The sequence below is a fragment of the Clavelina lepadiformis genome, chromosome 4, assembly GCF_947623445.1.
Source record: "Clavelina lepadiformis chromosome 4, kaClaLepa1.1, whole genome shotgun sequence".
Classification (NCBI taxonomy): Eukaryota; Metazoa; Chordata; class Ascidiacea; order Aplousobranchia; family Clavelinidae; genus Clavelina; species Clavelina lepadiformis.
This window is the reverse complement of record NC_135243.1, coordinates 3,570,040-3,673,398: the sequence shown is the minus strand read 5'-3', so window position 1 is coordinate 3,673,398 and position 103,359 is coordinate 3,570,040. Positions and strand designations below refer to the sequence as shown.

Sequence of the window (103,359 nt, the reverse complement as noted above, 5' to 3'; positions counted from 1 at the left end):
ATTCTAAGTTAAGTTATCTGCGATTGCAAATTCGTATCCTAAAATCAATCCGGTATAAGTTATGTATTTTGTAATGGAATCACCGTTTACCGCCATTATAATTAAACTAAATCTAAAAAGACAGTAAAACTAAAACTAGCACCCACTAAAACCTAATCAACACTTATAAAATATTACAGTAGGCAGGTTATCTGAAACCTCACTACCATTGCTATAAAACTGCAACAAGTAAGACAATTTAAAACAAACATGAAGTCCGATTTTAGTTAACGCAGAAAATCCGCTCTTACACAGGCGGGCAGTATCAAATGGCAGGATTTTACTGCGTGCGTGCCAATAATAAGTTACTCTTTTGAATCTTGATTTTTTTCCCAGCATTTTTCTTGTTTGAAATCACCAACGTGTTCTCGTATTCCCTTCTAGAATAGATGAGAAAGAATACTACGCTGAACCAACCAAACATATAATCACTATACTAACCGCCAGTGTGGTAATGTCACAAAGGTATTCGTCATCTATCGGTCTGTTGCTACGCGAATTCGCTAGTCAGAGAAATTAAACGAATATGCACTAAAATAAGGTACCGAGTTATCAAAAGTCTTCGTGAACTACACGTAGTCGCAACTCGCAACCCATCTAAATGAAACGGTGACCCGCTTTTGGGTCGCGACCCAGAGGCCGAGAAGCACTGCAACAAGCGGTGTGTCTATATTAGCGTACAATTTTTGCCAGTTTACTTGCCATTATGCAAAGTAACGATGGGAATCACGTCCATTCGTTTTTCATTCATCACATTTTGTTTTCAAGACAGTCGTATTTTAGATATTGTACACCCAAAGTCTACTTTAGTCTATAGCGCTGTGCTAGAAACATATTTTTCTGATTCCAAGGTCGGAAACTCGTGCAGGAGAAACAGACCGAAAACCTTGAAACACACCGTCTTTTAAAACTAGAGCTTGGATTGCATCATTTGTTCTCTGGTACATTGAAAATGACAGTAGTAACGACCAAGTTAAAGTCTGCCTAATGAAATGCTTTCTACTGCTTACGCTCTTGTATTTATTCTAGGTATAAGTTGCAACTCCCGACATTTTACTCCCATATTGGTCAATTTTGGGCTGTTTGACCTTACTTTTGATCTACATCAACAGCGCAATCAAGCTTCAACAGCATGGACCACTTGTCGACGTCACTATGTCGCCACGTGCTAATAAATCGTTTTATTTTTTGTCAAAAGCCATCTCTGAAAGCAACGAAATTATGGGGGAAATCGTTCTTCGTTTCGGCAAAAATTGCTCTAATAAGCAGCTTTCTTTTTAAATCGACCCTCTGTTAAGCGACGCTTGCTAAGTTATGTATATATAGCGTGTAATGTATTTCCTTTTTGATACGTTATGAAAACAGAAATTTTGCTTTCGTTCAGATTGGTTGACTTAACGAAAGGCGGACAACTTTCAAACATTTGTGGTTCACATATTTTGACGCAGATTACTATACAAGTTAAATGATTACTTATTACCTACGATCTATGATTAGAAAACAATTTATAATCGCAATGCAGCATCACCAGCCGACGCGAATTACCTCCGAGAACAAATTTGAGCACAGCCACACCCAGGTAGACCAGAGTGTCATAGCCTCCCAAAGAGAGACCGTTCTTGAACGTAGCTACAGAGTTCGGATTGTTTAATTAAACACGCAAAATCAAAATACAGGTTGTTTAAATTGTTATTTGGTCATATAACATCCAGACGCGAATACAGAGCAGCTATAAACAGTTTAAAAAAAAACTAGATTCCTGCTCGGGAAACAATTATAAGGGAATTAGCTGGGATTGGGCGACTTACTTTCAGATGAACGCCAGGAAGTTCACAAACTTAACTTAAAAATGCTGATTTACATATCGACCAGTGAACCGTGAAAGTAAGCATTGGAAAATAGACATCTTAATATCGTCCCGTTGCCTTTTTCAATGTTTAACCGCAATAGATGAGCAATACTCGAAGTAGTATGTACAAAATTAACGTTTACGAAGAACTTTATATGATGTATGTTGTGGCCTGGCCGACATTGAAATTGCCTAAAATCGAAACCAGAAAGATTTCTACACAAGGAAAAAATAAATAACCGACTAAAAAAGCATAGAACGTGTGTCCAACTGGTACACGCTGCAATAGCCGGTACCACGGTTGACCAGGTAATTGTGATTGTTTTTTATCTTTTGGAAAGAGTGAAATTGTGAAGTCGTAGTCTAATGGCTCTGGCACTGCATCCCGCGTGGTTGGTCCTCATCATCCTCGTCGTAAGCATTTCTTCCTCCAGCTGAAGAACGGTGATTGGGATCATAACTAAATGATAGGAAGTCAGTGTTATTGATCTCACCACAAAATTACTGACTAGTTCAGTTTATAATGGCTTCAACTATCAACATACAAATTGAGCCAACACTGCGTAGTTAGTGGCTGTAACAAAATTGACTCATTCTAACTCTGACTAATTTACGAGTCAAATCTTTTGCTGCGTGGACTTACTCCTGGAGCCCTACTTCCTCCATGTCGTCAGTCATTATGACCTCATCTTTGGGTGGCAGCAGACGTTCGAGTTTCTTGATGTTCTGAGCGGTGGTCCAGTGGTTAGGGGGGAATTCCACCTTGAATTGTACGATCATTCGTCCCTTTTGGAACGGGTCGCGATAAATAGGCATTCCTTCCCCGATCACACACTTGATGTCGCCATATTTTATCACCTCACCTGTTGGTGGGAAATCGTTCGGCGTTGATTTATTCATGTCGGCATATTTCAATCGCAATATTCGACAATTTAGTGGAAGTGCAGACAGTACTTAGCCATATCCACATTTGGGAGCTTCTAAGCTAAATCACACGTAAACTGTGCACTGTGCACATTTGAGACGTACATGTAAGCACGGTTAATCACATGGACCACAGCTTGGTCAAATGATTTTCTTATTATTGTTAAAAAGAATCTTACAATGATCAAATTCAGCTGCTCTTTAAAAGGAAAACAGTGTTTTTCACAGTGGAGTGGAAAGTAGCCACAGCATAGTTTCAACACAATACTTAAAAAGCGTAATAACTGAATACCGGGTAGTGTTGAGACGACAATTTCACGTGAATCTAATGTCTTGATCACTCTCTGGAAGCCACAGAGAGCTTCAGTGATGGAAAGGTCCATCTTTAATAAAAGATCCTCGTTTTGTCTGAAAGAGAAAGCGTTTTTAAAACATTGTATGGCGCCACAATCTATAAAGATGCACAAAATTTCCAAAATCGTTTGACAAAAGTTGAAACATGATTTCTTTAAAATCTTCAACAGCAGTTGAGTGAAGTTAAGATGAAATTAGTTTAGTTGAAAGTCAACTGACCTGTGAAATACAGAGTGTTCTTTCTCGACCAACACGATAATGACATCACCAGCTTCTAAGTCTGGTTCCTGGTCGCCCTCTCCGTGGAAAACTACCTTTTGACCCTCGTTCATTCCTGCAAACAAAAACTAGGTCATTAAGAGCATGAAATCAATCTTTCGTTGGTTTCAAAGCGTTCGGGTAGCTGACATTATTGGTCGGGTGTTGACATGTTTTTACTCACCTTTGTCAACGTGGACTTCAAGAATCTTGCTCTGTTTGATCACCTTCTTGCCATTACAGTTCTTACACCGGTCCTTGGCATTAATTCTCTCGCCCTTGCCATCGCATTCACGACACATGGACTGGATCTAAACCAATCATACAAACTTTATTGCGTTAAGATTATTATTATTACACATCAATGCACAACAACCAGGCACAATACACAGCCTAATTATGAGTCACACTGTAATTTTATCTCAGGACTTAGGGCATTAATAATAACAAAACAATTTTTAGTGATGTCACAAACCTATTGCCATCAGTACACAGAACATTACCTGTTGCATCATTCCTGGTCCGATTTGATGAATTTTAACTTGGATGCCGGTTCCACGACACGAACCGCACTTGCTCACAGCGCCCTCTTTGCCACCGCGACCATCGCACTTCTCGCAAATTACGTTTTTTTGAAGAGACAACCGCTTGGTGGTGCCATTGTACATATCTTCAAGGGTGACTTTCAACTGATGTACAACGTCTTTTCCTTTACTGGGCTGCCGATGCCGGCTTCCTGTGGGGAGGAAATCAGGCAATTTCTCAAAAGTTTCTTCACAGCTTATTGATATCGACACAGTACGTAGATATTTTAATTTGCAGAAATGTTAACAAAACAGAGCTAGACAAAGTAGAAATGTTTTCAGTCATTTACCTCCACCACCAAAAAACATATCAAAGATGTCAAAAGCGGAGTGTGGGGCACCTCCTGGACCCCCTTCTTTAAGTGCCTGTTCACCCCCTTCATCATATAATTTCCGTTTCTTGGAGTCACTTAACACTTCATATGCGTAGGAGATTTCTTTAAACTGTGAAACAAAGTATAGAATGGAAAGTGGTTATGAGTACTTAGTATAATGCACTAGTTAGTAAATATCAGAATGCATAATAGGAAACTTTTGAAGTTGGAAATAGAATGTCTTACCTTTTCTAATGCTGTTGGATCGTTGGGGTTTTTATCAGGATGACATTTTAAGGCGAGTTTGCGATAAGCTTTTTTTAATTCACTTTCAGTTGATCTCGGCGAAGCTCCAAGAAGATCATAGAATTTTGTTTCTTTAACCATTTTCATGAGAATATTTTACAATTACGTCAATGCTTTTAGACGTTTAAATTTAAAACAAAATCGAAAACACACTTGAAGGAAAAATGGATCAGAGAAACATTATAATTGATAAAAACTGTTCTAGGTTTACTTCATCAACAACATGTATCGTAAAAAGTTATCTTAAATAATAATGATTATTTTATTATTTAGTGTTTGTTACCAGACCGAAAAGCACGGCACTTTTCGCTGAGCTCTCGGAAGTGCACGACGTCTAAAATTGAAATGCACCTAGAGCGAAATGGCATACAAAGTGCATTTTGCAGTCTAGCCTAAACACATGGCTTTGGGGCCTTTTTTATTGGCGGTAAAAAAGAAGACATTTGGGTGCACCGTCTTGAAAAATGTCGACGGTGCAGTGGCCATGCTTGCCACTATGGGTTTGTTGCATAAAATTTGTCAAGTTTTACTTTTTCCAAATCTTATTTCAATATTATTTGTGAATGAACTGACCAGTAACCAGTTGTATTTATTGTTAAATTTAAACCGATTGATCAAAATTGACAAACTGATCTGTGCATGAAAGAATAGTTACTAATTTTGCTACTGAAGATTTCTATTTTGGTCATGTTAGAACTAGTACATTTCTTAGGTTGTGTGAACATATCAGAAAGTTTTCTGAAACTGAAAGGCGGAAAAAAATCATTTAAGAATCACGATCAAACCCTTCTAAGCTTTGTCACATTTCTCCAAGACATTGTAGAAACTGCAATCAAAACTCTGCATAGTTTTATAGTACCCACAACAGAGTTTGTCTAAATTTAAGCCAATGACCTTGAGCAGGGGTGTGCAACGTTTTGTACAAGAGGGCCAGATCCCAACAACTGGTTGAAACCGCGGGCCACACCTTTAATTAACGTTGCACTCTTTTGTAGCATTAACAGTTTGCTTGCAAATAAGACATAAAGGCCTTTTATCTGTATTTTCAATGAAGAAGTACTCAAAAGTCCATCTTGTCTGAAACATTCGATTCTCATCCTCCAACTTTCTCTTTTTTGTCTGCTGCAAATTTGCTACAAAATTAGCCATTGCAGAGTGATTAGTAAATCTGATATATATTACAATTATTTGCAGAGTGAAAAGTTTGTACCTGAAAACCAGTTTACAGTAAGTCAGTCATTTCAAGGTGCTAGTTAAGACTGTTACATACTTTAGCTACTGTATCTCTCAGACTATTTACTAATTGCTTAACCTTCAATTGCCCTTTCTTACTTATTTAACAGCGTCTACATTTTCCTTGAAATGCTAACTGCTCAGCAATTGACATCTTGGTGAATTGCGTTCTTGCTTTGCACAAGCTAGCCGTTAGGCCCTAATCGTCTGTCTGTGACGCAACAATACCAGGTATTGTTGCGTCACAGACATTCAGCCAAGGTTTGATTCAGCACTGCAAGGGGATTGGAATTGATTGCACATAGCAGACTAAACTAAATTAAAACTCGTTTCGCGGGCCGCACACCGTTCAAAATTGTCACTTCTCCGCGGGCCACATATTTTTCCTTTGCGGGCCGCGGGTTGCACACCCCTGACCTAGAGCAGTGATAGTCAACTGTTTCCTGCTGGCAGACCAGCAAAAGCTAAACAAATGCTTCGCAGGCCGGGAGTACACAAATGTAATAGCAGCTGATACATCAGTTTTAAGTGAAATTAAAAGTAATTAAATACAGTCGAAATCGGTTAATTGCATATCGGTTCAAGGCATAAATCGCTTTATAGCATAGCATTGCATAATCCCAAACCATTCCCATCCACTTGTGAAGAAAATTCAACGATTAATCGCGTAAGGGTTAATCGTATAAATTGGTTAATCCAATAGGAATTCTTGATTGATTTGTGGACTTGTATCACTTAACCGCAATTTCCTTTGATGAAGTGTTAAGTTGCTGAAGATTATCTTCACCAATAAACAAAAATTATCGCAAAATCTCCCATAACCCGCAGCGATTAAATACACGACAAGACACTAAAGACAGCAGTTGTAAATTAAAGACAGCTGTGATTAAATTCACCGCAAGGCTGAAGGCTATAGAGACAGTAGCACGTAAATGATTTGAACAATAAAGTAAAACTTCACGAAAAAAGGCCTTCTCTACAGTGATTATGAACCATAAAACTACGTTTCATTTAAGGATTGTTACGGATCGTTACATCACAATAGAACAACAAGACTAATTTTTACTTAAGGATTGTTACATCGCAAAGCGCAAACCACTGCAGAAACATAGAATACCTGTACTGTAGCCTACGTGTACGGTATAAAATGCCAGGAAATAGTAAGCCAGCAAAGCGAAAAGATTTATGTCTGTCCGATAGAATCATTTTAATTTCGTGTTTTTTTTGTGTCGAAATCGAAAAGAAGGAAGCTCACTTGTTGCGTCATAATGCATTGTGTCATTCCAAAAATTGGCGGAAGAGCAAGAATGCGTGCGCCGGTGTTTAAAAGAGAATAGCGGAGAAAATGTAGGAAACGCATACATCGGTTAGTCGCATACATCGGTTAATCGCATAAAAAAGCTTGGCAAATTGACTATGCGATTAACCGATTTCGACTGTATATGGCTGCGTCTATTTTATCCGGCTGCCGATTACAGAATTTGGAAAAATCTGCTTTGGTAAACGGTTATAGCTGGTTATGCAATTGGTATTTTCTTGCTTCGGTTAACGTCAGCCAGTAAAGTAGACACTTAGTTTACCAGCCGCCATTTACTGAAGTCGGAAAATACGAATACGGCATTTACGCTAGTCAGTTAATTGAAATGTATGCTATTTTCAACTTACAATGACAAATTTATTCTTCCAAAATGTAAATTAACCTAAAATTAATCTCCTTTGACTAAACTCTTACTTTTCACATGATTAAATTACTAAGCTGGGTTGCGAACTGAAATAATCGCATCTTTCAGCTAAAAATGACAACTTTTTTTGCAAAATCTACATTAATTTAAAAATAATCCCTCTGATTCAAACTCACACCTCTTATGACTAAACTAGGGTCGGTTCGGTCTACGAAAGTACCTATAATGTCCAAATTTATCAAAATATCGCTATTTTAGTATTAATTTTTGGTCCAATTTAATGGAGTTTTTGTAGGTAGGCTAGTCAGCAAGACTCTTTTTTTAACATTGTATCAATTTTCAAAGTAACAGAAGCAATTTCTTTACTTGACATTTTCTAGTGATGTTTGAAGAAAAGTTTCGAAGAATAAGACTAAATTTACTGATAAAAAATCGTTAAAAAATTTAATAATGAAACCATCTTATGTTTATGATTAAAAAACCTATTAATCAAAAATCAGCAAACTCAACACGAATACGTGTAAAACTGAAAAATTTGGTTTTTGTACAACGGCGAAAATCTCGTTGAGTGGCTCCATTCGAGTAAAAACTGAGCGCACTGCATAAGAGTTACAATTGCTTTAAATTGACAGAATGAAGCAGTTCAAAAGTATTTTATGCAGGATGAAATTCTGCATGTGATGGTATAAAATTTGGCTTCTATAGTATACATGTGCACAACAACAGGTTGCCTTTGTATATTAGACTAGGCCCAATCTACTCAAATTGTGACATCTGGTTGTCACAAGATGACGTCACAACTTGAGTAAATGGGGCCTAGCCTAGTATACAAAGGTATCCTGTGGTTGTGCGCTTGTATATTAGCCTAGACTCTTCTTTTTTATTTATTATAAATTGGCGTTCAATTACCTAGTTTTGATTACCTTAGTCTGCTAACTATATGTGTAACTCTAACTATATGCCATATAAAGAGGCAAAAATTGCACTTGCAGCAAGATTCGTTATACATAAATTACCGATATCGACGTTATCTTCTTAAACTACTAAGTATTGACTGCCTTCCTGATTTGGAATGAAGCAGCGCGCACTTTTACAAACCTTGTGTGTGTGGTAGCCTCCACTATTACATAGTGAAAAGTGTGGTGCCTTTCCAACTTTTTCTAGTGATGAATCAAGCAATAAGACAAAGACAAAGACAACAACCAAACCTTCACCACACAAGCTCGACCAAAGCGTGATCAAGCCAGCTCAACCGACACGCGAAAAGTCTTTATCAAATAACTTCTTTCTCGTTTTCAGTGTTTTCACACTTCAATTCGACAAATTATTGTAGGAGTTCGACTGACATTAACGTTCTCGTGACAAAATACAAGAGCTCTTTGCCACCCAACACTGGTGTTAACAACTTTATCTACGCTTAATATTTCGTTAATACGCTTGTATTTTTGTGCAGTTGTATGTAAGCATTTACGCTGTTTATTTACACAAAGTTGGAAGTTCTACTATTTAAGGTTGTGTCTTTCGATTTAAAAACTAGTTACCACAACTAATACGATATAAGTGCATTTTGTTTTTAAATTTGTTTTTTTTGGTTCGACGTTTAAAGATATTTTTTGGTTTTTTGCTGGAAAAAATTTGAAAATTTGAAATGTGAAAAGAAACTTATCGATAGAACCATAAAAAGTAAAACCTTTATTTGATTATAATTTCAATAATTTACAAGTCAATATTTCAAACTCACAAAAAATTTGTAATTTTTTTTGTTTGGAAACATCACTCAGAAGTTTCTCGAGTTTTCTTGTGTGGCTGTAGCGCTAGAGTGTTAAAATAAAATAAAATGAGGACAAAATATCAACGTCCACCCCAAATTAGCAATGGCTACGACAATTGCAGTTCAATACGTATGTTTTATTCACATATTTCGGACTTGTTTTGAATAATGTTTGAAATAATCTTACTCTGAGCGTAAACCAAATGGAAGGAACTCCTTTGTATGCTTTTTTTTTAATTTCCTTGCGTTTTAAACGTTGTGCAGTACCCTACTTTTCGTTATCTTTAGTTTATCAGTTTGCAAAAAAAGTTTTATCTGTTTTTATTCGTTGGCCAACATGCTTCAGTGAGAAATAACTTAGTTACGCTTCCCGAGAAGAACATACAACTTTATAAGGAGTCACACGAAGCCACATCTTGTATTGACATCCTGTTTGGCCACAGTTGTTTGACGACAAGTATCCAATATAATTTGTGACAGTGGGAAAATTTCGATTCAACTTTTATCTGTTTTCACCTTAAAATATCACCAAATATAATTATTCACATTTAATTAACATATATAAAAAAACATTTTAAAAGATTAACGCGAACTTATGTAATCTGCTAGCGGCAGTAATCGCCTGGTGTTCCACTTACAAACCACATTGTCTAAAGCAGTTGCATGGGGCTTAACCTACATTCGGCAGAGATAATTAGCTCCTTTTCTTTTGAATGCAACCGACTGCAGCTGTATCTTGCCCTCGTGAAGTTGTTCAGTTCTTTGTTTCTTTTATGTAATTTTAAAAACCAAACTGTCGTGAGGTAAACACCTCAAGCATGGCTTTGTTCTCACGTAACAACGAAATTGCGAAGGGTGTAATGTGTTTACAATGACTCTGTACAGTGGTTTTGTTATAGGAATGTCGTTAGTGCTAGCGAGTCGCACTCTCCCACTAGCCTATTGTTCAGATAACTAAACCACAGTGCGGGATGATAGTCCTGACGCTATTAACGTTCTTCACGGTCTTAATTTCTTTGTCTTCGCACAGTTGTTTCTATATCACCAACCTTATGATCAAGGACACCAGACTTGTCTGAGAAATAATTAGTTTTAAGTTATACATCACTAATTAAGTAATTCTTGCACTAGTTGTAGGCTACATATTGCAACAGCTAGTATGCTAGTATGGTTAGGCTGTTTCAAACCTACTCAATACTGACGGTTAACAACATTGTCACCGGAAAAGTGTGCATTTCCGAAAAGGGATCAGGCTCCAGGTATCTATTACAAAGCTTTTAATGCATGTAACGCTTTGTCCCGTCGCCAAAGTCTTACGCAAGTTTTAGTAGACTATATTAGATCGGTATGTTTGTGAATAAATTTTAAATTGGCTAACCCAATGCATAGGACAAACGTTTTTTTATGATTACTGGCGTTTTGTAAGTAACTTAATTATGTCGTTGATTTGCAGGGCAAACGAAATGGCTGATTTCCAGTTGCAATTACGAAACCAATCTGTTGAAAATAGTTCCAGAGGCTTAACACAGAAACCTTCATCTTGAATAGCTGGAAGCTTAGTATCATTTTTTAACTTTACAGTCCTCTAACCAATGAAGTCAACATTTATTTTCACTGCGTTTCAATCATACAAAGCACCCGTTTTACAAAAAAATACGACATGGTGGTTACAATTACAATGCAGGTGGGGTCAGACATAGGAGCACATTTCAGAAGTGTTTTGAAATAAGTGAACAGAATATTTTCAAAACTTTTACCTACACAGTCATAAATTTTAAACAGAATTGTTTGCTTATTTTAAAGGTTTCATATGACACCACCAAACCACTCTATCATATATTCGGATAATAGGCAAATAACACATAGAGCAACGTTGGAATAAAATTGAAACATCAAATCAAACTTGTTTTAAGCCAATGCTTATAAAATCACTTAACTTAATGCAGAAATATAAACCTACTAATTATTTCTGGGAGAAGATGTTTAGGAATAAGCCAAAGTTTTTAGAGTTTTGTGTATTTCATGTACTTGGTTTCTAGATTGGTGTGGACATGATTACGACACATACATAAAACTACAACTATATATATATTTATACATAACGGACCTACACAAAGTGCACGGCACCCGACAAAAATATCTTTGGGGTAAAGAAGCAACGTGACGTTCTGCTATAAAGACGGGCCACATCTAAGACCACCGTAATGCACACTGTTGGGCTCGCTCATCTTTTTATACGAAACAATTTTACGACAATAACCAACACAGAGATCATATTAACATTTGCTTCTATCAGCGTTCTTGAAGGATAATGCAGTTTAAACGACAAAATTGCACACAGCCGGGCACAACGTCACAATTGCGCAACGTCACAATTGCACAACGTCACAATTGCGCCAGAAATTTTGCACATTGGCAACGATCTTCAAAAAAAAAATTTATAACTGAATATTTCTTCACGCTAAAAACCACATAGAAATTGAAATTACAACAAGCGCGACTGCGAGGAGGAACCTTCATCCTACCTCGAAGGCAACAGTGTGCGCGGTTGCTTAGCAACAGCCACCACCATCGGCCTGGGGCCGTGGACGACCACCGGAACCTCCACTAGAGGAGGGAGAGTGCTGGGGCCCGATCTTTATCCCGTTTGCCTGTGACACACAATGGAAATCATATTATAATAAAGTAGGTTAAAGGACACTACAGCAGCAGTATTGTGTGTGATGATATAGGTATAGCAAAATAATATAAGATACAAAATATGGAATTGATATCGTAAGGTGGCCTTTTTAAATGATATTTATGATTTGACAAATAATTTCATAAAGTTTTTAACATAATGAGATGATCTAGAGTCTAGACCAGGGATGTCCAACCTGCGGCCCGCCTGAGTTTTTTGTGCGGCCCGTTAGTCATTTTCACTCCAAAAGTATGTACTTTATGTACCCATTTTTCTTGAAATTTAATAGGTTCTGCGGCCCATTGAATTATTTCAAGTGACAATGCGGCCCACTTTAATAAAAGGTTGGACATCCCTGGTCTAGACAATGGTGAGCACAGCATTAAAATTTGTGAATGATAGAAATTATTACACGATAAAACTTCCTGAGTTCTCACCTCGTTGTTAATATCAAACACTCCTTCCTGTATCTTTTCATAGATTTCTTTTGCTGTGTCAATAAAAGCCTGTTGGAAAGAATTATCACATTTTAAACAAAATCTATTTGTTGCTTCTAAACTGTGATTATTACAAACATTTTTCCATCACAATTAAAATTATAACAATAATGAAATCTGTTGAATTGTGCAAAATTAGTGAAATATGTAATAAAATGCTCATTCACATAATGTAACCAGCATAGTACGCTATTATGCAATGGTTAACAGCGGCAAAACATTGCAACATTATATGATGCTATAAGTATGAAGTATTTTGCCTGGCTTGATAAATCTATTTGCCTTCTGTGCTCATAACACGACATTTTCTCAATCAACTTTTACAGATAAAAGATCTGACAAACTTTCAATAATTATAATCAATGGTAAACATCTAAATTAGTCATGTAATTAATTACAGTAATCATTAACATTAAAGGGCTCTCCGATAACATAAATGCATTACGTATGAGTAAAAAGGGTATTTATTGCCACACAGAGAACCAATGGATAATGATGAGTTGCGTCCATTAGATTATAAGATGAGTGATGTTTGATTGTATGCTTTTATTTATTCACTGGGCTGATCCAGCAGAGAGAAAATGCAGAGCCATAAATAATGTATGATGGTATTTGTCAAGAACCATGCTCAAGAAATTTTGCAACATATGGTATGATATTGATTTAAGGTTGTCAGAAATAGTTATACAACCGTGTGCTAAAGCCGTCGCGTATGCGTGCAGTTTCCTGATTATGAAACATGTGTCCATTGCATGTGGCGTAGTGTGCAACGTGGAACAAATAACCTGAATATTGGCGGTTTTTAAACTGGAAAAATATAGACCATATTTTTAGGATAAGTTACTACTGGTAATAAAGGTTTCTTACAAGAATATGTAACTCATCATATCAACAATTATGTAATTGATGTTTGTATAATTTAGACTGGTTTATGGCAAAGTTCATACAATCATATATATATAATTATTATTGCATGCTATTGTATTGAAAGAATACTTCAAGGCATCGTAAAACCCATAAACTGACAAAATTTCACTGTTGATCTTTTTGTAAAGAGGTGCTTGACACCATTGTGACCCAGGATAAGGCTGCCAGTTGTGTTTGTTCAGCACATTTCCATTATAATATGGGATAATATGGGGTATGCGCTGATGTGACTATTATTGTATTTTCTAAATGCACCTAAAACAAAACCATGTAAAGCACACATCTATGACAATGACAATCTATGACATCACATCTCATCTACGACAATGACTATGACATCACATCAATGACAATGACTCTGCCTCTCTTTGATTATAAAGAGTGCACAGAGCGATGAAAAACAAAATATTAACAATTGAAAAACGTTTGGAGTTATAATACTATGTATCACCAGATGCTGCACATAATCATGAATATATTATACACTGTTGTAAATCTATTGCTTCCTTGCAAGCTTGCAACTAAGTTAAGACCTTGGAACTAACAATATATTTGTTGCCGTGAAAGAGCAGCAATGAGAAAAACATAACAATGAAAACCATTATAAACACTACTAGTACTATACTCTACTGGAAAAAAGATTATCCTTAAAGAATTTGTGTATTATTTACATTATAGGCATCATTGCCAAAACTGATTAACAAAAAATATAAATTTATTATCCGTAAACTTTGGCTCAAAAAACAGGACAAAAACTTTTCAACAGATTTAATTTATAAAAGCAGCAAATCTAATATCTAGTTACCCGCGAAAGCATTTATTAGTGGCTACTTATAATCCCATATTTTAAATATTTTGTTAGGAAATGCAACTTATACCATACATGGATATATACACTATTAGTATACATATTTACATTATAATATCAGTCCAATGATGCTATGATAATACTGTAAAGAGAATAGTTTAACTTACATCTTCAACATTTGCTGCTGTCTTAGCAGAAGTTTCCATGAAAATGAGTCCGTGTTCTCGAGCGAAAGCTTCTCCCTCTTCTTTTTTAACTTCTCGGCGAGCTTCTAAGTCACTGATGACAGAAACAATAAAAATAAAATAACTTATTTTTAACTCCACGAATACGAATTTTTTACTCCACGAATTTTTAACAATTTTGTTAAAAAACAATTTGTTTTTGTTATGGCTTAAGTTTGAAAAAAATGCAAGTCTATGTATCCATGACTGCACTATAGAACAACCTCATAGTAACCTCAAAATGTATTAATTCGAAAAAAATATGACATTACACTCGCACACAAGTGATAAAAACTATGAATCAAAGATCAAACGGCAAATAAAACAGCAGACATGTCCTCGTCTTACCTCTTGTTTCCGATGAGCATGATCACCATGTTGGAGGAGGAGTGCTGTCTTGCATCTTCTAACCACGTTGTGAGATGGTTGAACGTGTCCCTTCTGCAAATAGACATCATATGTATGAATCACTATCAAGTATGCACAACACGCGAACTTGTGAACATGAACGACCTTGTACCTTGTGATGTCATAAACAAGCAGGGCACCAGCTGCCCCTCTGTAGTAGGACCGAGTAATCGAACGAAACGATTCCTGTCCGGCCTGCAATGAAAATGGTTTTAATATCAAACACCAAAATTCAGTAGAGTATGATGTCTGTTATGCAAGTAGAGCTATATTAGGGTTGTGACTTTGGTATATTTAATGGCTAGAATAGATGCATGATTGCATCATACAACTCATAAAAATACGGCAATGTTGGTATAGCAAGATAGAATAAAGTTTGTTTCTGTTGCAATTTTAACAGTGATTGTCTGCTAGAACAAACATAGTTCTCAATCATCTCAAACAGACTTACAGTGTCCCATATCTGTAGTTTGATTTGCTTTCCATCGATTGTTATCATGCGTGCCCCAAATTCGACACCTGGATAATCAAAGTATCATCTAAGTATGTGTTATAGTAACTACATAGTATATTTGTAGCTAAATACAAAACAGTTTTTATATGCACATACAGTAATAGCTATATTTCTTACGTGGCTATCATTGAGTGAAACTATTTTACAAAACAAATTGGGATAGGCAGAAAAAAATCGATGACGGGAGTAACATAAGGTAAAAGTACCAATTACTGCAGCCAATTTTTACAGTAATAATATAATTATATACAGTACTTTGTACTCACCAATGGTTAAGTCATGCACTGGCTGAAACCTTTTATCTGTAAACTGAAGCAACAAACATGACTTGCCCACACCTGCAAAAATTTTATTTGAAGTTATTTGTACAGATACAAAAATACTAATTAACAGGATAACTTAATAAAACACTGCAGCTCTGTCATAATGAAGTTTAAAAGATAATTTATTGGCAAGTTGCAGTACTTTGATTAAATAGCTTATTTACCAAAAACCCCAGTGAAAACTCGCAAAATGTTACCCGTTTAATTTTCATCCTACTTGCGGACTACTTTACTGACCATTTGCGGACTATTTTTTGGACATTTACGCATTTTTTTCTTCACATCAATGCTCTTACAGAACATATATTAATAACAGAGACTTAATGGCACAAATGCCAGATATGTGCTTATTGAAAAAGCCTTGTAAAAAGGCCATATGCAACGCCTACAGTATAACTGGTGCTGCGTTCAATCGCTTTCTTGCCTTAAAAGACAAAACCAGTTATGTTGCTTTCGAGTTTAAAAAACACCTGTTTTGACTCAATGCATATCAGAGTTGTTCCTTAAATCGTTGAAAATATAAATGTCTTTGCATGAAATATGCTTCAATCATTAGCTGCACATTATACGACATGCTTTATTACATGATCCAATTAAGATGGCCAGTATAAAATGTTAATACCCACCAAGTTTTAACAGTTTTTGGGTAAAAACATAACATGCTTAAATGCCATGATGTATAACCTAGCACCTTATCTATGCAACCACAGTAAGAAAAGTTAACGAGAAATCAATCATGAATTTCGTCTCACCTGTGTCTCCGATGATGATGTATTTAAATAAATAAGCGTAAGACATATTTCTAAGAAAAAGTTTATAAACAACAATCTAAATATATATATTTCAAAGACTAAGGATCTGAAATGGTATAGAAAGATTTAGCGAAAACTCAGGTAAGAAATACTAGTTTCTAAACTAGTCAGTTAGTTAGTCACTAGTCAGTTGCTAAAGTTTACTTTTACTGCTTTTATCTGTTTTTGCAGTCAAAAAAATAGCAATAGCAGGCCAAATACTAATTTGCAGAAGTAAGTCATTAACTTGGTGTGAAAATGCAAACACAACTACTGTCACAAGCATAAAGTATATATATGTGACAACTAAGTAGATAGTTCAAGTTATATAGATAAAATGTCTAAGTTGTTTACATCTGCAAAATATGCACAAGAGATGTGTTCTCCGTACAGAAAGCTGGGCAACATAGCTCGTCTTGCTTGCTTGCCATAACTGCATTGTAATAGTTTAAAGCAACATCCTGAAAGATGGTTTAGGTGATTTCAGCATTTCTCTGCGATAGCCACTTCATATGTGATATAGACTTTTTATTTGAAATTTGGAAGAATATAACTTCTATAAACTGTACTAGATATAGCTTGAATGTATATATATTTGTTAAACTTGAAAAAGGCACAGTACGAACTGAAAAGTATGGGACAACAGTTTTCAGTCATAATAGATGCATAAAAAGACACAAAATAAGGCCTGGTGGCTGAAGCTTTAACTGTCAGTTTATTTATTATGACTTGATGTTTAAACAGGATAATTTGCCTTGCTTGTGAAGATGAAGAACGTTAAAGTGTTGAACGTTAAAAATGTTTGCTTTGCAACGACAACTTTGGTCAAAAACAAAAATATTAAAGCACCTTTTAGTCCATACACAGCAGTATGGGTAATAGTGGAAGGAGTGGCAACAGCACGCAAGCAAGAAATTCAAAAACGTGCACGCCCAACTAATTTATCCTCACATGGATTTACAATAAATAAACAAAGAAATGGTTGTTTGAATGACATTTCATAATAAACAAAGCGGTTTCAGTGCACGCCATAACGCAAAAATTTGCACCCTGTCGGACACAATTTCTCATTCAAAACTGCCCTTTTTGAAAACTTTCCAGTCGGGAGTAGCCTAGTCCTATGGATTTTTCTGTTTACAACTGATGGAACATACATAATCTGTACGTAGTGTACCAATTTTATACTTTAAAATTACGTCTTCTCTTCAATAATTACGTGATGCAAATAGCTAACATTAAAACTGATTATGCCAAAAATTGATCTGATATGAGTGAGATCTTCAGTTATTGACAACATTTTAAGCTGATTATTATTATAGGCCTAAACCTACATCTGTACACAGCACAGCAGCTTGCCTAGACACTGGATTAAGATTGTTGGGACAAGAATTGTTTAGCATCATTTTGGTTTCAGGGATTTGATTGATTGTTACCAATACCGGTAATTGTCAGACTGTAAATGACACAAGGGTGAAAAACACTAATGCGCATAAAAGATGGTATAGGCTGCATAATGAAATTATAAATTGCATTATCAGCTTAGCTGCTGTGTTTAACCTACTCAAGTTAACTCAACTAACTCAAGTTGGCAAAGTTGCGTTTCCAAAATCTGGTAAATTATGGCAGCTTGCGAGATAAGCTGGCCACTGTCTAAACCTAAACCCTATTTTAAACCTAATCCACTAAACCCATAAAAAACTTTCTATATTAAATTAAACCAAACTGAATTAAATTAAAAATAAACTGAAGCGAAAAACTATAAGCTAGCCTATAGTCCGCACTGCAATATCATTTTTTCACTGCGAAATACCATTTGGTTTGGTTTGGTTTTGGGACGTGTTGATCTTCCAAGTTCCAAATTACGTCACTATGCTTGGCCATCACATAGATATCTTCATTTATAATAAAAAATCACCGAAAATTAAATACTGTAATTTGAAATTTCTTGGGAGTAAACGCAGCTAAATTCGTTTTAACTCAAAAGCAATCGTATTTTATTTAAGCAGCTTATCAAACTTAATTATAGGCTAAGGCAATAAAAGTCTCATTTTGAAATTCCCCAGCTCCATAGCGGAAACGTGGAAGCGCGGGATTTGCAATAATGCGATTTGTGTTTGTTATAAGGCGGCGATTTTATATCGCTGTTAAACAAGGCAAAGACAAGTAGAACATCTACTGCTCTTGTTAATCATGAGGTCTGATAAATAGTAATAATTTGCGCAATACCATATAAAAATCAAAAAACAAATGAAATATATTAGATATATTGATATACTGAAACATGCAAGTAGACAAGGTCAACAGTAACTAGGCGTCGAGCGATGAAAGATCACCACATTGTTTAAGTCGAGCGAAAATTCTTCTGTCCGAAGATGCAGATTTTCATAACAAACCTCTAATACTTTTTGATTAAATGTTTTATTTTAAAAAAAAGAAATTTGAGCAAGCCTTTTTGGATTTCAACTACTCGTATTGTATTGTTTATTTTTCGCCATTACCAGCAGACTGATAGGAGGCAGACTGGCGAAAAGATTTAACAATACAAAATAGATTGCCTGCAGAACGACGACGTTAAAGATTTTTCTTTATTGTTTCAGAACATTTTATATTTATTTATTTTTATAGCTTAAATTTTTTTTAATGAAGCGACAATTAGCATTCATCAAAAAATTTGGTATCTCGTCGAATCTTTATTTGCGTAATACGGTTTACAGCTATATATCCTATATAGCCTAGTATATAACTATCCGATTTATATTAGGGCTTAGGCTATATATTCCGTGCCTATAGGCCTACATAAGGCAGAATCAATAAAGCGATCAATAACGACCAGGTTACCGCTACAATGAGCAGCAGTTTTAGATTATTATTGGCCTACTGAAGACAAAACTTCACAAATTTATATCAGAAATACATGCATCTGTAACTCACTGGTCAAATAGTAGCGACCGCCGATAGCGAACCACTAATAGCGGTTCAACTTTTTAAGTTTCAAGTGATCGTAAAACTCTGATGTTTTACAAACACCCATTAAGTCACGTTGATTGTTATCAGGGTGTAGTATGTTAGACGTGTTAAATTTAAACAATTTTATGTGGTAATAAAATAAAAAATAATAACCCAAAAATTCTGAAAAAAGGAATCAAAAAGATCTTCATACCGATTATTTCTGATCAGACTAACTTGGCAGGAAATATCGATTTTACTTCTGTTTAATTTAACCGAGTGGGCGGGAAATTTGGCTAAGGTAAGTCAAACAAAACAAACGTAACATCCGCCTGCAAAAATCTCTGTGGAAAATCTCCCTGTCGATCAAACCTAAGCGATTTAAGTATACCGCTCAGTATTGTCTCAAGCTAATTAATGTCTGAATTGAATATCCCACAGCAGATTGACAAGTGATTTAAACTGCCCAAGCGCTTGTTATCCCGCTGTAACATTGACTGAACTGACAAAAAACTGTTGTAGAAACTATAAAAACAATCAAAGCACAAAACAATGTGTTCTAAACTGTTTTGCAGATAAAGAAAGTTTCCAAATACCGCCATGCTGTAGAAAATCGACAACGACCAACCGGAAATATTGTTGATGACTCATTGGTTTAGCGTTATTTACCACGTTTAATATTTTGGAAAAGGGTTCGTGGGTATCTGCAGTTATAAGTTAGTTTAAATTAGAATTTTGTTAAAATAGTATTTCAAAGTGTATTGCAAATAAAAACTTGGAAATAATTTAAAAAATATACAAAATATAAAAAGGGCAATTAATAACGCAAATAATAAAATAATTGTATAATGCTGCAATTTTGAAAGACACAAAGAACTCGACAATTAAAAGATTTTGATTTGTCAGGAATTGTTTACTATGTTTCCGTGGTACCTGTATTCATTCAGGTATGACACTTCCTCATTGGTCAATCGCCAATCTCATTGTTGCGTTTAAAACTGAGGGACCAGCTGGCGCTGAGGAACAGGCAAGAGCATAAAGCTTAGTCTAGACCAGCCGCTTTCATTTGCAGAATAACGTTGTTTGTCAGCTTCTTTGCTGCTTTTGCGCATGTTATGGAAGTTTATACGTTAAGACTTTCCACGCAGACGCGTTCGTAACTTCGTATTTGTAACTGACTAACTTCGTGACTGACCAATTAAACCACACATTAATGTTAGCCTACAGTTTATCTCAAAAGGAAAGGTTACCACGAAGGGTTAAACACCGTCTGATTCGATCACTGTTCAATTGGCAGCTTGATTGTTAGGTTCGATTTAACAAACAGTTAAAAAAATTAGCACTGCCCCACGCGATTATTTTTCTTTGTTATCTACTAGGCCTATGGGAAAAAAGTGTAGCGCTGACAATTAAACACTTACAGCACAATTAAAACAAAGTCTCACTGGCAGTTAACAGATGAGAAAAAGTCACAAACGCTCAATGTCTTGAGGGCTTAAAATGTGCAGGATTTATCTTACAATGTCTGAATTGGTGCCATTTGAATGGAAGATTAGCATGACTACAAAATCCAAAACTATGTTTCTTGTTGATCACCAAAAAGAAAAATTGCACTTTCATTGTAAATTGGTGATTGACAGACAAATGAAAATTCGACTGACTAGCTTAGATATATGTTGTATGTGTTGGAGGAAGCTAGGATATGTGTTGCTTTATTTGCCAAGTTTTATTAAATGTGATAGTTACGCATTTTGTTTGATTGTTGTTTTCTAAGACTGTTTGTCACCGGCTACTATAATTTATACTTTTTTCAAAATCTTCAATGATGGAAATTAGATCTTTTTAATAAACGATTCTTTTAATTTTTTTCATTCATAGACCTACATCAGACAGACTGGTCTGCTGATTCACCAACTCGCCAACTTACAGTTTTAATTAAAAATGTCATCGCAGAATGTCAATCCTGCTACAGTTGTGGTAAACTCAGCAAACTCCAGAAAAGCAAAAGATACCACAGCAACGAAAAAAGATTCTGTTTCAGTTAAGAAGCGGTAAAATTGAAGTTTGAAAATATGAACATTTCCTTATACTTTCCCAGTATAAAATTTGCAAAGTGTGGCTGATTTAATAAATGAACAATAAGCATTTATTGTATAATAGTTTATTCGCCTGGTTTGGATGGAAGTTACACTTATCTATCTATATATAATTTGGAATGCATCATAATTAGATTACACTTAATTTATGATTGGAAAGTTGGATGCATCCACATTCATATTTGTTGTGAAAAGAATCTCAGCTCCTCATTTTGCAAACTTTTCACTCAAATATAGAGTAGTTGTTCTAATGGATCATTATGTCCATGTACATGAAGAAATTGCAATTTAACTGAATTATGATATCGTGTTTGCTTAAAATTTCTTTCATTATTTTCAGGTTGCAGCAAGAACTCATGGGGCTAATGGTACGGATCATTAAAATTTTTTATCATTGGAATCTATGCTGTTGTAGCCCAGACTGATGAGTTTGCAATTGTGTACATATGAATAATAGATACCACACTGTGCCTAGCCCTTTGCTTTGTGCGGAAAAAATCTTGATGGAATATTGCATACTGCATAATACTACTGTATTTACAAATCTACTACAAACTATACCACACTGGCAGTCTGTCATAATGTTGGTAGTTCTAAGTTAGAGCCACTTGCAATGTTAAAGTATTTGATATTTTGTTGTGACTTCATAAGTAATCATCTGAGAAAATCAACCCGTTTTTATCATGTGATTTAGATGTCAGCAGAAAAAGGCGTTTCTGCATTTCCGGAAGGCGACAATCTATTTCACTGGGTTGGTACGATAGAGGGGCCTAAAGATACGGTATATAATTAATCTATATGTGTCTTTGATTTAAGATTGTTATGCTTCCGTTATGTTAATAAACTATTGTTTGTAAAACTTCTGGTAAAATCTAAAATGTAAGTTGTATGTAGCTGTTCTTTGTTTTATAGGATTGAAAATCTCTGGTGTCACAATATCTTGTGAATATTTAAAAGAATTTGTACTTTTTTTTGATCTTATCAAGGGTTCTCAGTATATAATTAACCATAAAACAAACTGTTTTACTTTCTCTGACTAACTAATAACAGGCATGATATTGTTTCAGGTTTATGAAGGGTTGAAGTACAGGTTAACCCTTGAATTTTCAAGCGCATACCCCTATGAGCCCCCTACTGTTCGCTTTCACACACCGTGCTTTCACCCCAATGTTGACGAGCATGGCAACATCTGTCTTGACATTTTAAAAGAAAAGTGGTCAGCGCTGTATGAAGTCCGCACCATACTGTTGTCTATCCAATCATTATTAGGAGGTATTTGCAAATGGTTGTCAATGAATTCGATCAAATAAATTTACACGAAACTTAGTAAGTTCTGGAAAAATTACTAAAACAAAGCGATAAATGAACTAATTTACTGGGATCTATTCATTTGCGTTTCTTCCTTATTTAGAACCAAATAATGAAAGTCCTTTAAACGTTCAAGCGGCAGACATGTGGTCTTCACAAGCAGGTAGTAGATTATAAGGCGGCTTGTCAACTAAGACTTGCTGTTTAAATTTATAAGTGCTATTTATGAACTCTTAGCAACATTATTCTATTGGGAAAATAAAGGACTGCTTTGAAGAATAAAAATATACCGGGATCTTATTAGAATACGCTATTTTATTTGATATGTTCATTTTAAGTATGTAATGTTTTTGGGTGATTTACTGGAATTCATTTTGTATTTTTAGTTTACAAGAAGCATCTATTAAATCATTATGAGAAACATGCAAAGAGTACTTTATGACGTAACAAGAACCAACACTGCTGCCATCAGCCTCATAAAACATCCATCTCATTTTATTGTCAATTTTACAACAACCAAAGCAACTCTTCTTGGAGCCAAAGCTTGATTTATAAAGAAATTTTAGAAGGTTTTAATTGAAATTAAGCAACTACACTTTGTATTCTGACAATCGTCTGTGTTTTTGCGTGATTTTTCAAATCTTAACTGATCTCATCACATACATTATTGCTTGGTCTTTATTGTTTGTATTGTGTTTGAATAAAAACTCTTTAAAAACCTGTGATATGCTCACTACTTCCCGGTCTACTTATGTTCTCGTAACACCATGCATTTATGGTTTCCTAAATTCATGACTAATTATTTACAAGTAGTCACTTATAATTATTAGCTCACTATCTATCATTCATACGATCGACGTTTATCTGTAACTTGCGAAGTTTCTATTCTTTCTTGAGTGCAAGACATTGAACGAAAGTACATGCAAGTGGATGCAAATATTAAATACAAAATAAAAACTATATTTGTAAAATTCTCATATAATTTCAAAATTGTCAAACTCCAGTCGTTTTCAGTGTTTCAAGACAGGCATGGTAATGGTGAGAATATGTGATTGAATATTGAATTGGGAGCCACATTCTTCTTGTACTAAGCTGTAAGGTAGAAAAATATCGAGCTCGTACAATTTAGGCCGAGTACAAACAACAAGACGATCCTTTCCAACATCGACGATGACTGATTTTGCGCTTTTAATTTCAGGCAGCTTTATTTCAGCAATGAGGAAATCAGGATCGTTTTCTGGTTCTTTCACAATCTCAAATTTTGGCTTCTTAGCAGAGGCAACTTCTGATACGAGTGGGCTAGTTGACGAAGGAAGTTCTTGGATGAGAGTTTGTTTTCTGACGGCCTGGTTATCCAAACTGCCTAAAAACTTTTTCGTCTTCAATAAAATCCACTTCCTCTCCAAATCAACCTCGTGTTTGTTCAGCAAAGCCTCAAACACAATACTCATAAAAAAACCAAAAAATATCTTGCTATTGTTGATGGTATGCAAATAATTTGGACTGATTATGACATCATAAGCGGTGCATCCATTCCCTTTATTATCAATCTCAGCATGTGGGGGCCCGACACTCATGGGAACTTTGTAATCGACCATTTGATTGGGGTTTTCCAGATTATCAAGCATCTTTAAGAGCTTTTCTTCAGTGATGCTATCTGGAGTAGGCACACTACTCGATGTGCAGATATTTATGAAGACTTTCTCGTTTGTTTTTGTGTTTTTAGTCTTTATGCAGCATCCAGGTGTCGGTTTGATCTTGCTCCAATTGTGTTCTGAAGCCGGAGGAGTGTTTGAATCATTGGAAGTGAGTAGATTCTGATAAAGCTCTTGAATCTCCTCATCCGACATACCCTCCAGTTTGGATCCTACGTTGAAAAGTTCCGAAGTTCGATCAGTGTCGCCTTGCTCCATAATCGAGGTTTATTTTAGACGAATTATTTGAACAAAAAAACTGGTTATGGCTTAATTATTTTGTAATCTGCAAAAAACACAAAATTATAACAGAAAGCAATTGGATTCATCACCAGACTCCAATGGTAAATGTAACACATCAGAAAACAAGTTACTATGCTTTTTAAAACTTCAAGTGAATTATAATTAATAGTATAATGATATATAATATAATAATGTAATGATATAAAAGTATACGAATGACATTTGGACAAAACTTGTGTATTCAAATGTTCAATTGATTCAAAGATTGAACAATTCAAACGGTGTAACTGCTTATACACGAGTGCACTTTCAGTGTGCCAAAGCATTTTTGCACACCTGCACTTACCAATTGAACCACAACAACACTTGAGTTGTTTGGCATACGAAAGGTCTTGCTAAAAACGGCTATGGGTTACTCTGCAGTTGAAAATGCACATCTTGAAAATACAAAAAATAAAAATTCTAGCGTGAACTGTCCAACTAACAGAACTTTAGAAGTTAAGTTCAACGTATAAACATGGTGCGGTATAACTAAAGTTTGCATTTCATTTGTACAACAGCCAAACGTTTATTGAAAAAATGGGTCTCAGGTTCAGAAAAAAATCGCTAAACTGACTTAAAAAGACAGTTTTTGACAACAGACTGTGCGTGCAAAAATAAATATTTTGGCGTTGTGTCGTGAACTGAAGCTTGCTGGTCAAATATCCGTTGCTACGTTCCAAGCAAATCAAAATGTTTTAAAATTTTGCAGTTGAAGTTTACTCAAAACACCATGGCACTCTAACTAAAAATGGCCGCAAACGACGTCACCGTAGAGGTTACTGTAACCGTACGCATATTGTAAACGTTGCGTTATCTAATTTCTAAGATTTTTCGGATTTCAATTAGGTTTTTCATCCTAAAAAGTATTTGATTTTTTTAATAAATTTTTGAGATATCATTTTTATTTATGTATATGGGTCTTTTGCTGATGCTAAATTGTCATTTTATTACTACAATTGTGGTAAATTTCGTGTACATTTTTAACTTTTATAACTAAGCTGCCTTTTATAGTTTATGAGTTTTGCGTAAGCATTTGTTGTTTTAATGTTGTAACAATGATTTGCACCATATTTTTGCTCGCCTCAGTTCATAGCAAAAATAAACGATATGAAACGCTGATATTATGTTTTTGTGGTAAAACTACCACAAACGTTTGCAATAACAATGAATCACGTAGGTCTGGTCTTTCTTCTTGCTGATCGGCTGAAGGACAGTAGTAAAAATTTAATGGCTGCTGCAGATTATATGTCGTCAAACAAGGAAAATTGTCCTACTTTTGCGTATATGAATGTTCCATAAGGTGTTATATTTCAAGGAGGCATTGATTTTTGACAGGCCAGTTACGATTTGTTTCAGTACGAAGGGTTGAGCGTAGCCTAACTTTGCCCAGCTTGAAAATTCTTTGAAGCGCGAGCTGGAAGTTCTCGGGGGTCCCCCCAAAGCGAGCTACACTAAAAGTATTGTAAAGGTGTAAAGTAGCGGTTGGCAAACAGAGGGCCGCGGCCCAAATGTGGGTCTTCAAGCAAAATATAATGGACCGCATATTGTAATGAAATAAATGTGGACTGAGTGATAGTTTCAGTATTTTTTTTCTATTAGCCTGGTTAACTTGGAGCGCTAGCAATCCACTTCTTGATGTTTTTCCATCTTAAGTAAAGGTTAACTACAGCTATAACGGCAAACATATGGAAAACACAACCAGTAACCTCCCAATCACATAGCGTTAATTCTTACGTCATATTGAGAATGCAAGACTATTTGTATTTATAACGAAAATCCTTCACTACCCTAACAATTATCTTTAGCAATTATCACTTGGACAATAGTTGAATAATTCACAGTGAGTGTTCGAAGGATATCTAAGTCACACTTCAGTCAGCGAAAAGTTATATACAGAGGTTCAAGCTTTATTTCATTATTATTAACGATGAAACGATAATTTCCAACAAAATGTGAAAGCTGAATCTAAGTTTCGTATGTCATAAATAAGATGTTAAATTTAAGGTAGTCAGAACTGACTGCTATAGTCAGCTGGTTGGATTCCAACCCATGCTCGCACAAAAAATGCACGTTTTAGTTTCAAGGACGCAATACGACTTAACATAAGTGATGCGAGTTTGTTTTCATTTGTTAACTGTCTGTTAATTGCAGGTTCACGTATATTGCTAAAACCTGTGGAAAACATGTAACTAGATTAAAAGTTAATTACTGTTTTCCTAATAGCCTCAACAAATAATGTCTGCTGCGAAAAAGAGAAAAGCACATTGTGATTATTAGCTAGCTAGTAATATTTCACATGTGTAATATGTAATATTTCACATGTCATGCTGGGCCTTCATTTACTAATAAAACGAAAATGTGTCAAATTTGCACTGTTGGTTACCTAAATAGCTTAATTTATTTTTCTTTCGTACTTGTTTGTAATGCATGGCAAAAAGGTAAATTGTAAAAACTGAAATTTTTTTTGATCGCTCATCCAGACTATCACCCATAGAATGCTGAGCTAAGTTTTCAATAAATCGGCTTAAGGAAGAAATGGAAGAGGTGAAAGTACCAGAAGGGAAACCGATTCGATTGCTTGAATGGCTAATAAAGGAAGATGATTTGGTAAAGTTCGGAGTGCCTTTAGTTGTTTGTCGTCATATCCAAGACCCATCTTCGGAAATAAAAACGAAAGAGATACAACTCCGATCGAAAAATGTTGGTCGTGTGAAGAAAATCTTGTTTCAAGTTGGTCAAGTTGCCACACCAGGGTATTATAATAACGTATCATAATAGAAGTGTGTTGTGTATACTAAACATGGCCAAAATATAGCACAGCGCTTATTGTTAAACACACGAAATAAAGCACAAATAACATTGTAACATCATCAGATCTGCACGAGAATTCCGTAGGAATAAGGGCTAATGCTGACAACTAGCACAAAAACATTGTTTATAATTGTTGGTTTTTACATATCCTTGTTATGATGCAATGAATTTATTTTGAACTATTCATGTGTAGGTGTGTGGAAAATGTATATACATCATAACATGTAGAAATAAATTGACTGTTTTTTGTTGAAGAACTGAATACCGTGAAGCAAAGTCATTCATTTATGGGAAAATTTAATCCATTTGAACAGTTGTCAAACTGACACCCTGCTTATTGCAAAGCAACTCCTAAATACAAGCGGCTTACGGAGTTTCATATGTTTTAAATTTGTTATTAGTCATTGTTTGTTAATTGCATTCCAGGAGTATCTTGGTTGAGTTGGAGAGATGCAGTCATCCGGTCGTGATGAAGGACATGTGCGCTGACTGCGGCCAGGATCTACGTTTGTAAGTGAAAATGTTTGACACTTCAATACGGATTTTATTTTTTTGTTGCTGTGAATTTCTGGCAAAATCGAGTCCAGTTTCTAGTTTTAAAATCTGTTGCTTTGTTGACTATTTGATTTGATTATAGTTTAAATAAATCTTTCATTTTCAGAGAAAAAGAGCAAAGTACAGACAAATGCGCGACAGTTTCCATGGTCCCCAACATACCTGAGCTGAGGATAAGTGAACAGGCAAGGATTTATCATGGTTTTATTGCTTTCAGTATTTCTTGTTTCGATTTTTTTTTATCTTGAATGAATTGGTTAAATTGAAGAGATCGGAGAATGAGTTGAGTTGAAACATAAAATTTATGTACGTAAGCCAAAAGGAACGGTTGTTTTGTTTCTATGTTTGCAGCAAGCAGAGGAACTCGGGAACCAGGACAAAGCTCGTCTTCACAAGATGAGGAAGCTGGTACTCCTGGTTGACTTGGACCAGACTCTCATCCACACGACACAGAACCAGTTGTTTTCCTCGTTATGCAAGAATAATGAGGTATTGTGTGGAAATAGGTTTAAATCTCTTGTCTTACACACATTGCAGTCCATGGTCGCTTCATGCTTAAAAATTCTTTGTGTGCTGTTGCAAGTAACTACACTTTCCAGCCTATAAACTGAACACTGTGTTTTCTAATGTTGTCGACGTATGAAATTGTTTTTGCGATGCAGGATTTTTACACATTTCAACTCCAAAAAAACGAACCCACTCTCTATACGAAGCTGAGACCGCACTGCCGAGATTTTCTCGAGGAAATTGCAAAACATTTTGAGTTACAGATCGTGACTTTCGGATCAAGACAATATGCTCATAAAATAGCGGAGTTCATTGACCCGCAAGGAAAGTACTTTGCACATCGCATCTTATCCAGGGACGAATGCATTAATCCGATGAGAAAATCTGGAAATTTAAGGTAAAATTCATCAATTTATAATGGAGCCAACAATATCTTTAACAGTTTGCTGTGTGATTAATGTTGACGTATATACCTGAATAACCTGAATAAGTATATACAATACATTTACTACACATATAACCTATAACGTATCTACTGATTTTGCGAGTGGCTTGAATTCAGTAGAAAATGCGTGACAATAGAAAAGGTTTTACACTTTCTAACCAGTGCTTTTTTAGACATCTTTTTCCATGCGGTGATTCGATGGTTTGTGTTATTGACGATCGAGACGATGTATGGAGCACCATTCCAAACCTGGTTCTCGTCAAGAAATATTCCTACTTTCCCGGTAATTTTCTATAATTGTCTACATACAAATGAGAAATATAGCAACTCAATGGGGCACGGTCTTGACAGGATAATATTTTTTGAAAGTATTGTAAGTTGGTTGGTGTTGTGCGTAATCTGACACCTGCGTAAGTCGAATGTTAGAGAAATAATTTTTTGTCATGATGACTCAGGGTCTGGCGACATTAACAGTCCAGATAAGTTTGAAACAAAATTGCAAGCGAGTAAAGATGGAGGAAAGAACGGAAGCACTGTGAGTTGGACTCTTTGTTTCAGAAAAAAAAACTTTTTCATTTGTTTGTCAGTCAATTTAATTTAATTTTTGAAAGTTGTAAAATTGACTTTAAATTTGAAGATGATCTGAGATAAAATGTTGACACCAGTGAATATCTTTTTCTACTGCTCACTGGTATCCTTTGTTGCCGATGAAGTAAAAGTGATGCATGTAATAATTATAAGATGTCATTTGTAGTTATATGCCTCTATTTAGTGGTAAAACATTTCAGGGATCCCCAAGAAAACGTAAGTCAGGCGAAGAATCCGGAGACCCTTCCCATTCGTGTAAGATGATGAAAACGTCCAATCACGAGTCATGTGACAAAGTCGATGATGTCAAAAAGACAACATCATCAACCAATGTCGAGGAAATACACAAAGATTCCAACCAATCGGAAAAGTCACAATCAGCAAATGAAAATGATGAAGGAAAAGTTGTTACTTCAAACAAAAGTATGCGTTTTGGTACGACGTTGATAGTTTTCAGTTTGATTTATCTCATTATCAGTTTACCATGCTGTTATGTCACAATGATGTGACGTGTAAACAAGAAAAACATAACATATAATAAGCATATGAATTTAACACCAACGTTCAATAAGTATCATAGCAGTTACTTGCATATTTTTCATGATATTGTGTGATATGGTAAACTCTTTTTTGTATTTGTATTATATTCTAAAGGAAGTTTTTCAGTTTCTTCAAACATCATGTCTGAACAAGAGACGTCCATGTTCAGTTTAACCAATGTCGCTGCTTGTTAATAGGTGGCGCTAATGAAGCTACACAAGAAGACTTCTCTCAGCAGCCATCAGCTTCGAAAAAACTTCAAAAATCTGAAAATTTAACACAGTCTTCAAATTTATCGAGTTCGGCAACCAGCAATGGCGTTGAAAATGATGTTTGCAACATCTCCAATGAGAAGGATCCAACGATTGATAACAGCATCGACTGTGTCGATGATGAAAAAAGGAAAATAATCGGAGAAGAAGTCCCGAGCAAAGATCAAGAGAAGACGATCGAGGATGAAGATCAACCAACATCAGCACCGACTCGCGCAAGTGATGAAGAAGACGACAAAAACAAAGAAAAACTGCTGCAAACAGGAGAAGGTTTGGATTTTGTCAGATTTTTGCCCTCGTTTGTCCAATTATAACATTGAAAGTTCATAATATGATTGCACTTCTTTGGATTGTTTTTTAACATTGATTGAAGCGAGGAAGTATTCTACACCAGTTGTAAGAGTGACTGTTATTAGTGACTGTGACTGTTGATCTGTTATTAGTACGGGTGACGTGTTTTGTGCAAACAAGAATGAAGTAACTTATCTATTCTACCACTTAAGTCTATTCTACCACTTAAAGTTCGGATGATAGTTATTTCTTGTCTATGTTTAGATGAAGTTCCACCTTCTACTTCGGGATTTAACAAAGAACCAAAAGGTAGATGATTTTATTCTGACGTTGAGCAAAATTAAGCATGACTTGTGCTGCCGGCTCTTTGCTCTCAATCAATCTACAAGAAATTATTTTGCAAACTGTAACTTTTGCGAACGGATTCTCTAAAAGTACGCAATACCAGAAATTCCAATTTTCTTAAGTTGCAGATGTTCACGATAATGACGATTATCTCAAATACCTCCAAGACGTGCTGGTACAAGTCCATGCAACCTACTACGAAGCCTACGACAAGTTTGTCGGCGGCGACCTGAAGCATCCACCGGATATTAGAGGCATCGTTCCATTCCTCAGAAGCAAGGTGACAGCCTTTTCATCTTCTTAAAGTTGTCTCTATGTATTTAAAAACCTTATTTCAACCTTACCATCATAATCTTATATAACTAAACCCATAAACCATGAGCCAGTGGTTCCCAAGCTGGAGTCTGCAAGGGTTCCATGAGTTATATTTTAATTTCTCGTAAACGACTTAAGTTTTGACTTTAAGTGTCTGTGAGAAAGTAGTTTTGCGGTTTGCCGGTAGGAAAACTTGGGAACCATTGCTGTAGATCTTAGCTGCAAATTAAGCAACGGTAAATCCTAACGTTTTAAACTTGTAACATTAACACTTTTTTTGTATGGATCAACATTTTAATTTTCAGATTACCTCTTAACAAACGTCTGTTACATCACAGGTCTTATATGGTTGCTACATTGTCCTCACTGCCGTCATCCCCAATAACTTCAAGGTCCATCAGCATAAAGCCCACGTCGTTGCCAGGCAACTCGGTGCAACCATCGATGAAAAGGTAATTTTCTGTAAAAGAAATAAGCGGGCTCGTCCGGGATTTGAACCCGGGACCTCTCGCACCCAAAGCGAGAATCATACCCCTAGACCAACGAGCCACTTGCTAATTATGTGTCGAAGTATCAATAGAATGGTAAACTTCACAAATGCTACATATCTACTTGTGAGATGGCCTCATATTACTTTCTATGTGAAAAAGTGTGAAGAGCACTTTTGAGTCATCTCAAGCACTTATCTTTGCTTCTATCAGGTCACAGAGAGGACCACTCACTTGGTCTGTGGCAAGAAAGGCACCGCCAAATATCAGCAAGCCGCCAAGATGGGAAGCGTAAAGTTTGTGGCGATTGACTGGTTATGGGCATGCTCGGAGAGATGGGAGAAAGTAGCCGAGGCATTATTCCCGGTCGCGAAACGAAATGAGTCCAACAGCAGATGCAGTAGTAGGGAGGGGACACCCCCTGTTGCGAGAGGTAAATAAAAACCAACGGCTATGTATTTAATAGCTCAACAATATTACCTATAAAACGATCGCTTTTGTATGAACAGAGATTAAGCAAAGTTACAAAGAGAAGTTTTGAATAATTTGAATCTCATGTACGCGTGACCATCATATTTTTGTGTCGCTCCAACAGCACAGAACGACGACTCCAACAATCCATCGCTGCGTACTTATGACCCGACCACCGGAAAGTTGGTGAAGAAGACGAAAGATCCTCGATATGCGATGATTGCTGAGGAGAGGAAAAAACAGGATCGCCGAGGCCCACTTTACTCTTCACTGAAAGGTGGAGCAGGATGTTGTTGTGGATTTACTCATTACAATAAGAAATAATTGTAAAGTATTAGGATGTTAGACAACGTTTGGTATTTTTCTCTTATTGTACCAAAGACAAAATGATGAAACATGGCATATTAGACAACTTTGAATACCCGAGTTAAAGTCTTTGAGAAATTTTATGGAACGTCATGTTTCTGTTTTCACAGATCCCGACGTCGTCATCCCGCTGCAGATTCCGATTAAACTTGTGACCTCATTTCCTGAATCCGTTACCTCACATCCTGAAGAAGGCGAAACTTCAGCATCTGCAGGTAGATGCCATTTGAAGAATAAATTATTTTATAAGTTTTAGTAGTTTAAGTTTTGACTCTACTATGATGATATGATGTCTATTTGATTTAGTTCGATCTCGGAAGCCGAGCATGGCCGAGGTGATGAGCTTCGGATACAGTTTATCGACGAGCGACATCGAGGATATGGACAAAGAGGTGAGTTGGACACGTGATGATGAAGAATTGAAATATCTAGATCGTGCAGCCTCTTGGCAATAATTTCATTCTCTGCATCAACTTTGCGCACAGGATGTGGGAACTGTGTGCATTGTTTCATTGTAGTGTTGATTGTCAGGTGGTAGTTATCATAGTGAGAAGCAATTAAGCGCAAAGTGTACATAACGCGCAACAGACGAATTGCATTTAGATCCGTTGAAACTGTTATTAGCGAAGACTCTTTAAAAACGCTAAACACGGATGTCTCAGTTATACGCATACCAACGTCACTTCCGGTGCATGCTTACAGCGCTTGTTTGCTTTTGCTAATCGTCGACAAGTTCTCGAACATGTCCTGATTCACATTGCTTTCAACACTAGGTGGATGATGTTCTCAGCAGTGATGACGAAAACAACCTGGGAACAATTGTTGATCACGTGACGTCATCATCTAGTGACGACAGCCAGCCTTACCCAAGGTGGGTCACTCAATGTTGTCAGTATGAAATATTAAGCTACAGCATTAGTGAAAAGCGAGTTGTTACATAGTAGTTAGCTATCAGTTAAAGCACAGATGGAGCTTGATAAGATTTTTAACAATGTTAGGTCCACCCCATGCTAGGTTCATTGTGTTTTCTTTTCAGTGGGGTCACCAAAGGTGAATTTGATACGATAGACAATGACTCGACGCCTGACAATGATGATTCATCATCATCTTCAGAAGAGGAGTTCGATCATATGGCCGACCTACTCGATCATGAAATGCATTATGACGAAGACAATAGCGACCTGGATTCGCTTGATTGAGCACAGTACAAGTCAATGATGTTCAATTTGAATATGTAATGATGAGAAAAAGCAAGGAAATGAAGCCTTAGCATTTTACAGACGGACAGAAAGAACAAAAAGTTCCAGTTGTACTCAAATTTTTGTCGATGACGTCATTGAAAGTTGATCTTCCACCAGCTTATCAGGGCATTTTTGTTCGACTGCCAACTCATCCAATATAACTTTTATTGTAAGATGTAATTTGAATTTTGTGTTTTTCTTTGATGCTCGTAGTTTTACGCTGGCGTGTCTTTGATATCTTTGCTCGTTTTTTTAAAAAAAAACGGAAAATAGAACTGTTTTCTATTTTGCGCTGAGAAGGAGGTCACGCATGACAGGTCAGCCAGTCAGGTGACTAATACAAGTATAGAATATTGTTTAGCTCAAGTGAGTTAGTGCAAACGTATCTAAAGAATAAGGAGAATTCGCTGCAATTGTTCAGGACAATATTATTTGTTGTTCTCTTTTGCAAAACTTGTTTCAAATTGCTGGAATGCTGGACACAGCTATCTGCAGCAGCTTTAACACTAAACTCTTGAGCAAGAGCAAAGCTTGATGCGTGTTCTAAATAAAATGATATTGACTGTGTAAAAACTATTTTTATTAGGTCACAAGTTTTTCCAAGTTACGGAAAAAAATCGTCGGTTATTTTGTTTACATCAGTTTCTGCGAAGTTCATGCGCCATCGCACTGTAAGTCTTCGCTGTCACAGAAAAAATTTTCTAACGGCCAATATAGTTTTGCGAACTATTTGTGGAACTCGTAAAATCTGTCATCCTCGCTTGAATAGATGATTGAGTTAAGTCTGTAGAATATACCGTAAAATTCCATTACGTCGTATCGCTTTGCACTCTAAAAAAGTTTTTCTATGGCTGTGTTTATTTAAGAAACAGAAACTTACTTTTGTATCTCACAGCGTGGAAGTGGCAGGCTAGAAAGCAGTTTATTATTTTTCAACATACAGCGAAGATTGGCAATTGTTAACAGTTTTTATTCTGGCCTGATTGAATAGGCCTATGTGGCACTCGTAATATAATTCCTTTCACGTTTCTTATATGCTGTCTACTTTTTTAAACGTTTTTTGGTAACTGGATAAATTTAAAATTGATAGCAAAATTAATTGATTTAAAATCGTTTAAAATATCGAAGTAACAAAAAATATCTCTTCAACCGGAAATATCGTCAAGATCGGAAACTTAACGTAAAAGCATCAAACATACAAACTACAACTTTCGCATATCGCGTAGTCCATTTACTTCATTTCGTTCACTTTCATTTCGTTTACTTTACTTCATTCATTTATTTCATTTCGCCTATTGTCGTTTTGTTTTGAATTCGTCGGTTCCTTGTAGTTGTTTTTTCTCTTCAACTGCCGTAGGCTACTAACGTCGTCGCACTGTTATTTCTTAATTACAGTGATAATAATTGTTGTGGTTTCGACCGAAGTATCAAAATAATAAATATGTTTTCTATTGTCTTAGCTCTATTGTTCGCAATGTCCGCATTAGATGCATGGATTATGTATTTCAAGTCGTAAAGATTACTTGAAATTTAGACCTCGCAAAAATTCCTTCACCGGATGGAAAAAAAGTTAACACTCAATAATTAATTAATTTGCAAACCTGTTAATTAGTTAAGTTTCGTTTTGGTGACGTCAACCGTCAACTACGACATTCCTAGAGCGTATTTTTAATTCATAAAATATTCGAGATCAAAATTACTTCTTGGTTATAAGGGCGCTTCAAACTGGCTCAATTGAGTCAATTCATTCTAGTCACGATTTGTAACGTAAAATACGTGACTCGTGTCTTGTAGTTGAAGAAATAAACTCAGCTACGCCATAAGTGATGGAAAGCAAAGAATTTTATGCGTTCTTTTTAAAGTCTCCAAAAGTTTTATAATTAAGATGGAAACATTTGGTCTCATACGGTGGCATTGGGTTGAAATCAATTCGAGGCAAAGGCATCTGCTCATTCATAGTCAGCGTCATTTGAAAAGTGTTATAATCAGGTCTCAGTATCAATTCATCGGTAATGTAGTACGAACAAGATAGGACAACTTGGACAAACAGAAATGCCCCGCAAGTAAAAAAAGTGACAAATTGCGCATTTCTGCATTTTTCGACCACTTTGTTTATCTCCTTATTGGACTGGTTTGGTAATTTATAGTGAGTTTCACCTGTCGGAACGAGCATAAGAATTGACATCTGTCATTAACTAATTGAATAATTAACCACTAATAGACATCTTTCAGTAAGTAGATTATGCCGGGGAAATAATTTTGCGGTTTGTTTTGTGGTTAAGCAGTAGTTAATGCGTTAAATATGTTGCATGTTTTAGGCTTGCCTGTTGTAAGCTATTATACGGCTCATACTTGATTAACTTGCTTGAAGGTTAAGCTTTTAACATGGATAAAAACCAACAACTACCACGTGGACAGCATTCAAACGAAGCTGACGCTAGTGAGTCGACCTTCACACAAAACGGAGTTGCGGTCAACGTGAAAAAAGTCGGGCTTTCACACAAGAAATTCCAACGAATTGCAAAAAGTTTGGGGTAAGTTCCAACTTCAAGCAAAATCAAAAGAGCATTGAAACATTTGAGGACAAGTTTTTTTTGGAAACTGCGAGTTTAAAGTTTAAATTTTATTATCAACCGATACAATTATTTAACCTTCTCACTCATGATTCGTCCCCAGGTTCATAAACGTGGTCGCAGGCTTGTCCTGTGTGGTGGCTGGGTCGGTGCTTATCCCACTGGGGCTGGTGCAGTTTTGCATTGAAGTGCGCGATTGTCGCACGAGTTTATGCACATCCATGGGTCACACTCATCACTGGGAGGGAACCCAAACTACTATTGTGGAGTGCAACCCAGATACCCCACTTTCGGATCGGGTCACCTTGAACTTGGGGGAGGGGGTTTGGTGTGGGTTGTGGGTAAGTGAGAGGCTTATGACGTCACAGATCCCGAGCATTGATAAATAAAAAATTTGCAATTTCAGATTCTTATCGGTGGCGCTGTGAGTGTGTTAGCTGGAGTTAAACCACATTCGTGTTGCATAGTGAGTTTTGTGACGTAATCATGTTTTATTGTGATGAAATAATGCTAAGCAAATATTTTGACGTTGGTCCGGATATTTTTAGAGTAAATTGCTTCTTGCTTTTACAATCGTTGGATCCTTATTCTCCGTCGTTCTGTTCTCACTTGAGTTATTCCAAGTTTTCTACGCTCGAAACGTAAGTTTGTGATCAATGTTAATGACGTCAAAACCCATTCATTCTGACGTCACTATTTCCTACAGGATCTCACCGTCGGTTTGATGGCGACAAACGCCGCGTTGTCTTTCTTGTCGATGATCCTTTTGATTGTGACGTCAGTATGTAGCTGTTGTAGCCAGGGATGTTTGAGATTGACCATCAGAGGACCTGGCATGTACAGTCAACGGGTAAGTGACAACAACGCTGTCGATGCTTATTAATGGGAACGGATTAAATAACGGTTATTTTCCGCAGTATATCATGGACCGGAACGGAGTTAAACTGCAGCAAATCCGCCGCGGAAATTATCCGTTGAGAGTTGGCTCTCCAGGAATGTTAAGATAGCCTTTGTGGCATATTTTTTAGTGTGCGCTAATTAGACTGTAGCTGTTTCGTGCCAACATTGAAACAGGCCATGCTTCACTTGCATAGGTTTAATTGTATACCTCTGACTTGTTTACGCATGACTTCATTGTATCAACTCATTTCTGCGTCACCTGCTTGAAAGACCAAAAGTTATTTGAACCGTAAAAATATTTGTTGGACACGGTTGGCCAAAAACTCTGACGATGAGGAATTTTACTTGCGTTTACTGCAAAGAGAGTTTATTTTTCAATCTAGGAATAGGAAAGACTGAGAAGCGTTTTATGCGGCGCCTCCTTCAATTTGACGACTGGTCACATTTGCAGTTTCCCGCATTGGTTCACCGTCGTATGACACAAAGCAGGCGTTGTGAGGTCATAGTTAGTATCAAAGAACAGCAGTCAGTGGGTTGTGACGTCATAAGACCAGGACATTGGAACAAAACGAAAGAAACAGGAAACGAAAGGGTCGTGCCGAATCGTGATTTTGCGATCCATCCGAATATTCGGGAAAGGAACCAAGCTATTTATAATTCAGCGATGCAAGTGTTCTCAACGCAAAAGTGAACGAAACATTGGTTATACGTCGCAGCTAATATACGTCTACATAAAGAGATACGAAAGTTAGACGTTTCCATTTTGTTGTAACTCGCCATAGAACAGTACGTACGCCTAACTGACATACTTAGATTTTCTGTTACTTGCCATAAAAACCTTATCCACGGTTGTTGTAGTTCACCTGCAATGAAGGCATTTTCTACAAATCCTGACGAATTCAAAGTCAGGAAAAATCAGGAAATGAATTTGGCCGAAATGCGAAAATCGTCTTTGGTCATTTTTAGCCGATTCGGCCGAATTAATTCTTTTCGGCGAAATTTCGATTCGTTTCCACTGAAGGCGACTTACCATGGAAGGAGTATAAGTGGTGGGGACAGATGGAGACTTGTACAAGGTTTCGAATTCAATCTTAAATCTGAGCACTTAACTAATATGTGCGCCATATTTAATTGTGCGCTAGGCGGTTGCAGCGGTTTCGAGCGAATATTTCAAACGCGTTATGCTTGAAATATTACCTTACTTAACTTATTGGCTACTTTGGTGATAACGATAATTTCACAGTTATGTCAGATATGATTTGAGAACTCACAGTTCCCCGAGAGCGTCTTTTCTAATTTGTCGAGAGGAATCCTACCAATTTCATCGAAACTGATGCGAACGGTATTTCGCGTGCTGCTGTATTGCTTGATGCTTGCATCCCAGACCTTTTGACAACTTCCTCATCTTTGCTGACATCCAACCTGCTGCGCTTTGCAGAAAAGAAGTCATACTTGGTTCTCCTCCCCTGACAATGGAGCCATTATTCCGGCCTCTCGTAGGTAGCCCCTCTCGTAGGTAGCCCCTCTCGTAGATTCGGAAAATAAGCAAACGCAAAATCTAAGATCCAGGTACCGGTTGGTTTCCGCCGCACTGCTATTGTCAGAACGTGCTAACAACTCTAACAACAACTAATGCGGTCCTATATGATAATTGTACAGTGCAAAATCGAATGGGCTCGTCCGGGATTTGAACCCGGGACCTCTCGCACCCAAAGCGAGAATCATACCCCTAGACCAGCGTGGTCCAACTGCAGGCCCGCGGGCCAAAGTTGGCCCGCGAGCACCGATTTTTTGGCCCACGAACTGATAGTCAGCTTTGATAGTCGCTATTGTCGAGGAAGAACCTCGACCGCAGATGTCACATTGATCAGCATTTAATAGCTAAGTAGCTAAATAGCTAAGCTCTTCAGTTCTAATTTAAAAACATTGGCCCGCAAGATAAAAAAATTTTCTGATTTTGGCCCGCGATGAAAAGAAGTTGGACCACGCTGCCCTAGACCAACGAGCCACTTGCTAAATTTAGAGTACAAGTTTCAATCCAATGCTAAACTTCACAAATGTTAACATACCTACTTGTGAAACGTCCTCATATTACTTTCCATGTGAAAAAGTGTGAAGAGCACTTTTGAGTCATTTCAAACACTTATCTTCGCTTCTATCAGGTCACAGAGAGGACCACTCACTTGGTCTGTGGCAAGAAAGGCACCGCCAAATATCAGCAAGCCACCAAGATGGAGAGCGTAAAGTTTAAAATAAAACTTTTAACAATTCCTTTTGATACACTGTAATACACAAAATTTAATGTTCAACTCAATTCTTTCAAATAAACACAACTTCTGTGTTATTTGTTGATAGCACTCTGGCAAATTCATTGCTTAAAACAAACTTATACGTTAATATTTTTGTCATATACAGACAACAAGTTTATTGTTATTGAGTCGTTTTGCTTCAATTTTGTTGTCACTGAGTTTAACTTCTTAGAATAAAGTTTTTAACATGGCACCAGCTCGACCACCAGCGCGCCCTGGACGTGGAAATCTTAGAAACAAAGCAAATGACATTGAGCTGGCATCTTTACACGGAACCACCATCGAGGTTGAAAAAGCAAAGTCTTCGCGCGAAGAATTCCAGCAAATCGCCAAAATTTTCGGGTAAATTCAATGTCACAAATATTCAATTAGCCGCCACGTCATAATTTTTTATAAGCAAATTTTTCGTCCCCAGGTTCATAAACGTGGTTGTAGGCTTGTCCTGTGTGGTGGCTGGGGCGGTGCTCATCCCACTGGGCCTGGTGCAGTTTTGCATTAAAGTGCGCGATTGTCGCACGAGTTTATGCACATCCAGGGGTCGCACTCGTCACTTTGAGGGAACCCAAACTACTATTGTGGAGTGCAACCCAGATACCCCACTTTCGGATCGGGTCACCTTGAACCTGGGGGAGGGGGTTTGGTGTGGGTTGTGGGTAAGTGAGAGGCTATGCATTTTGACGTCACAATTACCAATTATTGACATCATGTAAATATACTTGAATTTCAGATTCTTATCGGTGGCGCTGTGAGTGTGTTAGTTGGAGTTAAACCATATTCGTCGGGTATAGTAAGTTTTGTGACGTAGTCTTATTCTGCTGCGATGTAACAAATTTGGAAACTTTGATGTCGATATTTTTAGATTTGTTGGCTCCATTATTTCACATTTATTGGATCCATATTCTCCATCGCTCTGTTCATACTCGAATTATCCCAGGTTTCCTCCGCTCGAAACGTAAGTTTGTGATCAGTGTTGATAGCGTCAAAATTCAAAGTATTTTGACGTCACTATTTCCTACAGGATCTCACCGTCGGTTTGTTGGCCACAAACGCCGCGTTGTCTTTTTTAGCGTTGATTTTCTTCATTGTGACGTCAGCATATACCTGCTTCTGCCGTTGATTGAGTGTGAACACCACCAGAAACCTGTATTTATCGGTTTTGTGAAGAATACAGGATGAACTGAATTTGCTTTCACAAATGGAAGGTTGTTAAAAGTTTAACGAATACACGAAACATATTCAACGCATTTTTTTCACTGGATAAATAATAATTAGTGATTACAACTCTCTGTGCCTCGGTTGGCGACGATTTTAGCAGAATTAGGGATTTAATTGTTAACCCTATTTTCACTAGGCTTGGCTTCTCCCGCACACAGTCACAGAAAAACGTGGCGTACAGTTGCATTGTTCGGTGTAGAAACTTGAAATTTGGTGACTTTTCCTAAAAAATGTTCAGCTATCTGTCCATGTTTTGTTTTATAAAGTTGGAGTTTGTAATTTTTGAGATATTGTCATATTTTCATAATTTTTCTCTCTTTTCGCATTGAAGCGAATCGTTTTCGTTTACTCATTTACGCACCACTAACTCGACTAACTGTTCTCTTGCGTTCTCTTCTCGCGGTCAGCTGGTTTTCCGCACAGCGGGGGCGCGGCGTAACAAGAAGAATTTCTAGAAATGTGTCACTTTTAGAAATACTTAATTTACACTAAATTCACTTTCTTTTGCTTTATAATTATGATGTATACATGAAGCCAGATGTTTTTGCTACAAACCTGTAAAAATGCGATCAGTTTACGACGTATAGTTTTCGAGTAATTAACGATTGAAAATGTGTGTGCGGTGTCGGCCACACCTAGTGAAAATGGCAAAGTCGCGAGCCCGGTATGGATAGGGTTAAAAGGTTAGAATTGTCGCACAACAACTCTGTTTATCTAAAGCGGTTATTTGAAGTTACTAATGTTGACTTAATTGTTTTAATCATTAGTTTTTGTTTTCAGCCTATAGTTACAATTTTTAACTCAATTTCTTACTTTTATGTCCTTCTGGCCTGGGGATTAACATGGATGCTTTGTAAATGGCCAACTTAATACTTTGCTAATGACGAGTTCTTTTCTTGTAATAACCAGGGTTGCCATACCGTCCTTATTTCTAAGATTTGTCCTTATTTTGAAGGTCCGTGTCTTAGAAAATATTTTTGTCCTTTTTTCTAAGAAATGTCCTTATTTTCGTCTTATTTTTAGGGCATAGGTTCCTATTTTGGGCATTTTGACACCTTTAGTATATCATTTTGTGCCAAAGAGATACAAAAATTGAGAACACGCAAATAGTATCTCGTTTTTTTCATTTTTGGGACATTGATTGCCTTCTCCTGTTGTGCACTGTTTAAGGTAGTGTTCTTCTTTTGTTTCCTGTTCGTCCTTATTTTTGAGTCCAGACCGATGGCAACCCTGAATATAACTCTAGAATTTTTGTTGTTTTCTTTTAACTCGATCTTCATGTTGTACATTAAGCACCAGACTTACTTTAACGATGACGTGCACATTCTGACGTAAAACAAGCTTTGTTAGAAATGTTGAATATTGATGACGTATAGGTAGAGAGGGGGACAGATGGAAATTGCATTATGACGTCATAGATACCAGGATAAAGGCTCGATCAGTCGAGGTCAAGATTAGACACATTTTGTTTACGCACCTACTGAAAAATATAATCCGTTTGTATTTTTTAAACATTGAGGACAGGATTACCAGCATGGTATAAGATGTCTGTAGGAAATTCATGTTTTTTTAGAAGGCTACTGTTTATGTTTGTTACTGAATTAAGATTATTGTAAACATAACTCTGAATAAATTAACGCCTCACGTCATTGCTTTTGCACACAACATCGTGTCTTTACACGCACCATCTTTTTGCACCAAAAAGTCATAAAAGAAACGTCTCGCTTGTCTTTGTTTTACTTTGTACAATGAAAACGGAACTGGCGGTAAGACTGACGTAAGCAGGAAGCTTTTGACAATGGCAGTGTTACGAAATAAGCACCATTACAGCGGATAGGTCGCAGCGGTTAGGAAAAGAAAACATGAACATTCTCATCTTCTATCTTAAAAAAGACGGCAGCGATTTATGACGTAACAAGTACGTCAGTCGTATGACGTAACACATACGTCAATCATCGATGGAGATATCGCGGAAGAGGTAGCTCATGCTCTCGCCGTGGTGGATACGCCGGATCGCTTCGGAGAGGATGAAGGAGATGTCGACGGTCTTTATCTTGTGGCACTGAAGCTTTTGGAGCTCGTGAGGAACGGAATTGGTCACAACCACCTGGCGATTGGGTGAAGCAAATTGGGGTTGAAACAACGCGGTCGTTATCGATTCTTTACAGAACCTCAATTACGGTTCAAGCTCTACATTTATCTATGGTCTTATTGCCGCAAAAATGAAAGACCGGGGAAGTTACAAGAACGGGGCTAAATATATAAATGCGTGACTGAGTTTGGTTGCTTCGGTAAAGCAGAATATGACACCTCAGAAGTACAAAGCACCCTTACCTCATCGATCATAGAATGTTCTAGAATCCTGGGAGCATCTAGCGACAACAAGCCGTGAGTGGCCATGACGTAAACCTGGTTTATAAAGACTTTATTCGTGATAAATTTATTACTGTAGTAATAAGGAGAGATAATTTCGTGCGACAAGTTGTGTTTATCTAAAGTTGGTAATAAATTGAATTGATGCGCTAGGTTGCAAGTGACCAATGGAAGTTCCATGTGCTGGACAGAACACGGTGACAAAAATTAAATAGGTATATTTTCTTAACATAACGCAGCTATTTATGGCGAGCAATTGATATGCTGTGTAAGATCGCAACTACTTGAAATGAGCGCAACCATGCTGTACATTGCCAATAGTTGACACAGTGTCAAAGGCGCTGACGAAAGTCACAATCTTACTTTGTATGCTCCACGCTCCTTGAGAATATCAGCTGCTGCTACAAACGGGTCTACATCATCAATGATGTCATCCTGCAGATAATAAGAGGTAATGACGTCATATAGAGTTGGTGCAAATGCCGTCCACTTACCACAATGATGGCGATCTTGCCGCCAACGTCGCCTACTACGTTGATGGGAGGTTTTTCCTTGGCTGTGAGTACTGGGATGAACAATAAAAACAATTCCGTGTTAAATTTGGCCTGGGTTGCTCAATAGCTTATTCACAATCAATTGGCTATGAACTAAAATATGGATTTTTCATGCTTAGCCAGCGTTTCTCAAACAAATTGTTCCAAGACCCAAAACAAAACCATATGTACAATTTGACAAAAAAGTTGCAACCGCAAAATATCTGCTACATATCGCTAAGCTGCTGTAATCACAACAGGTTTCAAGTAACACCCACCCGTAAACATCAGTATATTTCTGACGAACAAACATTTGCATTGCAACCCACTGTGATAGAAACATGGAGCTAATTTACTGGCATTGTGCAAGCTTTTCAATGATCTATTTGATGTCGTTTTAATCGCGTCATCAGGTTTCAGATGTTTAAAGAACAATTTTTTCAAGCTCGTTAAATAGAAATCAATGTTTACGTGGGATCTCTAGTGCCTCAAAGTGTCCAGTCGAAATTGTCCGGTTCTGCAGCAAACGTCTTTCACGAGCAGCCTCTGCGTATGCAAGAACACCAGTGAACAACATCAAATAAATCGCATATCATATTGATCCATGCGATTAGAACATGATTATCAACTTCCATGTAGGAATTGTGCATACATTGTACGGAAACAGAACACTTTCAATGATGTATTTTTGCCATTGCAATAGACATCACATTATCCTCCTAAACTACGTGGAACTATGACATTTTGTTAAATGAAGTTGTCGTTAGATTATCTGATTACAGCACAGCGCTACCAAGTGGCAGCGGTTTACCTTGTGACAAAGAAACTGGTTCCGTAGACTTCAAATTATCAGCTGCATTTCTTGCAATACCATCACCAGATGGCGATATTGCTGGCGGAGGGGGAGAATGGCGGCCATCTTCAAGATCAGAATCGAAGTCTTGTGGTTCGCCGTGGATCACAGCGATGCCAAGCCGCAACCTCTCAGCATAGGACTGTGCCTTCTTAGCTGACGCCGGCGTTTTTGCAACAATCACTGCGTTCCGGTAATCAGGGATCTTAGATTAAAATATTTATGTTACCAACTTAAAATTATAAAAGTCTAGCATTTCAAGCATTCACAAAATTTTCACCCAGTATTCAACATAATTTACTCCACGTGGCCACAAGCAAACCTGATCCTGGATGTACTGCAGCAAGAACGGGGAAGCCCTGAGGTTATCGATAGGAACTTCAAAGAAACCCTGGATTTCCTTCTGATGAAGATCCATCGATATAATGTGATCAAAACCTGTCCATTTAAACATTGAAACAATGAGATGTAAACATGAAATCTTATAAGGATCATGTTTTGTTTAATCCATTCCATACTGTAGGTTGCACAAACACAGTTCCCGAAAAGTACAATAAAAAATAAGTCATAAAAACATGATTATATATAAAGTTCAATGCTTTTTTAATACCTTAAATAATCAAAACTGTGACAACCTTTCAGAATATAATTAGTCAGGTAAATTGATGTATTTCAAACAAAATTGGTGCAGTAGCACTTAGTTAACAGAGGTTAAAAAATTAACCTGCTTTGCACAGCATCGATGCCACAAGCTTTGATACAACTGAGCCCCTCTTGCGCATTTTGCATTGCTTCGAATACGGCAAGTAAGGTATTACTCCGATTATTCTCTTGGCAGACGATGTCTTGCAAGCATATGCCATGATGAGCATCTCCATAACTGCATCATTTACATCTCTGTGATAATAATAACAATGGTGATATCTGTAACTAATTGAAACTTTGCGCTGATTCCGACAAAAATAAAGGATACCCCATACGCTCACTCGTTTTTTACATATGAAAGCTTCATGTTGGAATTGCAGAAGCATATTTCTGAAAACCTAAGACTCTCTTGTATTGGGCGAATTCAATGCTAAGAAACTTATTTGTTTGCGAGCAATCGGTTGCTTGCTGTGTTGGTTTCAACTGCAATGTGTGACAAATTCGTTGACTATGTTCAAAACTTTGCAGTTAACTTCAAATCCATTGTTTTCTTCATTGTTGAAAACAGCCAAGTTGGCAATATGCCAGTGAAGTTTAGTTTAAAATTAGGTTTTGGCTTATTGAATGATTGATAAATTAAGAAATGTCATAAGAAACTTTTAAATTAGTATGAAATATGTGTCGAAAAGCTTACTAAAAACTCAAATTTTTCTTAAAAATGAGTGTACTGGTTGAATACATAATGTAACGTGTCCAATACACACTACATATAAAATAACATTAACATTTCCAAAACGTTAAAACGCAAAAAATAACATTTCCGACAAACGCCCAAGTGTTAGAAACATACCTTGTTCTTTACTGGGATAAAAGATCAGACTACAAATTACTGACAATGTTTTCATAATTGCTAAGCCATGTCTCTTCACCTGCTTCCAGTTTGCAGAATGAAAACATCTTTTCCACGGACAGATTCCCCGATTTCAACCTGTGTCTCTTTGTTTGGCTTCTGGAAAACTGAGCACGTGCCAATCTTGGCACACATTCGACTGAAACAAAAATTGTATTGCATTGTTGCGATGTAACGCTATGTCAGAGATACGAGGAGTCTTCCAACATAGTAAAATTATACTGTAATAGTATGATACAAAGTTCTATAAAATTTGATACATTATTTTGACACGTAACTGACATATGCAGTATAATTTGAAAAGTTTTATATTGAAGATAATGACATGTAAACTTGACATGAAAAATTTAAGATAAAATACTTTGCTTCGTTATCGTTGCATTAAATTTAATCTTTCTGCTTCTAGTAAAAGCTAAAACAACTTTTCATTCAACGCAAGAAGCAGAAGTAAATAAATAAAACAGAAACAACAATAAAATGACAGATCAAACAGACGAGATCAATCAATCCATCAATCCAATCTCTCCTACCTGGCAACAAGCCTTGCAAGCTCAGGATGTGAATTTCCTGTGAAGAGCAGCATCTCATTTCCGGAGTCCGGATAAGCATTCATCTTTAACTCTATTTATTTATCCCTCATTCCTGGCAAATGTATAAATATTCCAAACTTAAAGAAATTGATACATTATCGTGGCACATAACGTAAACTGAAAATTTAATAATTGAAACTTCTGCCTCTATGAGTCCTCGAGAAGGCTGAGTGCTCTTCCAGCAAGCACTCAATATCAGAAAAAACTCTATTTCAAATGTGCTTTGTGCTTAAACCGAACAAAAATAAATATAAAGAGCATCCTCGCTTCAGCACGTGCTAGTCGAAGTGTACTTGACAAGGTCGCCATGTTAAACGAAAACGTAAAGTAAAATGTTCAAAAAAATGAATAAAAATCTTTCTCATAAGTTCGGGATGGGTACCGGTACTTTGTGCGGCCCTGACCGCCATACTACGTTTAGTACACATTAGCACAACCAGAGGATGACTTTAAATACTAGACCTCAACTACTCAAATTGACACGTTTATTGGTTGTGCACTTCTACCCAAGATCCCAATTGTCAGCTTAGTGGTTCGCGTGCTGGGTTGGCGACAACAACTAGCAAGGTAAATAAACAATATTTATTCATTTTATTTTCGTCTTCAATGTGGGAAACGAAACAATTGTGCTGACGTAAGTGGTTGCAAACATTTTAGTAGTTAATGACAATAAGTTCCACAAATTGGACAGGCAAATGTGGCAAGGCCTCGAGGGCGAAAACGTGCATTATCGACCAATAAAAGAATATAAAAAAGTTATTAGTGTCAGCACGGCCACCAAACCCAAATTACATATATTGGTTTGATATTTTACAAAACTAACGACTTAGACAAAAGTTAGAAGTGTTCGTATTCAATTCATAATGGTTGCGATTCTACTCATGCCATGTAATTGATTAGAGTTGAAATAAAGTAGCAAAGGAAAGTAAACAAATTACAAACGTTTTTGAGAGACAACCTGCATCCAGCTTTCCTAAATGACATCTTATATATTTGGTTATTTACGACTTCAAGTTTATGAATTTTTTTGAAATAATAAAACTGGGAAAATTTATAGAATTTCGTTAATTGTAGCATTTAAAAACAAAATTAAAGTAAATTTAGTAATTTTTTTTAGTTTTAAAACAATAGACAATACAAATAATGATTTGACAATTAAACATTTGTTCTTGAATTACCAATTATTTTCGTTGACTAAAATTAAAATGATTTAACTTTGGAATAAAACAATTTTGGTCTCGTTTCAATGTAATTAAACAATTACAAATGTTTTATTATTTAATCAAATGATAAAGCATTAAACTCCATATTCCCTCAAAAAGTAAAAAAATCGTTGTTATTAAAAATGCGCTTGTGGGCAAATACCTTTAGAAATTGGATAGCGGTAAAGTCCAAAATAACAAATTATGTTAGAAAGGGTTAAATAAGACGATCTGCAGATAAACAATTCTACAATGAAAGAAACAGACTGAGAAAAATTCGTAAATCGTAGAAAGTTAATACAAGTACCGGTATTAATACTCTCCATGCGAATCTGCTGGTTATTAACAATGAAATTCCATTTCAAGTTGGATAAAAGTTACCCTGAATCCCGTATAATCGTAGGCTATGCTATCGTAGACTGCCGCTATAGGCCTAATAGGGAAATCGACTGATGAGGCCATCTATAATAGTGTACTAGGTTAAGCCTACAGTTTGAGTTAGCAATTAATTTACTACGGATAAATTGATTGTTTTTGCGTTGCGATTTGAACACACATTTATTTTCGCAGATGGTTTGTAAGGTAACGTCGTTACTGACTGCTTCACTGCACAGGCAATTTACTTTACAGTAAATTTTAGTGTTATTTGCTGTGTTTATTAATAATTTACCCTGCTACGCTTAGCCTAACCTACCTTAAACCGAACAGGCCATGCTGCCATAATGGAAAGTGTGGTATACTAGCGCGCATGTAGTTTATCAACGTGCTCGCCAAAATTTGTTTTGCTCATGTTCAATTTATGATAAACAAAGACTTAAACCTTTAGCATGCGCCATCACACCAGAATTTGTGTTTTTGGACGCACGATTTCTCGTCAAAAAATGCTGTACTTTTTAGTCGGCCCAAAAGGGAAAACGATATTTAAGGCTTATGTCTAGAGAATTTTTACGCCGAGTGGGTTTTCATGGACTGACTGTGCCTTCAAGCAAGCTGTCTATAGGTTAAGTCTAAAATACACTGGTAACAGTGGTAACAATGTGTTTTTGGTTCCAGCTTAGGCTATAATACATAAAATTTAAAAAAGGTTTGAGCCATTCTCTGTTTATATCTGTGATTATGACGTTGGAAATAAATGAAGATTGGATCACAGAAAGAGTTAAACTTGACCATGACAATTTAGGTTGGTTTTTCTTTCCTAAACTTGTGCCTTTGTAATTGTGACAATTTCTGATTGTAAATTGTAAATTCAATTTTCTGTTTGTCTGCGAGACAAAAAATCAATATTTTATCTCAAGTAGGGTTACACACTTTGCTTAGATTATCATCACAGCATTGTTGCAATTAAATGTCAGCGTCATGCTTGGTCTATTTTAGATTTTTAAAATACAAAATTGCATGCTTCATGTAATGTTAAATGTTCCAATATCCCTTCCAACCGGACTGCTCTTTTTGGTCATTTTCGACTAGGTCTTGTGTGCGCAAAAGATCTAAGAGTGCACTTCAAATGCTCACTCACAGTCTGCCCGGTGTGAGTTTTATGCTTTAGCAAGCCTCTGTCTGCTAAAAAGCTGTTATAAATCATGTGAAAATGCATAAAAAGTGGTTCCACACTTGATTAAATGCATAAAAAATTCAGCTAAGCTCTCATAAATTGCACTCATTAACACAACTGCTACTACTGTGCTACTGAACATAATCATAACCACACCTATCATGTCTGGTTTTGCTCAACTGTCTTGCCTTCCAATGTCTCCTTTTTATATCGAGAGTTATGAATTGCTGTTTATTCGTAAAAAATTTGAAAGTTTTACTAGAATGTTAATATTCTGAAAATCACAAGAGGGATTACTTGTAAAGTGGCACAATTTTAATCAATTTTGTTTTTTGCAGACGATGTGAAATCTTTGGCTCTTCCTGGCACTTATCATGAAAAGATAACTGGGCTTGGATTTTCACTGCAAAATTTCACTCGACTTCAACATCTTGACTTGTCGAAGAATAATGTTGTTTCTTTGAAAGTTAGTTTTGCAAGTTATTGATAAAGGTTTTTAATTATATACGGAGACGTTTAGAAGCAGATGTTACAAAATGAAGTTCTTCGCAGGCTGCTGTTGACTTTGGTCGTTGGACATTTTGGTGTTTTAGCTTATCTACTGTATCATATATATATACTTATTGTGAAAAGGTTCTGAAACTATATATTGTTCACAATTGTAGGGTCTGGAACACCTGTCATTACTTGAGCAGTTGAATCTCTACTACAACAAAATACAAGATTTAAAGGAAATATTTCGACTTCGAAAGAACCAAAATCTCCGCGAAATTGACCTTCGTCTGAACCCTGTCACTGGAAATGAACCCGACTACCGATTATTCATCACTCACATGTTGCCCTTGCTTAGAAGGCTCGGTTTGTAGCTCTTTCATTTCTTGTTGCTGCTTGTGTTATTCCGCTTTCCTTCATAATGACAACTTAATCACCATATACACAGATTATATGTTTATATACACAGATTATTTGTTTATACAATGTAACTTGTCATGTACTTCGTGATTGCAATATTATAGATGGCATTTTGAAAATGAACATTAAGATTTTGTGTACGTTTGTCTGCTGTAAGTATGTTTGTTGTGCAGCATTATTTAACCTGGTATTCACATCTGTTTTATGTAAAAACAAAAATTCTACACCTTGTACTTACACCTGAGCTGTGAAATTCAGTATATAAGGTACAATATAAAGTAAGTCGGAGTAATCTGCAGTAATCTGCATTCCTCAGGTTAATGTTATGGCCCCTATTTGGTATGGATCCATTTACCCCGTACCTGTTTCAATGTGACCCCTGTTAACTGCGGATATCCATACTCCCAAGCAGGAAGCTGGGATCTTGTCAAATATCATATATTTCGGTTTCTTTGTTGATTTGAATCAGGATAGACATTGAACACAGACAGCTATTATTAAATACTATTGATGTTCATGATTATTAAAATATAACTCTGTTACTTGATTTCTGTGCTTTTTAGATGACCGCCCTGTGAGAGATAGTGAAAGGAAAGCAGCGTTGTTACATTTCACGTCAAATGATGTATGAAGCATTTCTTTGGTTATATACGTATATGCTCTTTTTAGTTTCAATTGAAATAACAGAAAAAAATAAAGAAGTTTTTTCATCTTATTTACTTGCAGTGGAGTTAACATTGTAAAGCTTTGCTAAAAAAGGTAGATACAGCATAATCTGTGGTTTTTGTTCGGGTGTTAATGTTGTTTCTATGGTTCAATGCAGCCATTGGACCTTGTTGCAGATGATGAGGTCAAAAGCGAAAAGTTTACAGCAACCACTAAATCTCGACAACCACGTGTTGATTACGTCAAAACTTTGGTTCAAAAACCCACAGGTACGTTAAAATTTTCTGCATATTTTGATTACCGTTAATATTTTATGTACGTACGTAATTTTCGTATTTCAATTTTATTTATATTTGAATTTCGTAAATTACGTATGTAATTATCAGGCGCAATTTTACTGTGTATATGTTTTAAATTTTTCTATTTCTCATCATGCTAAACTTAACATGCATTTTTTGTATACTCCAAACTTAGTTACTAAAGTGTTTCCATTTGCCACCTTCGCATATACAGTAGAGGTAATAGCAGCATTTTGCACAATCTTGGGCAGGGTACATTTGCAGCATCATAAAAAAGTTTAAAGTCAAACATCTTACAATTAGCAAAATATAAAGAATTTGTAGTTGTTTATTCTTAGCAGTAGGTGAAAAATTGGGTATGTGCACCTGTTTTGATAAGCCAAGGGGCAATGAAAGAGGTCTGCTAATAATATTGTTTAGTTGTTGCTGTTCATTTTGGTAAATTCTCCTCGTGTTGCCATCATCATCATAAATTTTAGTTTATAAATGTAATATGTTGTCATTTTATCACTTCAAATGGTTTTATGAAGTCCAATACATATTTGTTGTTTATTTTTAACGGTTCTGTATTTTTAGTTGTCCAAGATGATGACACGGTTAGTGATGTCATCGATTACGTCAACAATGGCATGGGGAAGCGGCAAGTTCAAACTGGTTCAAAGCCGTCATCACAAATGCATTCAAAAGACGGTAAGTTTCGAAATACTTTTCACTTTTCAGACAAAACTTGTGTTTTACTGGCCCAGTGAAATGTTTTGACATGTGCATAGCTTGTTATGTTGTTATAGGCTATTTGCGTTGCTTAACAGACTAGTATCTACTCCTGCAACGGTGCCATGTAACTTTTCGTAAGTCTCTTAGACACGGCATGGTATAAACGAGGGCAAATCCAGTATATCATACGGTATATTAAATAAGTTCACGTGTACATTAATTTTAAATTTGTAAAATTTAAATCATATTTTTAAAATAATGGACCGATTTCATTCAATCAGGACGCCATAGAATATCATTTTGGGCAATTCCTGCAGATACAGTTGTAGTTGAACATATGAGCTGTAACTTCCAGTTCATTTTAAAGCAACCACAACGACCACAAACACTTAACCAGTTGTTGTTTGCTTTTACGTTTTCCCATCCTGTCAATGGATTGTTTATTTAATTGAACAAAAGAAACTTTCTCGTGCTTACAAGAGTCCGTTGATATAATTTAACACAGAAGAAAGCCACAAAACTCTTCTGTTACTAAACTGACTTGTGATGAGTTGAAGGCAGTGTAGTAGTTTAATATTTTCATCAGCTAATACATAGACATCAATATGACGTATGTATAATTGTATATGCATTTTACAGTAAGGTTTGGTCAAAATTTCTCACCAACTTTGATAAAAAGAGTCTTTTGAATAAAAGTTAATTGTTTGACGAAAGTAATTGATTAAGCCGGTGGCAGTTTATCCGACAGTTTAAAGTTAATCAAATCTTGATTGTTGTTAATTTGATTAAAAATTTAGGACCCAAAGCATAAGTTAACAAAAGCTAACCACCTCTTTTGTTGGTTAATGTTGGTAGCAACATAAAGGCGTCTATCACCCATGCAAGGCTATTTATTGTGTGGTTCCTACGTTCCATGGTTTCTATGTGTGTCTACAGAACCCTTCTAGAATACCTAAGTTTGGTTTGCTTTGAGTTTGAAGCAAAAGTTTAGTTTCGTTGATTGGTCGACGTTTTTAGATTTGGTGAAGATTGTTCGGAAGCAAAGTGAAGCGATAGAAAGAGAAGTAAAATTACCGGGAGAAAACAGAAGGTGGCGTGCAACTGTGTATTTAATTATATTTCCATGTTGGTTAATTATTATAAGCTCAGAAGTCAAATGCAAATTAATATATATAATACTTGTTGCTCCGGAATAGGTTTTCTTTTGAGTCAGATTTGATTGATTATTATAATTATTTTATTAATGGTTGGTGATTTAATGAATATATATTTGATGATATCAAATTATTATTTGCAATTGAGTTGTTTTGTTGGACAATTTTCGTTAAAATCTATTTTGATGTTTGTTGATCAGGGTAAAGTTCACCAATAAGGGTTCAAACGAGGACAACTTGAAGTACAAGGACGAAGCAGAAGCGTACTCCCAGTTTAAAAGTCGCGCTAATTTCACCCCCCACCCAGGTTGGTCCTTTTATTTTATTCAATTCCTATTTGTTGTGTCATAATGGCTGTCAATCATCTTAACCACATCGCACCATGTGGTACGGAAGTGAGTTTTGAATTTTAACGGTGACTATATCTCATGTGAAATGAGACTTCATATGAACTAATAAAATTCTGCTTCATATATAATTATAATTAATTTATGATACGTCATGAATTATTTTCCATTGTTAGTTTGCGATTTTGTGGTTACCTTTATGAAGAAGTTTTAGTGCATTTTTATGTCGAACGATCTACAAAGTGTGCTCAGTAAAAACTTTTATGCAGTTGAATATGAACGAAATATGTTTGTCGACATCCAGGGACCAACGACCTTCCTCCCACAGTGAATAAAATGAACGAAGCAACGGAGCAGGAGGGCAGTGAGCACTCTGAGGATTATCAGAAGCTTCCGGAATGTGCCAGGCTCAGTTTTGGGGTGAGTTTATTTTAGCAGGTTTTCTTGTTATAGTTAATACAGAGCTTGTTGAATTAGTACTGTAAGGGTCGATGGAAATACTTGGAGTTACCTGACAACAGTGAAGTTAGACAGATAGACGCAATCATGTTAACTTTGTGTTGTCGATATTTTTGTTTTAAGCAAAATCGACCAAACTAGCTTGCACTGTATTTAGATCTGATCTTGACGTTATTTTACTTTTGTTGTCCAAGACTTTTTTGAAATAGAAATTTGTGGTGAATTGAAATTTTAAAACTAAACACTAATATTTAGATATAATGGAAGTGACAAACGGAATTCATAGTTGTTTTTTCATTCCCAAGTTATTTTTGTCATCCAGGAATCAACAACAAACCAGGAAGTGGCCCGTCGCAAGAATCTGACTCAGATTAAGTTTGTGGAGTCAGTCCTGGACCTAGTCGATAGATATTGGAATGGGTCAAAATCACTGCATTATCATCAAAAATTTCAAAGTAAGTTCAAGTTCAGGTTGATGTTTGTTTGATTTATTTGCGGCTGTTCAACATCATAGAATGTGTATTTTTTTACAAATTTTGTTTGTCTTTTGTGAAAAATTTGTAATCATTTGTGTGTTCGAAAAGTTGCAATTTAATTTTTTTTACGGAATTTTTCAGGTTTAGTTCAAAAACCGTTAGAAATTTATGAAAAGGATTTATCGTCGGCGAGGGAGGTCCAGATAAAAGTAAGAATTGAAATCTGTTTGCTCTTTGATTTCTTTCTGATGTCATTTTTAGCTCATTGTGCACATCCAAGAACTTACTTTGTCTTTGCTCATACATTTTAATATTCACCATCTCTGCTCTCATGCACTCTAGGTGTTGCAGGACAAGCTGAATTCCCACCAGAAAGAGAACGAAGAACTTCGTTGCAAACTTCTCACGGCGTCCGAGCAAACGAGCCCAGATTCGGAGCATATAAAGGAATTGTCGCACGCACATCAGGAATTGGTGAGTTGTGTGGCTGCTCTGTAATCTACAATATTGGTTTGCTATGCATTATGGTGGTATATGTAAAGTACAGGTATTATGTCGGTATTATTGCCTTGATCTTGTCAAACTGAACAATCGTGGATTAATTCTGCAGTGTCATGTCTATATTACATTATTACCGCAGTATTTGATGTCAATTGAAAGTGCCACGCATGTTACAGTTCATTGTGATGCTCATTCTTATGTTTCCTCTCTTGTATTTGGAGTGGGTTATGTTGTAATAAACTCACCACGCTGCAAGGCGGCAGCGGTGGGATTTGAACCCACGCCATCGAAATGACTGGAGATAGCAAAGATCTTGTCAGTTATTGGTGGTTGACTTAAAATATTTGTGATTTCACATCTTCAATATGATCTTGCTTGTATTTTACTACTTTTAATTGACAGCTGTGATCTCGCACAGGTCTTATTTGTAGCGTTAGGAGGTATAACGAACTTATTATATATATTATACTATTATATTATAATATTGAACGTGTTTTACTAACAATAGGCATGTTGGGAAACTTAAAAGTTTTCAGATAAACCCAACCGATGTTGGAATTGTAGAGAAATTCTACAAAACAACCATGTTAACAAATTTGTTGATTTCCAGGAATCAGCAAAATCACGCTTGCAACTTACATTGAGCGACAACAAGATATTGAGGAGCAAAATCTCAGAACTTGAAAATGAGATGAAGACAAGCAAACAAGAGGTTGGTCGCTTATGAAAATATACATTTTACGTAAAAAATTGTGAAGTGGTCATCTGTCTTGCGGGATTATAACACTTGATGCTCCTGATATTTACTCCTGCTGTGGCTTTGGATATTGCAGGCTGCCACTTTTTATGTATTTGTTGAAATCTTGCATGGGTTTGCACAGAAATGCTTTTTCCCCAGCAATCATACTTTAGAATAACTATTTTTGCTAAAAATGACCAAAAAACAGCCAATATTGTAAAATTAACCATCGGTTATTCCAGGGGTCTTGCTTACAGCGCCTTAACTGCAATAATTCCTTTCTCACGAACCCCTGAATTCAAAATTGTTTTCTCACTAGGCTGTTTATTATGACGAAGTAATGTGTGCCTCGGGTGGTTTTAGCTCAGGTTGGGAACCACTGGATATTGAACATCATTCTTTTATCTTTATCATTGATAATTTAGTTAATTATTAACCATTGTTTGTTGTCATCAGGATGTCGCGAAAGACAAACTCCACACGGAAGAGTTGGAGCGAGAGAGGAAAGACCTCATCCAGCAGGTGGCGTCCCTCAAGCGAAACAACGAACAATACGAGAAGATTGCCAAACTGGCCACCATGCTGCAGGACAGCCACCGGTACTCCACTTTTCTCTAAACCACACGCCAGTGATTATGACGTAATTCAAATGGCACTAACACTACACTACTAAGACATGCATTTGTTTTTAGCTCTCTGGTGGCCACTAACGAGCATCTGTTGAACGAACTCGAAGATACTAGAGGGCGCCATCAGAGTGAAATCGAGCAGTTGAAGTGGAGCTACGACCAGCTCCGTACCACCAGTAAGATGACCAACGGTCACGCTATAGATGACGAACTGTGACGTTACCATCACCATGACAACCGTCGGATGATGTACTTGTGACGTCACCACAAACCTTATTGCGTAGTCACTTTTTTACCTGTTTTTTTTGCTTCGCGTCCTTTAATTATATTAACCCAAGTATTTAATTTTATTTGAATCAATTATGACGTTTGGATTGCTTATTGTTACGTAATAAATGTTGCAGTAGTTTGTTTAATAAATTTTGTAGAACAGATTTTGCTGGATTTGATTGTATGACAGAAAGCAGATTACTGAAATGGCAGCAATTAGGATTGCGTGTATTTTGTGCATCGTGACAAGCTTTTGGTAGCTTAACATAATTAATCTAGCGAAACAGTTACACGCTGAATAATCCAAAGCAATCGCAAAACGTCAAAGAGTTGGCACCAGCCATGCCAATGTTACAGCCGGTGAACACCAGTTTTGAACCAATCGAAATATTCGTAAGCTCCAGTTCTTCGCTGACCAACTCGTCAGAAAGATTTATTCTGGGGATTTCCCTTTCGCCCCACCATCTATTCTTCAACGACAACTACCACCAGTTTATTCTTGTTCGACCGCACTGAGGCCTGGCTGTGAAAAATTACCGAATTATCTCGGGACTGGCTTCCTGTAGGTTGTGGCGTGGCGTCGTCCAATTCGGCGACACGTATGAAAGGCCATAATCTCAGCGAGTAATTGAAAAATGAGCAGAGTGTCGCAACAATGTTAACGGCGATGTTGAAGGCGTAGCAAATTGGTATAAAGTTGACAGCGGCGTCATCAGGCTTTGTTTGCGTAATAATAAGAAATATGACGTCAACAATAACGCAAACACTGGTGCAGATGGCGAGTCTCGTTGCTACGCGACCCAGTTGAGCTCGCTTCTTGTTGACAGTCTTACTGCGCATGTGCTTGACCATAGGATAGAGAGTAAGAACCAGCAGAACGATTTGGAAAAGCGACGAGATACCAAAAACCATTGGCAACAGTACATCTCGTATGTCAGTAATAGTTTCACTGTGACATCCTGGTGACGGTATTTCAGTAGCTAGATGTGAAATACTCGATAGCAGAACAACTTGTGCTATCGCGAACACGATAATTCCAGTTATTGTGCCGTTGCTTATCGGTTCAACCATTTTCCCGCTGATTTTCTGCAGTGGGTTCTTGTAAATACCACGCTGTCTTATCCAAAGCACTGCGTAGATCGCTGTTCGCTGACAAGTGGCGACTATGATGTTGACAATGGAATAAGCCTGGCAGAATGGGTCAGTATAATGCTTTATCGTGACTTCAACTTGAAACCAGCAAGTCTGTAGGAACAAGACGCAAGCAGTGGCGCATAATAAGCTGTTGGATAACTTCAGACGACGATTGTTGTGCTTGTGGAGGTAATAAGAGGTTATGGTTGCCAAATAGAGGCCAATTATGATCAAGACAATGACAACGGCTTGAAGCAGTTGAGAATCTCCGTCATTAAAATCTATTTCTTGTGAGAGTGACGTCATAAGAATTGCAGCTGTCGTTTTTCCCGTCACAGCTAACTTGACACTTAGGTTCGTCATAATCGGGCCGGCAAAGCTAAACCAGTCCTACAAAGCCTAAAACACATTTTAATTTATTACGACATGGCTTGGTTTTTACTGTATCTTGATACTTTAATGCTAAAGTGCTTATATCACCAGCTAAATGGTTAAATTTGTGAAAACTTTGTCATTACTTCACGGGAAAACTTCCGCCCGCATTTTAACCGTAATACGTTGTCTGTCAACCTAAGTTAAAAGTTGTTGGTGCAGCAGATGAGCAGAACACCTGTATCGCGACCATGTAAACGCAATCCAGTGCATCATTTATTTTATAGTAACATACATTGTACAGTAACCTGTTCCACTAATGTATTCACCTTGCTCAAGCGACCATTTGGTTACGATTCCACGGATAGTCGACAAACCAGGGTTTTACTGCACCCTACCTTGATACCGTACATCCTTCAATTTAAACTTAAGTTACTGAAATCAAATTCATTCATACTTCAACTAACTTATCTTTAACAACTGATTTCTGATTCACTTTGGAATTAATATTACATCTAGCTCATGCGATGAGCAACAGTTAGAGATATTATTAACGGCAAACTTGCACCCAAATAGATTGATAACTTTGAAGCTAAGTGTTGAAAGACGGGGTTCTTAAGCAGGACGAAAACTAAGCCTAGACCGCATAATATGTTCGCCTTTCAGACGTTTCGGTCGATATTAGCGCCATTCATTACAATCTTATCACAATGAATAGCCATGATTCATTATATAGATAATAATGGTTGCAATGTCGAACGATAAATAGGTCTGAATGATAAATATATTTTTTACTTTCTTGGCTTCAGTGTTTGTTTGATTTTATCAAAACTTTTCAACGTAATAAATTATTCTCTTAACTTTCTCGTACTGCTACTTGCGACCAAATACTTCATTTCATAAAATAATACAAACAAACGAAAGCGTCGCTGCCGCGCGTCTGATTATTATCACATACTTGTGACGTCACAATGTACAGATCGTTTGATAAGCATTATTTGAATTTTACCAGACTTTGAAGTGACGAATTGGTGCAGACGAATTCAAACTTGGCTTGGTAACAGGATGAACAGCAATCAGTCGCAGCGATTGTGTTTTAGAAGTTTGTTTTCGAATCATTCGTTCACAGTGAAATAAAATTTAACAAACTTGTTTCGAAACAAGTTCAACGTTTACTCAACCCAGAGTTGTAAGTCAGGGCGGGCTTAAGTTTGAAAAAAAAATTCGGCCCCGAATTTACATTTAGAAAATTTACATTCAGTAAATTCAACTTTCGGGCCAAATACGGGCTTGAAAAAAATTTTCCGGCCGGGTTTGGATTAACAATATAAGGCCCGTTTACAACTCTGACTCGGTCTACACTAGAGTTTTCCACAATATTATTTTGATATATGCCTAGTTTTTTTTAAGTCTAGTCGGTAACGTTCTGTTAGATTAACTCATGGGAAGCGAAGATTTAATACTGAAGGTACGCCAGTAATGCCTGAGTAAAAGCGGCTTGCTAAAAATGTGCTGCCTGGCTGTAAAACCTTGCAAAACGTGTCATTACGCAGATCATATAAGTATGCTAACCCGTTACAGATGCTTAAACAGGGTTTGCAGAATTTTAAATTAACCGGTGCGAGTGATTATTGCTTCTTCGTCAACGCACCTTAGGGTAAAGAGTCAGCCCACATCTTTCCTATATAAATATGGCTGTTATTATTTCAAGCGAAAAATCTTACGTTCGAAGTTATGCTTCATAGTGTCTTGTTCACTTAACTCAAATGATGTAACATCTTAAACTTAACCTAAGTCTAACTTTTAGTCTAAACCCAAAGTAGCTACAGTCAGCTTTTTGCTTTTTTCTTCATCCTAACCGTCTATCTTTAACAGCAGCTTACCTGACCAACTTTCGGTGTTATAGTTACTCTATATAAATACTGTATACCCTTCCTTCAGGTCCTTCCATTGTTTTATGTTGAAAACTAATTGAGCACAGCAGGTTACGCCAGCCACTGTACATATCGTCACTTGCTACTTTCTTATTTGTTTTCTGCATTTGCTGTGAGGCGTGCGCGTTGTCTGGAGCTTTGTTTTGAAACCTTCGCACGCATATCGCAGCCAGATAAAGCGCAAAAATTAAATCTTCTTACGCAGAGTGCGTAAAAATTGGCAGAAACTTCAGAACAGTGAACGCTTGCTCTGGTCTCGATTCTGGAAGCCTTTTTATTATAGATTATGACGTCATTGCACTGGGCCTACATTCCAGTACAGCTTATTATAAAACGTTTGTTATGAAAAGGAGCGTACATGTAATCATTCTGAAAGTGCTTGCTGCCAAACTTTTCACACAGAACATTGTACTGGGCCCATTACATGCAGATACAGACGTGCAACGTACGTGCTGTGGCCTGCACCAAGTTCGCTTGCACTTGCTACACAGGACAGCTCTAACCACTGGCTTCCTGGCAATATGATCCGATCATATTGCTTCTTACATCATGCCCTGCCCAAATCAGCACGATCGACAATCCTTTCAATTCAAATCGCTTTCCTGTTGTACGATGATGTCACTTTGCTTTTCTATCGATGTGTTATAGTGACGTCACAGAGACGAGGGAGCATTCTACAGCGAGATGTTCACTATGTGGCAAAGTTGGTTAAATACTGTGTGTCTGGAACCGCATGAATATGCTTATTGCTTATGAGCGACTAATTCAATTTTACCCGCATAAGATTACGATTAGTACATAGTTAACGTGGCTTGAAGTATTCCTACGTTGACAATATGAAGACCTGATTGTGCACATGCCAACTGTGCGGTCACAATCGGTTATTTTCGGTTTATGATTTCAAACTGTCAACTTACCGGTTACTATGGTGCGGGGATTCCAAAATTAAAACTATCTTCAACGATTTTTCTGCAGAAACTTTTCTTTTCTGATCTGTTAAAGCAGCGGTTCTTCATATTTCTTAGCGTAATTCACGTTAAAAAACCTACGTTTTCTGCGGCACTCTTCGCTTTAGTGTACTGGATTTCCTATCTAATTGTTTTGCTTTCTGACGCTCACTTGCGGCGTTGATAAAAGCTGCGAGAGAAAGTTGTTGCGTCATAATTGAAGCAATTACTTAATAACCGATTGAATTAGAGACTGACCATAGTATACCAAAGCAGCATTATGGCAGCTGCAGTTTATACCACTGGTGCGACTGCAGCCGACAGGTTGTAGGGCTTTATAGCGTGGTATATTGTGACGTTACAGTAACATTTTTTGTGAAGGAGATTAACAAATATGTTGATATGTAACGATTACGCAAGCTTGTCAAAACCTTCACAGCAGTGAGAGCAATCGTTTGCAGTAGTTCAGTTGTGCTTAAACAAACCCGAAGTGTTACGTATTTGAAGAACGATGAGATCGAAAAATGTGTTCGTTGTGACGCGTTTTACGGGATGTGGTCATCACTAAAGTACAAGTAGCACGAACTGCTGTAAAATGGCAGATTAGGTCGTTCTCGCTTCGTAACTCAATGAAACGAGCTTTCGCGACATTGTGCTTGATTTTTCACGTGAGGTAGCAAAGATGGTGTGCTAGCGTGCGGATGTGCAGGATACCCGTGCACACACGTCTCCGAGCGTGGTTGATGGCTAAAGGAGCATACGCTACACATACTTCTTAAGTTTGAATGAACAGTACTTTAGGCACTTAACAAAATATGTGTAATTTTATTGATAACAATGCATAATTGTGACTTCACAAAAACATAAACATAAAGGTTGCCGAGATCACCAGCCTTTGGCTTTCAAAACCCCTATCCCGTATTCGACTGCTTGTCGGCAGTCTGTAAACACCCTTTTTGTAATGAAACCGCTGCCGCACACAATCAGGATACCTGCACATAACAGAAGGCAATATCGCGCTAGTTATTCAACCGTATAAATGAAAGAATGCGTAAGAAAGAAACTAATGCAAGAGCCAAAAACGTGCAAAATATGTTATTTCATCCAGCTACTAGGCCTATTGAGAAGTTCAATGCATAGACATCTTACATTTGGAGCTGAAGCCATAAACCATCGACCTGGTTTCACCGTCATGACAGAAGAAGTCTCCCTCTTTCCCGAGATAGATGTACTCACCGTCTGCATGGAAAAAGTCCGAACCGTTCGAATTAATGATGATGGAGATGTCGGATGTCTGTTGATAAAAACAAGTTATTAATCAGGGGTGGGCAAACTACGGCCCGCGGGCCGCATGCGGCCCGCGGGTCCATTTTCTGCGGCCCGCCGGCAATTGCAGAAACTCCTACTCATCACTTATTGTTTTAATTAAACAGGTTACATGACAAAATATTATTCCCTTTACGAGTGTGTTTTTCTCTTCACTTTCAGTGCGTAAACACACACACGTCACTGCCGTCAGTCGCGCATGTACTGTATTGCAACATACACTTCTCACGCATTGCTTGATTCAATTGTTTGATCATAACATACAATTACGGTAGCGGCTACCGTAGGCCTACCGTAATACCGTAAGGCGTCAGTCGCGCATGTATTGCAACATACACTTCTCACGCATTGCTTGATTCAATTGTTTGATCATAAAATACAATTACGGTAGCGGCTACCGTAGGGCTACCGTAGGCCTACCGTAACCGTAAAACTGTGAACAGTTGCACAAGTCTCATTAAATTTTGTGATGATGATTGCATAGATTTAAACGTAACTGAGTGTGGAATACAAAAATTGTGTTTAATATGAATATGCATTTATTTACACACCGGGTAAATTTTCCTACTTTGTAATGAGAATGTGCGGCCCGCCGGCTGCAACATTTTTTCAAATGTGGCCCTCAGTACAAAAAGTTTGCCCACCCCTGTTATTAATGACTGGAAAGGAAGTAGTATTTCTGGATTTGAAAACAACTGTGGCCAAACTGCCGGTTGGTTGCTAAGAGCGATCGCAGAAATTCCCAAACGGTTTGACAATGAACATGCCCAAAAGGTAGCTCGGTAACTGGGGCTCGAGCGATAAGGAATCGCCGCCAGGTTGAAGTGGTGTGTGAAGACTTTCCTCAGTGCGAGGTAAAGATTGTCAAAACTTTGCCATGCTATAGCAATCAATTGATAAAAATTAGCAGGTCACTTGTATTTCGTAACCAGGACTACATCGCAAGCAGTTTTAACGCAAACGATGTAAATAACTGACAGAATATTGAACTGAAAACTATTTAAATAAATTTACCGTAAATTTTCGGGAGAAGCCACAACGCCTGTCGTTTTCCCCCAACTTGGTTCCATCCGTTGTCCCGAGGTAGACGTATTCACTCGAAGGGGAACCTTTCGTCAAAACTTCGCAACAGAAAAGGTTCCAATCCATTTCTGGTATAAACAGGAACCGACTTTTTTCTATTCAAACTATATGTTATTAAGTAATACAAATGACAACCATCAGCCTTTGAGCGGTTAGACTTGAAATAACGGAGCAATACTGTTTTTTTTTGTTATACTTGTTCTGCTTATGGTTTAACAGCATAGATATTTACTGTACCTTTGAAGACGAAACGTATAAAGATGTTCTTTCCTTTCTTTTTGATTGTTCCTTCCTGAGTTGTATTCAGTTGAAAAGTGAAGATGAACAAAAAATAATACTTCAAAGGAAACAAATAAAAACTGTTTTAACTTAATCGCAACAAGTCAACTAGAAAATGTTGCCGAGGAAAAGGTAGCGGGGTATAAGTAGGCTGATGTATTTAACGCTTCAGGAATCACGCTTCGCTTTGGGCGTTGATTACTTCAACAAAATACCCATACACATACACAGTTTTTGCTGATTACTCTCTGGGAAATGGAATCCCGAAGGGTTGACGTCATCCGTACAGGAACGTCAGACGACAGTTGTGGTAACCAACAAGACATGATCTTCGTGTGACGTTGATTGATTGTCGGTGTAATGTGTGTAATAACTTCAATCAAAAGCTAAAGATGTATTTTCATTTCCACGCACTGTAGATTATCTGTTTGTTTCAATGTTATCTCAAGCGTTTGTATTTTAACTTGCTTTTCAAACTTACATTGAAAACGTCAACTGTGCATAGAATGTCCTTGCATGAGCACGTTGAAATGACAACGTATCAAGATCAAGAAAAAAGCAAGATTGAAGCAATTAACAAGCAAGTAAAGTAAAAGCAAAGATATTTTTTCTGAAAAAAGTTGAAAAACTACGTTATTACTTCCTTGTTGTCTAAGAATGCTCAACGCTACAGCGCTATAAGGTCCAACCCAGAGTGTCCCATCCTTGTTAAATCTATAATATCCTTTTAACTAAAAATTTAACTCTCGTAAAGTTGAGCTACATACAAAGTGGTTGCAGTGAGAGCCACGAAAGCAAATATAATCATTAAAGTAATAAATAAGACGTGTTTTCAAGAACTTTGTCAGAGTAAATTAATGTGGTCGATTTGCGAACATTTTACAACGTTATATCGCGAGAAAGAGAGAATACAAAAGAACTAATAATCACGACGAGTCATCAGCAGAAAACGAAACAATAGCGATGGTCAACCAATTTATTTCTTTATTTATTTCTATGTACTTTAATTTTTCGCTTTAGGAGATGATCAACGTGTTGGTGATCAACGCGCAACTCGCGTCACTGCCAACATCGTTAATTGTTTTCCTGCCCAAGATGTTCATTGCTGCTGTGTTCAGTTGCAAGTTACAACTTATATAGTTAAATGAAAATTAGAGGCAAGTTGAAGCAAATAAGGCGAGTTAATTGGCATCTTTGCTGAGTTTCTGTTAACACTACCCGTGAATTCATGAGAGGTCATCTTACGTTGTTGTGAATTTGCCAAATTGCTGACTACGTTACATTCGTTTTGAGTTTTTACTTAATTGAGTAGTTTAAGGTTAATTCCTGTTCTTTGATTTACAGCCAAAGTTATGCAAATGCGTGTAAATATGGAGACGTATTGTTATTATTATCATTATTATCGAGACAGGTGTAAAAAGGGTTTTAATAAGTTTCTACCAGTCACTTACCCCTGATTCTTTTAGATTTGAAAGCTTATGCTTCTAACAAAATAGAATTTGAAAAGATTTAGAAAAGCAAGGTGGTTATTCATGAGCCCTAAAGTCGATTGGGAAAATGTTTGCGATGAAATTTTAGGTGTGGGAGGTCAAGCGACTGAATATGTCTACCTCGGCACAGAAGAGGGTAAAATGGGTGAAAAAGATATAAGTGGACGTTTCCGAAAATTTTCAGTAAGTAACTTGCGCAAGTGTCGGTTTTTCTGTAATGATGATTTACTTCAGTGATTTTGATTTTACATTGCTATCATGTCGATTCTGTCATAAAATAGTCACCAGTTAACGTTTCAACGTCATATAACGTCATGCTACATACAAGTCACAGAGGTGGAGTGGTGAGCCATCATCCAGTTTAAAGTCGAGTATAAAGCATCAAATGTGTCGAGACAGAAGCATGAACCGATTTAATTTTTGTTTGGACTTGTCAGAATACTTTGCAGCTCGTTTCCGTTTTAACACCTTTTATTTTGTGTAACATCTCGTTATCCAAAACTTCACCTAATTAATTTTATACGTTTCTTTAATTTCATTTTGATATCATTCTATCAGGAGGAAGAAGCGTCCATCATTGCAAATTCGAATGGTTCAAACTTTCAATTTCGCGGAGAAGAGCACAGATTTGTGAGGAATGAGGATGAAATATTCTTTTATGAGAGTTTTACGAGGAAGCTTGCGTATGGGAAGATCTCCAAATGTAAGATGTCTATGGATTATTTAATTGCAAATTTCCGAGGAACATTTATTATCTTTAATGCAAAGATTTTTTTCCCGGCAGACATCTTGATCGTTTGCGGCCATGGCCATTACCAATCAAAGGTTTTCAATCGCTGCCACAAAGCACTACGTTTCGGGCTAAATTATATCAAGACTCTGGAATATTGAGCTCTGTAACTTTTTCGTGTTATAATTTGTTAAAATCATAAATATATATTTAACTGTTGTCATTTAAAAAGAAAAGTATTTTGCCTTGTCCTGAACACAAACCATGTGAGTTCGAAATGATCCTGGCCCCCATGTGGAGGCTGTTCGGTGTTATCTTCGTTAGGATGAATGCGGGATTTGCAGATCGGGATTTGCTTAAACTGAATGAATCCTGAATAAACCGCTTGAATTAGTTGTCCAAGAAAAATAGGAAAGCGCTCACCGTGTTTCTTTCAAAATTTTAGCCTCACACAACCGACAAAAATGTAAATGTCAAAAAATGTCCACAATAAATATCGCCAGGAATAAGAATTGGACAAATTGAACATCTATGTGAACACATGGATAGCGTTTTTTGCGGTCATATATTTACGCATAAATTTAAAAAGTAAATTTCATTGATTCATTGCTTCCACGCATTTAAAAGTTCTTTAATAGCTCACGTTTATTGAGAAATTACAAAAATATTATATAATTACATATTTTATTAGTTATAATTACAGATAATACCTCCGTGGTATCTAGAAGTCGATTTGCCACCAGGCATGGTTTCATTTGTCGATTAAGAGAAATGGACTTGCATCTTTCCGGACTTGCAAAAAACATATCCCGGAGGAAATGGCATCTTCAGCTGGATCTTACTTACTTTTATTCTTCAAGACAAAAAGTAAAAATTCTGAAAAAAACAAAGTTAAGGTGCTGGCCTGGAAATTCCCCAGACGCAAATCCAGTTGAACATTTGTTGTTTAGCATCAAATCACGTTTGCTTAAAAAGGAGGTTGACACAGTAAGAAAGCTCGTATAGAGGCAATCATTTAAGTGTGGTACAGGGAACCAGAAATTACCGAAAAATGCAAAACACTGATTGAATCAATGTCAAATTGAATTAGAGATCTTCTGAAGAAGGATGGAGGACATATTAAATATTGAATTCCGTTTACGTTGTTGCAGCCATTACATATATAAAAATAAAAACTGAAAATTTGGTCTATTTTTTTCCTAGTTTAAATTAATTAGAAAAATACTGTACCTTTAAATTTTCTGAGTGCGTTTGCTTATGTAATCAACGTGCAAGGCATGTGACTGGCCGCAGAGTTACCATGCTCAATGTTTTTCGTTGTCAGTTGTTGCTTTACAACTTTGCAGTTGAGAGGAATAATTCTTGTGTCCACATTCTGCTGATGCTTTCTTGTTTGTCAGATAGGTTAGAACTGTCAGGCTCTCTGTGCTTTATTTGGTTTATGTGAACTAGTATTGGAAGAATGCGATTATTAGAGAAAGAATTGTAGACATTTTTATCAAGCAAGTTACCCTTTGTAAGTTTTCTTTTAGAATTTTTATGTGTAAACCGATAAAAATACAGTTTGAGTAGAAATACAAATTCATACTGTTGCTGGTGATACGTTGAAATGAATTGGAACACTTTTTGCTGGGATGTGTTAGCATGTGCTGGACCATTCACCGAATATGCTTACCTGGGGTCGGCAAATGATAGATGGGGCGAGGCAAACAGGCGATGGAAATTCCCAATAATCTCAGTAAGTCATTCATGTCAATGCTATTTTCTTTGCGTTGTCATAAGTTTATTATAATAATGAAAAAAAGTCTTGCAATCGTTTATATCTCTGAAGGTGTTCAAATAGTCTAGCTTACTATTTCCCGTAAGATTATGGTTTACAACACATAATGCAGTAGGAGCGAGATCACGTTCTTCGTTTTTTGTTTAATTTCAATATAATTAGTAATTGCTGAAGTTTTGTAAAAACGTCATAGTTTTGTAATGAATCCAATCGTTGATTTGACTCGGGTCTCTCTTCATGAAGTTGCAAAATTAACTTGATTTGTTTCAGCTTTATAATGAAAATGATTTTGTTCGTCCAAACACGTCAAAGGGTGAATCATAACAACGTTTTTGGTCACGAAAAAGCACGGCACAGCAAAATAAAGCAAATTTGCAAAATTTTTCGTTTTTTGTTAACAAAAGAAATATTTTTGCTTTCCCTGTGGTCTGGCTGCGGGAGAAAGTAAATTATAAACGTTTTATAATTATATTTTTTATTTCGATATTTTTTAACCAGAAACCCCATGTGTCCACCATCATCAATTCGAACGGTGCAAACTTTGAGTTTGGTGACGAAGAATACAAACTTGTGGAGAACAAGGCTGGCGTCGTCTTCGTGTATCAGAGTCCAACAAAGTCGCTTGCTTATGGAAAGGGGCCGTATTGTAAGATGTCTATGCATTGCTAAATCCTTGCTTAATCATTGCATTCTTTCTGAGAAATAAATGTACAAGGACTTGTGCAGGCCATAAGGTCGTTGTCTGTTCGGTTTATCTGTTTGAGTGCAGTCACTGATGGAATATTTTTATGTTACCTTCCTGAACAGATGTCCTGATCGTAGGTGGTTGTGGATCTGATAAAGCAGAGGTCAATGACCAGTGTCAAGCAGCAGTACAATACGGACTCAGACGTGTTCAAGAAATGAGGTCGTGATTTCCAACCTCGCCGCATCGATATCATAAACATTATTTGTGTTATTAGTCATATTTATCATTTCATACAGTATATTAGCCTAAATGTTTCGAAGTCATAAATATATATTGAATTGGTTTCAGTCAAATAATTCCTACTTTGCAATGTTTGTAAAAAGATACGAATTTTGCTCTAGATTTCATTTTTTCCAACCCAAACGGCATAGAAACTGTCTCAGGCCCCACTGAGCGCAGGACAAACTCAGTGGGCTACACACAGAGTAAACTACACACGCGCACAGCGAACCCAAAACAGATTTTTTCTGGTTTTGCAAAACTTGAACTTACCGAACTTACTAATCAAACCCTTTGAAACTGCAAAACTATGTATTAAATATACAGTATTTAGAAGATTCTAATAGTTTCTAAATTCAATCAAATCGGAATTATCGGGACCACCCTATCAGGAAAGTGTTGAAATTTGCGAATGAAAAATGAAAATGTGTGTAATAAGTTCAACTTTTTAATTGCACAATCTCAAAATAATTCGTTGTTGTAGTTCATAACCCAGGTATTTGCCATAAAAATCAGCCATCTTTAACTCAAGCAATCTCGAAAATAAAAGTTTTACCGAAATCCATCTTTGTTAGTTTGCAGGCCACTGACGAAACTGTGGGGGCGTCGGTTAAAGGCACAAAAGTCATCAATGATTGAGGTCAAGGAGCGAAAGGTTTGGGATATTTGTTTCAAACACAAGGGCAAAACAGTGCAAAAGTTTTGGTTGAAAAGAACGTTTGTATGAAATTCATGTAACGACTATGACGTGGCCGGCAAAGGAGCGTGAAACTTCTGAATTTGTTGTTTGTTGTTGCCGCTTCTGACAATTAGCTGTTATGAATAAATATCGAAACATGTAATTTCACAACACATTTTTCGTGTACATCTTTATTATCAATAATTCAAGAAATAACTTAGATACAAAACTTCCAAACCGCTGAATAGAAGGTTCCAATCAGCGATCAGATTTATGCTGCTTTATGCTTATTTATATGTTCTATGCTGTCTTGCTGTTCACGGGCGTTTTATCTTTATGCTCAGTTCCGTCATATGTTTTTCACATGTTATGTGAATTTTTCCAATTATTTAGAGAGAGTCGAAGTAACACGTAAGTCTTTACGTCTTCATGCCATTGAGACGCTTTTGCCCGTATTGAATCGCCTTTAGACAATCATCTGTGGCTATTGATCGATCAGCACATACAGAGCCCAGGACAAGCAAGATGACTATCCAGAATAAACACATAAAAAATCTTACATCATTCACAGTATTTCAGCCAATAAATATCATTGACAAAGGATGATTTATTCAGCATGTTTTAAGCTGTTTTTAAAACGTTAGAGCCTTTTACTCAATATTTAGAATACGAAAGTGTGATCTCTTCTTCCGAAAAGTGGAAAAAAGTTTTCTCATAAAGCATAAACGTTTTCTCTTTCGCATTCTAAATGGTGAGTAAAAGGGGCTACTTTTAAAATCCTTGCAGTTTAAAAACGCATAGACATCTTACAATTGGGACCCATTGCACAAATAAGAGGTCGAGATGGACCGTCATAAATATACAGGCCACTTTCAATCTTCACACATCTGTATTCCTCGTCGCGAAGCTGGAAATTTGAACCCTTTGAATTGACGATGTTCGACACTTCGGAAGTCTGACGATAAAACAAAAATAAATGAATACAAAATGATAAAACGTTTGCTTATTTGTCAGATTTAAATGACGTAAGAAACTCTGCTCTCGAAATCTTTAAAAATTCTAAATGAAAATGAACGAATTAGTAGGCAAGTTACTATAACGCGTCTGCAGGAAGTCTGAATATATCTGAATTTAGATTTTCGGAGCTAGGGTAGCATTTAAATGAGCAGTGATTCTTGATCACTTAGCTCGGTGATACGTTAAGTAGAAAACAACGAGAAAGTTCAATCATTAACTTCACTGCTGGTCATATCATTACAGAGTCGGCAATGTAACAATCTATATGTTACATGTTGTCTATATCCGTACTGTTAATAGTTCTCGCAAAGCTGAATAGAAATGTACTTTTACGTCAATCACTTACTGAAAATTTTTGAAATTTGCCGCACTTGCTTTTCTCCCCCAAAACCTTCTCCAAAGAACCTAGGTAGATGTATTCGACTAAAGGACCGACATGTGCTAGAACTTCGTAACAGAAAGTGTTCCCACGTATGTTGTGGTGAGATCCCAGCATTTTTCCTTTTGCATCTTATATAGATTTATGATTTGAAAAGAAATAAAAACATAACAAGTTTCAAACATATCAAGATAAAAGGGATCTAAGATTCCCGTCAAAAAATGTCTTTAAAACATCTTTATCCTTACATGAATTCTATAATTATAATTTTATTTTAAGTTATAAATCTTGCAATTGTAATCTATGAAGCGTCTAATCTGAGCTTTATTTGACTGAAAAGTCAAAATGCATCTAAGAAAAGTAGGAATATCATCACAACCACACTTCAAGCTGCCAACTGGAAATCACCAACGAAAACGCTGATCAAGGTCCAGTGAAGCAATTATCTCCGCAGGCAGTCTCACGCGTAGAATGTTGGTCTCTCAACAACGCACTCAATTGAGGATTGGTGACGATAAACGTCATTATTAGCTCAAAGTGTTTAAACGTTTACATATTATTACTGAAACAGAAAAAAAGCTTCTAAACTGTTTTTATTTTAATTGCATTAATATTGTTTTACATAAACCGTCGTGTTTCTGTGTTGCTGGCTCCTGCGTTTTAAATGTTTGGAGTCCATAAAATTAAACTACATTCATGTAAGCGCGAAGTTAATGAAAACTTATTTTATTCAAATATTTATTTTCACATCGATATTTTCAACCAGGAATTCGAAGTGTCCACATTGCGAATTGAAAGGGTTCATGTTTTCAATGGATGGATGAATATGACGTCATCATTTATGGCGCATAAGAGGTAAAAGTACATTTAAATGAAACCATGTAAGCCACAACGGTGTTTTGAGTGAGGTTTATTCGTATTAAGGCAATATTCCAAATCAACAACTTTTACCACTTTTTGATATTTCGTGGGGGCAACAAATTAGGATAAATCAGAATTTCTCATTTTATTTAGAGAGTCACGTAATTGGTTGTTGTCTTTGTATCGGTTTTTTAAATTACAAAATAGTGTAAACGCTATAATCATCGATTAAATCCAGCGACGTTTTGTTCTTAAATTTGCAGTGTAGACATCATATACCTTATATACGTTTATCTAACACCACATCACCACAGTATTCTTTTCTGATTGTTTTGTCAAAATTGCTCTTTTTTTATGAATAAACAAAATCAACAAAATAACTGTTTAATTATTCTAAAAGTGAAGTGAATGAAAATTCATGATGTCATTTTTATTCTGTCCATTACATTTCGATATTTCCCCCCCCCAGAATTTCGAAGTTTCTACACATACAGTGTCGAAGATATCTCATCGCAGCAACTATAGAGCATGGCAGGTTACGAAATTTGGGTTCTCTCGCAAGTTATGATAAATCCGTCAAGTTATTGCCGAAGTTTGAAACTTAGAGATTTTATTGAAACAACCTGTTTGGTATTGGTCGTTTGCAAACAGCTTTTTTTACTTTAGTTGTGTATAAATGGTAATTATTTACCTCACAATTTAACAAAACAAACAAGACGACTATCCAAGTCTGTGTTTACAGCTTTTTCCGTGTGTGCCTCTACTTGCTACAACTGCTGCAACTGCTGCAACTGCTGCAACTGCTGCAACTGCTGCAACTGCTGCAACTGCTGCAACTGCTGCAACTGCTGCAACTGCTGCAACTGCTGCAACTGTCGCAACGTCTACTTGCTGCAACTGCTGCAAACTTGCACGGATATTTTTCTCTGTACCAGCAGTAGCCTGCTTGTATACTGTATCTAAAAACGTTTGTATATGTGTCTATGTGTTTGTGTGTGTGTCTCTGTGTACATGTGTCTATTCATAAACCATGCCAATACCGTGTCTTGAAATGATAAAACATAGCAAAAATATGTTTGTTTTTATTATTTTAATTCTGCATTACAGTGGTTGTGAGCTAAAACACAATAATCCGATAAAACAGCAGAGTTCAAACTTCCATGGCGTTGAGACGTTCTAGTCCGTATTTTACCGCTTTTTGACACTGAATATTCAGCATTTCCTTGTTCGGGTCAGCATCGCTACATACGACCAACATATCTGATTAAGACGAAAAACACAAGTTGCGTTATTGACTTATTTTCACACTGACTAGATCCTTCTATCACTTCATTTCAAATTAAATCGGGGATATTTGCAGTTTTGCCAAACATAGACATCTTACATTTGGAGGTTTTTCCATAAGCAAGAGATTTTGTTGGACTCTCGTAAGTGACTACGCTGTCTCTACTCTCCACAAGTTTGTATTCCTCATCGCGGAGCTGTAAGTTTGAGCCATTCAAGCCACTGATCGTGGACACTTCGAAAACCTGGTTGAAAATAAACGTCTGATTGGACTTGGGTAAATGAATAAAAACCAGGTTTTAAAGTTTGTAAAGGCTTCTGAAAACAAAACTATTTCTGAAATCGACTATGAAATGTATTATTATTGAACACACAAAAAATATAATATAACATACTGTATAATCTATTTGGCCTTCTAGGTTCGGAGGTTCGGGCCAAACTAAACGTAGATGGGTGACTATTTTACGGAAAGTAGCCTGTTTAGATCGGCGGTTATGTTTGTAGAATGGGAATGCATAAAGTTATTCGGGTATTATTGCAGTTACATTTAGACTATTTAAGTTAGGGTAGAGTTGCTATGATATATAACATTTAACTTAATTAAAAAAGAAATATGCAAAATAAAGTCGATTGTATGATTTTTTCCTGTGAAATAGTGGCAGCCTAAAGCTTATAAAAGACTTGAAGTGGACGATTGCGAGTTCTACAAGACTTCACATGAATAAAGCATTCAATCCAAAACACATCCAGTAACATTTAAAAAACAACTTACTGAGAGTTTCAGGTGACTCCAACGTCTATTTTTCTCCGCCAGCATTCTTTCGTCTGTGCCGAGATAGACGTATCCGATCACTGGACCTCCATGTTTCAAAACTCGACGACAAAATTTGTCCCAATCCATTTCAACGTGCTAAAAAGAAATCTTTACATCGATTCGAACTAAAAATTTATTATCTAGAATTGAAAAGAAAAGCAGACCTTTCAAACACAATTGAAAAGTTTCTTCTCAAAAATGCTTAAACATTTGTGCCACTGCATGAGGTGTTAAAGTGCTAAACATTGCTTAATTGAAGAAGATACGTTTAGCGGCCACAAAAATATGATTACAAAAAATAGGTGTTAAACATGCTGCCTATATAATCTGGAATACTACAACTTCTAAGCAACCCACTGAAAACTAAACATGCTGCCCAGCAAGCACTGTACCGCCTCGTTCACTGTATGTGTCTGGTTTCAGGAGTACAACGAAGCACGTAACCTGTGACTGCCTGCAGAAATATTTGCTTTTCTCTGCCATGCTCATCGTTTTTCGTGTAGTGTGGCTACAGTAAAACTTGTAGTCAAGTTATTATTGTGACTCTCGTACTCTGTGGTATATATTCAGGAAATACGTTTTGATTTTTTAGTAAAATGAAGTTGAGGCCGCTTGGTTATTTCATGAAAGTATAAAGACATGCAGGAAGTAAAGAAAGTTGTCAGAAGAGAAGAAGTAGGAAGTATTGTTAACATTTTCGAGACAATTGGTTACTTTTGTTTAGAAATTTTCATTTTTTTATTTCGTTTTGATTAAGACAAAATGTAATTTAAATACGTATAGAAGGGTACTTCGGTAAAAAATGGAAGAAAACAAATCGTTTCTGATTTGTATTGGTTTAGTTTTTGTGAAAACATTAATTACGAGGGTTAATTGCCTCCCCTCGCATGTCTATGCTGGGACACAAGAGAAGATTGCTAAATTTAAGATTTCTGAAGCTTGAGTTCATCGCTAAATTTAAATCCTACAAAAACTTAAGTAACAAGTGTCATGAAATTACATTTTTGTTTACAAAGCATAGGGTTAGCTGCTAATTACAGTAAATAATTTATTGATTTCTGCTCAGGTTTTCAGTTTCGTTTCTTTAAAGTGTTTCGTTTCAAGTAATCGACGCTTGTCACTATTGGGCCGAGTCCATATTCCTTTACCGTACCAAGCCCATAAATCAGCGTCTTTTGTTTAAAGCTCTTAGTTTCCAATTTACAGAGACACGACAAAAAGTAATGTATGCATTTTTGCAGGAAACTTCTCTTTTTTAAGCGTTTTTAATAACTTTGATCTACTCTGCATAAACATAAGGAAACGCTACGCGGTGCATGCCGAAAATGGATTGGAACAATTTTTGCGACGATGTTGCATGCCACGGAGGTCGTTCTACCGAATATTGCTACCTCGGTACAGTTGAGAAGATATGGGGAGAGTCGGATAAACGTGGAACGTTTCAAACGCTTTCAGTTAGTCATTGAATAGGAAAGGTTCAAAATTCAACCTGATTTAATGCTTTTAAAAGCCGGTTTGTACCGGATCAATCCGCCCATATACAGTAGTTTATTGCTTGTTCTCAAATAATTCTTTAATGATAGTAGATATTCTTATTGCCGCGTATGGCAAGAAGTTTGTAGGATGGTGTATCGTGGTTTATTAAAAGTCCTGCAATGACTTCTACTTCAAATTGAAGGAAGATAGACCCCATATACGTCGGTTTTGTAGCAACGGCATAAGCAGACAAGCATTTTAGTTGTACTTTATATTTACAATAGTGTTGTGGAGGTAATAGAGGATTCATATCTTTACCATAATGAGCTTGTACTCCTTAAAACTCTATGTAAATGTGACCTGGATAGAAATTTTATCTGTTAGTTTATGTTATGTCTTGAATTTAACTTTGATATTCTTCTGCCAGACTTTCGAAGTTTCCAGCATTAGTGATTCAAAGGGTTCGAACTTACAGTTTCGTGGCGAAGATTACAAATTTGTGTTCGACCAGGATGACATTCTAGCTTATGAAGGTGAAACGAGGTGCATTGTTTGCGGGAAGAACTCAAAATGTAAGATGTTTATGTCTTACATAACCAGAAATTTTTTAAATTTGGTTTAAAATCTTGTATTCATGCTGTCGTAATGGTGTGCGAGAAATTTCTTTAGATGCTTTTATTAATTAACTGTTTTTATTTTTTTTTTTCTTCCGGGCAGATGTCTTGATCATTTTCGGCTTTGGTTGTCCTAAAGTCAAAGTGAGAAGGCAATGTCTGAAGTCGGTGAGATATGGGCTGACACATCTTAAAGCCATGAAGTTGTAAAGACTGCAACGCAATCAACGCCACAACAAAGTGTCTGAACTCATAAAATAAGCACCGAAATGGTTTCAAAGATATTTTTGCTATTTTAATAAAAATATATGTTGATAGAAAGATACATTCTGGTATATACCGTGTCGGCAAAGCGTCCATTTTAGTGGTTAGTTTGGCTCATTCTGGGATACCTGGGATTTTAGGGACATCCGCAGAAGATATTTGATTTTAACGACGCATCATGATAGACTACCTTAAGCCACTTTGAAAAGGTCCTGTCAATGACATGCTGTTATGAAATCAAAAATACTCCATATCTATTGTTATCCACAGCAAATACGCGAATGCTCTTGTATTTCCTTTACTGAGCGTCTACCCGCATAAATTCATAAACGTTTTTTATGCTAGTTTTACGATTTTACTCAGAAAATGTTGACGCTAGCAAAACATTTAAAAGAAGTAATACGAACTAAATGTTAACGCTGGTTGGACTTCAGTCTCATCAACCATCCAGTTGGATAAGAAGACAGAGAAGTCGCGTAAACAAGATACAGCCTTTTGAGTCAATTCGACTAACGATTGCCCACTCTTGACCAAGCCAAGTCGGTGGCCCGAATGCAACGCTTGGGTCTTAGGAGACCCACTGGTCAATTTCCGGTTTCTATGAAAGCATAACTTGTCTTGTAATATATACGTTCAAGACGTGGTCAATTATGCTGAGCATACAAATGAAACGATAGTAGTTGTGTAACCGAAAATTCTTGCTTTCGAATGCCAGGCTGTCTTCCCACACTCACGGTGAACCACGACACCATCAGTAAAGTTCAAGAAACCGACCTCCTTAAATAACTTAACAACGACTTTTTTAGAATACAAAAGGTGAGGTTTTAAGCTAATGATAAGGTAAGAACGCACAAAACGTGAGATAAACAACGATAATCGCAATTAACCAGCTAAAAGCAAAACACCGTTAAGTAATCATCGCACATCAAGTAGAGAATCATAAAAACGGTAAAATGTAAGATACTATAAATAACACGTGACACATTTTCATTAGGCTACAGTTGGAACCTTTCAATCAATTAGAGTAAACGTGGAAAATATATCTTTGAAGACATGCTAATATTTTTTAATAAAGGTCAAAATGTAACTTTAAAGGTAACAATCATTAAGCTTTAAAAAGTATACTAATTTACAAATTAATACTTTTATGAGTTTTTAATTACATAATATACAAAATAACTTGTGCTTATTACAAACGTCTTGACATGAATACCATCTACATTCCAACTGAACAGATAAATCGGTCAAATGACAACGTGATTGGTAATTTTCTAATCCCCAGGCCAAATGAGTTGGGTGGAGCACTGAGGGAGTGAATGCGGAAAATGTACAACCTGGTACGTAATTGCCCATCACAAAGACACAGGTCACCGGTACCGGAAAACCATTGATTTGCCGCAGTGAAAACAGAAAACCGAAACTATGATGTCTCACGATAGGGACATAATTTGCAAGATACCAGAAAGTTTAGCATTGAAATAATTTGAGGCTCAGTGTTGAAAGTGGCGGCTGGTAAAAGTTCTTTGTTTGATTTTGATTTAAAAGAACTTTAGAGGCATTTTATTTGAAGTTAACGTGCAACGGGCAATTGCCTGAAACGTTTGTTTCTTCGCTTGTGTCGTGCTCAGTGCTGCATTTCATCATCAGTACAACTGGTATAAGGAGCATGTTAAGGTGGTTGTTCTGGAAAACTTTTGCGTTTGTTTGGCGAGTTATATGTTTTTGCTTCTGTTACTTCAAGCTCCGGGCACCTTCTTCAGGTTTTTCCAGAGCAATGTATATTTATTGTATATTATATATATGTAGATAGATATGCAGGGAGTAAAATTGTAGACATTTTTGACAAGCGACTTACAAGTTGTTGTTTTAAGTTTAGAGATTAGTGTTATATTTTTAGTTTGTTTATAAGAAAATATAGTTTGTACAAATATAAAGCACACAAGGACGTCTTTATTGATCCTTGAAATGAATTGGAACATTTTCTGTACCGATGTTTTAAGGAACGGCGGTTGCACGACCAGTTATGTCTATCTCGGCACAACTGAAGGTATGTTGGGAGAGAAAGACAAAGGTGGGAAATCGGCAACACTGTCAGTGAGTAATATGTGCAAAAACGTTTAGTTCGATTTTGCGCATTAAATTTATGAATCTGTTTGTAATGTTTTTTTGCCGATGTGTTAAATTATTAATTCCGTAAAACTTTGAGCAAAAAGGAATTGGTGCGTTAGAAAATAGCTATAAAGGAGATTGACGGTAAACAGTGTTTCCATTAAAAAGTGCATAATTTATTTTTGATTGATTTTAGGATGCGAATTTGTCATCGCAGATGACCACATTTAGCAGCAACAGGCATTGTTTTACATCCACACAGCGCAAATAAAGAAAGAAATGATAAGGGGTTTATGGTGATTAAACCCTCTTCGCAAATTACGGTCTGTTTAGGGGCTAGGGCTACATCTATCACATTTGTGATTATGCAGTAGAGTCCAATAAAAAAATGTCCAAAAATAAACCACAAAGTAGAAACACACAATTTATTAAACAGGGAACTAACCAATTAAAGATAACATTTACACACACGTTGTTAAACCTGATCAACCCGGATTAATCTACAAGTAAAACCAGATAATTTCTAAGCTATCTATCCTATTTATATTATCTTATTGAATTATATGTTGTTCAATGGAACCACTGTTAACCGCCTATGTATATTACCGCCATTGTCGTTATCTGCGTCCTATTTGGAATCTGAGTATCAGGTATTATATAAATGCAGAATTCCGTTCAATATTGTTCGATTTGTACATTTAAGTAAATTGTTGTAACGGAAAATCTGGGACATAGTGATGGGCAGCCGTGTTTTTAAGGTGTTTTGGTGTCTTTTGAATTTCTCAAAACAGATTCTCAAAATTGGAACTTGTGCCACTACAACAGAAAATTAGCAATTAGTCTTTGAAAGTCTTAATGTCTTAAAATATCTTACGGTCACCAAAGTCAAACTTTAAAAAAACAAGACAGAATCCAGTAAAAGGTTTGCTAGATAAAGTTGAATTAAATTAAAGTTTTATTTGGCACCGAGCTTGAGTAATGCCGTTCTTCGCCTAGTTACTACTCCAGAAAATGCTTCGATTCCAACCGAAGATATTGAAACGTATCTATCATAAGTTAACGATTATTTCAGAAACGAATTATCAAATTAATTTCTGTTTAGGTTTAGGTTTGGTAGAAAGTTTCTTAACTCTAATTGCATAAAAACGTATAAAGGTTTGTTTAATTTATGTGGCCGACTATTAATATTTTATCGCTTTTACTCAAATGTTTCATTATGTTTTTGTTGAAAGAATTTCGAAGTATCGACCATCACTAATTCGAATGGCTCAAACTTCCAGTTTCGCGATGAGGAATACAGATTTTCGGAGGCCAAGGATGCGATATTCTGTTATGAAAGTTCGACAAAGTGGCTAGCTTTTGGGAGAACCTCCAGGTGTAAGTTGTTTCTTACTTGCTAAATCACAACTTTTCAGAAGTAAGTTTACATGGATACATTGGCCGTATCATTGTATTGGAAGAAAACTTTATTTGCTTAATGCAGCCACAAATAAAGTTAAATGCAACTTTTTGTTGTTTTCCTTCCTGAACAGATGTCTTGATCGTATGTGGCTCAAGTTCAAATTCATCAAAAGTCAAAGATCAGTGTCAAAAAGCGGTGGACTACGGTTTATCAAGCATTGAGCAAATGATGGAGTGAACTCTCTCACTGCATCAGTGTATATTGTATTGTAATTAATTTATACTTTGTCATCGATAAATAAAATATATTTTATTATTTTCTGGAAATACACGATGTGGTTTGACACGAACTAAAAGTTGTTATTTCCTCGTGGTCATAAACTGTATCGTTGCAGCTCATTCACCAACAACTGAGAGAAACAGAATGTCCAACACAACGTAGAGTCATGCGTAATATTCTTGACACAGTAGATTTACTTCATTTTGATTTCTTAAATCTCCTCTCACCCGCCTTTCTCATATTCTGGTAACTTACGTGGGTAACTTACGTTGGTAACTTACGTTGGTAACTTACGTTGGTAACTTACAGGTAACTTACTGATCTGGTAACTTATGTTGGTAACTTACATTGGTAACTTACTGGTAACTTACTGGTAACTTACTGGTCTGGTAACTTACGTTGGTAATTGACTTTTTCACGGCGTTTTCAGGTTATAAGATTTCTTTTCTCCGAATTAGTGTCTAACATTTATCAGTTCTAATAAATCTGTAACTTTGCTTCGGACATTTACCAGCATGTAAGTGCAGCTTTCATGGGTAACATTGCGCAATATCCTGATGTGGGGTTGTGGTGCTACGTCGGTGAATAGGTTTATTGCCAACCATTATTTTTCCTCAACCCTTTTCTTCTAAGCACTTCATTGACTAAAACGCCAATGTGAAAATTATCCTAGTTATTTCAACGTGCTACAAAAATAAACTATACTATTATATATAAACATACTATAATGTAACATCGTTTACTATTTTGTAGCAACATTACTTGACTGTTTTAATTACTTAAAAACTATAATGAAGTAACTTTTTAGTTATAAGATCACCAATCGTAAATAGCCGGTTGGAAATGCTTCCGACCTAATTATTAGCCTCAAAATACTATAAATGTTTAAATAATTTAGTTTCATTTTAAAACCATAGTAATTTACTGGACGAGGAAATGTTACGGCACAACCACCGTCAGGTAAATTTTTTATATCTAACTCAAATGTTCAGATATGAAGAAGCAATTTACGATCTTATTGATCATTTATTTTTTGTTATTATTTAATTTTTTATTATTTTTAAATCGATTTGTGAAAAAGTTTGCTTATAAAATAGTTTTTTTCTTCTTATAGGCGCCATGATTCCCAACATGTTTCGGTCGCGTTAAAAAGTTTGTGAGAGTCCTCATGTGAGGTTCCGCAATCAGGGCTTTAATTCGTTGTCCTGCTTACACCTTCAGATGCCTGAAGCGATAGCAAGCATTCGTCATTGGCCGCGGATGTTTTATCCGCATTCCAATATAATTTGTTTTCAGCTTTTTTTGAATGAGGGTTGCTTTTAAGCGATCAACGTGCAATGTGATTGGTTGCCAGCAGCATTGATTACTTTAATTATTCCATAGTTAGCGTTTTTCGATTTCAGTTGGTGATTTGCAACTTTCAGTTAGGTTTGAGACGAAAATATTTGTTTGTTTCTGTTATGATAATTAATCGTTGCGCCTTTGTTAGATAAGTTACAAGTTAAAGCTTCATTTAATTTAAGTTCAAGTTATTATAGGTTCGGTTTTAGTTTGCAGCCCACGGCATTATGTGGAATATAGGTATATATCAATGGAAGAAGTAATTTAAGTAGTTTTGACATGCAACTTATGTGATTGACTGTTGTAAGTTTAAAATATTGTATTTTGTTATTTCTCTTCGATAAACATAACTTGTCGATAGATATACGGAAAGGCGGTATTGAGTTTTTAGCACACAGAAATGGATTGGTACAAATTTTGTGGTGACGTTTTACATTTTGGAGGTCCTTGTATGGAGTATGCCTTTGTGGGTACAGTAGAAGATACGTGGGGAGAAATAGACAGAGGTTGGAAGTTCTCCAGACTTACAGTAAGTAATTTGTGTACTGAGTCCAATTCATTTGTCTCTCAATGTTCTAGACTCACTGGTAGCGATATTGCCTCTGCAAAATTTGTCCTTTTCCGTTCATGCTTTGATATCACTTGGATATTTTTTTAACCAGAATTTCGAAGTTTCCACGATCGTTAACTCAAACACTTCAAACTTCTATTTACGTGGCGAAGAATACAAATTCTTGAAGACGGAGCGTGACATAGTAACTTATGAGAGTCCGACAAGGGCAATCGCCTTCGGAATGGGCCCCTATTGTAAGATGTCTATGCATTGCTGAACCACAGCTTTTTGAAAGTAGGGAAAGTAGGAGGGTGGTAAACGTAGAGCATTTTACTCACCATTCAGAACCCGAAAGAGAAAATGGTAACGCTCGAGTGATTTGGAACAGAAATAGGCCGTCAAGCATGGTGGAGCATTTTTTCACCAGTCTGAAGAAGAGACCATATAGTTCGTATTCTGAATGCTGACCGAAATGCTTCACCTAAGATGAAGCTATGTACATGAAGCCATCATAAATTCAAATGCATTATTCTAATTATTCCTTTTTTTCTTCTCTGTGAACAGATGTCTTGATCGTATGTAGCTGTGCACATTCTCAAACCTTTCTGGTCAGCCTCCCTTGTTATTCAGCTGTACATTACGGACTACAGGTTATCATGGAATTGGAAACGTGAACTATGCTTCAATCCGCATCAATGCTTACAAAGTCAAACTCAAATTGTTTGCTTATCAAAAAATAAACATATTTTTTGCTATGCTGCTGTTGCTTGAACTCGTTTAATACAATTTTTATTTATTAAGCTGAATCAACATACAAAGATTACGTAACGAAAAAATTAGCCTATACAATGCTGGGTTGCAAGCAGATGAGCTCCACGCATACTGAACAAAGCCCCATAAGTATTGAAGACAGCCATACTTGATGACCGGAACAATGCCGTTCATAGATTAAGTGCGGGTTGTGGTTGGCTCCTGTCGATTTCCGTAGATTAACACAAATCTCCGTAAAGTTTTATTTTGAGTTATTTTTGTGATTTTTAGAGCCCTATTAACCGTGTGTAGTTTATAATAATAGTTGGAATATTCTTTGAAGTTTCGTAATTGACGAACAACTTGTCTAAAGACTGCAAATAATTTTGCAATAGCAGTTTTATTTGAGCACACCTTGACATTTTCCGGTGACGTCACCAATTTCAGCCAGCCATTGGTGACGTCACGTAGTTACTGATCAGTGATTTAGACAGGGTCGTATTTTATTCTATTGCATCTTTTATTGTCCGCTACCGTATGTGGAATAACGAAATAAATGTTAACCATTATAGCAGGATAAAATAACAATTCAACCAGCAAACAATGAACAGGAAAATCGTGATAGATATAACGTGCAAGAATATTGTAACCAAATGATAAAAATGAATATGTGTTAGTACAGCGAGTAAACCCAACATACAATAAATAAATTACAAAAAACAATTATTACGGCAATGTTCAGAAACACAAACATATGTAATAAGTGATATAAATTTGGTAAATGAAGTTACAAATAGGATACAAATAAGCTGAAAAAACAGACTTGGAAAGATAAACTTTATGGTAATCAGTAGAAAGACTGTTATTGTTCTTGTACAACACTGTTTATATATGGCACCATCATATTGGTTACTGCTCAGTAATATCACAGGCTGCTTTTGGTGATGTTATGAACATCAGACTGTGATTGTCCGAGTAGCACCCTGCTGTAGGTTGCTCCTTAAAACTGGACAGCTTAAAGCTTGTTTCTATCTGTCAAGGGTGTTCCAGACGTAACTAACGTTCGCCCTCGCCCTCGCAACCAAGCTTTAAATATATTCGTGCATATTCCTGCATACTTTTCTTGGAAAAGATATACATCAGCTTCTAACTTTGCTAAAAAAATTAAACTGCTATTGATTACGTCACCAACAGCAGCCTGTTAGTCACAATTTTAATATACAAGTAAAAATTTCTCAAAATTATCACAATTTTTAAATTTTCCACTCTAGGCTATTTTAAAACTTATCTATGACAACACCGTGTAAAATTCAATTTAAATTAGAATTAAACGAAAGGAGTTGCTTTCCCAACTAAGTCTACATATATTTGCTATTTCTTACATTAAAGTTCTTAACAAAAGAGATTAATTTAAGGTTGTTGCCTTTAACGATTTACGCAAGTGCATTGTTTGTGCTGAAAATATCAAAATATGGCACCTGCTTTATGGTGGTTTATCGCCTTTTGAGGGGCAGAATTAACTTTTATAACGTTTTCATTAAACCAAATCCATTTTGTTTTTATGCTCAATAAAGCTAATTATGCTGTAAGTACTTCACAAGCGTTTTATCTTGAGTATAATCAACGTGCAACACGTGTAACTGCCTATAGCGTAATTGCTTTGCTTCTACCATGCTCGGTTTCTGTCGTCCTCAGTTGCTGGTGTCAGTTGCAGCAGTTGAGTTAAGAAAGAATATAATTGTCGTGTCTCTGTGAACAAATGGTGTCTCCTTAATCACTTACGTAAAAGAAGATTAAGATGAGAGAAGTACTGTTGTAGTTATTTATTGACAAGCGACTTACGATTGGTTGTTTTAAGTTTGCAGGTTTTCTTACTTTTTTGTTGAAAAGAATTTGGATCGATATAAACTAAAGGATTTCGGTCGTTGTTGCCAGCAGAGATGAACTGGAACATTCTTTGCAGTGAAATCTTAAGGAACGGAGGTCGAACAACCCATTACGCCTACCTGGGTAGATTGGAAGAAAAGTTGGCAGAAGCAGACAGGCGGGGAGATTTTACAACACTTTCAGTAAGAAAACCATGTTAATGTAAATTTCTATGCAATGTTGCCGATACAATTATTCCAATATAATTATTCCACTACGATACCGTTAAATTGAATTAGAAAGTGATGACGTCATGCAGTGGTGGCAGTAGTCGCTCTGTTATGTGATCACCAGTTATAGTTAAGGTTTGGGCTTTGATCTCGTCATGATCTGGCACAGATCTTGTGCGATGAGGAAGCATCGCTGGGTTTAATATCCTGCAAGCGCTTTGCTTACAATAAGGGAAAGGTTTTCATATATGTAAGATGTCTATGTCTATATATATGCAACCATGAAAAGAAATTTTAATTCAACAGAATAAGTTTATTATTTTGCGTCTTGTTTAGGTTTGTCAGAATATTTCTTATAACTTATAGTTATAGACTCTTGTTTACTTTATGCGGAGAGTAAACGATGAAACTGTTATTGTTCAACTCTTTATTTTTCTACCAGGATGCTGAAGTGGCTCTCATCATCGAAGCAGATGGTTCGAACTTCCGGCTTCGTGACGATGAATACAGATTCGTGGGAAAGAATGATGGCATATTCTGTTACGAAGGTACGAAAATGTCAATGGCTTGCGGAAGGACCTCCAGATGTAAGATGTCTATGCATTGCTAAACTACGGCACAATCTTGTCTGAAGTAGCGCTGAGATAATGTTCGTAGCAATAAGTTAATTCGTTTAAAGCATTTACAAATTGCATTAAAATGGAAATTGTTTCGTTCATCCCGGTCAGACGTCCTCATCGTATGTGGATCTGGAGCTAATCCATCCAGAGTCAAGAACCATTGCTTAAAAGCAGTCGATTATGGGCTCAGTAGCATCGAGCTCATGAAAGTGTGAGTCCTCTGTTTGATCCCGATCCATTCCAGCTGTCGATTATGTAGGTCGCCAATATTTTGCAGCCTTTGCCTGCACCACACCACAGTTAAATATTAATTCTTTATTAATTTGTATATTACGGTATCACTTTTTTTGAGCTTTCTCATACATTCCTTTTTGTTGGTTTTGTTTTTTCTTTTGTAAACTTTCCATTAGCGCGTCGGTGGCGTAATCGTTATTTGCAATAAATATGAACTTACCTCATGACGCGTTTGGAAACATGATCAACATTTCGGACATTTAAGAAAATTTTTTTGTAAGTTGCCGAAGTTGTTGGTAGTAGGAAATAAGAGAAATGCAACCACTAACTTACATGGGGGTGTGTGTAGACATAGAGGTTGTTGGTTCACAACTGATCCATCTTCATGGCAGACATTATCGCTTGGCTACAACCATGCATACACCATCTTAGCACAGAAATTCAGAAAACTTCCTATACCTGTAACGTATAGCTTTTCAATTTTATTTGATTTGGCCATTACAGTACAATATAATTGATAAAATATAAAATGACTATACTTCGATTATTATATATAAAAGGTGGGCAAACTGCGGCTCGCCGATATTATTTTCGTGGCTTTTCCAGCGGAATAGTAATATTCATTATTGTTGATTATTATCAATGCATTGTTTACCGTGTTTGTATTGACACCACTGATTTTGCGGCTCGCTGGTGTTTGTGGTTTGCTGCAAGTGACTCTTTCATTGAACAAGTTTGCACAGTATATGCACACCCCTGGCCTAGGTAGTGTAACCAGTTGTTAAAGATAATGCTAAAGTTGATAAGCGGCGTACAACATTTTAAATTTATTAATCAAAGGTTTGGATTGAAGTAGTTTAGATCAGTACGAGGTATATTTAGGATAAGCATATACTTTGCTATGTTACAACATTTTAGTTGTTAGTTTACAAGTACTAGTAACCGCAAAAAATAGCTTCAAGCAGACAACTTTCAATCTGGTGAAATCGAAATACCCTACAATTTAAAACAAAAACATCTAACCTTGTTTAAGCTCTCGCGTCTTTTACCCGACAATAATAAGCTATGTTTAAAACAATTGCTTTTTAGTTTTATATTAATAGCACCTCCATCGTTGCCAACGTGATCATGATTGTAAAATTTAAGAGAACGATTTTAGTCTGCTCTCGGCTAAGCACGTGTTCTTAGATATTATTGATGTCATTCTGATCGCAGTCGGGTGTAATAGTAAGAGAAAAAGCCTTTTGGAATTCAAAGTAAATGCGCAAATAATTTAAACAAAACGAAGGCAACCGTTTACTCAAAGCAGTTTGAGCTGGCACAGTGTAAGCTTCCTAATTGCCTTGCTTGCCGTTTTGTTCCAGGAGTGCATTTTCTATTAAACAATCAACCAACGTATGACGCATTTAACTGCCCGCAGCGTTATGCTGCTTGTGTCATGCTATTTGCTCAGTGTCAATTCTTTTCCATTGCTGGTTCACAGCCCATGGTTGGGTGAGGGGTAGTTATGTGAGTTGGATCAATGTTATGGAAATATCTTCTAGTTTTTCGAGATATGTTGACTTTTCAATTAAAGAACTTTTACTTTTTATATGTTTATTTATCTTCTGATTGTTAGTATACAACCATAGGCATAAATGTATTGAAAAGTTTCTATGTGTAAGAAAGACTTTTAGCATTTTTGGACCAATCATTTACTGCTGGTTGCTTTATAGGTTTGAATAGTTTTATTTCATTAATTTTTTCTTTATACTTTGGTTGGTGTTGAACCTTGAAATGGATTGGAACGATATTTGCAGAATCTCTTTACTGAAAGGTGGTTGTTTGACCGAATACGCCTACCTCGGCACTGACGAGGGGATGATGGCGGACCATGATAGGCGTGGGGGCTTCCAAACATTTACAGTAAGTAGGTTAATGTGACGTGAACTTGAATTCAGACCATCGTCCACCGACCGTACCGTAGATCGTGCTTTTTCAGTTATTTAGCCCAAAACTGATTGTCTTGTACTAGCGGTCACCATAAAGTTACCGTATGCATTAGGCGGTTTAATGTAAATTTTAATTCGGAATTGCATACCTTTCATGACATGCTTATCAGTTATTTTAACCATCATAATGTCGACTCAGTCGTCTAATAATCACCGGTTAGTTAGCGTTTGTTTATTTTACTTGGGTTTGTTTTCATTCACTTTGTTTGGATATTTTTCAACAGAAATATGAAGCTTTTATTATTGCGAATTCAAACTGTTCAAGCTTCCAAATACGTGGTGAAAATTACAGACTGGTTGAGAGAGAAAATAACATCCACACATATGAGAGCATTACCAGAACAATCGTCTGTGGAAAACACTCGCAGTGTAAGATGTCTATGCCTTGTTAACTCTGCCTTCGCTTGCTTTGGTTTGAAATGATGCAATAGAAGCCATTGTGACGCTGTGATCGTTGGTTTTATCGTGCAGTTGTCATCATCGTCTCGGCATGTTGCTACTACCAAGTCAGTAGGGTGAGAAATGCTTGCCAGAAATCGGTGATTTGCGGATTAGAGTATATCAAGGCCATAGAAAATTGCTGAAGTTTGCCACTTTGCCGGGTCAACTTGTTGCAGACTTCCAATAGTTATTTTACTGGATGAATGCAAATATTTTTCTGTGTTTTGTTTTTTGAAAATAAAATATGAATGTTGAAACGTTCTTACTGTAGACATTTTTCCCTGCCATTGACAAAGACACTGTCTCGAGACTGTAACTTGCATTGGTTCGTCCGCAATCGGGCTCTGAGACAAATTTGTCCGCGTACTCACCGTCCTGTTCCATCTCTGCAATACTTTTCAACCCGTATTCGCGTAAATGTTAGGCAAAAGTTTAATCTCTATACGCTAATCACATCCGCAATTTCAGTTCAACTAATTTTTCACCAGACCCACATTTCAAAAGTTTTTACATTACATTACAAAACATTACAAATTTAACATAACATAACAACATTGTATTACAAAAAGTGTCTCACACCGACATACCACAAGTTGGTCCATTAACGTCCATTGGGAATTGGTTTGATTATTTACTCATGCAGGTGCAATATAGTGTTATACATAAATAAAGTCATTTGGATGGTAAACTTCCAAAATTACTTCTGAAACAGGAGTTTGTCTTGCTGCTGACAAAATCATCGACGTTTGATATTTCTTCATATTTCTTTATTTGCGTTCATATTTACGTGTAGGCCAGTGAGCTGAAACAGATTCCGTATTGGCTCAACTTATTTAACCCAAGTCTTCAATATCTCTCTTGCTTATTAATTTTGTTGGAATTTCTTTGCATACTTTAATTAATATTAGTTGGAATAACAGCAAAAGTAACAGCACACGGCTCAGATGAAAACAAAATCAAAAATTGCTTTTCTTTAAAATACACGACTACAGTATATGTCAATTATTCCTTACGTGTCACAGCTTTCCCAACGATTTCTGGTAACGTTTGAGGGCGCAAATCCACTTACAATCAAATATTCTCTCAATTGGCTACAAAAGAGGTAGCAGATGATATACCAGTTTGTCTAATTTTAAGTTTTATTATTTAAGATATTTTCGAAGGTTGATTATGTTATTTTTTACCTAGTTATAATCACGTAATTGCGATTGATCTAAAACTGTCAAAAATGAATATTAGCCGGAAACGTTCAACTTCGGGTATCTGGGTATTTTATCACCCACGTAACACGGCTTCTGGTAAGATTGATGCGGGGAAGCTTGCCAATTATCAGAAGAATGGATACTGACGTCATATATCCACGTTCAAATATAGTATCAACAACACATACGCTATATACTCATGGACACGTTTTGTGGGGTTGGAGCTTAAACCGCAATGATTATTTCCACCACAAATATATGTCTGATTTTATTGTCAACGATTCAATATACATTTGTATCTTTGAACATGTTGGCATGGCGATGTTGCACAGTTCAGCTTGTGCTTGTATTCAGACATCGTAGCCCGTATTCTACCGATCTTTTGCAATGCTCCGCTGCCATTGGTCTTCCGGAAAACATGCAACTGATTACGATCAAGCAACCTACCCAAAAATAAAAATACAAAATACTGTAGTTGCGGCCATGACTCATAGTGAGAATATTTAGTCTAAACTTTATATAAATGCTGCGATGGTTTCATTTTGAATTTCTTGTATAGGAAGTTGCGGATTTACCATGCATAGACATCTTACCTCCGTTAAATTTCCCACAAGCAAGCGATCTTGTGGAGCTTTCATAAACGAATATGTCGCCCTCGGTCTTCAAAAATCCGAATTCTTCGCCACGAAGTATGAAGTTTGAAGCATATGAGTTAACGATGACCGACACTTCATGGTTCTGGTCAAAACATACATCGAAGTAAAATTAACAGACAGAAACAATACAGCAAAATACAGGTGGCGAAAGCCTTCGCATGACGTCAACTCGGCGAAGATTCTTCATTGCTCGAACACAATTACCATTACTCTTATCCGAATCGATTACCGAGCTCGTCTTTGTGCAAGTTCCGATAGATACCGATATTTTTATTTGTTTCTTTTTACCGTAATGCCCGAACGTGGAAATGTTTACGAAGAGGACGTAGGTACAACTGCAGCTCCAGCGGGTTTCGAAACGTGTTGTCTAATTGTGGAACTTTCCACTCCGATACTGATCCCAAAAAAATATATGCAACCGTAGTTGAGTATCGTTTGTGTCTGTCAACATATTCAATGCTGACCAGATAGCGCAATACGGTGTACAAGGTCCTGTTCTTAAGAAGAAAAGGACTGTGACGTCACCATTAATCGTTATACGCGTTGGAACGTGTTCAGAGATGAAAAAACGATTTTAACACGTCACGAGTGACTAACGGTAATGTCTTGGCTGTATTATTTCTACTTCAAATTACATGTTGATGAAAAATATTATGATTAAAATAAAACAAATAAATAAACTAAAAGATTAAGTTTGATCAGCTTTGAGTTTAAGTCAGTCAACACCAAACTTCCGAATTTGGCTTGAAATATCGTGAGTAGAACTAAAAAAGGCGATAGTAAGAGGGATATTACGTTTGAATAAGATTATATAATTTATGTCATGTCTAAGCATTCATCTAAATTAATTGAGTTAAAATAAAAACGTTTGCAAGACTAACTTAACAATGACTCGTTGCCATCGAACTTAAACCGAAACATTAGATAAAAATCTATATTACATAGACGTTTGTACATACTGTAAATCTTCGGAAATTCTTGTATTTGTCTTTTTCACCCCAAAAGTTTCTTTCTGAGCCCAGATAGACATATTCAATAAAAGGACCGGCGTGTTTTGAAACGTCATTGCAAAAGTGGTACCAATTCATTTTAAACCAACCAAACGTGAACCAATTTATCTATTGTACACCCAAACTAATCTTTTAGAACTTTTTAGTAGTGATCTTTAGGATTAAGAAACGTGATAGTTTTATGCATAAAATAACCAATCTTTAGAAAAAAATGACAACTCTATCACTCACTCAAACATCTCTGTAACTGTCACACATTGTATTGTACTCTAACGACTGAGTGGCTTCCCCTGAACTTAATTTAACTGAATGATCAAGATGAATTGAACAAGTGTAAGAATATTATCACAAAGCAGAAAGGATTTAATCGTTGGGGTTCTACCTTCATCAGAAAATGTCAACTAACAACTGGAAACAAAGCGCACTGCGCATGACAGAAGTAAGGCAATATAGCGATTACAACTGCAGGCAACCAGACGCGTTGCACGTTGATTAAATTTAGGCTGTAAAAACTTTTGTGTGTAACTTGCGTTTTGCCAACCAGGCAGTTTGTAAAGTATATTGTGTTGTTGGGTTCCACGACATATGGCCGCGGGAAAGTGGCCGCGAACAAACTCACCGGGGTCAACTGAACGTGACGTAAATTGACCGCAGACAAACTGACTGTGACATAAACTGGCCGGCGATCAAATTAACCGTCGATAAATTGGCCGGCGATCAAATTAACCGACGACAAATTGGCCGTCAAAAGGTCAAAATTCTAATTCACTATCTAGTCACTATCCAGTATGTGTATTGCAGTCAAGGTTGCCACTCGTAGAGTTTTTTGGCCCCTTGTACGGTGACCCATATTCATAGATTTCTTATTGTTACATACATTTTCCCAGTCTAGACGAGTTGTTTGATGAGATTATGAAACAATGCGTTGTAGCCTATCTCATGTTGTAACAATGGACTTATTGCAATAACCATCGTTGAAGATTTTGCAAACCGTGACATATTAGATTTTCTCAGAGGCATCGCCCACAACCTACAATTTGCGCAATAAACTTCCTTGTTTGTCAAATAACAGCTTGTGTAAATTTTAGTGCCCATATTATGTAGTGTCATATGTGTTTTGCAGTGAACGTCTTTTAATGTTGTTACTCGTATTTCTCGTATTTCCGGAAATATTTCTGTTTATTTCAATAAACGTTTCAATGTGTATTGAAATAAAAAACAATTTTGTTAAAAACAAAGGAAATAGTTACAAACAAATATTTACTTTACATATCATATACTACCGAGTTTAAAATTTTGACCTTTTGACGGCCAATTTGTCGCCGGTTAATTTGATCGCCGGCCAATTTATCGACGGTTAATTTGATCGCCGGCCAGTTTATGTCACAGTCAGTTTGTCTGCGGTCAATTTACGTCACGTTCAGTTGACCCCGGTGAGTTTGTTCGCGGCCACTTTCCCGCGGCCATATGTCGTGCTCCCGTGTTGTTGAACAATGTTTTGCTTACGCCGATTCTATGGTTTGCATTGCTTGGTCTTGGTTTAGTTTACAAGTAAAACTGGAATTTTCAACTGGCCGCAGCCCTTTAAATGCACTTTATTACATTTTGACTACACAACAAGAGAAAGTGAAATTGATTGTCGAACAGACACGCACGGTCACGTCATGATCACATTCTTATGCTGTGTCTTAGGCCAGCTTCGTCAATACCAAAATCAGTGACTTTTGGTCGCAAGTTTACAATACAAGCCACAGAGACAGGATACTGCCATACACCACAAGCCTAACTTACAAATGCACAAAATTAAAAAATTGAAAGCATCGAACAGGTATTATTTTCGCTTAAGACATACGTGTCGAACTCCCAGCCCGCTTTACAATAAAACTTGGCCCGCAATGTTATTTCATACATTGAACTATTTCCGGCCCGCGAGATCATTGTACAGTATAACTTACTTTTTTCAAGCAAAAAACAAGATTATATCGCACAATACAATACAAACAAATCGCACAATACAGTAGCACAGTAGTTGCCCCACCATACGATAGAATAAATAGATTTATTCTATCGCTTGTAACCTGGGCTGCAACAGAAGAATTATTAAAAATAGCCCAGCTAAAACTGCTCTTATTCAGCAGCCTCAGTTTAATTTTGGCAAGTCTAATAGTACGGCACCTTTCAATATGGCCAAACTTTTTAATGCAATTTCTAATTTTAACTTTCAAATGCATGGTTTCATTTACATTTTTTGATGCAGGCTACCTGTAGGAGGCTACGCTCGTGTTTGACAGAATCTTATTACTGCATTTCTGCGTATGAGCTTATAGTTATATAGCGTGCCATACCGTAAGCTGCGTACATTCAATTTTTACGTATTGATTGTATTGGTCTACTTTGTGCTCATATTTGAGAGCGGCTTCTTTAAACATCGAATAATGCAGCACAGAATTAATAAAATATTTTTCAATTCATATTGTTCCAACTGATTGCGCGGCCCAATTTCTGTGAAATACACTGGTTTTCCCAAAGCCTTGTTTTCAATAATAAGCCTACTTCGTGGTAGGTAGGCTAAGGTAAGGTAATAATAAACCGATCTTTAAACATCAAACACTTGGTCTTGTTTCATTGCCTGTTCCAATTTATGTACGTTCAGTCATTTATCATCCTTACGGCCCGCGGCGTTAAATAAGTTTTGAGATTTGGCCCCTGGTGCGATTGAGTTTGACACCCCTGGCTTAGGAGCTCTGATGAAAGATGGAATAACTTTAAGATCAGCGTGCGGTATGAAATATGTCCATGTTATCGATATCCGTCAACATTCCAAGCGCTGTCGTTGAAAACTTTCGTCATTAAGTAAAAAGACTTACGCTATGGAAAAGGTTAATTGACGTGATCCTGAGGTTAATTGACAGCATCGTAATAATGTAGGTAGTAGGTACAGTAGTTGCTAGTAGCAACGCCTCTGATAAAGCTCACGATAAAGCGAGGCGAAGACGACACGTAAAATTGAAGCGTCGGCCATTTTGGAGAGTGCAAAGAAAAAAGAGAACCATGAGACGACTATAATAAGCTCTGCGTTCACTCCGCTGTTTCTAAAAAGTTTAGCTGAGCCATTAGTCAGTTAAAATTGGTCTAACTCCCTGGTTCGTTTCTCAGTTTATATAGAATTGGAACCTGGAGTTGAAACGAAGAAATATCGCTCAGATGAAGAAGAAATACGGATGATTGCTTTGTGCTTGAGAGGTGGGTTTTTTGTTAATTTAACAACACACTTGCTTAGTGGTTTTGCTATGCTAGTTGGTTTTGTTTAAATTACAGGGCTTGACTTATCATATTATCATATCATACCTTTAGTTGCTGAGAACGTACGGCTTGCTGCAATGTGTTCACCTTTAATCAGGTTGCGAATGTATCGTGTGCAGGCATAGCGGCAATCTTTTTCTGCTAACTGTGTTTCATTACCGATGCATAAAATTCACAAAAATTGGCATCGTGATTCGTGACAATGCCTTATGTGACGGCACAATTGCAACTGACCTTCGGAGCCTGTATTGCAGGTAAGATATGTGCTTCATAATTTGATAATCATCTGCTTTTAAAACGTTGATGGTTATGATGTCTCACTTTTAATTCACGTTGAAATTTGAAGCTTATTGTGAAAGTTGCACCTGTTTAGCAGCGCTAGGTTTTCTTCGTTTGGGTGCAATGATTGCAGTTAAGGGAGTTGTTGAGTTTTCTTGCTTGTTTGGGCTCATTTAATTTTCGCTTTTTTCGTTAAGAATTCTTAAAACGATAATAATTACCCAAATTTAGCAAGAAATTGTTAAGGCATTATTAGCTTTATCTTGACTTCTATAAAATAAACTTCTTTCGACCTGGCGATATTTCCTGTAACAATTTCCCTTGCATACAATTTTTATGCGGACGATGAATGTCGCGGATGTATAAGATGTCTTATATTAATAAAAACCCCATAACATGAATAAGGTCACTACGGGGACAACTTCATAAATATTGGCGTAAGACCAACAGCGCAGCAACTAACTACGAACAGGGTCAGTTCAATTGACGTAATTGCTTACTATTTTCAACTACATTGCAATGTCGATCGTGTGATTGATTTCAATGTGCGCACGCTAATGCAGCAAGCAGTTAACGGGCTTGCCTTTTGAAGAATTTTTGTTTCTGAGTTGGCACTTGTCAGCGTGTGGAAATGCAGCCCGCTGAGGAAGATCGACTCTAAAACATTGGTTCGTTATCCTCACTCGTCTTGATGCGAACTATCACACATGCGTCATGTTATTTGAGGCGATTTCGTTTTTAACGCAAGTTAATTTTCCCAGAAAATGTGCTGGCTACGGTTCGTAATTATGGTGACGTATTGCGCACTTAATGGCATTAGAAGTCCATGATCTACCGAATATCACAGCAAGATAAATTAGCCGTTTATGTTCATTAGAGAGAGACCTTAGGAGTTTATTTTGTTTTGACTTGCTGTTATTGTGACATAATAATGTAAAGCGTGGTTAAGCCGGTGGTAAGAAGTATCTCTCTCTCTTATCGCTACGTCAATTTTATCAAACATTTTGAGGAGTAGAGTTTCAGGAAACGTGCCTGGTGACTCCTCTTGATTTCGAAATAACAGATTAGCCGCTTGGTTATCTTCCTCCATTCTATATCTATAGCCATTCCAGTAAGATTTAGTTGATTTCCACCTGGTGTTTCAAGCACAATCTGGGATTAGGAACTAACTGATAAGTTACAGTATCTACAAGCAGAATATTTCTTGGCACCTTATTACACCGATTCAGTTCTTTTAAATTTTGATATGGCTTCTGTATTCCTTCTCATGCCGCCTACCTTGTGTAAACTGTGGGTCGCCGTAGATTGCTGATTATCACAGCTGAGCCGTAAATTAATTTTTGTCAAACCGATGTAAAAGCCATTGCTTACGGCCGCTGTTACATTCCCCGCTATGCCACTAAAACTGTTTTAAACGATATTGCTGACACCTGTTTGGTGAGCGAAATAGTGTTTAGTAATGCAGCAACATTTTTGTCGTACACTTATTCTGAATTTCGTGTTAAGCTAGAAACGTTGTAGCGGCCACGTTAAAGAGCTCGGCCGGCCTTGTGTGAAGCGATGACCGCCGATTTGGTAGTCCTGTCCCGGATTTTACTTCCAGTTCCACTGTATTAGCAGGACGACCTGAATATGATCATTGAATGTCGATTCTAGTATGCGCGTATCTATGTGTACGGTGGTCGGTCAATACAACGCAAGGACTATCCAACCCCCAGATGGTGATTGGGTCGACCTGGGTTAAATTGGCGGGTCGACCAGTATTCTACACCGTTTCAATTAATCTGCAAGTTACCATAGTCAGTTAAGTCACATACAATTTTTAATATGAGCCATGTTTTTTGTTTTAGAATTATTATAGCAAAACGGACCCAACATGGATGGCAGGCTGTCAATCTCGAAATACGTGACCAAAATACGTCATAATCATTGTCGTCGGGTGTTGGCGCTCATCGTTCATCGACGAATGATTGGTTGTTCAGAAGTTCATCTGTCACGTCATGCACTTGCAACTTTGTGACCAATGAAATCAAGGTTGGTGAATTCTACGTCATTAAGTTAATTTCGATGTTTGAGCTGATAAAGTGCCTTTGAAAAATGACAGTTATTTCACGCTAATTGTTTTTTATGACCCGAAATTACAACAACGATCCGGTAAATCGGTTGACTGTCATTGTTGATTTTAAGTTAAAAGTTCTTCAACAGCGTCCTAAAACTGTGGCTACTGGCTCATATGATGTAACTTTGCTACTTTCGTAAATATGCAGCATTTAGAAAATAGCCTGTGTTCTTTTTGGAAATAATTTGCAATTCTCAGCTCTTCATACCTGGGTTTGAGTTGGTCGTGTTTCAACCGCGTTTTAGTCGTTTGATTTGCGGCCAACTCGCATCCAGGTTATTGACAAAGCGACAATTTGCAGGTCAAAGACTATCTTTCGTTTCAACGCCATTTTAACGCTTGATATAAATTTCGTTACAAATTGTATCGTTTCGCTGACCACTTGAAAATCATGGTCGGTCACTTCCGGCATTATACGATGTGGTCGGCGATGACCATCAGAGATTTCAAAGGTGTGTTATTTCGCGCCGAGTAAAGCAGAATCTCATATCCTCCATATTAGCTATTAAATTTTTGATCTGAAATATTAACAACTTCGAAAAGTGTTGATCAATTTTGTGTATTCTGAACCATTTTATCTTCCCGTAGCTTTGGTTAGTGACTGATGACGAGAGTTGCTTCTTTCGAAAGCTCGTCTCCGCCCACGACATGGGCTGCAAGAAATTTGTTCGTCGATTATATTCGTTGACTTTTTAAGAGCGACCAAAACTGTTCTGTCTTGCTGCTATGAGATGCAACTGTGCGGTCTGCGCGAATGCGTCTCGTGTTGAGAATGAGTTATAATTAGGGCAATGCTCAACTCTTCATACCTGGGTTTGAGTTGGTTGCATTTCAACCGCGTTTTAGTCGTTTTATTTGCGGCCAACTCATATCCAGGTTTTTGATAAAACAGCGATAAGAAAAACCAGACAAGTTCACGAACCATCGCCATTTTAACGCTTGGTCAGACTTTTGTTACGAATTAAAATCATTTTGGCGGCCACGCCAGAGATTTCGGCCGACTGCGTATGACCCGAACACGGCCATCTGAGAAATTTTGTGTCGGGGTCTGTGTCTCGTATACATGTCAAGGCCTAAACGACAAGACACTATGACATAATAATCCAACCACTCGGTCAAGTTAAGGGCTTGCATAACTGCATATGTACACCTGACCCTTATTAAGATGTAATTGCACCAACTCAATGATGCGTCATACACCTTCTGAATTGATGAATCATGTTTTAGTTTTGTTTTTCAAACAGAGCGTAATTAACATACAAGACAGGTTCAATGTTATGAAATATTTCGCCACAATACTCAACTTTTTGGATTATTGTAGTCAAGGTCAGTGATATCGACGGTGTGAAGTTAATTTCGATTTTGCTGCAACAAAAAATTGCTCAGTTGAAAGCAATTTTGTGGAATAAGCATTGTGTTTTGTCGTAAAATTGACAGTGTTGTTATTTGTCGGTTGGCTGCCATTTGTGACTTAACACTTGGATTTGTTTCAAAATGTCCCAACCACTGTTGCAATTGAGAAGTAACTTTACGGTTTACGCGAAAGTTTTCGGTTTAAAAATATTTTTATTTCTTAAAAATTTTTCAATCTTTAACTCTTCATACCTGGGTTTGAGTTGGCTGTGGTTCAACCGCGTTTTAGTCGTTTGATTTTCTGCCAACTCAAATCCAGGTTTTTGACGAAGCGACAATTAGATGATCAAAGACTATCATAAATACCAACGCTAAATCTAAATTTTGTTTGCAAAATGAAATCCTTATGGCCGACGCTTTAAGGCACTTGGCGGGGTGCGTGTCGCCTGAAATCCGCCGATTGATGAACCTTTTTCCGGGACCAGTTAAGTAAGTCATACGTGTCAAACTCCCGGCCCGCTTTACAATAAAACTTGGCCCGCAATGTTATTTCATACATTGAACTATTTCCGGCCCGCGAGATCATGGTACAGTATAATTTACTTTTTTCAAGCAAGAAACAAGATTATAACAAATCGCACAATACAGCAGCACAGCAGTTGCCGTATCATACGATAGAATAAATCGATTTATTCTTACCCTTGTAATATGGGCTGCTTTTTTCTTTATTGTTTGTTAATTCTTTAATGCTTTTGCAAGGAGATGAATGAAACATAATGATGTAAGACAAGAATAATCAAAAATAACCCCGTCAAAAATCTTCAAAAACATGAAAAATTTGGTGTTGTTTCGCTGCCTGTTCCAGTTCATGTACTCGTGTCACGAAACGTTCAATAAAGTTTTATCCTTCAGGCAAGCGGCGTTTTTAAGTTTTGATTTTTGGCCCCTGGTGCGATTGAGTTTGACACCCCTGAGTTAAGTGTTTGTGTATTGAGGTTGAAGCGGTGCTGATCTAGGACGTAAAAATTTCTTAATGTTCGCTGCTGATGTAGGAATTGTTATGCGCATACTAGAGTCTGATTTTTAATAACTTGTAAATTGCAGCAGTACATCACCTTAATAAAATTGTGACGTAATATCCGAGTACTGGAAATTAAGCAAATTAATTTTGGTTTTATTTGTAATTGTTCAAATATAAAAAACCTTTTGTTTTGTTCTAGAATTCACAACGACTGAGGTTGCTGATTTACAGCTAAATTCGTTTAAGATCAACATAACTTCTGGCTTAACTACTATTGACATTGTAGTTAATTATCATGCTCGTAATGAAATATGTTGTTTTGAAATAAGATTTTATACTCTTCATACTTGGATTCGAGTTGGCTGTAAATCAACCGCATTTTAATCGTTTGATTTGTGGCTAGTTCAAATCCAGGTTTTGACAGAACGAAAATTAAACTGATGGATGATGACGCAATTATTCATGCGATTGCGGACGACAGACTTTTAATCTACTTTGGCTCCACTGGCCGCTTGATTGACGCGGTAATAAGCCAAACTCAGCGCTTTATCGCTGAGTAAAAAACTCACAGGTGCAGCCCTGGAATGCTGCCAGGTTATCATCGTCGCTGGAATTAATTCGAAGCTTCCCTGTCGGCTGTTATCGGCTTTGGTTATAATTGCTGGTTTTTATTTTCGTTCACCACGTGCAAGCGTCATCTTGTTGCATCCGACGCTTGTTGTTGCGTATTTTGAATTAAGTAGAATACACATGGTGGTTGCGTAATTAGATGCTAAATGTTATCTAATGAGATTAGACCGCCATGAACGGGGCAATACGTTATGAGTTGGCCATATATTTTGTGTATTATACTTTTACACGAAATATGTCCGACTAAATTTCTAATGTCCACAAGCTGCAAGAAGTAAACCAGTTCCATGTAAGAAATATTACTGGGGGAGAAAAACAACGCTTGAATGTGCTTTGATTATTCCACATAATCTGGTTCATTAAACAAACACAAATAACTCTGACCACTCTTTTGCGTGCGCTTGGAACAGTTCATCTCAACTGAGGAATGTGCTCGTTTGCTGAGATCAATACTTGTCCATTGCACTGGTCCCTTTCAACCTTTAACCTTTGTGACGTAGTGTCTCACAATCTTGTGTGTGCGCACTCGGCCGCAGCTGCGAGTATGATGTCATTTCTTTCGTCTCAATACATACGGGACTAGAATTATATACACTGCGCTGTCATGTTTATCATTGGGAATGTTTCAAGAAAAAAGAAAACGTTTGTTGCCAAAATTGTAATATATTGGCCCATCTCAGACTCACAAACCGCTCAACAGTTATTTTGGTTTAACCGATGTAAAAGCCATTACTTGCGGCTGCTGTTACATTCCCCGCTATGCCACTAAAACTGTTTTAAACGATATTGCTGACACCTGTTCGGAGAGCGAAATACTGTTTGGTAATGCAGCAACATTTTTGTCGTACACTTATTCTGAATTTCGTTTTAAGCTAGAAACGTTGTAGCGGCCACCGGCCACTTTAAAGAGCTCGGCCGGCCTTGTGCGAAGCGATTGCCGCCGTTTTGGTAGTTCTGTCCCGGAAGTTACTTCCAGTTCCACGGTATTAGCAGGACGACCTGAATATGATCATTGAATGTCGATTCTAGTATGCGCGTGTGTATGTGTACGGTGGTCGGTCAATACAACGCAAGGACTATCCAACCCCCAGATGGTGATTGGGTCGATTTTCAGTCAGACTCGTAAACCGCTCAACATATCATGCACCGGTTATTATTGTCGACCACAACGAATGCGAAATCCAAATCACCAGAATTAATTGAAGTTAAGCGCTGAGGCGAACCAGGAATACTGTATTACAGGAATTATGGCTTGACAAGAGAAAAATTTTTGTTCCTGTTGACAACCAAATATACCCCGGGTTGTGCGCTTAGTGTTGTGCTTCCTACTTACGTTGTGACATTTGTTTCAGGTCATCACCTCACAACACAGCGCTAGTCACTTGCTGGCGCCATACTCAGCGTCTCTATTGTCAGGTCGTGGTTTAACATCCTTGGTTTTGTGTTTCGTGTGTGTTGAATAATTCTTTTCTTCTCTCATTGCAACAGTAAAAATTATTTGCGTTTTTTTCAGCACAATAATTTCTTGGCATCAGTTGATCAGCCTTGTCAAGGGCGCCTTCTATCTTTGCAATCATTTCAACAATGCACTCTCCTTCCAAGGGTATGTGCAGTGCATTATAATCGATTGGGTTTGGTTTTTATAATGAAGTTTTAATAAACGTAGGTTTCTTAACTGAATATGTACGGTATACAAGACAAAACCGGACTTTATGTCGTCACGATCTTTATCCTTAAACTGATGCGAGCCTTTGCACAACTTAACCTCAGGCGAGGATTTCTCATCTTTAGTACCAGCATGTTCAGTAGGAATATTACCCGTTGCTGTTTCTCAATACGTATGTGGCTGGTAGTAGATTGAGATGCCGCGATGATTAGCGCTTTGTTACGGTTTGGGCATTCCAGTTGCTAAATGTGGCAGCAAGCCTGAATGATGGGAAATCATGATCGAGTTAAAATCTTTGCATTATCTTCTACAAAGCATCGAATTAAACGTTAGGTTTACCAAAAACAACTACATCCTTCATATTAATGAAAGTTAATTGAAAATAAATTGTTGTTTTGTTTAATGCTTTTTTATTTTGCAATGAGGTGGGGCGCGAAATTTTTAGGTACCGTCAAGGGGGGCGTGTGCCAAAAAGTTTAAGAACCCCTGATCTAATGAGATTAGACCGGCATGAACGGGGGCAATACGTTATGAGTTGGCCATATATTTTGTGTATTATACTTTTACACGAAATATGTCCGACTAAATTTCTAATGTCCACAAGCTGCAAGAAGTAAACCAGTTCCATGTAAGAAATATTACTGGGAGAGAAAAACAACAACGCTTGAACGTGCTTTGATCATTCCACATAATCTGGTTCATTAAACAAACACAAACAACTCTGACCACTCTTTTGCGTGCGCTTGGAACAGTTCATCTCAACTGAGGAATGTGCTCGTTTGCTGAGATCAATACTTGTCCATTGCACTGGTCCCTTTCAACCTTTAACCTTTGTGACGTAGTGTCTCACAATCTTGTGTGTGCGCACTCGGCCGCAGCTGCGAGTATGATGTCATTTCTTTCGTCTCAATACATACGGGACTAGAATTATTATTTTGTTTTGGCTACTATTTGGCTATTGGCTATTATTATTTTGTTTTGGCTATTATTGTTTTGTTTTGTTTATTATTTGGCTTTGTGTTTCGTGTTTGTTGAATAATTCTTTTCTTCTCTCATTGCAATTTCTTCATCAGTAAAAATTATTTTCGTTTTTTTCAGCACAATAATTTCTTGGCATCAGTTCATCAGCCTTGTCAAGGGCGCCTTCTATCTTTGCAATCATTTCAACAAAGCACTCTCCTTCCAAGGGTATGTGCAGTGCATTATAATCGATTGGGTTTGATTTTATAATGAAGGTTTAATAAACGTGGGTTTCTTAACTGAATATGTACGGTATACAAGACAAAACCGGACTTTATGTCGTCACCATCTTTATCCTCACACTGATGCGAGCCTTTGCAAAACTTAACCTCAGGCGAGAATTTCTCATGTTTAGTATCAGCATGTTCAGTAGAAATATTACCCGTTGCTGTTTCTCAATACGTATGTGGCTGGTAGTAGATTGAGATGCCGCGACGATTAGCGCTTTGTTAGGCTTTGGGCATTCCAGTTGCTAAATATGGCAGCAAGCTTGAATGATGGGAAATCATGATCGAGTTAAAATCTTGCAAATGCTCTTATTTCAACGTGAAGACATAGGTGCGGGTAGGATACGGACTGCCTTAGTAATTTTTTTACAACCGGCAAATTATCAGATATTTATGTTTATGCTATGATGTTTCTAGCTTTAATAAGATTTTTCTCAACTCTATTTCGAAACTACATTTTTCCAAAATATTGTAATTTTGATAAAAAAAAGTAAGTAAAAACGTCATTTATTTTGTTTATCATTATGCTATTTTTTATTACCAGGCTCACGACCTGTCCACCATCACCAACAACTCGACCTTCTACTTATGCAAGGAGGAACTGACTTAGGGAAAATGAACTTTAAGAAAAGGTTCATGTCTCTTTTAAAAAAATAAAATAAAATTAAAGCAAAGTCAACATTGCAAGCTCCTATGTTTTTATTTTTGCAACATTGTAACCGGCCTGTACCTTTGTCGTGTGTCGAGCATCTGATG

The 103,359-nt window shown here is 36.8% G+C and overlaps 20 protein-coding genes and 1 non-coding gene across 27 annotated transcripts; 12 read left to right on the top strand and 9 right to left on the bottom strand.

Annotated features, from left to right (window-relative positions):
* Positions 1 to 1,710: 1,710 nt before the first annotated feature.
* On the bottom strand, positions 1,711 to 4,800 carry LOC143451959 (dnaJ homolog subfamily A member 1-like). The gene is made up of 8 exons (XM_076952746.1): positions 4,569 to 4,800; positions 4,299 to 4,452; positions 3,928 to 4,160; positions 3,609 to 3,735; positions 3,386 to 3,500; positions 3,105 to 3,220; positions 2,532 to 2,751; positions 1,711 to 2,348 (listed from the first exon to the last, which is right to left on the bottom strand). Exons 1-8 carry the CDS (start codon positions 4,713 to 4,715, stop codon positions 2,252 to 2,254), a joined length of 1,209 nt encoding a protein of 402 aa, XP_076808861.1. The 5' UTR covers positions 4,716 to 4,800; the 3' UTR covers positions 1,711 to 2,251.
* A 6,102-nt stretch (positions 4,801 to 10,902) lies between these two features.
* On the bottom strand, positions 10,903 to 16,578 carry LOC143452254 (ras-related protein Rab-2). The gene is made up of 8 exons (XM_076953143.1): positions 16,448 to 16,578; positions 15,639 to 15,710; positions 15,310 to 15,377; positions 14,971 to 15,053; positions 14,799 to 14,891; positions 14,394 to 14,505; positions 12,432 to 12,500; positions 10,903 to 11,965 (listed from the first exon to the last, which is right to left on the bottom strand). The coding sequence occupies exons 1-8, from the start codon at positions 16,491 to 16,493 to the stop codon at positions 11,867 to 11,869; spliced, it is 642 nt and encodes a 213-aa protein (XP_076809258.1). The 5' UTR covers positions 16,494 to 16,578; the 3' UTR covers positions 10,903 to 11,866.
* A 3,658-nt stretch (positions 16,579 to 20,236) lies between these two features.
* Positions 20,237 to 23,558, top strand: LOC143452546 (ubiquitin-conjugating enzyme E2 C-like). Its single transcript, XM_076953562.1, has 7 exons — positions 20,237 to 20,459; positions 21,311 to 21,483; positions 21,869 to 21,896; positions 22,223 to 22,309; positions 22,596 to 22,800; positions 22,940 to 22,999; positions 23,223 to 23,558. The coding sequence occupies exons 2-7, from the start codon at positions 21,374 to 21,376 to the stop codon at positions 23,276 to 23,278; spliced, it is 546 nt and encodes a 181-aa protein (XP_076809677.1). The 5' UTR covers positions 20,237 to 20,459; positions 21,311 to 21,373; the 3' UTR covers positions 23,279 to 23,558.
* A 288-nt stretch (positions 23,559 to 23,846) lies between these two features.
* LOC143452545 (PIH1 domain-containing protein 1-like) lies at positions 23,847 to 25,528 on the bottom strand. The gene has a single exon (XM_076953561.1). The coding sequence runs from the start codon at positions 24,747 to 24,749 to the stop codon at positions 23,847 to 23,849; it is 903 nt and encodes a 300-aa protein (XP_076809676.1). The 5' UTR covers positions 24,750 to 25,528.
* Positions 25,529 to 27,242: 1,714 nt separating this feature from the next.
* On the top strand, positions 27,243 to 34,340 carry LOC143451401 (RNA polymerase II subunit A C-terminal domain phosphatase-like). Of its 4 annotated transcripts, XM_076951903.1 has the most exons (19): positions 27,243 to 27,568; positions 28,053 to 28,136; positions 28,288 to 28,366; positions 28,533 to 28,670; positions 28,844 to 29,085; positions 29,307 to 29,416; positions 29,589 to 29,668; positions 29,922 to 30,156; positions 30,459 to 30,803; positions 31,089 to 31,133; positions 31,292 to 31,449; positions 31,823 to 31,936; positions 32,186 to 32,405; positions 32,568 to 32,720; positions 32,920 to 33,024; positions 33,116 to 33,201; positions 33,583 to 33,680; positions 33,846 to 34,019; positions 34,090 to 34,340. In XM_076951903.1, exons 1-18 carry the CDS (start codon positions 27,351 to 27,353, stop codon positions 34,006 to 34,008), a joined length of 2,673 nt encoding a protein of 890 aa, XP_076808018.1. In that variant the 5' UTR covers positions 27,243 to 27,350; the 3' UTR covers positions 34,009 to 34,019; positions 34,090 to 34,340. The 4 variants fall into 4 exon arrangements, with proteins under 4 accessions (XP_076808018.1, XP_076808019.1, XP_076808017.1 ...); XM_076951904.1 differs by having other exon boundaries at positions 31,298 to 31,449; positions 33,846 to 34,340; XM_076951902.1 differs by having other exon boundaries at positions 27,244 to 27,568; positions 33,846 to 34,340.
* Trnap-ugg (transfer RNA proline (anticodon UGG)) lies at positions 31,962 to 32,033 on the bottom strand. Its single transcript has one exon. It is a non-coding gene; the product is annotated as a tRNA-Pro (tRNA).
* Positions 34,341 to 36,231: 1,891 nt separating the features above from the next.
* LOC143451403 (uncharacterized) lies at positions 36,232 to 37,814 on the top strand. Its single transcript, XM_076951908.1, has 6 exons — positions 36,232 to 36,584; positions 36,727 to 36,964; positions 37,030 to 37,089; positions 37,172 to 37,264; positions 37,330 to 37,473; positions 37,541 to 37,814. Exons 1-6 carry the CDS (start codon positions 36,436 to 36,438, stop codon positions 37,628 to 37,630), a joined length of 774 nt encoding a protein of 257 aa, XP_076808023.1. The 5' UTR covers positions 36,232 to 36,435; the 3' UTR covers positions 37,631 to 37,814.
* Positions 37,815 to 37,930: 116 nt separating this feature from the next.
* LOC143451404 (uncharacterized) lies at positions 37,931 to 42,702 on the top strand. 2 transcript variants are annotated; one of them, XM_076951909.1, is made up of 5 exons: positions 37,931 to 40,174; positions 40,248 to 40,485; positions 40,560 to 40,614; positions 40,692 to 40,784; positions 40,851 to 42,702. In XM_076951909.1, exons 1-5 carry the CDS (start codon positions 40,020 to 40,022, stop codon positions 41,006 to 41,008), a joined length of 699 nt encoding a protein of 232 aa, XP_076808024.1. In that variant the 5' UTR covers positions 37,931 to 40,019; the 3' UTR covers positions 41,009 to 42,702. The 2 variants fall into 2 exon arrangements, with proteins under 2 accessions (XP_076808024.1, XP_076808025.1); XM_076951910.1 differs by having other exon boundaries at positions 40,560 to 40,619.
* Positions 42,703 to 42,766: 64 nt separating this feature from the next.
* LOC143451402 (phosphoribosyl pyrophosphate synthase-associated protein 2-like) lies at positions 42,767 to 47,046 on the bottom strand. The gene is made up of 10 exons (XM_076951906.1): positions 46,892 to 47,046; positions 46,381 to 46,500; positions 45,531 to 45,703; positions 45,129 to 45,244; positions 44,765 to 45,011; positions 44,425 to 44,499; positions 43,915 to 43,985; positions 43,784 to 43,855; positions 43,382 to 43,456; positions 42,767 to 43,154 (listed from the first exon to the last, which is right to left on the bottom strand). Exons 1-10 carry the CDS (start codon positions 46,972 to 46,974, stop codon positions 42,996 to 42,998), a joined length of 1,191 nt encoding a protein of 396 aa, XP_076808021.1. The 5' UTR covers positions 46,975 to 47,046; the 3' UTR covers positions 42,767 to 42,995.
* A 2,155-nt stretch (positions 47,047 to 49,201) lies between these two features.
* On the top strand, positions 49,202 to 57,035 carry LOC143452863 (centrosomal protein of 72 kDa-like). Its single transcript, XM_076954002.1, has 15 exons — positions 49,202 to 49,333; positions 50,044 to 50,171; positions 50,371 to 50,563; positions 51,181 to 51,242; positions 51,441 to 51,552; positions 52,159 to 52,272; positions 53,314 to 53,386; positions 53,651 to 53,757; positions 54,102 to 54,217; positions 54,579 to 54,711; positions 54,874 to 54,941; positions 55,075 to 55,206; positions 55,844 to 55,945; positions 56,429 to 56,571; positions 56,665 to 57,035. The coding sequence occupies exons 1-15, from the start codon at positions 49,270 to 49,272 to the stop codon at positions 56,816 to 56,818; spliced, it is 1,701 nt and encodes a 566-aa protein (XP_076810117.1). The 5' UTR covers positions 49,202 to 49,269; the 3' UTR covers positions 56,819 to 57,035.
* Positions 57,036 to 62,063: 5,028 nt separating this feature from the next.
* LOC143452461 (uncharacterized) lies at positions 62,064 to 64,066 on the bottom strand. 2 transcript variants are annotated; one of them, XM_076953453.1, is made up of 4 exons: positions 63,905 to 64,066; positions 63,599 to 63,762; positions 62,408 to 62,552; positions 62,064 to 62,250 (listed from the first exon to the last, which is right to left on the bottom strand). In XM_076953453.1, exons 2-4 carry the CDS (start codon positions 63,731 to 63,733, stop codon positions 62,144 to 62,146), a joined length of 387 nt encoding a protein of 128 aa, XP_076809568.1. In that variant the 5' UTR covers positions 63,734 to 63,762; positions 63,905 to 64,066; the 3' UTR covers positions 62,064 to 62,143. The 2 variants fall into 2 exon arrangements, with proteins under 2 accessions (XP_076809568.1, XP_076809567.1); XM_076953452.1 differs by having other exon boundaries at positions 63,599 to 63,735.
* A 1,350-nt stretch (positions 64,067 to 65,416) lies between these two features.
* LOC143452652 (uncharacterized) lies at positions 65,417 to 66,494 on the top strand. Its single transcript, XM_076953699.1, has 3 exons — positions 65,417 to 65,619; positions 65,995 to 66,139; positions 66,221 to 66,494. The coding sequence occupies exons 1-3, from the start codon at positions 65,479 to 65,481 to the stop codon at positions 66,325 to 66,327; spliced, it is 393 nt and encodes a 130-aa protein (XP_076809814.1). The 5' UTR covers positions 65,417 to 65,478; the 3' UTR covers positions 66,328 to 66,494.
* A 1,198-nt stretch (positions 66,495 to 67,692) lies between these two features.
* LOC143452594 (uncharacterized) lies at positions 67,693 to 69,089 on the top strand. The gene is made up of 3 exons (XM_076953624.1): positions 67,693 to 67,904; positions 68,445 to 68,592; positions 68,754 to 69,089. Exons 1-3 carry the CDS (start codon positions 67,776 to 67,778, stop codon positions 68,858 to 68,860), a joined length of 384 nt encoding a protein of 127 aa, XP_076809739.1. The 5' UTR covers positions 67,693 to 67,775; the 3' UTR covers positions 68,861 to 69,089.
* A 773-nt stretch (positions 69,090 to 69,862) lies between these two features.
* LOC143452609 (uncharacterized) lies at positions 69,863 to 71,309 on the bottom strand. Its single transcript, XM_076953644.1, has 3 exons — positions 70,956 to 71,309; positions 70,403 to 70,547; positions 69,863 to 70,121 (listed from the first exon to the last, which is right to left on the bottom strand). The coding sequence occupies exons 1-3, from the start codon at positions 71,103 to 71,105 to the stop codon at positions 70,012 to 70,014; spliced, it is 405 nt and encodes a 134-aa protein (XP_076809759.1). The 5' UTR covers positions 71,106 to 71,309; the 3' UTR covers positions 69,863 to 70,011.
* A 1,606-nt stretch (positions 71,310 to 72,915) lies between these two features.
* LOC143452675 (uncharacterized) lies at positions 72,916 to 74,086 on the bottom strand. The gene is made up of 3 exons (XM_076953727.1): positions 73,906 to 74,086; positions 73,234 to 73,378; positions 72,916 to 73,109 (listed from the first exon to the last, which is right to left on the bottom strand). Exons 1-3 carry the CDS (start codon positions 74,032 to 74,034, stop codon positions 73,000 to 73,002), a joined length of 384 nt encoding a protein of 127 aa, XP_076809842.1. The 5' UTR covers positions 74,035 to 74,086; the 3' UTR covers positions 72,916 to 72,999.
* A 1,106-nt stretch (positions 74,087 to 75,192) lies between these two features.
* Positions 75,193 to 76,346, top strand: LOC143452926 (uncharacterized). 2 transcript variants are annotated; one of them, XM_076954077.1, is made up of 3 exons: positions 75,193 to 75,401; positions 75,851 to 75,956; positions 76,141 to 76,346. In XM_076954077.1, the coding sequence occupies exons 1-3, from the start codon at positions 75,264 to 75,266 to the stop codon at positions 76,245 to 76,247; spliced, it is 351 nt and encodes a 116-aa protein (XP_076810192.1). In that variant the 5' UTR covers positions 75,193 to 75,263; the 3' UTR covers positions 76,248 to 76,346. The 2 variants fall into 2 exon arrangements, with proteins under 2 accessions (XP_076810192.1, XP_076810191.1); XM_076954076.1 differs by having other exon boundaries at positions 75,851 to 75,995.
* Positions 76,347 to 78,176: 1,830 nt separating this feature from the next.
* LOC143453100 (uncharacterized) lies at positions 78,177 to 80,156 on the top strand. Its single transcript, XM_076954247.1, has 3 exons — positions 78,177 to 78,395; positions 79,643 to 79,787; positions 79,943 to 80,156. The coding sequence occupies exons 1-3, from the start codon at positions 78,267 to 78,269 to the stop codon at positions 80,047 to 80,049; spliced, it is 381 nt and encodes a 126-aa protein (XP_076810362.1). The 5' UTR covers positions 78,177 to 78,266; the 3' UTR covers positions 80,050 to 80,156.
* A 1,617-nt stretch (positions 80,157 to 81,773) lies between these two features.
* Positions 81,774 to 82,797, top strand: LOC143452678 (uncharacterized). Its single transcript, XM_076953730.1, has 3 exons — positions 81,774 to 81,961; positions 82,095 to 82,239; positions 82,550 to 82,797. Exons 1-3 carry the CDS (start codon positions 81,833 to 81,835, stop codon positions 82,657 to 82,659), a joined length of 384 nt encoding a protein of 127 aa, XP_076809845.1. The 5' UTR covers positions 81,774 to 81,832; the 3' UTR covers positions 82,660 to 82,797.
* A 1,778-nt stretch (positions 82,798 to 84,575) lies between these two features.
* On the top strand, positions 84,576 to 85,909 carry LOC143452564 (uncharacterized). The gene is made up of 3 exons (XM_076953592.1): positions 84,576 to 84,804; positions 85,274 to 85,418; positions 85,560 to 85,909. The coding sequence occupies exons 1-3, from the start codon at positions 84,676 to 84,678 to the stop codon at positions 85,664 to 85,666; spliced, it is 381 nt and encodes a 126-aa protein (XP_076809707.1). The 5' UTR covers positions 84,576 to 84,675; the 3' UTR covers positions 85,667 to 85,909.
* A 1,495-nt stretch (positions 85,910 to 87,404) lies between these two features.
* LOC143452568 (uncharacterized) lies at positions 87,405 to 88,425 on the top strand. The gene is made up of 3 exons (XM_076953596.1): positions 87,405 to 87,590; positions 87,901 to 88,045; positions 88,148 to 88,425. Exons 1-3 carry the CDS (start codon positions 87,462 to 87,464, stop codon positions 88,258 to 88,260), a joined length of 387 nt encoding a protein of 128 aa, XP_076809711.1. The 5' UTR covers positions 87,405 to 87,461; the 3' UTR covers positions 88,261 to 88,425.
* Positions 88,426 to 89,574: 1,149 nt separating this feature from the next.
* On the bottom strand, positions 89,575 to 91,135 carry LOC143452505 (uncharacterized). The gene is made up of 3 exons (XM_076953507.1): positions 90,935 to 91,135; positions 89,913 to 90,057; positions 89,575 to 89,762 (listed from the first exon to the last, which is right to left on the bottom strand). The coding sequence occupies exons 1-3, from the start codon at positions 91,061 to 91,063 to the stop codon at positions 89,653 to 89,655; spliced, it is 384 nt and encodes a 127-aa protein (XP_076809622.1). The 5' UTR covers positions 91,064 to 91,135; the 3' UTR covers positions 89,575 to 89,652.
* Between the last annotated feature and the right edge of the window lie 12,224 nt (positions 91,136 to 103,359).

What these genes read in the sequence shown, in the direction of transcription:
- LOC143451404 (XM_076951909.1), top strand. Translation starts at nt 40,020, where the DNA reads ATGGCACCAGCTCGACCACCAGCGCGCCCTGGACGTGGAAATCTTAGA. An exon ending in AGTTAAACCATATTCGTCGG is followed by an intron (nt 40,615 to 40,691) that starts GTATAGTAAGTT and finishes CGATATTTTTAG; the next exon opens with ATTTGTTGGCTCCATTATTT. An exon ending in AGGTTTCCTCCGCTCGAAAC is followed by an intron (nt 40,785 to 40,850) that starts GTAAGTTTGTGA and finishes TATTTCCTACAG; the next exon opens with GATCTCACCGTCGGTTTGTT.
- LOC143452254 (XM_076953143.1), bottom strand. Translation starts at nt 16,493, where the DNA reads ATGTCTTACGCTTATTTATTTAAATACATCATCATCGGAGACACAG. An exon ending in CATCATCATCGGAGACACAG is followed by an intron (nt 15,711 to 16,447) that starts GTGAGACGAAAT and finishes AAATTTTTGCAG; the next exon opens with GTGTGGGCAAGTCATGTTTG. An exon ending in CTTGTTTATGACATCACAAG is followed by an intron (nt 14,892 to 14,970) that starts GTACAAGGTCGT and finishes GTCTATTTGCAG; the next exon opens with AAGGGACACGTTCAACCATC.
- LOC143452594 (XM_076953624.1), top strand. Translation starts at nt 67,776, where the DNA reads ATGAATTGGAACACTTTTTGCTGGGATGTGTTAGCATGTGCTGGACCA. An exon ending in GGAAATTCCCAATAATCTCA is followed by an intron (nt 67,905 to 68,444) that starts GTAAGTCATTCA and finishes TTTTTTAACCAG; the next exon opens with AAACCCCATGTGTCCACCAT. An exon ending in TTATGGAAAGGGGCCGTATT is followed by an intron (nt 68,593 to 68,753) that starts GTAAGATGTCTA and finishes CTTCCTGAACAG; the next exon opens with ATGTCCTGATCGTAGGTGGT.
- LOC143453100 (XM_076954247.1), top strand. Translation starts at nt 78,267, where the DNA reads ATGAATTGGAACATTTTCTGTACCGATGTTTTAAGGAACGGCGGTTGC. An exon ending in GGAAATCGGCAACACTGTCA is followed by an intron (nt 78,396 to 79,642) that starts GTGAGTAATATG and finishes TTTTGTTGAAAG; the next exon opens with AATTTCGAAGTATCGACCAT. An exon ending in TTTTGGGAGAACCTCCAGGT is followed by an intron (nt 79,788 to 79,942) that starts GTAAGTTGTTTC and finishes CTTCCTGAACAG; the next exon opens with ATGTCTTGATCGTATGTGGC.
- LOC143452546 (XM_076953562.1), top strand. Translation starts at nt 21,374, where the DNA reads ATGTCATCGCAGAATGTCAATCCTGCTACAGTTGTGGTAAACTCAGCA. An exon ending in AAGAACTCATGGGGCTAATG is followed by an intron (nt 21,897 to 22,222) that starts GTACGGATCATT and finishes CATGTGATTTAG; the next exon opens with ATGTCAGCAGAAAAAGGCGT. An exon ending in TATCCAATCATTATTAGGAG is followed by an intron (nt 22,801 to 22,939) that starts GTATTTGCAAAT and finishes TTCCTTATTTAG; the next exon opens with AACCAAATAATGAAAGTCCT.
- LOC143452564 (XM_076953592.1), top strand. Translation starts at nt 84,676, where the DNA reads ATGAACTGGAACATTCTTTGCAGTGAAATCTTAAGGAACGGAGGTCGA. An exon ending in GAGATTTTACAACACTTTCA is followed by an intron (nt 84,805 to 85,273) that starts GTAAGAAAACCA and finishes TTTTTCTACCAG; the next exon opens with GATGCTGAAGTGGCTCTCAT. An exon ending in TTGCGGAAGGACCTCCAGAT is followed by an intron (nt 85,419 to 85,559) that starts GTAAGATGTCTA and finishes CATCCCGGTCAG; the next exon opens with ACGTCCTCATCGTATGTGGA.
- LOC143452863 (XM_076954002.1), top strand. Translation starts at nt 49,270, where the DNA reads ATGACGTTGGAAATAAATGAAGATTGGATCACAGAAAGAGTTAAACTT. An exon ending in CGAGGGAGGTCCAGATAAAA is followed by an intron (nt 54,942 to 55,074) that starts GTAAGAATTGAA and finishes CATGCACTCTAG; the next exon opens with GTGTTGCAGGACAAGCTGAA. An exon ending in TGAAGACAAGCAAACAAGAG is followed by an intron (nt 55,946 to 56,428) that starts GTTGGTCGCTTA and finishes TGTTGTCATCAG; the next exon opens with GATGTCGCGAAAGACAAACT.
- LOC143451959 (XM_076952746.1), bottom strand. Translation starts at nt 4,715, where the DNA reads ATGAAAATGGTTAAAGAAACAAAATTCTATGATCTTCTTGGAGCTTCG. An exon ending in ATCCAACAGCATTAGAAAAG is followed by an intron (nt 4,453 to 4,568) that starts GTAAGACATTCT and finishes TTTGTTTCACAG; the next exon opens with TTTAAAGAAATCTCCTACGC. An exon ending in GAGGAAGTAGGGCTCCAGGA is followed by an intron (nt 2,349 to 2,531) that starts GTAAGTCCACGC and finishes CCTATCATTTAG; the next exon opens with TTATGATCCCAATCACCGTT.
- LOC143452505 (XM_076953507.1), bottom strand. Translation starts at nt 91,063, where the DNA reads ATGAATTGGTACCACTTTTGCAATGACGTTTCAAAACACGCCGGTCCT. An exon ending in AGAATTTCCGAAGATTTACA is followed by an intron (nt 90,058 to 90,934) that starts GTATGTACAAAC and finishes TGTTTTGACCAG; the next exon opens with AACCATGAAGTGTCGGTCAT. An exon ending in TTGTGGGAAATTTAACGGAG is followed by an intron (nt 89,763 to 89,912) that starts GTAAGATGTCTA and finishes ATTTTTGGGTAG; the next exon opens with GTTGCTTGATCGTAATCAGT.
- LOC143452545 (XM_076953561.1), bottom strand. Translation starts at nt 24,749, where the DNA reads ATGGAGCAAGGCGACACTGATCGAACTTCGGAACTTTTCAACGTAGGA.
- LOC143452652 (XM_076953699.1), top strand. Translation starts at nt 65,479, where the DNA reads ATGAGCCCTAAAGTCGATTGGGAAAATGTTTGCGATGAAATTTTAGGT. An exon ending in GACGTTTCCGAAAATTTTCA is followed by an intron (nt 65,620 to 65,994) that starts GTAAGTAACTTG and finishes TCATTCTATCAG; the next exon opens with GAGGAAGAAGCGTCCATCAT. An exon ending in GTATGGGAAGATCTCCAAAT is followed by an intron (nt 66,140 to 66,220) that starts GTAAGATGTCTA and finishes TTTTCCCGGCAG; the next exon opens with ACATCTTGATCGTTTGCGGC.
- LOC143451402 (XM_076951906.1), bottom strand. Translation starts at nt 46,974, where the DNA reads ATGAATGCTTATCCGGACTCCGGAAATGAGATGCTGCTCTTCACAGGA. An exon ending in ATTCTGCAAACTGGAAGCAG is followed by an intron (nt 45,704 to 46,380) that starts GTGAAGAGACAT and finishes TTATTATCACAG; the next exon opens with AGATGTAAATGATGCAGTTA. An exon ending in AGGAGCGTGGAGCATACAAA is followed by an intron (nt 43,457 to 43,783) that starts GTAAGATTGTGA and finishes TTTATAAACCAG; the next exon opens with GTTTACGTCATGGCCACTCA.
- LOC143451403 (XM_076951908.1), top strand. Translation starts at nt 36,436, where the DNA reads ATGGATAAAAACCAACAACTACCACGTGGACAGCATTCAAACGAAGCT. An exon ending in GGGTTTGGTGTGGGTTGTGG is followed by an intron (nt 36,965 to 37,029) that starts GTAAGTGAGAGG and finishes TTGCAATTTCAG; the next exon opens with ATTCTTATCGGTGGCGCTGT. An exon ending in AACCACATTCGTGTTGCATA is followed by an intron (nt 37,090 to 37,171) that starts GTGAGTTTTGTG and finishes GGATATTTTTAG; the next exon opens with AGTAAATTGCTTCTTGCTTT.
- LOC143452926 (XM_076954076.1), top strand. Translation starts at nt 75,264, where the DNA reads ATGCCGAAAATGGATTGGAACAATTTTTGCGACGATGTTGCATGCCAC. An exon ending in GAACGTTTCAAACGCTTTCA is followed by an intron (nt 75,402 to 75,850) that starts GTTAGTCATTGA and finishes TTCTTCTGCCAG; the next exon opens with ACTTTCGAAGTTTCCAGCAT. An exon ending in TTGCGGGAAGAACTCAAAAT is followed by an intron (nt 75,996 to 76,140) that starts GTAAGATGTTTA and finishes TCTTCCGGGCAG; the next exon opens with ATGTCTTGATCATTTTCGGC.
- LOC143452461 (XM_076953453.1), bottom strand. Translation starts at nt 63,733, where the DNA reads ATGGATTGGAACCTTTTCTGTTGCGAAGTTTTGACGAAAGGTTCCCCT. An exon ending in GCTTCTCCCGAAAATTTACG is followed by an intron (nt 62,553 to 63,598) that starts GTAAATTTATTT and finishes TTTTATCAACAG; the next exon opens with ACATCCGACATCTCCATCAT. An exon ending in TTATGGCTTCAGCTCCAAAT is followed by an intron (nt 62,251 to 62,407) that starts GTAAGATGTCTA and finishes TGTTATGTGCAG; the next exon opens with GTATCCTGATTGTGTGCGGC.
- LOC143451401 (XM_076951903.1), top strand. Translation starts at nt 27,351, where the DNA reads ATGGAAGAGGTGAAAGTACCAGAAGGGAAACCGATTCGATTGCTTGAA. An exon ending in AGAAAATCTGGAAATTTAAG is followed by an intron (nt 29,086 to 29,306) that starts GTAAAATTCATC and finishes GTGCTTTTTTAG; the next exon opens with ACATCTTTTTCCATGCGGTG. An exon ending in GTGCAACCATCGATGAAAAG is followed by an intron (nt 31,937 to 32,185) that starts GTAATTTTCTGT and finishes TGCTTCTATCAG; the next exon opens with GTCACAGAGAGGACCACTCA.
- LOC143452568 (XM_076953596.1), top strand. Translation starts at nt 87,462, where the DNA reads ATGGATTGGAACGATATTTGCAGAATCTCTTTACTGAAAGGTGGTTGT. An exon ending in GGGGCTTCCAAACATTTACA is followed by an intron (nt 87,591 to 87,900) that starts GTAAGTAGGTTA and finishes ATTTTTCAACAG; the next exon opens with AAATATGAAGCTTTTATTAT. An exon ending in CTGTGGAAAACACTCGCAGT is followed by an intron (nt 88,046 to 88,147) that starts GTAAGATGTCTA and finishes TTTATCGTGCAG; the next exon opens with TTGTCATCATCGTCTCGGCA.
- LOC143452675 (XM_076953727.1), bottom strand. Translation starts at nt 74,034, where the DNA reads ATGGATTGGGACAAATTTTGTCGTCGAGTTTTGAAACATGGAGGTCCA. An exon ending in GGAGTCACCTGAAACTCTCA is followed by an intron (nt 73,379 to 73,905) that starts GTAAGTTGTTTT and finishes ATTTTCAACCAG; the next exon opens with GTTTTCGAAGTGTCCACGAT. An exon ending in TTATGGAAAAACCTCCAAAT is followed by an intron (nt 73,110 to 73,233) that starts GTAAGATGTCTA and finishes CGTCTTAATCAG; the next exon opens with ATATGTTGGTCGTATGTAGC.
- LOC143452678 (XM_076953730.1), top strand. Translation starts at nt 81,833, where the DNA reads ATGGATTGGTACAAATTTTGTGGTGACGTTTTACATTTTGGAGGTCCT. An exon ending in GGAAGTTCTCCAGACTTACA is followed by an intron (nt 81,962 to 82,094) that starts GTAAGTAATTTG and finishes TTTTTTAACCAG; the next exon opens with AATTTCGAAGTTTCCACGAT. An exon ending in CTTCGGAATGGGCCCCTATT is followed by an intron (nt 82,240 to 82,549) that starts GTAAGATGTCTA and finishes CTCTGTGAACAG; the next exon opens with ATGTCTTGATCGTATGTAGC.
- LOC143452609 (XM_076953644.1), bottom strand. Translation starts at nt 71,105, where the DNA reads ATGCTGGGATCTCACCACAACATACGTGGGAACACTTTCTGTTACGAA. An exon ending in GCAAATTTCAAAAATTTTCA is followed by an intron (nt 70,548 to 70,955) that starts GTAAGTGATTGA and finishes TTTTATCGTCAG; the next exon opens with ACTTCCGAAGTGTCGAACAT. An exon ending in TTGTGCAATGGGTCCCAATT is followed by an intron (nt 70,122 to 70,402) that starts GTAAGATGTCTA and finishes TATTCTGGATAG; the next exon opens with TCATCTTGCTTGTCCTGGGC.